We start from the raw sequence: 144179 nt of genomic DNA, 5'->3' as shown, positions 1-144179 counted from the left end.
AACGTCTTCGTTCCCTCCTTCAAGGAACGAGGGGTTCTATTTACAGGTCAAACATTTGATTGACATAGCCTTCTGTTTGTTTCACAGCTCATTTTGACATGTTTTAATAACTACAGATATGGCAGTAAAATACAGCAAAGTAATACACATGACATCTGGAAAAAAAAAAGGACAAAAGTGGCTTGTACTTTACTTAACATCATTTTCCCCAGACAGTAAGATTGAAACTTAACTAGATGAAAACCTTGCTGTGTGGTGAGATACAGGACGAAACCAAAGCATAAATTATTTGCTTTGACAAGCATTTTTCAAGAAACACAAAAGCAGACACTAAAGAACAATAAAGATAAGAGTCATCTGAAGACAACTCTGATGAAATTTGCCCTAGTGTCACCGAACAGGCAGACGCTAAGAATTCATCCACAACATCCTTCCATTGTTCCAGTATTTGTCCTTCCAAAAAAATAAAACTAAAGGTCTCATCTGAGCTATCATAACCTGAATTTATTGACTACACAGCTAAATTTAAAAGAAGCTCACTGATATCTTCCAAATTAGATGGTAGATATGCTGTTTAGTCCATGCATGTGACATCCCCAAAGGCATATTCCATTTTCAAAGGCACATTCCGGGAAAATATCAAGGATAAGTTTATCCAAATCATTTTGAAATGTAATAATACAATATTTACATTCCCTTCCCCTTGAGGCAGCTCCATTCATGAAAGGGTTAGATAGTAGATCTAACCTCACAGTCAGTCTACTGGCTTTCGTTCAAGGTCAGAATCTCATCATCAGTTTATTGTTGGTCATATCCTCAGTTTAAGTATTTTTGAATAAAGACAGTAACTCTCCAATAGTTGTGAAGTAGTAAGCTGTACACACTACCTGTTATATACTTATGTATTTCTTAATTTAAAACATTCTTCAAAATGAGTCAAAAGTTCAGTCAAAAATGTGCCTTTTGTTAGCAAACTGATAACTTCAGTGCCCAAGATCAGTTGTCCTTAGATCAACCACACATGCAAGACATATGATCAGCTCATCTCATGCTCAGAAGTGCTTAACACAGCATTATGTGTCCTTCTCATTTGCAAAACTGTAATTAAATACTGCTATAAAAAAATGTTTATATATATATATATATATATATATATATTTAAAGGAGCTGTATGTAAGAAATGTATTTCAATTAATCATAAAATGGGGGAGGGGGAGGGGGAGGGGGAGGGGGAGGGGGAGGGGGATGGGGAGGGGATACACTGCCCTACAGTAATTTGAAAGTGGTTGCAGTACCAGTTTTGGCCACAATCTTACATACAGTTCCTTTAATATATTTTACTATATATTTAATATATAATACTTTTCATTTGAAATAAATTCACCATTATTTTGAACTACTAACTATTAAAAAGTTTGGAATCAGCTATTTAAAATAAAATTACACTTTTATTCAGCAAGGATGCATTGGATGCAAAATTATGCAAAATTACAGTTACACTATTACAGTGATTTTATTTTATTCTGATAATATTTCATATTTTTTCAGTTTTTAATGTATTTTTGATCTAATACATGCATCCTTGGTGAGTAAGACTTCTTTCAAAAACAGAGTTTAGTTTTGTTTAATAAAGACTTTATTGTGATGAGTAAGGCCAGGGCCGAGTGCCGTGGGATCGGAGCAAGGCCGGTCACACCGGTCTCGAGTCCCACGGAGGAGCTCGGGAAGGATAAAAGAATGAGTAATGACAGTGAAGGACAAGAGAGGACCAGGCCTGGGACTTTATGTTGTTTATATTTTGTTTTCATTTATGAGGCAATCATCCGTGAGGGGATTAAATGATCATGATAAACAACTAATCCCCCTGTCTCCTTATGGTCCTCAAGGAAAGTTTAAAGAATATGTGGATCTGGTTCTCGCAAAGAGTGGCTCCTTGTCCACAGTGGGTGAGGTGGAGGAGAAATTTACCAGCCACTTGACCATCCTGCACACCCCGGACCCAAGACCCATCCATCCTCATACTGCACACTCCACGGAATATGAGACAGAGCTCACCGCAGACCCAGATCCTGAGCCCAAGCATATGCCAGGCGCCGTATTTGTCCCAAAGCCATTTGCTGAGTGAACAGGTATGAAAGATGGCTCCAACTTCCGGAGTGTCAATGGAGATCAATGGCATGGAGTGGAGCCACTGGTTCCGCCTAGCTCCCAAGCTCTTTTGTTGCTGTTGGATTCGCCCAGCTCCCAAGCTCCTTCATCACTGCTGGCTCTGCCCAGCTCCAAAGTTCTTTCATTGTCACTGATCCCGCCCAGCCTCTATACTTCCTCCTCTTCTGCAGATTCCATCCAGGTTCTCAGCCTGCCTCCACTGGCTCCTTTCAGCTCCTCTGCACCTCCTTTGGTGGTTCCACCCAGCTATTCGGATCCGCCTTTGGTCTGTCTCAAACTTCGCCTTGGTATAAGGATCCCCTAGGTCCAACCCAGGCCTCAGAGCCCTAGACTCCACGTCCTAAACTCTACCTCGGCCTGTTGACCCATTGTTTCCTCTGTGGCTTCACTGTTCCTTGGCTCTACCATAGTTTGTGATTCCTCAGGCTCCATCGGGCTCCCTCATCTCTCTGTCTCCACCTTGGTTTGTCATCACCCTTCCATCAGACTTCTGGGCCTCCAGCTATGCCTCGTCCCTCCACCCCTTGAGCTCCATTGGGCTCCCTCCAGCTGCACTGTTGTCCTCGCTCCCACCAGCTCGGTCTGACAAACTCCCCTGGATGCATTTATCTAGCATTAAGCTAGCTTAGCTTTGTTTCTATGGTTACTTATTGATTATTTGATTATGTTCACCTGTTCATCATCTAGTGTCCTCTGTATGTATCAAGCATACTGTATATACTCCCTGTGGTTCAGTTACTCTTTGTTGGTTCTCATTTGCATTATGTGTGGTTTGTGTTGCCCTTATTGTTCTCCAAGTGATCTCCTGAATGCTTAGTTTTGTTTAATAAAGAATTTATATTTTGGAAAACTCCTTTTGTCTTCATCGTGTGTGTTGGCAATGACAGCATGACAGAACATAAATTCTTAAACCATATTTGCAGTCAACATTAAATATCACCAATTCATCGGAAAACAGTTGTTCTTTCATGTCTCATGGAGCCCTGGAAATACCAGAATTTGTGTTTGACACCTTGTTCTTTAATCTTGTCCAAGCCTGTGGTGAACATCGTCTTTCCCCCTCTCTTGAGAGCAGTGACTTTTGCTCTGACAGTTAACATGTTAAGATGTCTCTCAGCATGCTTCAGAAGGTTCAAATCTATCCCAGAAACATGGAGAACATCTGAGCATCAGCATACCAAAAGAAGAAAAGAAAAAAAAATGGTGTGAAAACAGACCACAAACAGGTAGATGGGTGAGTCATAGTGGGGTTCATGGGAAGGATAGAGAAAGATCCTGAGGCTGAAATCAAATAATTAATTGTGTCACATTTAATACATAGGCATGCCAAGTATTTAAATTTGAAAAGACACGTGAGCAGGAAACCTTGCTTTCATAAAGCCATTATGAAACATGAGAACGCAAGAAAAAGAGAGGACGAGAGAGGTATGGGCATGAAAAGGCGGAGAAGAAGTTAATGAAAAAGACAAGGAGGGGGTGAAGGGAAGGGAAAGAGAGAGTTGCTGTGAGAAAATCCACTAGACACAAGTTGTTTAATCTTTGTACCCTGCTTAACAAGAATGTGCATTAAATTCAATGTCTGGGTCAGAGTGCTTTAGTTTATATGGTGGATCGATTCCTTTATGAGCTTTTCTGTCATTCTGCTTCAACTCTTCACAGCAAAAAATAACCTGGATCTGCTCAAATGCATCTAATTGAGGATTGTAATCTTCTCCTGCTGGATCCATGAGCCAGATGAACAACCCTACACCACTTCACTTCTACACAACTAAGGTAAGCTTGAAGGTCTTCAGTGGACCTCATGTGGTCTTTCTAAAAGCTGGAAACACCTCTCTTATTGATCTGATTTTGAATATGCAAAAGACAAGCAGCAATGTTATCATTTTCTGGAGTACAAGTATTTAGACTTTGTTAAGACGATTCAGGGGGGATGAAGTGGTAGTATTTATGCACTTCTTTACTCCAGGATGTCTAACATATTCTTAAAGATGCTTCTTTTATAAAAATGTTCACATTCATTCATTTACGTCACACATCCACTGATATGGTACATCTGCTTGTGCTGCATTGTCAATAGAGATTCAGTTTACCTTCAATGCAACATAGCTAAAACATCTTTAAAAGGACAAAACACACTTTATTAAAATTGAACAATTGAGTTATTGTTACAGCCGTTTGCATTGTGTGTGTGTGTGTGTGTCTAGATCTTTACTGTCAAAATCAATTGATAAGTTCCTTTTTTTGTAGGCTAGTAATTGGCAGAAACGTGACTGGACTGTGGTTAAATCAATCTCTGCAGATGAATCTTGATAAGGATTGAACACAAGTTGTTTAGTGTATGCTAGCTGTTAAAATTATGATATTCACTGCCTCAAATAAAAATAACTTTCAAAAGAAACTTTTTAAAAAATGGAGCAGATGCAGAAATGTCAAAAGTATCAGGATCCAGTGCCGACAGAGAGAAGGACAAAAAGATGCCAGTGCCAGTGACATGGCAAAAAAGACAAATTTTTCATTTTGATTTTCCACTAATGAGCTCAACTTGCAAGAAAAAGCTTTCATGACAGTATGTATATGAAATATGTTTTGTTTTATTTGAAAATGTAATTTATTACTGTGATACAACGCTGAATTTTCAGCATCATTACCCTAGTCTTCAGTGTCACATGATCCTTCAGAAATCATTCTAGTTATGCTGATTTGCTGCTCGAGAAACATTTATTATTGTTTTCAATGTTGAAAACAGTTGTGTAGATTTTTTTTTTTATGATTCTTTGATACATAGAAAGTTCAAAAGAAAAACATTTATTTGAAATAGAATCTTTCGTAACATTATAAATGTCTTTACTGTCACTTTTGATCACTTTTAGTTTTCTTTGCTTATCACTATAGGGGAAGAATGTGTGTGTTCTCATGCTACTGTGTGTTCCCCTCTCCATGATGGACATCCCTGGTCCTTGCAAACATGCCATAACCATGGACCACCTGCTTCAACTAAAACAACTGGTGAGGAATCACATCTCAATAAAGCTTCAAGGGGTCATCCTTTGATGTTTTTTAAATGTGGCAGCTCAAAACCTAGCAATGTCTCCTGACTTTTTACTCTTCAGATCAGTAACCAGTTGCGGACTGGCTGTTCAATCACATATTCATTCATTGAGAGAAAACACCTGGTAAGAGCATCTTTAAAACATTGTCAGGCTCTACTTTTAAAACAATGTTTAAAAACAGGTTTGTGCTCTTTCCATAATACAAGATTCTATTCCAAAATCTTCTGTTTCGAATCTGCCCTTGGAAATGCAGCAAAGTTAGAGGTGTGTTTTAGATTAGATGCTCACTCCAAAATGTCATCACTCATAGATGAGATTTCCATTGTGGCATGGCATCCATGACATGGTTGAATTCAGCATGGATTTTGATGTATCTGTTGGTACCATTATGTAACTCCAAACTTCTGAACTTTAGTTTAGTTTCTTAAATCTGAAGCATATTCAATAGGACCATATTACAGTAATCAGCGGTGAGGGTATCGCGTTACAAGTAATACGAGTTATGTAATCAGATAACTATTTTCAAGTAACTAGTAAAGGAACACATTACTTTAACATTTACAACAAAATATCTTATACTTTTTGAAAGGTTTGTACTCTACTGTACAGGCATGAATGAGCATTTTCTTCAGCCTGAGGAAACGGTAACACTTTACATTAAGGTCCCATTAGTTCACATTAACAAACAATAAGAAATACATTTAGTTTTTATTAATATTTTTGAACATCAGTTAGTTTGCACATTTATTTTCACATTGCAAACATTAAGGTCCATAAAATAATAGTATTAACATATACATTTTCAATGGTCAATGTTCAAATGTTGTGGACCTACTTTATATTAAGTGTCTTTAACTACTTTGTAACATTTAAATGAATCATTTGATACAAAGCTCTCATTGTGTTATCTCATACAGGTTTTTACTTCTACTATTTACTTCTTTGTACTTCTATTTAAAAAGTACCTGCATTTAATTACAGCTGTAATATTTTTTTGTAATTACATATATAATTACACTGTTGAACCCCTGAACCCACCCTTAAACCCAACTAGACCACCAAACCTGTCCCTAAACTTACCTGTATCCCACCTCAATAGCAGAAAAGGTATTTTGCAATACACCATGCATTGTACCTAACAATTTTGTTGTTGCTGTTGATGTAAGTACAAAAGCTGCGCCCCAGTTCAGAGGCCGCATCCTTCCGTTTGTCAAACTAATGTTAACAAATGGAAACTTATTGTAAAGTGTTACCCATATTCAGAGACAGATGGGGCAGGGCCCCACTAAAATATTTATCCAAACATAGACCTCTATACACACTAAAGTAATAATAAATTGTAAATGTCGTCAGCATTCTGCAACAAATATTTTTCGGATTTTCTAGACATTATAAAGGGGTCATGAACTGCATTGTTTTATTGTTTTTTAATGTTTCCTGGGGTGTACTTATAATGTTCCTGGGGTGCACATAAAAAAATAAGTACATTTATAAATAAAAGGCATTTTTCCTATCCTGTGTTTAGCCCTCTGATTTTGAAGGGGCGTCCACTGCTGTGATTGGCTAACATCTTTGCATATGAAATAAGTATTACATGTGGAAATCTCTCAAAAACTTTTAGCGCGTTTTTACTATTACAGCTCTCAAGATTAACTAATTGAGAAAGGTGTTGATTATAGCATTATATTTAGATCTATAGCATTTAGATCGTGGCATGAAAGGTTGCAGTGATCCGTATTATAGCTGATCACAGACATGTTGAGAGCATGAATGCAATGATCTCGTCATTGCAACTCGATTTCGGCACTCTATTGAATGTTTTCATCATAACTAACTGTGCAAACCATGGTGCAAAAATTATTCAAATAAGAGATTCATTGATTATAACAGGAGTTTTGGTGCAAATCCAGAACTCAGTCACTGATAAACTCACGCTGATTGATTTCATAGCTCTAGCGATTGTAAAGGGAGCATTCTTTGATCGCTTTCTATGTATAATTTAATCACAGTTTAAATAACAGATCATTTTCATCCTACTAAGAGAGACAATGTGAAGTTGCCCTTTTAGTCACTGGTTTGATTTACTGATACATAGACAAAGAACATCTGACTGTACATGGCTCATTACATATCAGAAATCACTGGACATAGATCAGGCATCAGGAATTAACATGGTTACTTACATGTTGTGGCAATACTGTCGAGTTCATATCGTAAAAGTCTGTTTGCAAAGCCTGCGCCGAAATTGAGACTGATTTACCAAAGAATCCACAGTAAAATGGACTGAACAAATAAATAATGCTCAACTGAGACATTCACAATGTTGAAAATAAATGACCACATTACTAGCATTAGGATCCGTAGGAAGGTAATGTTGTTTTTAGTTCCAGTGATCCTGTATCACTCTTCTCTCCTCGTCATATCACTAACACGCCAGTGGGCGGGGCCAAAGGTGCAGTGATGAAGTAGGTGTTGATCTTCTTCTGTAGAGTGTGCTCATGTGAATAGCCTTTATTCAGTAGTTCTGTTGTGTCATGTGTCATGGCCAGGAACCGCTACTGCCCATATTACAGAAAATTATCCACAAAGTACATGTTGATTTCTCCAGCAAAACCAAAGCCAGCTGCCTTATCTCTTTTGAAAGCAAAGTTAAGTACACAATGCTAATGTGCCAGATTTTATTCTCCAGTTGTCGCCAACCTGTTTCTTACTCATTCTCCTTCTTTGTTTTTTAGAGCGTTGTGTGTTATGTGAAGGCTACTTTGCCAAGGGTGCTTGAACTGTTCAACGTCCACTTCAAATACGTGCGGGGCTCAGGAAGTGCTCAAGCAGTGGTCTCCATACAGAACCTCATTCTCAACATCTACTCCCAACACTGCATACCTTTACTGAATGAAGAACTGGAGGTGTTTGCACTCACACTCACATATCTTGATCTCAGGGACACAACATCTTAACAAGGTTCTCTAGGCTACTTTAAAATTAGTTAATAATTGTCAAAAAAACAAACAAAAAAAACTCTTACAAATAAAGGTTCTATATTGGCATTGGTTGTTCCATTAAGAACCTTTAACATGGAATTCTTCCACTGCACAAAAGGTTTATGATAGTGGTAAAAGGTTCTTTGGATTATTAAAATGTTCTTTACAGTACATAAGCTACATCACTGCAAAAAACCCTTTTAGAACCTTTATTTTTATGATGTAGTTAACATATTACACAGCTCTCTGGAATACTCCATTCTGATTGGTTCATCGCTGCATTCAGAGGTCTGATATTTTCTACTACTCGCCATACATCAGTCACCCATTTGGTAACTGAAACTGGCGCTACTTTAAACTGGCGTCTCTCACTTCATACAAATGCAACTGGCAGCATCTTGAGTCTCTTATTGATTGGCGTGTAAATGACTCTTTTATTACTGCGCTACTTAGTTGCAGTGTTCGTCTCGCTCAAATATCAGCATGGTTGCAAATTTGATATGAAATAGTTATTGAACTGTTTTCTAAAAATCAATAAGTAACTTACAATTTAGGTTCAGATGAAAAGAGTTCCAAGCAAAGCCACATTACTTTTTGAAGGAATTAGATAAGTCAATGATTCAATGACCCATTTGTTCCTAAATGAATCCACCGTTTTGAAAGAATCGGTTGAATGATTGATTCAATGACTCACTCATTAAGACAGTGACTTGCCACCAACTTGGTTACATGTACAGTATAAGTATCATTTAATATTTCTTATTAAAAATAGTATATTTAAAACAATCTCATAACATTATGTATGCAATTGTAATTGCAGTGTAGATACATTCATGCCACCTCTGAGTTGCATTAAAGGGTTAGTTCACCAAAAAATGAAAATTCCGTCATTTCCGTCACCCTCATGTCGTTCCAAACCTGTAAGACCTTCGTACATCTTTAAAAAGGTATTTTTGATTAAATCCGAGAGCTTACTGATCCCTCCATAGACAGCAATGTCCATGTGACTCCAATGGATCAAATGTAATGTTATGAAGCGATGAGAATGCTTTTTGTGCGAAAAAACAAACAAACAAAAATAACGACTTTATTCAAGAATTTCTTCTCTTCTGTGTCAGATCTCCTACTCTATTCGCGTAGCAAACACAGTACAGCACTTCCATTTTCTACGCCAGAATGCCGCCTCACTATTGGCCGATGCTGGTCACGTGAGCACCACGACACACGCGTGTGATGCTGACCCATGAGCCGGCCAATAGTGAGGCGGCGTTCTGACGTAGAACCCGGAAGCACTGCACTGTGTACACTATGTCAACAGCGTAGGAGAATGACGTGGAAGAGATTGTTGAATGAAGTCGTTATTTTGGGGGGGTTTTGCGCACAAAAAGTATTCTCGTCGCTTCATAACATTACATTTGAACCACTGGAGTCACATGGACTATTTTATGATGTCTTTACTACCTTTCTGGGCCTTGAAAGTTGCAATGACGTTGCTGTCTATGGAGGGATCAGAAAGCTCTTGGATTTCATAAAAAATATCTTAATTTGTGTTCCGAAGATGAACTAAGGTCTTACAGGTTTGGAACAACATGAGGGTTAATAATTAATGACAGAATTTTTGGGTGAACTAACCCTTTAATCACTGTCTATTTTCCTTTACTTAACAAATGCTATAAAATAAGGCTATTGTTCATTGCATTAACAATTGTTAACGTATATAATCTTTGTGTAAAGTGTTATCCACTTTTTACAGCATTTAAAAAGTATGGTTACTGTGCAACTTTTTAACACATGGAATCCAACATTAAAAATCTATTGGTAGGCTGTAGAAATTAACATTTACCAAGCACGATTAATTAATGCTAAAAAAAATTGGGGTTACACTTTATTTTAATGTATCCGTGTAACATAGGGTTAGGATTGGGGTTTGGTTTAGGGTTAGTTGCATGTAATTATGCATAATTCATAATTATTACTACAGTAACTACATGTAACGTGTAACAAGGACACTGTGAAAAAAGTATTGTTCACTGGTGGTTCATTTTGCCAATTGCATTAACAAATTTTTCACCATCTTAATGTAAAGTGTTAGATTGCAAGACAGAGAATCTTGAAGGCCTACATTTCAATGGCAGGTTTGCTTGACTTTGGTCTGAACAAAAGCATTTCAAGAGTGTTTGTATGTGTATGTGAGTTTAGTCTTTTGTGAAACCACAAACAGATTTAAAATACTCAGGGGTCACATTTCAGAAGTAGCAGTCTGGAGTTGGTTGTGTTTTCTATATAATGTTGCAATATGAAAGGCTAAAACTGATCCACTCTTTCATGAAATGTATTCAGAGACATCACTCAAGCACAAATTTTGGTCCATATCTTTGATCAAATCTGCACTCCTCATATGTTCTTGTCGTGAGAGCCACAGATCTCCAGTAAAACCCTTAGAAGTCCTATAGTAATGTAAAGATGTCTGAGGATATATTTGTTTCTTCTTATAGCTTAGAAAGCTAGTTGAGCATTGTTAATTTGTTTGCTTACAACCCTGTCACATTTGTAGTAATTTTCATTTATTTAAAAAAATATTTCTTCAAATCCAGCTTGAGAATTTTTCCATCTGGCAGCTGGTGTCGTATATCATCAGTGCGTGAGAAATGTGGTTTCAAGTACAAAAAGTAAAAAGAAGTCATGCTGGCACTTTGTTATAGTTCAGTTGTAATGTGAAAAAGGCATCGCAGCCGTACCTGCTTTCAACAAATTTTTTTATAAGAATTTTATAAGAATTTTATTCCCAATAAGAAGCTTTTAGTGATTTATTGACAATGTCATTACTAAATGAAATTACATGCACACTAGTGTGGCATGAGGCAAGAACTTTTTCAGCACCCTCTTCATCAAAATATAATCTCTCATGGCATGACGCAAAGCATGTGGATTATGGGATCCATTCAAACTACACTTAAGGAAACATTTATCTCTAGCTTTGCTTAAGATAATCTTGAAAAACCTGACTTGCCTTGACTAAGAAAGACTTGACTTAACTTGCGTGAGCTTCTGAGATGCATTTCCAACATTTTAGCATAGGGATTCCCACCTTCAGATCAAAGGAGGAAACATATTGAGGCCAATTTATATATAAAAAAAAATGTTTCATGTTTAAATTCAGCTTTGGTAATAAGAGACATCAAAAACATTAAACATCAAAAAATCGTAAAAAAAACTACTTTAGAATGGTTGTGTATAATGCACACTATGATAATGCTACATACATACATATATATATATTTGTAATAAATATATTATTAAACAAATTATTTTATATTTTTAAACTATAATATATAATATACATATAAATATAATTCACTAAAAAAAATAATCTGTCAACATTTACCCACCCATGTTGCTCCAAAGCTTTTGTGGAAGACAATGCAAGGTCTTTTCCACGCACTTTCAACATTCAAGCTTCAAAAAGAACACAACCACCATAAACACCATAAAAGTAGTCGATAAGACTCAAGATATATCAAGGATGTCAAGATATTTACTGAACAATGACTTTTAATTTAATTTATGCTCCTCAAACGAATCATATCACTCACGAAAAGGAAGTACACATTAGCATAGTTTTAAAAAGAGTACTTATTTGGGATATAATAGGCTATATTTAAAAAATATATACTTATTTGCAAGCTGAATGTATTTTTAGACACTTAAATGCACGACACGTTAATTGCAATTCAATAAAAATGTATTATAGTTTCAATCATATTAAAATCAGTTAGCTGAACTTCAGAGTGATTTTTTTAAAACACTTAAGTCTTAAGAGCATCTTTATTTGTAATCTCATAATTACTCCTATTGACTGAAATATTTGACTTTGAAATTTTACTGCTGAATGTGCTGAAATATACTTTAATGTAATTTATATTGAAACTATTGTCAAGTATTTCAATAAGTGTACATTTGTTAGGATAATGTTTATTTAAAATATATGACCTTTACAGGTAATATGAAATAACACTTTACATGTGTTTAAGTCAAAATATCAAAATAAGTGTACCTTAAAGCAGGACAAAAAATATTTAAACATAATGATTTTAATTTGATATGAAGAGTACTTAAGTGTGTTAAAAAACTGTCATGAAAGTGAATACTCTCTTTAAGTACACTTAAGTTGCCATTTTTTCCATTAATACATAATTTGAAAGTACATACTTAAGATTTGAAGTACATAGTGCACATTCAATTCAAGTAAACACACTTCTTTTCCACAAGGGATGGTCCACATTTATGATACTTTGATGTTACTATTGTGTTCTTTTTTAAGCTTGAGAGCTTTATGTCCGGCTGAAAAAAAGAGAAAGTCGTGGTTTCAAAACAATATGAGGTTGAGTAGAGTAGATGATGACAGAATTGACATTTTTATGTGAGCTATCCCTTTAAGATCCACAATGTTAAATTACACTTGAACCCGATCTCTCAGTATTTATATTTGTTTTTTTTCTTTCACTCTGACTCTCTGCAGGAGGACCCTGTAGCATTCGAGAGGCAGTACAATGAGACTCCAGTCCAGGCACTTCAAAGAGTCGAGGAGGTTCTGTCCCTCTACTTGCATCTCATCACATCCACTAACACTCCTGTTAACTGGACCTGCGAGCAAGAGTACAACATCAATGTACCTCCTACTGAGACACCGCTAACCACTAGCACAGGTGATTGCACAAACACATACATTTGTCTACATGAAAAAGAAACAGGTACAGTTCACAAGTGAAGCTGTTGGCAAGACAGATGATTTTCAAACACACACACACACAGACACACATACACACACACATCCCTCCAGCAATGATTAAGACCACATGTTTGTCCTTTGAAAGAGGTTGCGGTGGGATTATTCGGGCAAGCTCCTCAGGGGTCCTCCAGTGATCATTTCTACAGACTGGGCTTCATTGTGGTCTCCATCTGTGGAGGATTTCTTTTCCTTCTCACTGCCTGCTGCCTCCTAGAGAGAAAGGTATGCCATTTCTCCATAAATGCCATAAGAGCATTTTTTGGGGGGTCCAAAGCTTTTATGCACACAATTTGTTATAATGTTATAAGTTTCCAAAAAGTCAGACAGGCAGACAGTTCTGGTGCTTTTGTTGACATATTTTGAAGACAGGTAGTGACAAACACATTTTCGAGTTATTTCAAAGACTTGGCAAGATTCTAGTGCTTCACGATGAAAGACCTCCAGCCAGCACAATGTGCTTCACCTCAATCTCGTATTGATTTATGATGGTGTGAGTGTGTCTAACGCTGACTATTTACAGCGCCCTTAATTCTTTTCATTTTTATTCATTGCAACAATTAAACAAAGTCTCTTTGGCTAAATGTGTACCAGACTCAGAACAATTGCTCCAGGAGGAATTCAATTGCTCCGGGGGCGCAATTGAGTTCACACGTATGTTCTATATATAGTATGAATGTCTGTAGGATCATGAATGTAATCCGGATGTACTAGATTGGCCATGTTGCCATTATCATGTGACCAGTGTTGGGTTTAATGCATTGCTAAATAATTAATGAATGTAATTGAATTACTTTTCCCTTGAAAAAGTAAAGTAAGGTATATCTCTTAATTTTTCTGTAATTTAATTACAGTTACTTATGATGTAATTGTATTAAATACTGTATAAGACTACAGACCAATTCTATGTAAAACAATAGTGGATTTAACATCGAAATTTAAAGTTTAATGTTAAAATGTATGTTTTTATTGTAACGTTCAAATACTTTGGTCTTTTATGCAATTTTATATTATTTATTTGAAAGAATTAAAAGAGCAGTTTCATGTCTATTCTTTTATTGTTCAACTGGTCAAGTTTGATATGGAATTAAGAATGGAATTAGTAATGCCATACTTTTTAGAGAGAGTGATTAATCGAATTACACTGTTGTAATTAGTAGATAGTAATGAACCTTACCCAGCGCTAAATGTGACCTACCAGTGTCAATTGCGTTGCTTCACTGCCATTAATAAATCCTCTCCTGTGGCCTCATGGGATAGTAAAGTGTCCATCGTATGCGCACTTCAGTATCTTGCCGGAAGTAGTATGTCATCCGGGTACATTTTTGCTTACTCTTTTATGAGTACTGTGATTTTGGACATACTTCTTTACATACTGTTTTTCGCATACTAAAAGTATGTGATTTCAGACACAGCCATAAGTCAGTTATTTAGCATGCTAGAAGGTACTCTAGCAATATATGTTAGTTCTTGCTGTTGAAAAGCAGCACCACATGATGCTATTATCACCTTACTGAAGTTCTCTATAGATTATAGAGGTGTTGCGCCTCAAGTCTGACTGTGAATTATGACTTAAAAGATTTGTATCCTAATCTAAACAAACAATCTTTTCCCACTTTGGAAATAAATCATCCCTTGTGAAAAAGAAGTGCACTTAATTCTATAGAATGCATTCTTGTAGTGTACTTCAAATCCTAAAAGTGTATAGGCATATATATATATATATTTAAACTTTGTACTGTATACACTCACCTAAAGGATTATTAGGAACACCATACTAATACTGTGTTTGACCCCCTTTCGCCTTCAGAACTGCCTTAATTCTACGTGGCATTGATTCAACAAGGTGCTGAAAGCATTCTTTAGAAATGTTGGCCCATATTGATAGGATAGCATCTTGCAGTTGATGGAGATTTGTGGGATGCACATCCAGGGCACGAAGCTCCCGTTCCACCACATCCCAAAGATGCTCTATTGGTTTGAGATCTGGTGACTGTGGGGGCCATTTTAGTACAGTGAACTCATTGTCATGTTCAAGAAACCAATTTGAAATGATTCAAGCTTTGTGACATGGTGCATTATCCTGCTGGAAGTAGCCATCAGAGGATGGGTACATGGTGGTCATAAAGGGATGGACATGGTCAGAAACAATGCTCAGGTAGGCCGTGGCATTTAAACGATGCCCAATTGGCACTAAGGGGCCTAAAGTGTGCCAAGAAAACATCCCCCACACCATTACACCACCACCACCAGCCTGCACAGTGGTAACAAGGCATGATGGATCCATGTTCTCATTCTGTTTACGCCAAATTCTGACTCTACCATCTGAATGTCTCAACAGAAATCGAGACTCATCAGACCAGGCAACATTTTTCCAGTCTTCAACTGTCCAATTTTGGTGAGCTCGTGCAAATTGTAGCCTCTTTTTCCTATTTGTAGTGGAGATGAGTGGTACCCGGTGGGGTCTTCTGCTGTTGTAGCCCATCCGCCTCAAGGTTGTGCGTGTTGTGGCTTCACAAATGCTTTGCTGCATACCTCGGTTGTAACGAGTGGTTATTTCAGTCAAAGTTGCTCTTCTATCAGCTTGAATCAGTCGGCCCATTCTCCTCTGACCTCTAGCATCAACAAGGCATTTTCGCCCACAGGACTGCCGCATACTGGATGTTTTTCCCTTTTCACACCATTCTTTGTACACCCTAGAAATGGTTGTGCGTGAAAATCCCAGTAACTGAGCAGATTGTGAAATACTCAGACCGGCCCGTCTGGCACCAACAACCATGCCACGCTCAAAATTGCTTAAATCACCTTTCTTTCCCATTCTGACATTCAGTTTGGAGTTCAGGAGATTGTCTTGACCACACCCCTAAATACATTGAAGCAAATGCCATGTGATTGGTTGATTAGATAATTGCATTAATGAGAAATTGAACAGGTGTTCCTAATAATCCTTTAGGTGAGTGTAGATAATGTTAATGAAATAAAAGGCCAAATACATAAAGTACACTTTAATGACTATGTTTTGTAACAAGTTTTACTTTAAAGTACATTTTAAATCATTATGTTTTAATAATCGTTTGTCATGTTGTCATGCACACCAAGTATACACACACTGACTTGTCCGTTAAACATGATCCCATTAGCCCCAGCTGGTAGATATTGTAACTACACCATCTGGCAGAAAAAGCATTATTCTCCACTGACAGCCATTAAAATGTTACATTGTAATAATAAATAATATATATATATTTGTTTTATTATTATATTAGTAGGCTAGATCTTTTGCCAGTGGCCAGTGTTTTGTAGGCCTCTTAATAGCATGAAATGGATTTGGAATGGATATTTATCCATGTCAGCTGTCATGCTAAAAATTAAAACTGGAGCCAGAAATAGCTTGAAAAAAACAGACTGTGAAGGATTTTTCTCACATCTTCCATTCATCATCATTAGGTCAGCTAGTAGTACATCGAACCTCACACTTAAACTGTATCTGGTTTTAAAAAGAGTAACAAAAAGCGAGAAGTAAAAAATGAAAAGAGTATTTGTTGAATGTGTGACATCATTCATGCATGTAATTTCATTTGTAATTCTGTTTCCACAACAGAAGCTGCAACGCCAGCTTCACAGAACAAGAATGTCATCGGACTGGGGGTAACTTTGTTTTATCTCACCCTATTTTGCTGTACAATGTTTTGATGTTGTCATGCACACTGTATATATTTGAATGCTTTGACCTATGACATAATGTCAAAATATATGTCAAAACTATGCATATAGCAAAGGAATATCAAAATTTCTCTTTACAGATTACAAGTTGTCGAAAACTTTGAAATCCAAGAGGAAGTATGTAAGTATTTGTTTTTTAAGTCCTTGCTTGATTTTGCATCAACGTCAAAATTGACAATAAAAATAAATGAATACCTTTATACATCCCCCAATACTTAGAATAGAAATATGATACCTGGTTTGGTATTTGACAAAAGTAATGGACTTTAGGTAATGCTAAAGGAATAGTTCACTTAAAAAAACAAAAAAAAAAAAAACGCTGTCATCATTTACTCACCCTCAAGTTGTTTCAAACCTGTATGAATTTCTTTCTTCTGCTGAACACAAAAAGAAATATTTTGAAGAATGTCGGTAACCAAACAATTGATGGTCCTTATATACTTCCATAGTATTTTTTGTATATTCACCGGGGCCCATCAACTGTCTGGTTATGAACATTCTTCAAAATATCTTCTTTTGTGTTTAGCAGAAGAAAGAAATTCATACAGGTTTTGGAACAACTTGAGGGTTAAGTAAATGTTAAAGGTATAGTGGAGGATTTTCTTTTTCCGGGTGGATCATCAAGACTATTGGTCCTCCTAGTTGTCAATCATTCTGGTGATATGTCTACGTAAGGCCGTCGTACGTGCTCGTCCCTAGGTAGTTTTCGCTTTCTGCGCATGCGCACTTTCAGGTGTATATGTGTGGTGAGCTACGGTTTCAGCCATTCATTGAAGCTCGCCGTTCTCACCGGGTTTTTTCAAAATGTCTGAGGGTCGCAAGAGAAAAAGTGTCTACGAATTGTATGACAAGAAGAGAAAGGCCTCTGAAGAAAGAAACAAGACCAGAGTGTTTTTGGGAGAATATTACACACGCTTGCGTGCGCTAAAAGCACAGGTTGGGCTTCCCACTGATGCCTCAGTCGCGAAGTTTCTACTCGACAGGTAAAGTTTGGTATGCTATTTGGAGAAATCCATTTAAAAGCACTGCTAGTAAAAGTTAATGTAAGCTATGATTAGCGATGCTAGCCCTGGCACAAGTCACGCACCGACAGCAACTTGTAAACAGAGCGTGCACGAGGAGAACTAGGCTCGTGCACACGTTTAATAGGCGTTCCCTCTCGGGAGCAGGTAGAGTGTTGCGCATGTGCATTTTTTCAAAAAGTGGAGAGGGCGGTTCTTTTCTAAAATTCTAAAAATCCTCCACTATACCTTTAAATGTACATAATTTCAGATATTATCTTCAGCACACAATCAATTGAGATCTGTAGAGGTCAGATGGCCTGGGAAGGACATAAAACATGTTGAATATCGCATGCAAGTGATCAAAAAAGGTCCAAAAAAGAAAAAGAAAAACCTTAGTTGAACATTTTGACATAAACTGGGGAACTGCAGGACGTTCATGAGTGAATGTTCTTGATGAAAAGATAATAATTAACTAAGTTATTAAAATGTAAAATAAATATAATACATTTTAAAATGAAAATAATCAAAATAAAACACAAAAAGTATTAAATTAAATGTAATTATTGAAGGGGGTACAAAAAAAATGAAACGACAAACAAGCCTCTAGTCTAGAGAATGAATTATTATAAGAATGATAAACTGATAGACCAACACACACACACACACGCACGCATGCACACACACACATACTGTATACTCAACACTTACAGTGAACTCTCAGCATTCAGATCGTTAACATTCTGAAAAATAACAATAGCGCAGATGTGCTCATATACTTCCTTCTCCATTGTCATCTTTTGTAGACCAGACTGACCGACGGAAAGCGCTTGGCTCACACCTCTCCACTGCCTTCTAACTGATTCTCGAACGAAGACAGCAACTCTCCGACTCTGAGAAGACAGCAAACAGTGCATCATCAGACGGTGTTTCCAACAGCAGAGGAAACAGACTTAAGATATACTTCTGATTATTTGTTAACATTACTCATACATCTTGGGCCTTGTACATATGTAAATTTGCATATTATTACAAACATCTATTTCTGGACTACTGGAAAAGTCAAAGTATTGCATGCTCAGTAATTCTACAGTTACATCAATCCACAAAGCACCTGTAACAACTAGAAAAAGAAAATCAGTCAATCATAGTTTGTTTCATAGTTTGTTTCAGTTGTCAGTCTACTATAATGCTGTTATTGTTCATATGTGGGCAGTATCATACAGTAAAGGTTTCATTTGTTAATACAGAACTTTTTTTTCATTTCTTTCCATTTCCAGGTTTAAGGGTTGAGGGTGTGAAAACAATTATTAGGCAAAATACTCCAGATGACACTCGCATATCTAACAGATTTTCCAAAAAGAGGTCAAAAGGTTATCTCCCCCGGTGACACACTGATATGAAAATGCTGTTTGAGTTGACAACGGCACATTTTACAAAACAGATTTATTTTAAGAGAGCAGTTCTGCTCGTTCATATTTAGATATGCATACTTTTAGAAATAAAAGTTCTTTATTGGCAGGTTCCATTAAGAACCTTTAACATCCATGGAACCTTACCAATTCACAAAAGGTTCTTTATAGTGGAAAAAGGTTCTTTAGATTATTAAAATGTTCTTCACTAAGAAAAAAACAATGGTTCTTTTAACTGATCACTGAAAAGTTCTTTGGGGAACCAAAAATAGTTCCTCTATAGCATCGCTGCGAACCTTGCTTTTGCCATCTTTATATTATAAGTGTAGCATATGGGAACTTTAATGTGGTTTAGGACAAAGCCACAGAAAGCCCAAATCAATGCAGGATGGCATAATATACTATAAGGGAACAGAAGAAAACATTTCCAGACATGAATGTTTCCGGTCGACCCACTTGAGTGTTTTCATTTGCATTTTGTTTCTGTCTGGAGTGTGTGTCACTGTTTGGCTTAGCATTAAACACTCAAAGGCTTGTCTCGGAATCAAAAACAAGGAAATGTGGTAGAGTTTTTCGGACGTCTGATAATGATTACAACAAGCCAGTCATCCAAGGGAAAAAGGAAGAGCTTTTGTTAAGCAGAAAAACAGGATGTAGCTTCTTGTGAATGAGAATTGAAGGTCTACTCTAAAAATGCTGAGTGGGCATGTTCACAGTGTAATGCAATAGTCCAACACGCTTTACACAGAAAGATTCAAATAAATTGAAACATTCAGGAACATTCAGGAGCTGGAGTAAGTTAACATGCACTGCACTTAAAGGGATGGTTCGGAGTAAAATCAACCTAGGGTCCTTTGCACCATGACCTCGAGCCAAACACCCACAACATCTTTATGCATCGCTTTCTGCCAGGACTTTTACGTGCTTTTCCCAAACCCCTGAAGTGACGTCGACGTCCGGGTTAGCAGTAGCATGAGCCGCCAGGCAAGTGCTATTTAAATAAACTCCTGATGTACTTACAAACTTTAGCTCGAGGTCATGGTGCAAAGGACCCTAGGTTGATTTTACTCCGAACCATCCCTTTAAGTAAAGATGACAGCGAACAATGAACAGAAAGAGCTGAGGTCTTAAATACACACACTAATGATTAACTGAACAAGAAATAGGAGCACACGGGTCCGCGAAAACGACTAAAAGCACTGTAATATTCATGCCAGGCCAGTAGTTGGCGATGCCGCTTTGAAAAGAAACACTACGCTCTTAGTGTGATTCTTGAGTCAGACCTTAGTTTCAGTGGTCATGTCAAAGCAATAACTAAATCATCATACTATTATCTCAAAAATATTGCAATATTTAGTTGCTTTGTTTCCAGACAAGACTTAGAGAAACTTGTCCATGCTTTCATCACCAGCAGGGTGGATTATTGTAATGGACTCCTCACTGGCCTTCCCAAAAAGACCATAAGACAGTTGCAGCTCATACAGAACGCTGCCGCCAGGATTCTGAGCAGAACCAGAAAATATGAACACATCACACCAGTCCTCAGGTCTTTACACTGGCTCCCAGTTACATTTAGGATTGATTTTAAAGTATTATTACTGGTATATAAATCATTCAATGGCCTAGGACCTCAATACATTGCAGATATGCTCACTGAATATAAACCTAACAAATCACTCAGATCACTAGGATCACATCAGCTAGAAACACCAAGGGTTCACTCTAAGCATGGTGAGTCTGCTTTTAGCTATTATGCTGGAACTAGCTTCCAGAAGAGATCAGATGCGCTCCTACAGTCACATTCAAATCCAGACTCAAAACACATCTGTTTAGCTGTGCATTTACTGAATGAGCACTGTGCCACTGTGCGTCTGACTGATTACACTGTATTTTATTTCTGAATCCTCCTTTTGATTCTAAACTCAAATGGCACTGAAAATTAGATAAGAGACAAACATAAATTACTTAACTGGAGAAATTGAGAGATGAAACCATGCTGATGAGCTTGGTCTGTGGTGGAGTAGTGAGTTTGATGTGTCAATTAAACTCGAGGTTCTGTGGGGTGCGGACTGGATCGACTACATTCCTGGAGCTTCCGAACAAATGGGTTTTTTTGGGGTGCGGACTGATGGGGCAGTGAACCCAAGGAGTCAGTCCTAGAGCTCCTCCTGTCCGATTTTAGGGAAAAATCGAGTCTATTGGAGACGTCAAATAGATATTTTAGGCACGTCAAAAGATCACCACAGACACAGTACAATACACATGGGATAATCTCACAGTATAACAAGCAGCTGTATAAAATATGATACACCAGTGTTTTGCCAGTTTATCTCTTTTAATTCTTTTTATAACTGTATGTCTAACTGACTGCACTGTATTCTTCCTTTTGATTCTAAACTGAACCCAAATGGCACTGAGAATTGGGTAAGAGAGAAACATAAACCACTTAATTGGGGAAATTGAAAGATACACCGTTTTTTTTGCCAGATGAGAAGTTTATTCTATGTCTCATCTTTTCACTACTTTAATTCATTTTACTCTAATTCATTTTATAACTGTATCATTTATCTCTTTTAATTCCTTTTATAACTGTTTTAATTTCCCTTTCTTTTGTTTTGTGCTTATTTTCTATGCAAAGCACTTTGAATTGCCATAGTGTGATTTTAATTCCTTTCTATGTAAAGCATTTTGAATAACTGTTTTAATTTTCCTTGCTTTTATTTTGTGATTAATTTTATTCCTTTCTGTGTAAAGCACTTTGAATTGCCATAGTGTATGAAATGTGCTATATAAATAAACTTGCCTTGCCTTAGTTACGTGCATCCCGTCACCATTTAAACTGCCCTGTCAATCATCTTGTCACAGTTAAAATCCTCCACATTCACTTTCATTTAAAGGTGCGTTCACGCCATGTCGTAATTACTGTAATTACCAGATTTCAACTTGTTAAAAGCGTTCATGTCGTAATTACAATTTACAAACTTGTTAAAAGCGTTCATGTCATAATTACAACTTACAAACTGGTCATTTTCTGAGAGCTCCTACTTGTACCACCTGACCACTGTTGCCATTAAAACACAGCAATTCCAGCTCAGAGTAGAACATGTATTGTCATCTCGAAATTGCAGTAATTATGACGACGTGAACGGAGCATAGAGGTGCATTCACACACCATGTTGAAATTACTGTAATTACGAGATTTGTTGCAGAATATGCAGATGAAATATAATGTGGATAACACTAAATACCTTTTCGTCAGGTTAGATACTGATTCTTAATCACTCAAACCCCTTTTTCCTTTTTTAAACTCCTTAGGAATTGGAAATGTTCATTTCAACATAGGCTACTTCGATTTGGGACACAATTACTATTTGGGATGGATTTACTAACTGGGATGCAGAATTAAGTGATCAGAGCAGGAAAAGGGAACACAGGTAAACAATGGCAAACTAAAAGTCACACTACACTTGACAATTACACAATCACAAAAATATTGCATTCTCTCGCAAAAGGTTCGCTCACAAAGAACTCGAAAGTTTTGCAGGCGAACGGGGAATGCAAACATGTTTGCAAGGGAACGCAAAGTTTCTCAGAGGAACGCAAAATATTTGCGAGAGAATGCGAAAAGCATTGACATGCTACCTGTGTCTCATTTCGAAGGCTGCGTCCTGTGGAGGTCGCATTGCATGTTGGCCACATGCATCATTGAGGCTGCTTCATTTCAGTAAACTGACCACTACATTCCAAACTCATAAACAAATTACAACAATTTACGCTTCACTAGGAACAACGGTCAATTTTGGTTTATGGTTACTTTTCTGAAATAGGCCTAATCATCCTTTATGACTTATGTGGCCGACAAATGCGACCTCCAGAGGACAGGACAGCCTTTGAAATGAGATACTGCAGCTTTTGTGCTCCCATCTTCTCCCACCCTTCTCATACTTTTTGTCCTTTTTTTTGATAAAACGTGATAGTATAATAATGTTACAAAAGTCATTGGTGAAAAAAAAATCCTGAGAAAAAAAGTAGGCAATCACAGTTTATCAACTGTTTTCAATATTTATTATAATAAGAAACATTATGTTTGAAAGGTAGTATAATTTAAATAAAACATTTTTGAATTAATTTTAATTAAAATTTTTTAGAATTAAAACCATTTCTATTTTGAAAATATAATATAAATATAAATATTTTGAAGCTGTATTAAGTGTAAGTGACATTTGTTTACACATGCAGAATAAAATAAAAATCGTTAATTCTTATCTCCACATGAGGATGATTGGCATTAATGCAAAACACCCTTTTGCCACAAATAAATTAACAAATTAATTTTTGTATAACTTAAGTTTGCATTGCTGGCTTATATTGCACCAAAGACAAGAATGAAAAAAATGAGACTTGTTCCAACCAACCTAGTTCTGCAATGCATTCTCTTTCTTTCCCACACTTTCCTTTTTGTCACTCTTGCCAAGGTCAGCCTTCATCACAGATGTCTGTAAACTTCAAAGTCCGTTTTTTTTTGATAACCACTTGTGTTTTCCATATTGATTTTTCCTGGAGGAGAGCATTCCTGTTCTGCTAGTCAGTTGCCTTTTCACAAGGGAAAACAGTGTTTGGCTCTCCATTCATGGCTCTCCATGAGGATACTCTGTTGTTGACCACTTCTTAAGCTCCTAGTTTCAAACATCCTTCTGGTATGCCTAATATTTTGGATTTGTTTCCCAAACTGCTCAAGAACAAGCACAGAATGAATGACAAACAGCCAAACTATTCCATGTGCATGCACTTATGCAAATCAGCACAAATGACTAGAAAGAAACTTAAAATGAGTGTCTTTAATGTTATTGCAAAACATTTTTCAGCCAGACAAATATGGTTTAACATTTTTCAAACACTTACTACTACGCACTTGACCAGCCTAAATCAGACTCACAGCTCCCTCTAGAGGTCTTAAATACTTCAACTCTGTAACATTGTTAAACACAAAGCTGTTTACACAGCGGTTTAACACAATGCTGTGAATATCTTTTAGTTTGCTCATTAGATTTTATAAAAAGAAAGTGTAAACCTAACACCGACGGATTTTGGGGATTTAGGCATTTTTCAATTTTTTAACGTTAAATGTGCAAGGCTTCTCATCACCCTGTCACTGCAATTCCTTAAGCTGTAGTAGGCTACAAATACACTGTTTGATGTTGCTGGTATTTGTTATCATATTATTTTAACATTTCAATATCGTAATCATAAACGCTGGTTTGTAGAGCAAACTTTTGTTATTCTTCTAGTTATTTACCTAATGCGGCGATTCAGAAGTCTCGCATATTCTGTTCAAATAGCTTATAAAGTAAGATGAATAATTTAATACAATATTTTGTACTAATACCCTTGTGAACTATCTTTTTTAAAAACTGTGCTTGCAGATATATGTTACTGAAATAAAAGGCCACTGAAGCGAGCTTAAAATGACTGTTTCTTAGGCTACTTTGTTAAGGGATATAATGTCTAATTAAAAGTTTTACCTTAAAATACATTTTAAAGTCCCCCTGTACTCAATAATTGTATCCCTTAAAACTCATCTTTGATCACCAAAATTACATAGGCTACTTAAATGTTTTTTTTCCCCTTGAAAATTTTTTCTTCATGCCTTAAATAGCTTAAATGTAATTTGAATGCACCCTTGCCTCTTTTAGTATAAGCAGTTCTTATGCAAATTAGCCCCGCCTCCACTCACTCACACCAGCTCATTGACGATCTCACTTTGACGTGATTGGTTACAAAGTAGTTTGTGACGTCAGAAACACCAGCGATTTCAAAATTGTAGCCGTTTCTCAATACCAAGTACGCAAACTTCGGACTTGCGTCCTTGGTAGTTCGGACTTGCCAAGTTCGACTCAGGAGAACGAACTCCCGTGGACAAGAGGACGCAAGTCCGGTTATTCTGCAAATGGAACAGCAGCGTTCTTGATCGCGTCACTCAGCTCGCTCTGGCTACTCTGGTCATCTCTTTATGTATATTTTAGGCAACAATACAACGAAATATGGTATAAAATACAACTCTGCCTCTTTTCGTCAACAATAAAACGAAATATGTTATAAAACACCACTCTGCCTCTTTTCAATAGGGCACCTATTATGCAAAATTCACTTTTACATGGTGTTTGAACATAAATGTGTGTTGGCAGTGTGTGTACACAACCACGCTATAATGATAAAAATCCACCCAGTGCTTTTTTTATAATCCCCATAAATCATAAGCACTTTCTCAGAACAAGCTGTTCTCAGATTCGGGGCAATGTGACGTCACTTTGCACAGGCCCCTCCCACGACTGTTGATTGACACTGCAGTTTGAGCATAGACCCGCCCTGAGTGAGCTGGACACAGAGTCTGCCATTTGTCTTAAAAATATGAAACATATTGATCATTAAAACTGACATTTAACAGAGACAGGGTTGTGTCATTTTATTTTATTATACATGTACATACAGTGAAGAGAATGTACTAAAATAAATATAAAAAATATTCTATATATTAAAAAATATATAAAATAAAATTACACAACCCTGTCTCTTTTTGTTAAATGTCAGTTTTAATGATCAATAATATCCAGTATAAAAGTATAAGTAGCCTAAAAGGTATAAGAAGCTATACAACGAGAAATAAAGCAAACAATTCAGTCAAACATAGCCTAAGTCAGTTCTCTAATAAGCTACAAAGTTAAAGTTAAATAGCCTAAATATATAAAGTTGTGAAACTTCACTTTGCCAAAACGATTTGCCTTGGAACAAACTACAGATTTAATGAGACCAAAGATCGACTAACACACAAGATGAATTATATCTCATGTTTAACCAATAGATTAGAGATATCAGAGCCAGCGGCAAACATCAGAAGGATTAGCCGAGGAAAAGCTGTTCCAGTCGGGGTTAATGAGCATTGAACGCCCGGTGTTCGCCTGGATCTCATAACTCCGAAAACATCAGATGCATTTTTCAAATAGGCGCTATCTTTATAAATAAACCACAGATTTGAGCTTTAAACAACTACATTCTCACCTGAAACACTCTTAAAATTACATTTTATGACACAATAACAGTAGTATTTTGATATGACGCCGGTTTTCTCCTCTGCTATTGACGCTTGCTGGTTGGTGGTGCGACATGCATTCTGGGATACCTGGCTGTCTCAAGTCCGCACAAGTCACCTCTCTATGCATCCTCGGTAAAAGGGGCGGATCAAGAACACATCCGGGGATTTGAACTGGACTTGGCTAGATGTGAACTTTGAATTGGAACAGTACTTGGCCAGCGACTGATGACGTTTCACAAGTCCACAAGAATACAAGTACAGACAAGAACGCATATTGAGAAACGGCCTGTGTTTTTGAGTCTTTGGTTCACTGCAGTTTTAAGGAGAAAATACTCAGCAATGTTGTTGACATATGAATTTGCACATGGTTTGTCTTAAAGTATATTAAAAACACCACATAGACATATAAACAATATTGAAAGCTTGAAATATATATATTTTTTTATAATGTTTTGTTGAGCTTTAAAGACATACACTTGATGTTGACTAAAGCATCATGTAAAATACTTTATTATCATTTTTAGCTGTAGTTTTATTTGATATTGTATTTAAAGGTAATACATTTCAAATGTGCTAATTTGCAACTTCATCATTACAAATGTGCAATTAGAAATTTGGCCTACATTAAATTGACCATGAATGCTTGTTGGCAGTACACAATCTAACCAAATTTTCTAAGATAATAGAATTATAAAATTGCATTTATCCTACTTATCCTACTTAAGTGGGTCAAAAAGCACTGTAGGTTCAGCTAATTGCATTTAATATAAATTTAAACTAATAAAACATTTTCACTTAACAAACTGATTTAAATGTTTTCAGACACTTAATTGCATGTTATTTGCAATTAAGTATATTCTTTTAAATTTTACTATTTCTGTAATAAGTAGGCCTATTCTTTTTATATGCTAAAGTGTACTTCTTTTTCATAAGGATATTCACAGGTTTCAATTTAATTGGTTATCTTTTCTTTATTACAGGTCAATGATTTTCTATGAATATCAACAAACTAACAGAATCCACATTCAAGTAACTTAATTAATGTAACTTTTTAAATAAATGCTATTCAAGTGAGTTTAAAAGTTAAGCCTACAACAAAAATTCTAATCAAATTGTAGATTGTAAAACAACTGAATATAACTGTAATATGAACTATTTATAATAATAATAAAACAATTTATAATGTATTATTAGCAATAGTAGTAGCAGTAGTAATAATCTAATTTTAAAAATCATTACATGGAAACCATTTAAGCATAAGTAGATTTAGTAATTTCATCAGATTTGGAAAATGAAGCTGCTTCTACTCTCAACATAAGCTACACGATTTGTTTTTCAGACTGAGATGACACAGATTGACTGAAAGATCATAAGGTGTGTCTGAGGTCGGGCCAATTTATTTTCACATTTGATTTACTATCACAGATGGGGAGCGGGATTCCTCAAAGGCAGATACACTGTTCCAAAAACAACCTGGCTGTTATGTCATGGTCTGTAGGGGTTCTGGACACGTAACAGAAGTCTCACAGAACTCCAGTCTGCTGGTCCACTGAGGGCTGATGTAAAAGCTGAACATTTTGAAGAACATTGTGTCTTCTTTCACTGGATGTTTCTGCATTCAACCCATACTAGGTTAATTATTATTATAATTTTTTTTTTTTGGACATCTGAACCTTTTCCTTTGTTGTTTTAGATACTCGCATGACTGTTTCTGCATCAAAAAGAACATATTTTGAGAAATATCTCAGTGTTTTTTTGTTTGGTTTGGTTACCAACATTTTTCAAAATATCTTCTTTTATGTTCCACTGAAGAATTAAGAAAGTCTTGGAATGTCTTGAGGGTATGCAAATTATGACAGAATTTTAATTTTTGGGTGGATAATCCCTTTAAGTTTATAGGAATTATACACCATTATGCCTGGTCTGTCTCAATTCTTGATTCTGATTGGCTGAAAGGTATTGGAGCATATTCACACATATACAATATCTGGCTAACACAGAAAAGAAAGAAAGAAAAGAAATGTCTACAACTTTCGTTCAGCCAGGACACTTGATATCCCATTATGTTGTCTGGGAAAGTTGGATGGCTGAGCTGGTTTATCCTGGGATTGGGCAGAAGAGTAGGTTTGGCTTTAACAGCTCAGATTTGTCAGATTTTAACAACCACCTGAGGCAAATTCCCAAGGTTTCAGTGCACCTCAAATAAATCAAATTAACCAGCTTTAAGATAAGCTATATTTCATTAAGCCTCAAAGCTCCATTATTGGATTCTGGAATTGATTGACTCTCGAGTTGTTGACAGAGGGCTACATTTCTATAATGTTTATATCTGTTGAGATAAGTTGAGATCTAGCAGTTTTATATTAAACTGTTTTCTCTGATTAAGGTTAATATTAAAGTTCAAGATGCAATATAAGATAGTAACTCACTGCACTTTCAAAATGACTAAAGGAGTGCGAGTTCATTCAAGAGTATGCAGAGCTCTCATCTAGATTCTAGATAAAGCGTGGCTACTTTAAAGAAGATAATAGAAAATATTGTATATTTGCTATATAGCCTATACTGGAAAAATGTTGATATTAATTTTTGATAGTTTTTAATATCAATGTTTGGAAAAACTATTAATGTTTGATCTTAATATTTAAAAATGTTGAAAATACTAATAGAATAATGTTTTTTTTTTTTTTTTCATATCATTTTACACTTCATACGCAATAAATGAATAAATGAACGACAATACCCAGACAGCAACATAGTGTCGGCCCAGATCCGGCCCACGTCTGGTTCGTTTGGATTCCATGTGTACCAGATGTAGGCTGGATCTGGGTAGTGCTTTAAAGTTGGCATGATACAGAAGTTGTGATAGTCTTTTCTTCCTTATTGTGACGTTTATAGAAGTGAAACTTGTCCATTGGAAATTGATTGGATCATTGGATCATTGTTGTTTGCTACTGCTGTGATGTCATGTGAGTGACAGGTTGTCCCGCTCTCGAGCCGGTGAACACATCATCAGAGAAGAGAAGTCATTTAAAGAGAGAGGGGAAGTTATTTTGATTAAAGATTACGAGGGCAAAAAAAAAATATATATATATATATATATATATGTGTGCATGGATAAATCGTTTATAATAAATACTGCAATATTCCAATAAAAAAGAAAAAGAAAAAAGAAGTGTCCATTTTGATCTCCCGGTGACTATCCTGGTGATAGTTCACCCAAAAATGAAAATAATGTCATATACCCTCATGCCATTCCAAACCCATATGACTTACTTTCTTGTTTCGTTTTTCTACAGAATATGATATTTTTTTATATTATGTTGGTAACCAAACAGCTTTGGTGACTACTAATTTCCATTGTATGGAAGAGGAAAAAACAAACAAGCAAACAAAAATATTGCACAGAAGAAAGTAAGTCACATCAGTAAGTTTGGCAAGCATATTGCAAGCTAGCTTTGAACGCATTAGATCCCACCCTCCCTTTGTAGAGCGTCTACAAAGCCACATCTCCTCCAAAACACATGAACACACAGGTCATGCACAGCAGAGTCTGCAAAGCGTCATTAGAGACGGCATTACATTACCTTCTGACTCAAAGCACATTACATTACTATAATAATGAATGTAAACAACTTAAAGAGCTCTGACTTGTAACACCCTTGAGGGCTTTTACATAAAGTGTGCTCAGAAAAGTGGGGATTACAGTCCAAAACCTGACTTGAGGTTAGGTTAATATAGGTTAATATTAGGTTAATACCTAACAAATCAGTTGGGGCTGAATTGGTTCCATAAAGGACAATTAAGGTTCATGCAGTCCCACTAATTTGACCCAGGTTAAATGAATCAAGATCATTTGATGTACACACTATTCTTAAAAGGTTAGTTCACCCAAAAATTCTGTCATTAATTACACACCCTCATGTTGTTCCAAACCCTTCAAACCCCAAAATCTTCTAAACACAAATTAAGATATTTTTGATTAAATCCGATGGCTCAGGAGGGGCTCCATTGACAGCTATTTAATTTACACTTTGAAGGCCCAGAAAGGCAGGAAAAACATCGTTAAAATAGTCCATGTGACTACAGTACGCGCGTTCACGAGAGCACCACGACGCATGCGCGTGATGATGACGCAGGAGCTGGCATTCTGACATATGACCTACAAGCAGAGGAAGATGCACATGAGGTCACGCATGCGTAGTGGTTCTCTCGTGAACGCGCGTCGGAGACTGATACAGAAGAGAAGAAATGACTGAGTAAAGTCGATATTTAGTTTTTTTACGCACAAAAAGTATTCTTGTCGCTTGATAAAATTAAGGTTGAACCACTGTACATGGACTATTTTAACAATGTATTTCCTACCTTTTTGGGCCTTCAAAGTGTAAATTAAATAGCTTTCAATGGAGCCCCTCCTGAGCCTCCGGATTTCATCAAAAATATGTTAATTTTTGTTCCGAAGATGAACAAAGGTCTTACGGGTTTGGAATGACATGAGGGTGAGTAATTAATGACAGAATTTTCATTTTTGGGTGAACTAACCCTTTCAAGCAGCCCTAAAGGTCTATCAAGGATCAAATCGATTCATCATGGCAAACAGCATGTTTTGTGCTGTTTAATGCGTTTGAAACGTGTTCTTCAGTGCATAACTTACATTTCACAGGTATATTCTCTATCTACAAATGTTAAAAATGTATGCAAATATTTCCATTTTACTGCTAAACTTTACAGTGAATGAGCACCGGTGCGCGCCAAACGGAGCGCACTAATTCTGACTAAAATATAAATTTTGCTAAAATATGTGTTGAACATTAAAATGTACCTTATGTAGAATTTTAAACCTTTAAGTAAATGTATTTTTATGGTAGCAGTAACTGTAAAGGGACTATTTTAAATGTGGTAAATCATGTGTATGCTAATATAAGCTAATTACTGAGCTAAGATGAACTTCTGCTTTTAAAATCTTCTTGAGCTGTTAAATTTTGCTTTATGGAACCAAATCAACTGACAATGAGTCAGACTTACTGAAAAAAAAAAAGCCTGGCCTAACTTGTTTTATGGAACAGGCCTCTGACTCTGTTTCGGCATAGATACAGTGGGTACGGAAAGTATTCAGACCCCCTTAAATTTTTCACTCTTTGTTATATTGCAGCCATTTGCTAAAATCATTTAAGTTCTTTTTTTTTTCATTATTGTACACACAGCACCCCATATTGACAGAAAAACACAGAATTGTTGACATTTTTGCACATTTATTAAAAAAGAAAAACTGAAATATCACATGGTCCTAAGTATTCAGACCCTTTGCTCAGTATTTGCACCCTTTTGATCTAATACAGCCATGAGTCTTTTTGAGAAAGATGCAACAAGTTTTTCACACCTGGATTTGGGTATCCTCTGCCATTCCTCCTTGCAGATCCTCTCCAGTTCTGTCAGGTTGGATGGTAAACGTTGGTGGACAGCCATTTTCAGGTCTCTCCAGAGATGCTCAATTGGGTTTAAATCAGCGCTCTGGCTGGGCCATTCAAGAACAGTCACGGAGTTGTTGTGAATCCACTCCTTCGTTATTTTAGCTGTGTGCTTAGGGTCATTGTCTTGTTGGAAGGTGAACCTTCGGCCCAGTCTGAGGTCCAGAGCACTCTGGAGAAGGTTTTCGTCCAGGATATCCCTGTACTTGGCCGCATTCATCTTTCCCTCGATTGCAACCAGTCGTCCTGTCCCTGCAGCTGAAAAACACCCCCACAGCATGATGCTGCAACCATGCTTCACTGTTGAGACTGTATTGGACAGGTGATGAGCAGTGCTTGATTTTCTCCACACATACCGCTTAGAATTAAGGCCAAAAAGTTCTATCTTGGTCTCATCAGACCAGAGAATCTTATTTATCACCATCTTGGAGTCCTTCAGGTGTGCTTTCATGTGTCTTGCACTGAGGAGAGGCTTCCGTCGGGCCACTCAGCCATAAAGCCCCGACTGGTGGATGGCTGCAGTGATGGTTGACTTACTACAACTTTCTCCCATCTCCCGACTGCATCTCTGGAGCTCAGCCACAGTGATCTTTGGGTTCTTCTTTACCTCTCTCACCAAGGCTCTTCTCCCCCGATAGCTCAGTTTGGCCGGACGGCCATCTCTAGGAAGGGTTCTGGTCATCCCAAACGTCTTCCATTTAAGGATTATGGAGGCCACTGTGCTCTTAGGAACCTTAAGTGCAGCAGAATTTTTTTGTAACCTTGGCCAGATCTGTGCCTTGCCACAATTCTGTCTCTGAGCTCTTCAGGCAGTTCCTTTGACCTCATGATTCTCATTTGCTCTGACATGCACTGTGAGCTGTAAGGTCTTATATAGACAGGTGTGTGCCGGCTTTCCTAATCAAGTCCAATCAGTATAATCAAACACAGCTGGACTCAAATGAAGGTGTAGAACCATCTCAAGGATGATCAGAAGAAATGGACAGCACCTGAGTTAAATATATGAGTGTCACAGCAAAGGGTCTGAACACTTAGGAGGACCATGTGATATTTCAGTTTTTCTTTTTTAATGAATGTGCAAAAATGTCAACAATTCTGAGTTTTTCTGTCAATGTGGGGTGCTGTGTGTACAATAATGAGGAAAAAAAATGAACTTAAATGATTTTAGCAAATGGCTGCAATATAACAAAGAGTGAAAAATTTAAGGGGGTCTGAATACTTTCTGTACCCACTGTAGTGTTGACATAGGAATGCATAAATCCGAGGACAGCTCCGGGTAAAATGTTACTGGTTCCCATCTCTCAATGGGTTACGACATGGCGTGAGCTTATTGTTTTGGTTCAGGAGGAACTGTAAACGTTGCCTGCTGTTTGGCACTCTGTGCCTTCAACTCTGGATAACCTCATGGATCACGCTGATGACATGTGATGTCTGCGTGAGCAGGGTGCAAGGAGGTATGGAAATACAAACATTGACAGGCAGGATGGACATCGTGTCATTGCATTCGGACTGGATGAAATTTTTTTTGGTCCTGAGACTTCCACAGATGCATGTACTTCAATTATTGATTGCTATCAGGATGTGAAGAGAGTTTCAACCAGAATAACAGTGTTTATGAAAAAAATTGCCTGTGCTACCTTTAAGTGATGACAGAATTTTATTTTTTGGGTGAACTATCCCTTCTATACTTACGAAAACCTCATTATTCAATTGACCAGATTGTGAAACAACCTAACAGCTCCCTCCAGAGGTGTTCTGCTCTTAATAAAACTGGATCTGGTCTACCAACACGTCATAACATCATGAATACAAAGACAAAACTCATTTTTACACAGTGTTGTGAAAGTCATTTAATCGTAGAAGATTTTTAGAAAAATCAATTCTTGATTATGAAAAGTTATAAATTCAACGTCGTTTTAGAAAGCTAAACAGCTTGAGTAGACTCTCTCCAGAAAGAACAAACAAAAACAATTCCAATTTTTTTGGTAGTCTTTTGTTGCTTAAAAGTGAAACAGAATGAAAAAATGTACTAATAGTTCACAACACAATGTCTGTCTTGAAAAGATGAAGGCCAATGAAAACTTTCTTGACCTGACGACCAAACAGCAGAAGAAACCTTCTTTCTATCCTTACAAAAACAAACAAAGAAGGTAAAACACCTTTTAAAAAAAACCCAGAATCTTCAAAACTGGTTTCCAAGAGTCAAGAACTCATCTAGAGAGGGTGACGGTGTTACAGGTTTTCACTTATCAATATACCACTGTACATAAAGCTGAGAGCTGGTCTGAAGTTTGCTTTTGCAATAAGACTGAAAATGCAGTCCAACTGTGAAATCTAACTTCATACATTAAGAGGCCCTCAATGACAGGACTGTCTCAGGCCCACAAGCAGTTCATTTGGGAAGGGGTACAGATGCACTGGGGATCCAGAAGAAGCAGGGTCAGTAGGTGGCAGGGGTCCGAGCCGAAGCGACGGGCTGGATCACCGGTTCATGGGCCTCAGGAGCTCTGTGGCTGTGGCAGCATCTGGAAACAGGTTATGGTATGTAGGGAGGGGCACGTAGGCAGCTGTGATCATTTTACCTGTTAAAAAGAAAGAGAGTGCGATTAATGTCACACACAGCCAATGCAAGCAGTCCTATAAAGAAAAAAACTTGGTAGATGGGAGAAAATGGGACAGGCTTACCTGCAAACCACCGCCCGTGCAGAGCGCTGACAACAGACATTGCGACTGGGATGGTTGGACATTTTACATAAACATTTCCCTGCAAGAGCAAAAGTGAGGATTTGTCATATCGGGGGAATTAAATAAAAAAACGTCTTTGATCATCTTAAAATGTAGCCCTAAAATGTAAGGGTGTAAACACACTTCTGGTTCGCTATCTTTGTGGGGACTCACCATAGACGTAATGGTTTTTATACTGTCCAAACTGTATATTCTGTCCCCTTACACTAACCCATCAGACTCGGACTCAGACTATACCCTTGGTAAATATGATCAAAGATGGCTGATTAATTATAAATAAATTGCATTGTTAATCCTTCTGATCTTTCATTCACTTCTGATTTATAAACATACATTTATTTAATTTGTCATTTTATTTTAATTTTATAATTATTGTGTGTGAGTGCATGCGCAAGCATGTTTATATGCAAAATGCAGTCCCTGTGGGAAGGAAAAAAATTTGTAGGACAGAGCCTAAAAGTATTTATACTTTACAATAAAACTAAAGTTTACATTACACAAATATAATTGATAGATAAAAAAGAAAAGAAAAAATTCATATGTAAAATATGAATATGTGTTTCATATGTAAAGCTTTCACTTTCACTTCACTTTCGGGTCAAAACGGACCCGAACGCAAAAGGTGTAGCAATCAAAAAAAGGTTGGTTTGTGAGGTAATTTATCTCTTAATTTTTTTATAAAAAAAAAGAAAAAAAAAAAGGAAAAGTAGTAAGTCTTAACCATCCAGAGTTTAAATGTTGTACTAAAAACAATGGATTTGTATGTACCTCTTCTGGGATAAAATGGACCTGAGTGCATTCAGAGGGTTAAAGGTGGAAAGAGATATGGCTAATTTTTAATATTTTAAAAAGCTGCAATTTTAACAGGGGTGTGTAGACTTCTATAGCCACTGTATAAAGGTGATCACTTACTTCAGCTGAGTTCTTGTCGACGTATATGTGAACAACTCCTCCATGTTTTTTGCACTCTTCGATGACATCATCCTGTATCTCCATGTCCCAGCCAGGTTCGTTTTCCCTGCAAAGCAACACATCAAGAAGTTTCTTTTAACCATGACTTATCTTATTTGACATCACATACACCGAGGAAAAGGAAGGAACGTTTTAATAATTAGTGCAACTCACATCTGTGGACTGAACATGTTGGAGAGCTGTAAACAATGTGTGGCCAGAGGCTGGGTTGGAAGGTTCATAGCTTGGTTCATCCCATGATTGGGAAGAAGAGGAGGTGCGGATGAGGCTGTAAGCGGCACAAAAACACAAATAACTGTCACTATCACAGGTAAGCATCATATTGTGGGTGCATATATTATCCGATTCGGGAAATAGGGCCCTTGAAATAACTCACTATTTTACAAAATTTTACTGTTAGCCTTCTGAAGAACAAATAATTGTTGGGAACAGGACAGCAGGTCAACAAGCTCTGTTCGGATTTGTCAAATCTCCTCCGGAGGCAAATTCTCAAGACCTCAGTGCACTTCAAATTAATCACATCAGACACATAGGATCATAGGATATGTGACTCAAATCAGATTTTTTTTTTTTTTACAGTGTGAACAGCACAAACCACATGGAATCTGATCTTTTGGATTCTGATTTGGGCCACTTCCAAATGTGGTCCTGAATCAGATACAGGTCTGATGTTTTGCAATGCGACTTCAGTTATACCTAGGGGTGTAACAATACACTCATGTCACAATTCAATACAACTCGCGATACTGAACACACAATATGATACTATCGCGATATTGTAAGCCAAAATAAAAAATACGTTTTTATTATTATAAAAAAAAAAAATTATAATTTCATCATTATGCACTATACATATAATACTAAACCATCTAAAACACTTGGAATAATCATACTACTAAGACTAAATGTGATATGGCGATTTAAAGGGGTCCTAGTATGTCCTTTTATGGAGTCTTGATTTTGTTTTTGGGGTGTACTATAATATGTTTTCATGCTTGATTGTTCAAAAAACACATAATTACAGCTCTTCTCTCCCCAGTCTGTCTCTTTTCGATGAAGCCCCTCCTTCAGAAATATGAAATGTGCTGTGATTGGTTAGCTGGCCCAGTGTGTTGTGATTGGCACCGCTTAGCACATTTGGGAAATTTTTTTATGCTCAAACAGCAACATTTCAGACTAACTATAGTTGAAAAAGTGAAAAAGCATAATAGGACCCCTTTAAATGATGTTTGCACTTTCACCTTGAGTGCCGTTCCAGTACGTGCTCTTCAGATTATCAATGCAATCAATCACAGTGCTAATCGCAAGAAAGCATGTCAAAATGACTATTTCCTAAACTGTAAATGGTTAGTTCATCCAAAAATTTTAATTCTGCATTTTCTCACTTTCATGTAGTTTTCACGCATCACGCTCTCATTTGAACGTCCACGTTTACTACAGCATGCACGTCGCTGCAAATCTGTTCATCATATAAAGTCATCATGTCTCTTCAGAAGTCTTGGACTTGGACTTGGATTAAACCACTCAATTGATTATTTTTACGATGGCTTTATGACATTTTATTTTGGATCTTTAAAGTTTTAGAGGAATGGACTATAAATGGAGGAACAGAAATCTCTCAGGTTTCATAAAAAATTTCGAAGTTAAACAAAAATCTTAGAGGTTTGAAACGATGAGGATGAGTACATGACAGAATTTACACTTTTGAGCGAATTATGTTATAAATACAATAAGCGGAGCCTAGGATCAAACTAACTCTATTTCGTGAATCATATGGTTTACATCAACGATATATATCGTCGCATTTCACGTCATTTTCACATCACTCTACATCGACATTCGTCACAAATCTGCGCTGACTGCAGTCATTTCAAAGATTTTACATACTGATAGTTCTTTGGTCACTTGGTAAATGTGGAAGACAGATGTGAAGGTAGTCAGTGGAGGGACAGTGAAGTGTTCAAACTCATTAGTATTACAGGGACAGCTCTATACAAGCAAAACTATACGAGAAAAGCACTACTCTCTCTCTCTCTCTCTCTCCTCATCCGCTCCTGTGCACAAATCACCTTATAATTGAACGTGTAAATGCTGACTTCACTAACCTGTGTTTATTTCCGTATGACAGTGTGCTGCATGCTGTCTTTGTTTTTGTTACTTTTGCTCATGTAGGTCAGATTCACACTCAGAACTGTTTTACTGTATTTTAAAAATGTGAACTATCAAACAAAAACATTGTATCTGAGCAATAAATCAGAATTGAGCACTAAGGCTTGCAGTGTGAAAGTAGCCATATGCAATATTTTAAGTCGCAAAGCCTCATTATGGGATTTTGGAATCTGTCCTGTCTTATATGAATGAGATGAGGTTGATGAAGATCTGTGTATCCGTTTTCTCTGATGAAGGTTTATATTAAAGCAAAAGATGCAAAATGACATGATTACACGCTTGTATCTGTCATATAGACCAGATTTTGTTTTAGTTTAGATCAAGACATTTAGATCAAGATACACAGCCCATTCAATGGATTCTAATATAGGATTATGAAAAAGATTTAAAAGACACACCATTTGCCAGATTTCCAAATGTCACAGAGCCACTCATCTGTAAGGCATGCTTGGCAGCGGCAGGAATCTGCAGTCCTGTGCCTAAAAACATCCCAGACACATTTCAATGAGTTCACAACAATGCAGTATCACTTGGAATAATAAATGCAAAGTAGGCTGAAACAGTCATTGGCACATCTGGGAGACAGTAACACGTAGGGTTCAACCTGTACCTTCTGCGAGTCTTGCCATCAGCTGAAGACGACCCGTCGTGCCCAGGTCAATGCCAGTTCTCTCCAGTTCATCATTGTCCAAGAAAGAGCTGGCCGAGGACGCATCCGAACGCTCTGTAACATGACCCACCTTCATTGGCCGCCCCGCAAGCTCAAAACCATTTAGCTGCTCCAGGGCTTTTTTTGCACATTCTGCATCTGCAAACTGCACAAAAAGACAGCCAATCAGCATGGGAATGGTGAAATAGAACTGTCCTTGTCTTTTTGAAATGAAAGTCAGAACATTTATAAAAATACATTTGAAAAAAGCAACAGAAATTGGTCATTCAGAAATGGCCTCACAACTAGGGCTAAACAATTAATTAAAATAAATCCAAAATCTCAATATGATGGTGCAATTGTTAAATCACAAAGGTTGGGATTTAATTAAACAAATATATGCGCTACATATGCATATGTACTGTCTTGGTACATATGCACTGTCTTGCAAAAAGAGAAGAGTTAAGGACTCCCTGAGGTTTTGCAGCCAAAATAAAAGTTTGAACAATTATAGTTTGAAAATAAGGAAATTATAATAGTATTGAAGACACAGTAATGTAATTTACTGTAAAATAAAAATTCTATTCATTTTCTCAAATTTCTTAAATTTTACAATAGTAATATTTCTTATTTTGTTTACAGTTTTTCTCGATTGTTTACACACATTTTCTGGTACTTGAGACACAATGACCACAACATGTAACTCATTCACCAACCCCCTGAGCCAATTCTGCTAAACTACAAGCACAATTCCTGCTTTACACTCAAATTGCAGTTCTAAAACACACTTTTTTCAAAACACTACACACAATTCTCTGCTTTTGGCACAATTTTCATGCAGAAAATCTCTTGTTTTCTCAAGGAACACACTGCCATTCAAATATGCACACTGACTCATCACATGGGCAAACACCCGTCACACAGTTTTACAATTAGCAATCAGAGCTTTAGCATAAAAGGGCAATAGGTGAGCTCTTCAATGGAGCAATGGATGCCAACATTGGATTTTTTTTTGTATTACTGTAACTGTATACAGTAAATGCTTCTGTTGTTTTGTATGTAGAGCACTGTATGTCCTACTTTGTGTTGGTTGGGATGTACACTGTGTACATTGTTTTTGTGGGAAAAATAAAATCTATTCGTTACCGTGTATTTGTGTGTTCTGAGTATAAAAACAATATTCTCAGATATTTTACAACACACTTATGTATGTACTGTCTGTAGTAAGTGTAACACTGAGCAAAAAAAGGCCTAAGTCATTATGATGAATGGAGAAGAAGTGTTTTCCATTCATCATAGTGTTTTACACTGAGCACATCAGTGTTCAATTGGTTCTTATAAATGTCTATTCATATGATGGTTTGTGTGTGTCATTTGAAAACAAAATACCATTTTGAGAAGAAATAACATTGTTTTGAATGTAAAGTTTCATTTTGCAGGAGAATTGAGGGGTTTTGCCCATTGTGTGTGTGTTTTTGGATTTGTGTGTAGAGTTCTGAGAATATGAGGCATGCTTTCAGAAAATGTGTGTAAACAATCGAGAAAAACTGTAATAATAATAATAATAATAATAATAATAATAATAATCATTAAAAAAATTGTGCAGCTCACAAACAAGTACAGCAAACCTGGAGATTTTTTTTAAACCACTGCAATCATAATTTTATTTAGAAAATTAGAAAAACTGCAATTATCATTTTATATTTATATTTATACTGCTTTCCCCAAATCATGCAGACCTACTCACAACCACAAAGGACCAAAAGGGAAGGACCAGAATTTTCCACTAGTCATCCGCTGACTGACTAGTAAGTTATATAAATAAAATGTAGCATATGGCCCCTTTATCATTAGTAAATTAGCATTTTGATGAACTCACTGATATGAAGCCGTATCCTTTCGACCTGCCCGTCTCACTGTCCATCATTAGCTGGATGCCTTCAATCTGAAATGAGACAAATAACTCAGACTGATTAGCAGATTCACTTACTATTAGTTTTATCCTAGTTTAACTGCTTATGCATGCAAAACCATCTCAAACGCCAACCACACCTTTCCAAACGGCTCAAATATGCCCCTGAGCATGTCCTCAGTAATATTGAAGTGCAGGGAGCCCACGTACAGCCGCATGGGCCCTGCACCACCTCTCTGGAGCATGCTGGCCATGGCTGCGGCCCTGTTCTTCTCAGCCTGAAATATGCGAACAATTCAACAAAATGATTCACATGCATTGGATTAGTAATCAGACCGTGGATTTGCATTGTGTTGATGCTCTGACCTGCGAAGCCTGGACTATGATAGGCACTCCCAGAACTCTCTGCCCCGTCAGGCCGATTGCCAGCGGTACTGATGTGGCCTCCACAAACTCAATATAGGCAATGCCCTTTGACCTCCGAGAGTTTCTATCAGAGATCATCCTTACGTCACGGACCTTAAAAGATGGATATAAAAGCTGTCAGGTGTTGTATCTGTCATTTAATATCAGTAAATGGGGAGAAAAATTAACAAAAAATAGGAACCAAGTGTGCTTTAATATGTGGCATCATACTTTTCCTACTGCAGAGAAGAATTCTTCCAGATCTCTGGGTCTAATTCTGGCAGCGAGCTGCATGCAGAACACTGTACGGGCGTCTCTCTCCTCTGGGCTCAGATTATCTATTGGTTGCCTGTTTAAAGAAACACACAGGTCATCAACCACTTAAACGCAAGTCATTCCCTCTGGAAATAAAGCTTATGACCGCATTAATCTCTCACGGACATTCCCATGACACAAGCCATTCTGTAATCATAAATAAAGATCATGGCCATTTGATAGTTTTTTATGTGTAATATAAACTACTAGGTTTGAATTCATATCTCTTGGCCACAAGATACTGCATAGACATAAAATTCATGTTCTGAGTTCTGCATAATTCAACACACAGTTAATCTTATTTTTTGTAATGTCTCTCAACCATCTCTCTTTCTACAGTCTTTCTTCAAATCTCCCTCTTGTTCACTCTCTCTCCTCCACCATCACTGCTGATTGGCTACATGCGTGTTGTGGTGCTCGGTCCGATCCGCTTTCAACAGCGTCTCAGAAATGGCTTACTGCACCTTTAATAAATATTATTATATTATACTTTTTTCATGTCAGGCCAAATGGACCTTAACATTCTTTATTAAAATAATACTTTGTGTATTTGTGTACTTTTTGACATTTGTGAACAACATTAACGAATTGAATCAATGAAACATTTATATAGATCTATATAGCCCTTAATTTTGATATCAAATCAGCTTTTATAGTAAATATGACACAAAACTGAGATCCTGAGTGAATCAAGTTAATAAAGTTAACATAGTATACTATAACGTAATTTAATTATTTTTCTGTCTATGATTTTGAACAGGACAAAAACCTTTTAAAACTCTTTTATTGATTAGCCTATTTTGAACAACATTAGTGCATTTAATCAATGAAACATTAATCTAGAGCTTATAGCAAGATTACAGAGAGCTGTCGACTTGACGTACAGTATTACTGTGAGACAGAAGGTGAAAGATTAACCTTTAAAACCTTTTAAAGTTGAACGCCAGCTCTATCCGGAGGCTTCCTAAACCTCAGAGATTGTAAACACTGTAAAGACCGTAACGATGCCAGTAACGATTTTACCACATCAATCTGAGCGCAAGTCCGATGATGAAACATTGGAAGAACTAGTTATTAAATCCGAACCTCCATCGCAAGGACAACTTGAGCAGGACGTTCCCCAGTGATTCACTACTCAGTTTGACGTACATTATGAGATGTTGCAACTGTAATTCCTCACCATCAGCATTAACAAGAGTATGTCCATCAACACATCGATGTGTATATTTCTAATTTATTGCAGTGCACATGCAGGATCAATAACGGTGCATGTTCGCCCAGCACTAATGTGAATTACTTATTTAACAAACATTTGTAAAACAAATCTTGCTCCATCCTTTATCTTTACTCAAAATTAGTAAGAATGACAGACAATCTGCATTAATAGACACACTTTTAGGTAATAGTGGCTCACAGCTGATTAGCAGAAGTATTTCAGTAACACCGTAATAACAATTAGCCGGTTAGCCGGAAACTTACACATTATACAACACAAAACTATTAGTATTTTGAACACCCGGTAGAAAATACATACATCAATAATTATTCATACTTACAGGTTGTGATTCTGAGGAGCAAGTTAGTCCAAATAAATTGGGTACAGACCCATCTTTCAAGGGCAAGCATTTTGCGAATCCCACGTTGAACTCCGAGATTTTAGAAGCAGTCTTCAGTGAAATGACATTTGAGGGCGGGTCAAGTTGTTCGCGGGCATTCAACATTGGCGGGCATTATGCAAATGTATCTTCTAGTGACATAGAACCGTAAAGCAGTAGGATTCTAATGAAAAACGACTCGTAAAGGCGGTTCAGAGTCAATTCTTTCTTTTGGGAGACAATAACTTTGTTTATCATGCACTTTCGACTTTACAACTTTGCAGAACATTTACATTCACAAACAGTTATATTAGACACTGCATGAAAGGGAATATTCGAAAAACCATAATAGGGACACTTTAAAAATAACTGTTCTATCAGTTCAGTTCTTCTCATTTTAAGTACACCAAGATGGCTGATTTCGCTCTGCCTTATCTAGTGTCATTTAAAATAGCATAGCTATGGAATAACTTGTGGAAATACTTCAATACTACAGCAGACAGTGATGAGCATCTCACCTGACAGGGCTTTTGTCCTTCTTAAAAGGGCTTCTGTCCTTCTTAAACGGGCTTCTGTCCTTCTTGAATGGGCTTCTGTCCTTCTTAAATGGGCTTCTGTCCTTCTTAAATGGGCTTCTGCGACTAGAATCAGAATACTCCATCAGTCTGTGTTTATTACCCATCGGTGTATGATTACTCCAGACATTCACAAACATTCAGCACACAACAGCCAACCAGAGTCACAGATGAGATCACCTGTGTTTGGTGAAATGTTGTGGGCCGGTCTTCCCTCCGGGACCACCATTTAATTTCGGCCCCATACTATGACATAAAACAAGGGTTTTTCTCAGTGTTAAACTAGTCAACTTTCAGCCACTGTGGCCATGCGAGGGCTACTACATACTGGTGCAAGGGGGCAAGTATACATTGAAAACCAAATGCTGTTTTAGCCAATGAAAAACTATTGGTTAGAGGTAAAAAGTCATTTCACAGAAGAATTTCTTTATAATGATAACCCAAATCAGACCTAACATGAGCTGTAAGTGTGAGACAAGTTTTATATTCTTTAGAAATCATTTAAAATTCAAATTCAAGGGGGAGAACTACACTATCCACAATCCTGAAAGGAGATCCTCCTTAAATCCACCAATCAGAGATGACATTGCTGTTACCATGAAAACAAGAACCATGCCATAAGACCAGATCAATCAGTAAAATGATCATATTTTAAATTTGATATATGTAGCCTATTTGTTAATATTTTAATATTACCCCCATTTACTTTAGAAAATATATGTGGGGAAACATACTTCAGGAACCATGTACACTGAAGAAGTGGGCAATTACTGTTTGCTATTTGTGTCATGAAACTCCCCCTGTTTTAGTCTAATCGTTCACTTGAGTTGAAAAAGTCTCAAAAAATGGGCGTGTAAAGCTGTGGAAAAGTGGGAGAGTAGAAGGTGGGAAAAGGGGACACAATCATCAATAAAACAACACACCTGCAACACACTTATTATAAAGACACAAAATATGACAAAAAATGATGCATTTAAAAAAGGTAACCCTATGATCACAACAAGCTCCCAAGAACGAGGAAGAAAAGCGGAAGAACATTTAAAAGGTCTAATAATATTTCTATTACATTTACGAGCACTACAGTCTCTGAACAAACGAGACACGTCAGTTTAACACAGATAGAATAAAGGCATAGTTACTTTTTTTGTCCATTCTTCTTTGAATAGAATGGACATAATTTTCTTCTGTGTATTAGAATAATCCATCGTGTTCATGATCAGACGTACGGCTGTATCAGTGTCCTTTTTTGCACATATATTTTATTTGAAGATGACGTGATTAAATATATGCGCAAAAACGGTGCAGGTTCATGTTTAAAGCATATGAAATGTGTCCATAAAAACTTGAAGCATGCTTACTCCTGTTCGTATATGATCTTTGATCCGCGTTGCGAGCGTTGTTAAACAACGCGGCGTTCCGCGCAGAAACCGCTCTTATGCACGCTCCACATGTTGTTTTAATTCTCCGCTGTAATGCGATCTCATGCGTAATACAGTGCGGTGATTGGGTTAAAACAGTTCATTATCATGAATAAATGCAGAGAAGCGCTCAGAAACAGTTGACGTCAGCTCGTTCGTCCAGCCCCTACTGGAGCCCCGGCAGACAATCCGAACCAGAGTTCAATTGCTCCCTGCCCTTCCCCCACTGGTCTCTGTTCGCATTCTTTTATTTGGGCCCCAACTACGGTACACTTGCATCATGAAGCTACAGCCGCTTACCAATGTTACTAGGTAACAGCTATGAAGGAGAAGGTGCCAAAATAGATAGAGTTGCTGAGATGGATAGAGATGGGAGAAAATTTTTTTAACCTTTGGTTTTGTTTCCAAAGAGTCAACACATAATGACATCTATCTGCCATGAATGTACTGCAAATGTACTGTCACCATTTATGCAAATGCAAATGTATTTTTTGCATATACATTTGCATATGCAATTTTTTTAACCTTTGGTTTTGTTTCCAAAGAGTCAACACATAATGACATCTATCTGCCATGAATGTACTGCAAATGTACTGTCACCATTTATGCAAATGCAAATGTATTTTTTGCAAATGTACATTTGCATATACATTTATGCAAATGTACTGTCACCATTTATGCTCAAGGCAGGCAGAAATAAGATATACATTCTCTCTGCTTGGAGTGCGTCAGACCCGCTTGTCAGAAACGTGAGTGAGAGCACACACAAACACACAGTTATATACGTCATTACTAGCGGTTCACTTCTGTGATTTAATAAGATCACAGCCCCTATGATTGCATTCATAGCAGCAGCGAGACCATCCTTTTTAGGCAGACCCGAGTACGGTTCATGTGTGCGAACCCGAGTTCACGTCGTTAAGCGTTCACATCCTAAAGACAAATAAGATAGAGCCTCTTAAATGAATGATCAGGGTCTGAACTCACAAGGGGCTTTTGCGTCCACGAAAACGTCCACCACGTTCCTTGCTGCGGGATCGCGAACGCTTGCGCTCTTTGCTCCGTGAACGTCTTCGCTCGCGGCTGCGGCTCTTGCGTTGTTCTCGGCTCTTCTTGCGCCCCCCGCTTCTACTCCTCCGCCGGCCTGGACTCGGACTACGACTGTTGCTGCGTCTTTTCCTACTGGGGAAAAAACCCCACAATTTCATTAATTCTCATAGTACATTTTACATGAAAAGCTTAAAATCAAGAATGAACAGACTACAGAGGGTTTTTGCTTACTTTTTGCTGCGTTCCTCATTATGACCATTGGCGCTAGAGGACTTGCTTTCACCCTGAACAGGATTGATAAAAGAACAACATGAGGATGGATAGGAAACACTGGAAGTGGAGAGGGGAGGGGGATAAGAGAGAAGACAGGAATGCTACTATTGTTGGCTCCTTCATGATAAATTGCTTGATTTTCCTCATTTTATCACTTTGGAGAAAAGCGTGTGCAAACTGAATATAATCAAATGGTCTGTTCTTAATAATAAGATGTTGGCGGGGATAGTCTTCAACTTTTGAAAACTATCAGTTTAAGTTCAAGGTCTTGACATGTTAGGCCATGTTTTTTTAGGGGACCCTCATGGCCGTAGTATAGGTACCCTGCAATTTTAAGCCTAAGTCTTGCTGTTGTCATGCTATAGAGATGCTAAAGGGCATTCCAGAGTCGAGGCTGTCAGTCCATGTGATCTTCCCCAGTTAGCGCTGTTGGACTGTGAGAGCTCGATGCCATCTCTGTCTCACAGCTTGTCCTGAAGCAGACAGGGATTTACACGGCTTAGTCATATCGCCTTCCAAAAGACACCGCATCAAAGTCATCCAAAAAGATACAACTTAAAACCTCATCAAAAGACTTTCAGGTTTTTTTTCCTGCAATTTGACAGCTATGGCAGGCACTTGTTTTTTGTTCATTAGAAAAAAAATAAAAAATAAATTATATTTCTATTTATTTTTAATGATAGAAATGATTATTGGTGATACAGTTTTAAAGGGGTCATGAATTGAGAAATAAAATTTTCCTGGACCTTTTGATATGCAAGATGTCATCGTACTATTAAAACATCCTGTAAGTTTCAGAGCTCAAAACTTCCTCATTAGTCCTTCCTCATTCAGTACAGCTTTGCAAACAGACTTTTATTGTAAGATATGGACCCGACAATAGCCGCGTTTCCATTACAGATTTGCGCAAAAACTTTTGCGATATTTTCTAAATGTCAGTAAAAACCGATTGTGAAATGACGCCGTTTCCATTAACCATTGTAATCTCGCGATAAGTCATTCCAAAAATCATGGCAATGGATGTTGGTAGGTTTACGTATATCTCAGCCACCACACCAGCCATTATTTTTAATCGAAGGAGACGTGTGCGTATTATCCAAGCATTAATGGCAAGGACCGGCCACGTATGAGGTGTTCTGGGTGTTTCTCCCTTATATCTGCTTCAAGGTCTTGATGAGTTTTTGTCTTTTATGAGTTTAATGAAGAACTCTGTCCAAACATATCGCGCCATCTACGTCAGGTGACCATTTCCATTGCAGTTTTGTGAAAAATTCCTTTTTCAAATTGCCTGAAAAACCACCTCATGCGAGTTTTAAAAACTCCCATATATCGCGAAATTTACGTGTTTCAATTGGGCGCATTTTCAATTAGCGCACTTTGAAGGCTAATGGAAACACGGCTAGTAATGCCACAACATGTACAGTAAGTAACTGTTCAGTCAAAGTTCTGTTAATAATCTGTTCTGGACTCTTATTTACATCATGTTTGAACTGTTAGTTATGATGAAAGCATTCGTGAGAGTGCAGAAATTGAGCTGCAATGACAAGATCCCAGCATTCATGCACTCAACAGACGTGTCGGCTACAATGCTTATCGCTGCACCCTTTCATGCGACGGGAATATATCTAAATTTAATGCTAATCAAGTTTACTTTTCATATGCAAAGATGTTAGCCAATCACAGCAGTGGGCATTTACACAGCAGACATGCCCCTTAAAACAGAGTGTTCAAATCAGAGGATTAAAATAAGGGTAGAAAATGGCCTTTTATTTCTAAATTATGACAATTTTTATGGTTAAAAAAAAAAAAAAAAAAAAAAAAAATGCAGTTCATGACCCCTTTAAGATAAAGAGATAACTAAAAAGGGCATGCACAAACCAACGATTTTAGAGACCATCACAGGACTGGGTAGAGAGACAGTATTCATATCTATAAACTTCAAGTTCATTTATAGGAGAATTGGGGTCAGAAATTAGTCCTTTTATTCAGCAAAGATCCATTAAAATGTTCAAAAGTGACAGTAAAGACATTTAGCCTATAATGTTACAAACCATATTTCAAATACATTTTTTAAACATTCTTTTCATTAAAGAATGCTGGAAAAAAGTATTACGTTTCCTGAAAAATATTAAACAGCACAACTGTTTTTAAAATTGATTACGAATTTAGCATATTTTAATGATTTCTGAAGGATCATGTGACACTGAAGAATAGAGTAACAGCTGCTGTAATTTCGGTTTTGCTATTGCAGGAATAAATTACGCTTTAAAATATATTAAAATAGAAAACAGTTCATTTGAATTGTAATAATATCTCACAATATTACTATTTTTACCGTATTTTTTAATCAAACAATTGCAGCCTAAGTGAGTATAAGGCACTTCTTTCAAAAACTTTTTTTTTAATTAAACTTTTGAACGATAGTGTACATTTTTATGCCACTCCACTAGTTTCACCTTCAACAGATTTTTACTCATAGTGACATTATTGAAAGGTGAATACTGTCTCTGCTCCATGTCACATTATATTTCATCTATTGCCATTCAATCGCCGTTCTGAAACCGAATAGATTTGATGGTGTAAGGTGGCGGTCTATTTGTTTTATTTTTTTACCTAAGGGATCAAAGTACATTTATACATTGCGCAATTACTACCTTACTTTTTTTCACAGTTCACACTGGAATCAAAGATGTATTCAGGGGAGCAGAGGTGAGATATCATTAGGCAAGTCTATAAAGAGAGATAGATGGGCATTTATTTGTAATTCAAGATATGCAACTACACAACATAACTCTTTCTCATACACATTACACAATTTTACACTTCAGTCAGGCACAGACAACACATGTAGGGTTTTCTGAGCAGCCATATGACAACACAAGGAGTTCAGTTCACAGTTTTCACATCAAAATTTTAATTCTGTCATCCACCCATGTTGTTCCAAACCTGAATTACTTTCTTCTGAGACACATAAGACTTTTAAACTAAAAAAAGAAATAATGAAAACTCAACATAAAGGTAACATAAGTAGCTAATAAGACTAGCAAAGGGTTAGAAAGTATAAAAAAAAATTCAAAATAAGAGAACAAACAAACAAAAGGTACTTAACTGCTTTAATGAGTGAAAGAACTACACTTCAATGAAGCATTTGTGATGGAGATATAAAACTATATTAAAGATGTTGACGACTAATATATATAATATATATATATACATACATACATAAATAAGCATATCTAGACACATATTTAAGTAGTTTTAAGCCATCATTCGCAGTGCTTCATGCTACAGAGCTCTTTTTGGTGTAATTCTATGAATGGAGGAGATTTTTTCAGAATCATGGTAAATGTAGTTTTTCACCAAGAATTCCACTTTTCACAATTATTTAAAAAATAATGCGGGCTTATGGTATTAATAAAAGCATATACCACCGAGTGACAAGCTCATAACAGGTCTGTCTTTAATATCAATTTCCCAATGATGAAAATAAATAGGATTTTGACTTTCAGAACCCAACTCTTGTACACTATGGGCCTGCTTACACGTGGTCACTTCATGCATTTTTTTTTCTGATTCTATCAGATCGTGAAAAGACAAGGTGTAAATGCCCTCTGAAACACTTGAGACAGATTTAAATCCGATCACTCAAACCACATCAGGAGGTGGTTTGAGACGCATTCCTAAACAAAACTGGACAAGTGTAAATGCATCTGGTTGTTGGAGTGAAGCGTGTAAATTTTACTCCTCCCAAAATGTCAAAAAAAATAAAAGTGTGAGAGCATGTTAGTCACATATGAAAGCACTACAGCAAAATGCATCGCCGCAGATGAGTAGCTGAGTATCTCTTCAGCAAGCCAATGCGCAAACTACCGCAAATTAAACAGTAGTCGCAGACGCTCAACACACAATCTTCATTAAAAGTAGTGAGACTAATTGATCTTACCAGTGCTAATGCTGCTCTCTCTCCTATTGTGGTCTTTGATCTTGCAGATGATAAACAAATAAAAACTTATATCCGTTTCTTGCGTGAACTCACATGAACTCTGTTAAATTTGCATAGAGTGTGGGAATTGAAGATCGTATATATTCGTTTTGCGGAGACACATTTATGTGGCCAAGTGTAATGGTAAAACAGTTTTAACAAATCAGATAGCTATCCGATCAGTAAAAATACATGAAGTGACCAGGTGTAAACAGGCCCTATATGTATACTTATTTTTATGCTGTTTTTCATCCTTTTTGAAGCTTGAAAGCTCAGTCCTCTTTCATTGCTCTTAAAGAGATAGTTCACCCTAAAATGAAAATTCTGTCATCATTTACTCACCCTCAATTTGTTACAAACCTGTATGAATTTCGTTCTTCTGTGGGACTCATTTCCATCCTAGCAGGAATCTGTGCCATCCTGGTGGCGACTGAGGAAATGTTTGTTTTTTCGTTGGGGAAAAAATACTATGGAAGTCATTGGGGTCCTGGGCCTGTTTGGTTACCCATATTCTTCAAAATATCTTCTTTTGTGTTCAGCAATAGACAGAAATTCATACAGGTCTGGAACAACTTGAGGGTGAGTAAATGATAACAGAATTTTCATTTTTGAGTGAATTACCCTAACCAGAGAAATTTTCTGAATTTGTCATTTTGAGTTCCTCATAAGAATGGAATTCATACGGACTGGAACAGCGTGAGGGTGAGTAAAGTATGACAGATTTATTTTTATTATTTTCATTTGGGGTGAATTAATCATTTAAATTCTACCAAAACAAAAAAAGAGATCCGATAACTTCCGGTCGTCTATCAACCCACCTTCTTATAAGGAGCTTCCAGCATGGCCTCAACATCGAAGTCATCCGCCATTCTGACCTGCCGTAAATGGAAAAAGCAAAATACGTTTACAAACATAACCAACCTCACGAGTCATAGTTTATGCTTCTATTTAAGTACTCTTCGACAAAACAAACCTAAAGAAAACCATCTTACAGTCGAGCTGTGGTGCTGCTGATCTTTAAATAACACGCTCGATTCTGCAGCAAACGTTCTCGAGACACAACAACAACATTACATAAGCAGCTAATTTAGACGTCACATTCATATCCCGACAGACAGCATACTGTAAATGATGTAATATTTACATTTATATCTGAGCCAAACTCCTAATTAGACCACGTACTGCTTTTTTTGGGCAAAAAATTACCTGGTTTTATTTAGCACTCCGGTTATCGTCGCGACCTCTGCTACGCGCGTGTGAAGTTTGCCACTCAACACAACTGCAAAACAAACGGTCAGATCCGCCTATAAACAAGCAACACATACACCGAACAATCATTCAAACAAAAAGAAATAACGATGTTTATATCTGTGGATATTTAAGAAGCTCAGTTCTGTTTGTCATGAGGTTTCCCCCCCAACAAGACAACTTCCTGCTTTCTCCAAAATGGACGCTGATAGGGGGCAGGGTTTCCTACCGTTTCGTAATGTAACGTTAGATAAAAGTCAGGGAAAGGAGAATTTTGAGTTTCTTCTTTTTCGGGTGTAACGTTAGTTATTGGCCTACTTGCAGAATTTGCAGTGCTTCCGTTCCGTTTCTTTGAATGCCCTCGTTGATAGATCTGCTCTGTTATTGTACAATTTCCGTGACATGCATTGCAGAAACTGGCGTTTTGTTTATTTAATTTTTTTTAATATATTAATTTGATTTTATTATTTCATTGTATTTTTTCTTTTGTATTATAAATCCAATATAATATATAAATGAATATTAATGTAAATAGAAATGTAATACTATATCCATTTTTTTATTTTTAAAGATATCTATAAAATAAATATATATTTAAAATTAGTTTAATCCTTATTGGCCAGTTGAAGTTAGGATAAAATATATAATGTACCTTTAAATAATGTTCATTAAATGTTTTTATGTACAGTACTAGTGACTAAAGCACGCGGAAGAATGCGTGTGCGTGGGTGTCTGTTTTTATGTTTCAAGATTCCATTGGACGAACAGCCTGTCACTCTTCATTATGAAAGATCAAAGATGACAAGCACGGCACATTATTAGTAGCCTATATTATCACCGCAAGTAGCCTATATTATCTATGTATATTATAACTACTAACGTTACACCTGAAAAAAGAAGCTCAAAACTCTCCTTTCCTTGACCTTGCACCATCCCTGTTTAAATACGACCTGGTCGACAGGTTTTTGCTGTTTGATTTTCACCTGGTTAGCTTGAGTTTGTGTTCTTGTTTATTGATGTTGCTAGAGTTATTGTAGGCTATGTGCTGTACTTGACCGAAGCGTTCTTAGTATTGTGGATGTAGAGTGTGCAGTTTTGACCAACCTGCGTTTGTGCTGTCTCTCTTCTCAAGTCTCGTCACGTTGTAGGCTATATTATGTGTAAGGCTAGGAAGCAGTTAAAGTAGTTTAGTTTGGGCGTTTTTACCCTTAAGAACTTTTGGGTAACACTTTATTTTACCAGTGTCCTTGTTACATGTTACATGTAGGCTAGTTTCTATAGTAATTAGCCATACTATAAAATATACATTATTACATGCAACTAACCCTGAACCAAACCTAATCCTATCCTAATTCTATATTAAGTATGCTACATGTAGTTAATTGATATTACTCAGTTCCTAAATGTATAATTACACTGCGAGGACAAAATAAAGTGTAACCGACTCTCCTTTTCTACATATTCTTTTGATAATTAGTTTAGTTTGATAAAACTAGAGGTGTTTTGTTCGATTTATTCCTTTTGTTTGGCGCCTCTCAGGTTCATCTTCCCACCTTAGTTTGTTGTTGTATTGTTGTCAGTCACAAAGAGATAGATAGAAGGGATAGTGCATGACCCCAACAAATATAATCAACCTGTTAATTTATAACTTTTCATCAAGATAACTTTTATCACTTGTAAATGTAATGTACTTCATATTTCACAGTTTTGACCTGTTAACTGTTTAAAGGGTTAGTTCACCCAAAAATGAAAATTCTGTCAGTAATTACTCACCCTCATGTTGTTCCAACCCCGTAAGACTTTTGTTCATCTTTGGAACACAAATTAAGATATTTTTGATGAAATCTGAGAGCTGTCTCACTCCTCCATAAGCTTCTATGTAATTGAAACTTGCTGGCCCAGAAAGTTAGTAAAGACAATGTTTAAAATAGTCCAAGTGACTGCAGTGGCTCAACCATAAGTTTATCAAGCGACGAGAATACTTTTTGTGCGCAAAAACAACAACAAAAATAACGACTTTATTCAACTATTCATTTTCTTCTGTGTGGGCCTCTGAGTGAGTTCACGTAGTGTAACAGCGCAGCGCTTCTGGGTTGTACGTCAGAACGTAGGCTCACTATTGGCTGACGCTGGCCATGTGTGTGATGCTGGCCAATAGTGAGCCTACGTTCTGAGGTACAACCCAGAAGTGCTACGCTGTTACACAATGAGGGCGGTGTTGCTAAATGAGAAATACAGATTCCTAAAGCTGTGCTCAAAATACAAAAAAAAGCTTGCTAATATAATGTTAATGAAGTAAAAGGCCTCTTAAGTGAACTTAAATAGAGTATACATCCATGACTTTCATGACAAAACACTTAAGTACACTTTTAAAAAGAAACCATAATATTGTCAAATTAAACGTTTGACCTTGAAATACATTTTAAATCATTGATTTAATAATGTTTTGCATGCTCTAAAGAAGTACACTTATTTTGATGTGTTGACTAACATACAAAAGCACATGTAAAGTTAATATTGTTTTACATGTACCAACTTGCAATTTGCAAATGTGTAATTATAAATGTCTAAATACATGACATATAATTTTCAATAGAAATTACATTAAAGTATATTTTAGTTTACTGCCCATATGCTTGTCAGTACATTCAGCAATAAACTTAACCATAAACCATATTTAATAGAAGTAATTATGAAATTACAAATAACAAATGTGGACAAAAAAGCACTCTAAAGTTAAGCTAACTGCATTTAAATATTAATTTAATTGCACATAACATGCAATTAGGTATCCAACAACATTACATTCAGTTTGCAGTATTTTGTTTTAAAGTATATTATTTCCAAAATCAGTACTCTTTTTAAAAGTTATTAAAAGTTTACCTCTTTTTCACAAGGGTAATTTAAAATGTATTAATGGAAAATTAGAAATGGTATATAGAAATATTTATGATTCATATATATATATTTTTTTTCCAAAATTAGGCATAGATTTTGATACACACAGTATATCAACCATATCCCGTCAAATATTAAAATAAGATATTTTAAGCTACACAGTACTCAATACTAAAGTCCATAATGTTTTATGGTCTAGTCCAACATTGAAATTAATTCCTCTTATTTAATGCTCTTGTCAAACATCAGTCATTTTCAAGTGCTGCTTTTTTCATCCTGCGGCCCGTTGACAGAGTTGTAATCTGGAGGAACGTCAAAGAAGAGCTCATCATCAAAACAGTTCTCATCACTGGGGGCAGCCAGATACGGTAGTTTGAGAACAACCCCAGTCAGCAAACCGCCCACTGCCGAAACAGCAATGGTCCCGAACACGGCAGCCACCTGAAAGAGCGCCTGTTCCTGAGCGTTCCGACCCAATCCCGCTTCCAGGTCCGGGATAAACACCCGCAACTTCGCTAGCAGAGGGTCTCCCTCTGGAGGAGCCCGATGAGAGAAGGTTTGGTAGAGACTGGGGCCGTACGTTTCCTCGGTCGCCACCAGGATGCCGCAGATTCCTGCTAGACTGGAAATGAGTCCCGTTAGACCGTGCAGGTTGTGTATGCCACACTGATCCTGCAACCGCAGCCGACGCGCCAGGAACGGGCTTAGGTATTTGTACCCCAGCATGCACGCAATGCATCCCAGGATCCCCAGTACAAAAGAAGCGGCCGGTGAAATCATCATGTCCACCGAGGCCCCAACCGTTACACCACCGGCCAACGTTACGTTCTGCACGTCGGCCATGCTGATCTTGCCATTCTTGCTGAGCATGCTGGACAGGGCGAAGGCGGTGATTGTGGAGGCACTGAGACCTATGAACGTGTGCAGAACGGCTCGGTGTTGGTCGTCGCCCTTGAAGGTCAGCGCTGAGTTGAAAGAGGGCCAGAACACCCAGAGGAACAGGGTTCCCATAACAGATAGCATATCCGACTGGTAACTCGTCTTCTCTTTTGGGTGTCCCTCGTTTATGCTGGGTCTGTAGAGGACAAAGGTGACACCCAGTCCAAAGTAGCATGCAAAAATGTGGATGAGGATGGAGCCACCAGCGTCGTTGATCTTCAAGTATTTCAGGACGGCCCATTCTGTGACACCAAACACAGGGATCTCGAGCAAGGCCATCACCTATAAACAATACACAATATGTAGTTTGAAGGTGTAAAATATGTAAAAATGACTCATCTTGCTGACATAAATGTACTAACAAAAGTTTGACACAATTGAGCCATCCCAAAACCTAGTGTGCTGCCTACACAGACGGCATTTTAAGGCTTCATATAGGTTCAATACAAAAAGTTATCATCTTTTAATAAATTTTTTTAATAGGATGCACCATTTAAGAAAATTCACATGTATCTATTGCGGTGAACGCAATCCCAGAATGCATTGCGCCAGGTTAGTGAAAATAAATAAGTATACATTTCAACCTATAATGTGAAATATCAATAAAATAGTTGTGTAAATACAAAAATGATTAATTCACCCCACATTTGTGTGTGTGCTATGGATTCATAGGAGCACCATGTGTTTACTCATCATTGTGAAAAACTAGTGCACTTAAAATAATATTTAAACAACAACAACTGTATTTACAGATAATACAACTTCATCGTTAAATACACAACATATAAGTTCGGTAACACTTTAGTTTAGGGTCCAGTTCTCACTATGAACTAGTTGCTGAGCATGCTAGGATATTGGCTGTATATTAGTTTGTATAAAGCACATATTAATGCCTTATTCTGCATGACCATATTCTACGTTCCTAATCCAATTCCTACCCAATACCTAAACATAACAACTACCTTACTAACTATTAATAAGCCGTAATTAGGAGTTTATTGAGGCAAAAGTCATAGTTCGGACCCTAATCTAAAGTGTGACCACAAGTCCAGTAGAATATTTTAATTTACAATTACTACATTCAGAAATATGTCAAAGACAAATGACATAGATATGTACTTAAGTTGATCAAAACACTAAAGTTTAAAATGCACCTTTATTTTTTAACATTCAACCAATATAAATGAATTACATTCTGCTCATGCATGAGTGAGTTTATCTTTTAAAGTACATTATTTCCACAATAAGTAGCCTACTTTTTAATAAAGTTCTTCTTTTTCACAAGTGTTGCAACATGTTAACAGTTTATCTCACACAGAGATGCTGCCTATGTATGGAACTCCCAAAGAATGCTGCTTTAGAAGGAAGATGATTTGGACAGTAGACAGTGAACTTTGTATAAAAACTATTTAAAGAGTTTTTGATGCAGATCTTTATCACACACATAAAACAGGAATGTCTCCTTTTACTTTTTGTGAATGACTATATAATATAATGAATGTGAATGTGAATGTTCTCCACATCTTTCCACTGTCTCTTTTTAGTGAAATCAAGTAGTGTTGCGATGGACAATGGAAAATGTTTCAATGTCTAATATCAAACCACCTGCTGCAAAAATGATAAACTTACCAGGAGTTGCACAGGGCTCGTCTTTCCCAGCACTGCTCCAAAAGAAATCAGCACAACAGCACAGGCGAACTCAGCATTGATCAGATTCAGCACACCAAGATGAATCTTCCCATCATAGTAAAACTGAAAGAAGCCCTGGACCAGAATGGCCCACTGAATGGTAAATGTGGCGATTAGGAAGTTAAACACCATTCCACCAAAACCGTAGCGCCGGAAAAAGGCCAGAAGGCAGCCGAATCCAAGAAATATCATCACCTGAATGTCAGCAAAAAATGGATAGTTCTGATACAATGAATTCTCCATGGGCCGTGTCTGGTTGTTCTGTAAAAGTGCATTAGCTTGATCATCGTAGGTCACAAAGAAAGCATAGAGGACCACAATCATGACCTCCAATGCAAAAATTAGTACAGGGAGCCGCACACGCAAATTTGTAGACTTACTCTTCATTTTGACTGTAACTGCATGAGCACAGAGTCAGCAGTCCTGCCTCTGTTCTCTTCCAGTGACACTTATTTATTTTATCTACTGTAACTTGATAAGCAGAGTGCTTTCCATTGGTTAAAACATGAAGTTACATCACCCACATGCTGCTTAGGCAAAGGGAAATCCAGCTGCACTTTGTCCTAAGTAATAACCATTACCAGGATTTAATTACTCAGCAGTTTTTAAACTTAAACAAAGGGTATGTTATAGACTCAATTTAAATCTTTAAATCATATCATAAAAGAGTGAGAGATAGGATGAGAAAGGAAAAAAGCAAAGATCAATGGCACAATCAGTGACAAAGCCATGAACCTCACTGCTGAGTTCAGACTCAGGGTTTCACATTATTGTTTCCTAATAGTGTTGATAACACAGTACAAAAAGATAAGCTCATTTGCAAAAGCGCCTAATTTGGAAAGCCAGTTTGATGATGAAGTCACAAGAGTGAACGGAAAATGTAATCGGTGTATAAGTGTTTATTTTAAATCTTGTTAAACTTCAAGGAACGTATTGTAGGAGCTTTCGATAGATAGATAGATAGAATTATGCTCTATTTTTGCTGTTGCTCTGACATTTTCTTCTGCTGTATTTTTTTTATGTGACCTCTATTAGAACAAACAGCACATCTATGTCTGTATTATTCTGAAGAGTAGATTATATTCTGTGAATGTAAGATGCAAGAAGTCCTTGAGACTATTTATGGGACACATTGATCTAAACATCTTGATCAACGATGGACCCTTTTCAGACTGTGATGACGTGTTTCCATATAGGTATTAACGTCATGAATCAAAGTTTTTTTTTTATATACTGTATATATTTTCTTTTTTTCTTTATAAATAATGTTTCTTTCCTTTGCATTAAATGATAAAAAAAACTGGTTAAAGCTGCTCCGAGGGTGTTTCGAATACAACAGCTGAGCGAGTGACGGCACATTTAAAAATGTTCTCACATCTGTCTATATGTTGGTGCGTTCAAGTCATCTCGTATAGATCGTATTTACGAGTTGAACGCACTTGAACGCCACCACAATGTCGTAAATACCAGTGGGGAGCTCGGGATTTTTACGAGTTGGGGGCGTGTCAGTGATTAACATGGCGGAATACACAATACGTAAAGGTATTTAGCTGTGATTGTCAGGCTTTTCTATTAACAGCTAATCGCCAACACAGAATATGATAGTATTATAATATAACAATGCAACATGTAACGATGTGTTGGCAGTGGCTTCATAAATTAATTAAAAACATAAAAATACAAAGTAGGCCTACACCTGATGCACATTTCTTTGTTCTTCATTTTCTAGAACAAGAGTTTAAGAACCTTACTGTACTTTTGTGTAATTAATTAAGAGAAAGTACTCCGCCATTTTGCTCCGACGAAAGTGACTTGAACGCACATGCCGTTATAAGCACGACTTCCCACCTCGTACGTGCGAACTTCCCAGGAGGACTTGAACGCACCAACATTCCCCCTCTTTTGGAAAGTCACAGAAAAGCTATCGTGCTCTTCTTTTTCTACTATGATGACTTCCGCTTCTGAGAAACCAGGAAATATAAAAAGCATCCGTAGCCTACATTTCAGCCTTGTTTTGGCAGAAGCAACAACTTAGATTGCTTTCAAGGTAAATCCTGCATTCTTTTTCTTTCTTAGAAATTAATTAATGCATTCCCTGGGAATCGAACCCATGACCTTGGCTAATGCCAAGCTCCAGTGCTTACAGGAACACTCTGAAATTTAGACGAAAGAACTGCAAACACCACAACTGATAAAACTGAACAAAAGTATGTTTTTATTGTAGCCGTGCTATGTTTAAGGGGGAAAAATGTGTGAAACTGCACTGCCTTTGCTAACAGTTTCAGGCAAACATATTAAATCTGTTTTTATCTGGACTTTTTGTATTTGTCTCAACAACAAGCACATCGAGGTTACATTTGTTTAACACTTTGCATTCAGGCAGTATCTGTTTACACCGAGTGCAAATAGCCAACCATGTTGGCAAAGGCTTAGTTTCACTATCATTGATCATATATTTTAACTTTAACACAAACAGCATACTTGTATTTACATTTTGTGTGAGTAACACCAATTACAATAACAGTAGATAGAACCCACAGGCCGTTATACAGTCATTTGACCCTTTTATGACATTCATTTTATTTGAGCAGGTCTTAAAAGAAAGTCCATAAAAGCCTTAAATTTGATTGTAAAAACTCTGCTTAGATACTCTGCATTCATTGCTTTTTAAGATTGAGTTTAAATAACTGTTGTCTTTATTAAAGATGAAAGAGGCTGTCTAATTCATGTAAGAGAAGGTTGAGAAATTTCTCTTTAAATGTCATGATAATGTGGATATTTGCAGCTGAATTGAACTTCCTAATGCTGCGGTATCTTTTATTATTCAACACACTCCCAAAAAAATATTTTGTGTATTAGAACGTCCTTGAAAATTAGATGATGCATCTCAAGGATCAGAAATCAGAAAGAATAAAATGTGTTACAAATTTGTTGTAAAATGCAACACTGTGACAGAAATGTGATGCCAGTTATTTATATCAGTTCAGTGTCATTTTCATGTTCTTGTATTTGACTATGAAACAGAATAAAGCTAATATAAAAAATTGAGGAAAAGACACCAAGTGACATTTCATTATTTATTTAAAGTTGAGGACAGTCCCTGTGTTATCCTGAATATTCTGATTTAAATATGTTCATAAATAAAAACATTACATTTCTGTGAAGAAAGTTCTCACTCAAGACTCCACATCACACTGTATATTAGAAGAAACGACCACTGATTTCTTTTTTCTCACAAATGAAAACACAATAAATAGTTGTAATAAACGACTTGAACTTTATTGCATTTTGTGCAGACAAGTCTATAAAATGGTCCAGAGAAACCATTATTCATAGAACATAGAAGCTTTTGACAAGTTAAAACAATAATTTAAGATATAGTTTAAATATATTTTCATATAACACAATTGAGACACAATGTTCTATTTATTTTTAAAATATTAAACTTGCATGGACACACAAATTAAACAGCTAGGCTAAGATAACTATAATGTGTCATATATTTACAAAAGCAACTGCCACGGTTTAACCTCTCTTTTTCCAATAAAGTGATATGTCACAGAGTCATATACGTAAAGAAACAGAAACACTTCACCCTTTTCCCCGTTACAGTCACGCTCACAAACATGCACCGTTTTGACTCCTCGTGAGAACCGAAGCAGAAAACAGAAAACACATCACTAATCAAGATCACTGTCTTTGGATCTACACTGACTACCATAAAAAAAGAAAAAAGAAAAAAAGCATCAAACTGCCCTCCTACGGAGAAAATCGAAATGTCGGCTGTGTAGAAATGCTCTTGCACACACTGTTGGGAAAGTTTCAGAAGTATCAGAAGATGTACGGTGCCATTAGAAAATCAGAATCAGTGCTTAAAAAATTGGAGGTGAGGTCTAGAGATTTTCATGCTGAAACGGGTATCAGGAGCACTGAATGAATGATGAAGAACTTCTCCTGCCAATCTAAAGTAACTGTGCAAAGCCCCTTCTGTCTGGTATATCCCAACATGACAGGATATCTCTTCGCATTGATTAACTTTATCAAGTCTGGCTAAATAGCCCATTCTATATGAGTCAGCATTCTCAATATTGCATTTGAACACATTTTCATACACGCCGCTTCAGCAATCACTCGGAAATAATCATTAGCACCTTCTGAAACACCTGCGATTTCAAATTCAATTCGCTGGTTATCTTATAAGCCCTGTTAATCGACTAGTAAACTGCGTTATAGTATAGATTGCAACAGTGCCCGTCCACTTTTTCAGCGGCGTTGGTTACAGAAGTATTTTTTTTCCATTCATTTCTCCCATAGGGATTTCAAAAAAGTCTTCATTAAAGCGTTATAAGCCACGAACCAAGCCAACCAGCTATGAGGTGAATCATAACAGTACAAACTTTGATTTGAAGCAAAAAAGTATTTGAAAATTGGACAAAAAACAAGAATGTGCACTTAACGGCTTCAGTGAGGGAAAGAACTACAATCCCATGAAGCATTGCGAACAGCATAATCAAATTAAAAATGATGGAGAAATGTAAAACTATATATTTTAAGTTTATTGCAAAATATGTGAATATTTTTAGTGTAGGGAGACGACTCGATTACATCATTCATCATTACGTAATCTCTGATTGGTGAAATTTTCTGCACAGGATCATGGGTAATGTAGTTTTTCACCACGAATTCCGCTGTTTTAAACTAAGTTGAAATAAAGCGGGCTGATGGCTTCAACAGAAATACATGCTATCAATTATCAACCTCGTAGCTCACAGAAAGGCTGTCTTTAAAGGTTTATCATTAAAAATCTATTTCCCAATGGAGAAAATGAATGTAGTTTTTACTTCTGGAACCAGACTGTCGCAATCTATAGCATTGTTGCAGGTTAGTTACACGTCAACATTGCATAAAAAACATCATGATTCTTCTATATGCATTCTAAGGGCACATTCACACAGAGCGCTATTTTTCAATGTAAACATGTACTAGACAAACGTCTTTAACCATTGCGCTCGTGTCTCGCGTGTTGTGTCTCGCGCATTCTAATAATCATCTCTAGACCTTGCACTTTTTTTGTTCTACTGTCTTGCGTTTTTAAAAAAGAACTCTAAGGGGCCACTCAAACAGAATGAGTTTTTCCATTTCACACCTCTACTTTTCCATTGTTTTTCAATGTAAAGACGGATGTGTTTGACAGTTGCGCTCGTGTCTTTTGCAGCATCTCTTGCATGACGCGGCGTTCTAAAAACGCGGCGCTCAAGTTAAAACAAGTTCAACTTTTTCCAAAAAACGCGCCTCTAGAACTTGCGTCTTTTTCTGCTCCACTGACCTGCTTTTCGTGTTTTTAAAGGAACACTCCACCGTTTTTTGAAATAGGGCTTATTCACTTTCTTTCCTACATTTAGATAGGTGGGCAAATGCATTTTTGTCTCAGTGCATGCATTGTTTTAGTTTGACAGGGTCGGCGCTAGCTTAGCTTAGCATAATGAATGGAATCCTTTGTTGCCAGCTAGCACGTCCTGAGTAAAAGTGATATAAAAAATAAAATAAAAAACACCTAATTACTTCTTGTGGCCTGCGTATTCACAACAAGTACAAATAGCGATGCAGATTAACACTAGGCGATTTCCTAGGCAGATATTGACACATATATTAAGGACTATATTAGGGGGAAGCACAGTGTGCACAGTGCACAGTGCACAGCACTGCTACTTGGGTGTGATATCTCTGCGCCCAAGTAGCAGTGCTTTGCCTGTGCTTCCCCCTAATATAGTCCCAAGTCAATATCTGCATAGGAAATCACCTAGTGTTAATCTGCATCGCTATTTGTACTTGTTGTGAATACGCAGGCCACAAGAAGTAATTAGGTGTTTTTTTTTTTGTTTTTTTTATCACTTTTACTCAGGACGTGCTAGCTGGCAACAAAGGATTCCATTCATTATGCTAAGCTAATCTAGCGCCGACCCTGTCAAACTAAAACAATGCATGCACTGAGACAAAAATGCATTTGCCCACCTATCTAAATGTAGGAAAGAAGGTGAATAAGCCCTATTTCAAAAAACGGTGGAGTGTTCCTTTAACAGCAAAAACGAGTTCTGTGTGAACTGGCCCTAAAGGTGTTTACTTCAGGTTCCCTTCAAAAGTGCTCCAAAGCGAGGACATGAAATAAGAATAAAAATACCAACAAATGAGATTGAATGTAGATATGTGAGAAAGAAACACTAACTTTGAATTTTCACAGTGCTTATTTCTAGTTATGCTTTGGCCAATTTGGGGTGACTTTAGAGTTTACCGCCCCTTTCAAGCGGAGATAAGGAACGACATTGTATGCGACACAAAGTTTATGACACTTCTTTATTGTCTTCAGCCTTGGGGAAGGATTAGACGAATCTGATAAAATGATATCGAAAAGCCCTTTGCATCGATGTGAATTCAATTCAGATAGTCTATACTCCATGATGAACGGGACTTCAGACATCATTGTCATCCGCAGAGAAAAACCTCTGGTATCCGACAGCCAATATGGCTTAACCACGACATTGTCCCGGTATGTTTTTCTTTGCATGACTTTAAATAATGTGGAAAGTTCTCATAAAACTGCAAGTCACCCTGGCAGATACGGAAGCTCTGATTTCAATCTATAATACCTATACCACTATAAACAATTCAGTAGAAAGTCATTTTAGATCCTCAAAGAACTTACTAAACTGTAATTGCATAGGACTCCAAAGAAGCCAAACTCGTCTTGTGTTGTAAATTCTAACGTACGGTACAGCAATGCAAAAGTTGCTTCAGATAAGATTATCATTTTAAGCAATAAACTTGGAAGAATTATGATAGGTAGGCTTAGGCTATAGCACTTATTACGTACTTTGCAATTTCTGTTTCGGATAAAAAAAAGATCAGTTGAGCATAACTAGAATACTGATAAAGAAAATGTACTTAGCTATAATTCAAATTCTTTTTGCAAACAAGTTAAAGATCACTTCTATGAACTTATAGACCACAACCTTTACACACTACCTTTCTACTACAAGTGTGAACTTTGACATGACAACATATGAGGAAAGATGAGGTATGTTTGAATAGTATAAGGACAGACTGGCCGTGACACTGAGTCATTTTGCCTGTCTTTGAGTTGTAACCCTGTAAAACATTTTTATTTTATGTCATTCAATTCTTTAACTAATTTGGGTGTCTGAATGTAAATACACTTTCGATTTAAATGCAAAAAACATCTATAAATATTGCATTTTTTTTCTTTCGTTTTCTTCCCCCCCCTCAGTCTTATGTTTTGGGGGAGCGCAATATATATTTACATTTTAATGAAGGTAGCAGCTGTCACGTTTCTGTTTGTCTTTGGACTTCCTCTATGCTCATTGTGTTCACTCCTCCTTCATTAGTTCATCCCAAGCCTGTTTGTTCCTATGGTTTCTGTCATTGAGTTCATTTGTCCCAGCTGTGTCTCATTTCCCTCATCTGCTCTGTGTATTTAAGCCCTGTGTTTTGTCCTGTTCAGCGTCTGTCGTCGTTAATGTTAAGCTGGTTGTTCTGTCCTGGTTCTTAATCTCCAGAGCATTTCTCTAAGTTTATTATTAATAAAGTCTGCTGCACAGAAATCCTGTTTCCTCGCTGTTGCAACCAGAAACCTAACAGCAGCAAACTCAGCACAATTTGATTTTAAAGTTTAAAACATACATTTAGTTATTTTCCTTTTTAGGTCTCACAGTTACACAAGACGATAGTTTACTAGTCTATTCAGTAATCGAATATATTTTTTTTCATCGTTGCAATTTTACAAAAAAATAAAATAGTTCTTTAGATAAATGTTTTAATATCTTCTATTACTACCACACATGAACTAAATAATGTGCTCGTGCTCGTGAATTGAACAGTACGCATCAGTCGCTCACAGATGCTGCTTAAATGTAGCAAATTAGTGTCGTCTTTACAAATGTAAAAATAAATGAAAATGTCAGACATTCATGACAAACATTAGACGTGAGTTTAAAATACTATGCAGTTAAAATATGCTTTTGTTCACAAATTTGATTGGGTGAAAAAGGATGATTTCATTAGAATAAAACTGCATCTGGTTTACAAAGTAACTGGTAATGTCAGACACATGAGACTGTATGTTATGATGCCGTGACCCAGCACTGTCCTTTTCTATATGAAAATGCAAAGATTGGTTCGTTTTTTGATAAAAATGTTTTTCCTCTCATATGGCACGATTTATATTTTGTGATTTGGCAAGAGATGTACATATACCATGTTTTCCCATGATTACAATCAATCAAAAATTGCTGAATGAATAAATAATTTTCTTTGTAAATAAATATTTGAAATATAAATACTAATCCTTTTCTATTTACATTCCCTTAAGATATATGTAATTCTACTATTAAATGCGATTATTCAGGATTATATCTTTATGGAATATCTGAACTGTATATGGGTTTTCAATTCTGTTTAGACTCTCTCCACAGTATGTACACGTGTGTAACTGAGTAATATATAATTCATGTCTGCTGATGATAATTTTCCATTTCATGGATCAAGTGAACATTTTTGGGAAAGGAACATATCCATCAACCCTCCAATATTATAAAATCTACTCCAGTACAAACACACACATACACATACACACACACGCACACATGGTCCAGCCCTCTCATATCGTACAGTATATGACTCTTAAAAGGCTGATGTAGTCAGAGGACATGCAAGATGGTCAAGGGCAAAGCTGATAGTCATTGATCCAGTAGTGCTTACATTAAACACTGGCTCACATTAAACCCTGGTCAATTCTGTCCTTGGTGTAAAATCACACCTCGGACAATTACGTGGTACACTGGAAGACATGTTTTCAACAAAGAAAGATTCCACTCTATTTACCCTATGATGAACAATAAAACAATGGAGTGATAGTAAAGAAACAAAAGCCAAAAGGGGCAATCACAATAGATTTTGAGATTCATTCACTTTCATTCATATGCAAACAAACATGAAAGAATGATGATATGTGTATTTTCATCTTTTTTGGTAGTCTTTGAGCTGCCTATTCAAATAGCTATATAATGTTTGACCGATAGAGGTTTTAAAGGGGTCATGACATAATCAAATTTGCCTTGATCTTTGGACATGTAAGAGGTCTTTGTACCATTAAAAGACCCTGCAAATTTCATAGCTTAAATTGTCCTCCTCATTGTACAAAATAAAAAAAATAAAACATTTATTTAATTAAGCTCCAAAAACAGCTTGTTCTGATATTGGGATCTGTGATGTCACAGCTGTACGCAGCTGTATCACAAACCGTAAATAAATGACTTCATAACGCTTTGTCTATAAATGACGGTTTCAAAACACTAACCTACGTGCAATAGCGAGTGGGAGTTAATATCGTTTCCTATGCAATGACGTGAGCCAATCATAACAGAGTGGTCGTTTACTGACAAGCTTTAAAGGAGCCGCCCCTTAAAAACTGATCATTTCAGACAGAGGGTCAGAATGAGGGTTGAATATATATTTGTGCAAAAATAACTTTATTAACATTATAAGTGAACCTCAAGGAACATATTAAAATAAAATATAAAAAAATCCATGTCATGACCCCTTTAAATGTAATATTGACATTAAACCGTGGAGGAATATTTTAGTTTGGGAATCATCTATAAAAACTACCATTCAAAGGTTTGGGGTTGGTAATTCTTAAAAAAAAATTAAAAAATAATAATACATTTATTCAGCAAGGACACATCAAATTGAACAAAAGTGACCTTTACATTGTTACAAAAATAAATGCTGTTATTTTGAACTATTCATCAAAGAATCCTAAGCAGCAGCTGTTTTCAACATCGATAATAATAAGCGGCAAATCAGCATATTTCACTGTTTTGATCAAATAAATGAAGCCTTGGTGAGCATAAGAGACTTCTTTCAAAAAATATTAAGAAACATTATCGACCCCAAACTTCTGAATGGAAGTCTAATACAAGTTTAGATGAAAGACACACTTTAAAAGAAGCTGGATGTTTGTGTTTGTAATGGTCACGGAAAACCTTTCAACATTTAAAATGGACTGTTTTTTTAGGTCCACCCAAAATAAAGTTTCGCATGCTTAAAATCTAGTGTGACTGTCCCTTAAAAGTGTTTTGTAAAGACATATAACATTAAATAAAGTTTAGATGGATCAGAGTATTTGGTCGGGTGTCACTGGAGAACATGGGCTTTTGGAAATGAGTCAGAATAAAGACCAACTTAATAATTTACTGATCTGTGTGTGATGTACTCTGTTGACTTTATGAGGTGAGAATGAAGCCAATAAGAGGAAGATAGATGTGACTGATTGAAGGATAAAACTTAATAACGTGGAAGAAGTGACATCTACTAAGCTGGTGTCTTTTTAGACTATGTAGTGCAAAGTCATCTGATATGTGCTGGGGCGTTATTGCTCATGGTGTAGGTAGGGGTTACTGGGACGTTTCGTTTATGCAGTGAGGGATGAGAGGTGAGGAATATTTGGTGGTTGAGCTGAGCCCCTCAAGAGTAGATGGTAATGACCTCACGTCCACCTCCACGCACGAGCAGGACTCTGTTGAGACCTTCAGTCAAGACCTCGAGGAACTCCATGTCTGTGTGTCTGAAGTCAAGCGGCAAACTTTGACATTTACACGAGAGCAGTCCATGTTATACACAAGCAGGAAGACAAGATAGACAGATGATTTTTTTTTTTCGAGGAATAAAGGATACAGTTCTCTTCTCCGGTGCGGTTCCTCGGTGGTCCAGGCATGTTTAGCAGGACTAGTTTAGCTTCTTGTGACTTCTTCACAATGACCTCGTTGAGCCTCTGCGCGTGGTGCATGCGCCTGACATTCGACTGATTCCTGTATAAAACATCACATGAAGAGCATTGCAAAGACTTTTTTGTGCATGTGAGGTTGATATGATTACATGTTTAGAATATTTCTGCTTATCAGAGAGATATGAAGCATACAAGAAATGTGAAGGAATCAAATGAAGTAGCATTAGTGTTATCTTGAAAGTGTACTCACAGGCTCTCCCATTCCCTGAGGCATGAGCAAAGGGAAATAACAGTGAACAACCCAGTGAACAGAGAAATACAGGAACACAGCACAAATTCAACCGCATTGAGAATGTAATTGAACAACCTCAATGACTTTTTTTAACCGTAACTACAAAGGTAAGGATGCACCATGATATTCATCGGGCAATAATTGATCAAAAACCATCGGCATGTCAAGTGTCAACTTGAAAAAGTCAGGTGGAAGCATGTTGGAATCTTGTATGTGTTCGGTATAAACCATTGTGTCGTGTCTCACTGATTTTTTTTTTTTTTAGCATCAGGCGTCAAGAACGACAGTCTAACCATCACTGTTTTTGTAATATGAAGTGACAAGAGCGAAGCAAATCAAACGCATGCAAATTCTCAAATAATGATGGAAGTGTTTCAAAGTAGAGTTTAACATATTGCTGTTGTTTATGGAAGCTTCCCAGCAAGCAAAAGCTGTCATTGCACCGTCTCGGTTAACTATAGACCCAATATAGTCAGGCTATGAGTAAACAACTCTTAGCCAAAATAACCTTGAATTCGGTTACATGTCGTTTTCGCCAAAATATCTTGTATGTTCCATCATGTAAGCAAACTCAACTGTGATTACAAGGTGTGAGGTTTCATTTCTTTGACATGTTCTATGTAACGTCTTTTAAACGCAAAATTGCTTGCTGGGTTGTTTCCACCACAAAATAAAACATTTTAAAAGATAATTGCGACTTTTTATCTCACAATTGCGTGTTTACATCTGAATTGAGATATGAACTCGCAATTGCGAGAAATGAAGTCCGAATTGCGTGATATACAGTTGCAATTGCGTGTTTTAAAGTCAGCATTGCGGGATATAAACTCACAATTATGACTTTTTTTTCAAAATTGTGAGATATAAAGACGCAATTACAAGTTATAAAGTTCAATTCAGAGGAAAAAAAGACTGACTTTATAACTCACAATTGCGAGTTTATCATGCAAATCTGACTGTTTTTTCCTCGCAATTGTGACTTTATAACACACAATTCTGAAAAATAGATTAAAAGTCAGAATTGTGAGATTAAAAGTCACAATTACCTTATTTATTTTTTATTCTGTGGAGGAAACAAGCTTCCATAAATATGCAAGTAAAAAAACGTAATTACGTAATAAAACATATATTTATGAATATTTAATGTGAATATATATAGTTGTATATATTTATTTATTTTTAATGTGAATATGTATATATACAGTATATATACAGTATATATACAGTATATATATATATATACACACACACACACACACACACACACACACACATATATATATACACGTTTTAATTAAATACATTTTAATTATTAAAAATGTATTTGTTTATTTTAAATTATAAATATAATTCTAAATTAAATGATTTAAAATTATACTATTTATTATTATTAATATTTTTCTTTCATTATGTCTTTTATTGTAATCTTGTTATGCATCCAACTAACAGGATCAATGAACGAAATTATTAAATGTTAGTGACCTTGAAAACAGCTTTTGTAACTCTTTGTGGAGGTGTAAACTGAGTTTTGTCAAATTAAAGTGTCAAAACAATGATCTGGTGCTCCATAGACACATGTTCCAAAAGAAAAATATCTTAAGTAGCATGGGTCTATAGTTTTTATTATTATTACTGAAATCAGAGAAAACCCCAAATCCCTAAGTCTCTATGCAAAAATTTGACTAACATCTCACTCTAGTGAGTTCTAGTAACTAATATAATTGTACAATGATTGACAAAATATTTCCTTTTTTATTAAAAAAGCAAAACGTTTTGATTGATTTATTACAGCTGACACAATACTTAGTAGAGACCGTCATTCTCTTGACTCACGGTTTCATGTTGAACATATCCTTTATGCTTTCAGGGTTGGCCACTGCTGGGTTTTTGGTCTTCTCTGTTTCGTCCGTCCAGGTCATCTGCACCTCCTCTCCGGGGCTCATGGCCGCTGGTGTGGGAGCGGTAGGGGAGGTGGGGCTAGTGGGGGTGGGGGTGGCATTTTTGCCCTGAATGAGTTGAACCTGTCGAGGACGGGAGAGACGGACAGACTAAGAGAAAGGTAAAAAGAGTGAGAGGGTAGACAGGGATAAAACAAAAAGTAAGAAGTGAGAATTGTCGCTTTTCCGGTAACCTTTTTTTCAGAAGGATAACGAAAAAAGAGAGAGGGGGCGAGAGATGCACTGCCAGGGTGTTAACAGAAGAGAACGATTTTCTAGTAGATAATGACTGAGAGAAGAGAGAGAATGGCAAAAATAGAAAGTGATGAAGAGATGCTATCTTCATGGCTGATAGGTCCGTGTTATCGTCTAATCGGCCTGAAGGAAAGGTGTGATTAGCTCAACTGGAAAACAAGCACAAAGTCACACACACTTGATGGATAAATGCACAGAGACAAAACTGAGAGACAGCAGCTACCTCCTCCTCGGGTTTCTCTTCGCCACCTCCTGTCACGGACTCCTCAGCGATGCTCCTCTGGGGGTGCAGGTTTGAAGGGTTCTTTCGCCGTATGGAGCCACGGGACACATCTGTGATGCTCTGAATCTGAAGAGACAACAGACAGCGCTGTTAGACGGATTCAAACGGCTAAATATTGATGTCTGTAAATATAAACCTTGTGAAAATTGTAAAACTGTATTGAATGTGCACTTGTAGTGTACTTCAATTCTTAAGTGTATTTTTACTTGCAGCTATTATATTAATGGAATAAAGGGAACTTAAGTGTACTTAAAGAGAGTACATTTTAGTACTATGTTTGGTAACACTTTATTTTACAGTGTCCTTATTATACGTTACATGTAGTTAGTAATAACTATAAATTCTGCGTTACATGCAACTAACCCTAAACCAAAACCTAATCCTAATCTAACCCTATAGTAAGTACATGTTGTTAATTATTATTACTCTGTACTTATGTGTATTACACTGTAACACAGACACCTTAAAATAAAGTGTAACCCTGTTTTAACAGTTACACTTTTAAAAAGTGCAATGCAATAATGTAATTAAATGGCAAATGTAATAATGGCAAATTAAAAGTTTTACTTTAAAGTACATTTTAAATCATTGTTTTAATAATCTTATGTCATGCTTTAAAATACACTTATTGTGATGAGTAAATAAGCAAAAACTTTAACTGTAGACCCTAAAAAAGTGTTTAATTGTATTGAATGTGCACTACTGTACTTCAATTCTTAATTTATAAGTATTGTACTTCAAATCTTAAAAGTATATTTAATTATATGATATGTATAAACACAGTTTGAAATTAACTTTTTCACCCACCAGCCAATTTGGCAACTACATTTTTAAATTACCGTCCATTCAGGACTTCTACAAGCCAAAAAAAAAAAGAAAAAAAAAAAAGAACAAATTAACCAGATTTACTACGTCACAGCTTATATATATATATATATATATATATATATATATATATGTATATACACAGTGGTGGTCAGAATTAATTGCACCCCTGGTAAATATGATCAAAAATGGCTGTAAAAAATAAATCTGCATTGTTTATCCTTTTGATCTTTCATTCAAAAAGACTCATCTAACCTTTCATTGAAGTAACAGAATTGAAAGTGGGGAGGAAATCACATTATAAAATAAATGCTTTTCTCCAAAACACGCTGGCCATAATTATTGGCACCCCTAGAATTTTTTACAAGTAAATTATCTCTGAAGTATATTCCCATTAATATTTACCTTTATTTAGCACACCAGGGTGACTAGGAACATGAAATTGTCTAGCTATGACTTCTTGTTTCACAGGAGTTTAAATATGATGAATACACAAAGGCCAGATTTCTTTAATCATCCATCACAATGAGTAAAACCAAAGAATATAGTTCTGATGTGCAGCAAAAGATTGTTGAGCATCACAACATAGAATGTGACTGTAAGAAAATAGCTAAAGAATTGAAAATCCCCATTTTGACCATCAGGGCAATAATTAAGAAGTTATAATCAACTAAAGATGTTACGAATCTGCCAGGAAGAGGACATGTGTCTATATTGTCTTAATGGATGGTGAGGAGGATGGTTCGAGTGGCCAAAGACTCTTCAAGGATCACAGATGGAGAATTGCAGAGATTACTTGAGTCTTGGGGGTCAGAAAGCCTAAAATGTTTTATCAAACAACCCCTACACATCCACATGTTGTTTGGGAGGGTTTCAAGAAAAATCCTCCTCGCTCCTCCAAAAATAAACTCCAGCATATTCAGTTGTCAGACACGACTGGATCTTCAAAAGGGACCGGATTCTGTGGTCAGATGAAACAAAAAAAGGGCTTTTTGGCAGCAAACCCAGCAGATGTGTTTGGTGCAAACAGGGATGAAGAGTCCCCCATGCCTACGGTTAAAAATACTGCTGGATCTTATATGTTTTGGGCCTATTTTTCTGCTGGAGGTCCTGGACATCTTGTTCAGATACATGGTATTATGGATTCTAGCAAATACCAACAGATAAAAAATCAAAACCTGACGCCTTCTGCTAGAAATCTTATAATGGGCCGTGGTTGGATCTTCCATCAGGACAACGGTCCAAAACAAACATCAAAATCAACACAAAAATGGGTAACTGAGCACAAAATGAAGCTTCTACCATGACCGTCCCAGTCCCTTAAACTGAACCCTATAGAAAATGAGTGGGCTGAACTGAACAGAAGAAGCACCAACATGAACTTGTGAATCTGAAGGATCTGGAGAGATTCTGTATGGAGGAATGGTCTCTGATCTCTTGTCAGGTGTTCCCCAAACTCATCAGGCATTATAGAAGAAAACTCAGATCTGTTATCTTGGCAAAAGGAGACTGCAAAAAGTATTTAATAACAGGGTGCCAATAATTGTGGCCAGCATGTTTTGGAGAAAAACATTTATTTTATAATGTGATTTACCTTCACTTTAAATTCTTTTACTAATTTTTTTAATGAAAGATCAAAAGGATAAACAATGCAGATTTATTTTTTACAGCCATTTTTGATCATATTTACCAGGGGTGCCATTAATTCTGACCAGCACTGTATATATATATGGTCCTTTGATCCTTTTCACCAAAAATGTGTTTTAGGTGGACAGATCAATACAGTACAAAGAACATGTCGGATGTTGGAAAATAACAATGTCTTCTTTGATTCTGTTAACCAAATGCTTTTTAATCTATTGCTTCAATGCAAATGAACAAGCGCGCCGTTATTTGTTGCGCAGTGACGAGTGTGTTCAAGTAAGCCAGATATGTGCAGATTTTGCGCAATACGCTGTATTTAATAGATCACGATGACTCACAAGTTGAGTATTTGCGCTAAATTCGCACAGATTTGTCTTACACAAACTTCCCCAGCAAAGTGAGTAAACATAATAACACTCCAAATTGGCTAGTGATTTGACAGCGTTACCCACCACAGTTGATTTTCACCCGTGGGTTGGCGGGTGTTAATTTCAAACCCTGTATATATATGTGTATATATATGTGTGTGTATGTGTGTGTATAGTACTCTGAAGCTCAGCTAACTGCATTTTTTATATCAATTTAAACTATAACATTTTCATTTAATTGCAAGTATGCTAAAGTGTATGCTAAATTGCAAGTATGCTAAAAATTTTAAAGTATGCTAAAGTGTACTTATTTTTCACAAGGGAAGAATTTGCTTTGACTTGGATACCTCTCTCTCACGCTCGTTCTTGGTAAGATGCATCTCCTTGAGGATTTGCGATCGCTGCTCCATCACCAGGGTCTTTTCGTAAGTGTAGGCTGAAATGTCGCTGTCATGCTTGAATTAAATGAAAGAAAAGGTTAGAATGATGGTTTCCAGTATAAACTCATGTGTGTGAAGGAAGCGTGCTTGTTCCTCACCATTTCAACCACCTCAACCTCAGCATCAAAGCGCAGGTGATAGAGGAATGTCATCAGGTCTTTCTTCATCTGAATGCTGTTGTCGTCCATCTGAGCCACAGTGAAGATACGCATCTTGCACTTCCTCCACACCTACAGTTGAACCACAGTTATTGTCCAGGGCTGTGTTTATCAAAAGCATTTTGAGCTAAGTTGCTCGTAGAGACCATTGGTGCTAATGGTTTTATGATTTACTTAGGCTTACGGCGCGTTTGACAAACGCAGCCCAGTATAGCAATCGAGTCAGTATTTCTCATTCAAAGACATGAACTGAATGTGTTCTCAGTTTCAATCCCTAGTGAGTGGCCTCATAGGCAGCACACATAAATATAGCACATGATGAGAGACTTGACACAATTCACGCAGTGATTTCTATGACATTGACATATTAAGCTAATAGTTTGAAACTTTGACAAGCACAACAAATATTGGGTGAAATAGTTTGTCTATTAAGATGGAATTGTTTTTATTAATACTTAATTCACAAATTCAGTATTGAATAAAATATAGTGTAACATATTTAAACATTTTTAAATATTTAAATTTAAAAATGTCAATGCCATCTCCATTTTAAATAAAATAAATATGTTGTTAACTAATTTTAATAACTCTGCCCACCATTGCTCATACAATTGATCCTTTAGTACAAGCATATTATTTCTATTTACACTACCTTTCAAAACTTTGCGGTCAGTGACATTTTCTTAAAGAAAGTTATACTCAGCAAGGATACATCAAATTGATCAAAAGTGACAGTGAAGACATTTATAACAATACAAAAGTAAAAAATTATGTAAAAAAAACATCCTGAAAAATATTAAGCAGCACAACTGCTTTCAACATTGATAATAAATGTTTCTTGAGCACCAACTCATCATATTATAATGCTTTCTGAAGGACACTGAAGATGGGTTTAATGATGCTTTAACTTCAGCTTTGCCATCACAGAAATAAATTACATTAAAAAAAATATTAAAATATGGACAATTTAAATTTTTATATTTTTGTTACATATTATGTATAATATTATGTTATTTTAAAATTGTAATAATATTTCACAAAATCCTGTTTTTAAATAAACTGTATTTATGATCAAATAAATACAAGAGACTTCTTTTAAAAACATTTAAAAATCTTACCGATCCCAAACTTTTGAATGGTAGTGTATACATTTTGACTGATATTTTTGTAGCACATACAATTTACACTCATGTAAATATCAACTGCCATTAAAAACTGTAATTGTTCTTGTCGCATGGCATTGTGGGATTGCTGTCGGTGTGAAAGGATGCATGTAATGCTGCTTTAGATTCTATCCAACAGATCTTAAAGGGGACCTATTACGTCCCTTTTTACAATATGTAATATAAGTCTCTGGTGTCCCCTCTGGTGTTCAGCCTTACAGTATATGTTCGAACCGGAGTCGGACACAAATGGAGGGACTCAGGAAGAAGTTTAGAATGATGAATTTATGTAGTTCAACTTATCGATTAGCATGTTTCGTCATGATCATCTGTAAATTGTTGTTCAATTGTTGTTGTAAATTGGCGCTCATGTGGGAACTTTAGTAGGATGTTGGTATCGACCTATCTTTCGGAATCAACTTTTGTGCAAATCCAGCGCAGCCTTGCTTTAATTCCTGTTAAAAATCTAAGATGGCGCTTCTTTGAATAAGGTCTATAGGGCAGATCGTCACCAGCCGGGGCTTGCATCTATTTATGAGGATTATGTGGAGTGGGTGGATTTTTATAATTACAGGCTGGTTGTTTACACACACTGTGGACACGTATCAGTGTTCAAAAACCATGCAAAAGTGAATTTTGCATAATAGGTCCCCTTTAAATGCAGCATACTGTAATTGCTGCCTTCAATTTTGAAAAGCCTTGGAGTTGGTTGCACGCCTTCGGATGCCTAAAATGCTGTTTAGGTAAGCAGAGTTTAGACCAGAGCTGTACGGTTCTTGTCCACAATCAAGCTACTATTATCTACAAACAATAATAAAACATTTGTTCCATAATTGTTCTGAACACTCTGCCAAAATGATCTATGTATGTATGTTTGTGTACCTTGTGCTGACGCAGAAGAAAGGGAAGGAGCATGAGCATGCCTCCGTCATGGACAATCCACCACACGTCAATGTAGCCCTCTGTGAAACGCTCTCCATTTGACGGATATGCAGAGATGTTTTTCGGCACCAGCAAGGCCAACTGAGCTGCGGTGGTCTCCCTAACAACCTCTGTGGGGACAAAACAGAGCAATATAGTCAACACACGGCTGCACAAAAAAAAAATTCCAGGTTTGCTGTTCTTATTTGTAAGGCAGCACAATTTGACCAAAATTTTGTGATCTTATATCTATATAATAATTCTATAATAATAATTCTTGTTATTACAATTACTAAGGAAAATATAAAAACTACAATCAAAACAAATGAGAAATATTACTATCGTGATATTTCACTGTAAAATAAAAAGAATGAGTATTGAGTATATACAAAAATAATATAATCATTTTATTTTACATTACAACTGCAGAATTACAGTTCTAATTTTTATAGCTGTTCATTAACATTAAATCGTTGAACTTTTATGTGGACTGAAAACCACAGAGAGCGATTAAAGCTTCTCTTTTGCTGATAAGCGCTTCTCATTGCAAGTATGGGAAGATGTTTGGCGTATGTTGCATGCAGAAATGCATATTAAAGTGACCCAAACTCAGAGTAGACGCAGAGATGGATTCTTTGTGGAGCAGAATTTACTGCAAACCGAGCCGCTCTGAGCCACTGCAAACAGTGGCAGATAATGAAATACTCACCTGTAAGAACATAGTACATTGAAAAAAAATGGTAACATCTAAATTACCTGGTTAAATTACTACCTCAAAAAATATTATTTGGCATCACTGAATCAACCTAAATACATTATTGTATAGCAAAAAACGTTTTGGAATACAGACCTAATGTTGGTCTCTTTTTAAAGAAACTCTTTTCCTCAGAAGTTAAAGTTCACCGTCCCACTGAGGCTGCTCTCTCTTCTGTTTGCTTCGGGTTACTGTTCGTGTGGAAAGGACTGGAGACATCCAGTTTGACCGAAGGACCTTTCTCCGAATGAGCAGCTGGAGGGGCCATTTTACCCATGTATGCGTGATTTGTGTGTATGTGTTTGTTTAGATCAGTTATGTGTTCGTGATTTAATTCAATAAAAAATGTGTGCACATTCATGTGAGTTTGATTCTGGTCCCTGCTTGTAAATCAACAACACTTTAACGATGCGCTCACAGCTACATGCTAAGAAAAATGAATTTTCTCCTTTCTGAGAGTTGCAGCTAATTTGCAACACCACACTGTCCAAACTAACCCACCATATATGAAAATCCATGTCTAGACTTTTGTCTTACCAATGAAGTTCCTGCAACGGTAGTGCTCCTCAGCTTGTTTCCAGTTCTTGGGGAAGCTGACCAGAACCGCATTGTGGCGGAGGCCACCTAGACCTCCAGCTTGGATCAGATGTGAGGTGGCGTCCCGCAGGTTAGAGGAGATCACTACCTGACTGAATCCCTTCACCTTCTCAATCTCCATCAGCTTCCTTAGGGACTGAGACAGAAGGAGGTTATTATATTAGTGCCATGTACCAATGGCTCATTGCCTCGTGTGTGGCTTCAGGAGCCGTGTGTGTGTGATTGCGTACTTGGTCTGCTTTCTGTGCCTGTGGTTGGTTGTTTAAGTAGGTGCCCTCCACACACGCTCCTACGATGGTCAAGCCTTTGCCAGCTTTCAGCTGATTGGTCAGCGACAACAGTCGAGGTTGCTCCACGTTCTGCTCTCCATCCAAACCCATAAGAACAAGAATCTGGGGCCTGGAATATTGATATATTGATCTCAATATTTTGGAAGAATGCAGTTTGACATGTGATGTACTGCATGCCATATACTGCATTTGTTGTGTTCACAGGCATATTACTGATCCGCCACTAACCTCCAGTTTTTAGTGTGAGGAGGACCTTGCTCCAGCCTCATCAGAGCATAGCGGGCGGCACTCAGAGATATGCCACGTATCCCATCGCCCCACTCTTTCTCTGCCCTACAAAGACGGAACACACAGTCAATAGTCAATTTAGCGCTTTACAATTTAACCAAATTTAGCCAAAAACAAGGTGTTGGAACTTGAACATTTTATTGTGTTTTATTGATAAATTCCAAATATTTAATTTTAAATACAAGCACGCCATTTGATAAAACATTTTTGTGTGGATCAGGGGCTTAAAACTAGGGACTTAATTTATAACTTTGTAAAATGAGCTATTACATATGTTTAATACAACTATTTGATTTTTTTTTTTATTCAGCTTTTTCTGAGATTACTTAACTTTTTTTTATTATATTGACATCAGTTCTTAAAAAGAAATAAATTAAGGTGGATACATTTAATATTATTAATAAATATTGCTGTCAACCTAATCAAATTACAGTATTGTTAGTTTAGGGGTTAGTATGATTTTTTTTTTTAAAGAAATAAATTTTATTCAGCAAGGGACACATTAAATTGATCTAAAGTGACAGTAAAGCCATTTATAATGTTACAAATAAATATTTTTTTTACACTTTCTATTTATCAATTCATCCTAAAATAAATATTTTCATAAATATATTAAGCTGCTTTTAACATTGATAATAATAAGAATGTTTCTTGAGCAACAAATCAGCATATTAGAATAATTTCTGAAGGATAATGTGACACCAAAGACTGGAGTAATGATGCTGAAAATTTGATAGCTTTGCTATCATAGGATTGAATTAAATTTGAAATATATTGAAACCGAAACAGTAATAATTGCAATAATATTTCACAACATTACTGTTTTACTGTATTTAACATAAGCACAAGTTTATAAAAACAATAATAAATCTTACCAACCCCAAACTTTTAAACGTTAGTGTAAATATTAGATCATATTTTAATCATTTACTTTGGCTTTAGTACATTACAACAGACGACATAAAATCAAATAACTGAATTCTGGAAACATGTTATCCTTATTATACCATGCTTAATATTTATCTCAAACTGTACTAAAGGGTCTTTATACAGTACATGAAAATAAGGTTACATGGTTACATTACATGGTAGAACTGATCTTATTTGCAAGGCCAAAGGTTAAAAACACCTGGATTAGGTAAAAATCATTAATCCGTGTCTTCCACTAATAATCATCTAAAACTACAGTATATACATTTACTGTGACTAATTACTCAGCCAGGCCTTTAAATAAATCCTCTAGCAAAAAAAAAAAAAAAAAAAAAACACTGTACAGACAATAATGCATTTTCTGCCAAGAGAGAGATTGATTTAGGTTGTGTAAAAATCATTAGTTTTTTTCCCTTTTTTGTCGAGTCGCTTCCCCCTGAGGCTCATTTAGGTTCGCTTACCCGCAGAATTCGATGTACTTATAGATGCAGCTGGCGATCACCATGGCAACGATGGCGTAGTACCAGGAGCAGAGGAACATCAGGGTAAGACACAAGCTCATGCCCAAGAGTGACAAAGCCCTGGAGAAAGATCATAGTCTATCTCATGCTCATTTGTCCAGTTTGCAATTGCTCAAATTTACCTAAATTTTGGTGTCAGCTGTGTTTATTTCGATAACTACTACAGGTGACTATATTCTTAGAGGTGGAATGACTTAATTATGTGGTGTGATGTCTGTAGCCTTCACTTTAACATTTAACATTAAAGATTACGAAAGACTAGACTTTTAACATTCATCCACTCAAACCAATCATTTTGTATACAAACATACTTTCCGTCACTGATGCAAACCTAAGGGAGCAGGAGTTTGTGTGTGTTTGTACATGTGTAATTATGTACCAGTGGTAGAATTTAAAGCGTGGCCTCCAGTTCGGGGTCCTGAGGAGAGTCTGCAGCGCACAGGCCAGGTTTACAAACATGTAGCACATGAGAAAGAACCTGTGGGGGGAAACAGAGCAAAACTCTATTTAATATTGAGAAATTACTTCCCCTTGGAAGTTTTTATGCTTTTTTTTTGCAGCAAATTAACCACTATTAATTTACTAACGTACTTAAAATATATTTCTGTTTATCAATGGCAAGTAATTTTGTCAAACTGAACATGAACATAAGTTGCGTTGTTTCTGCACCATGCGCGAGTATCTGTTAGTTGTGACTGTTAGTGAGAGCTCTCAGTACTCTTTATAAGAGAGCCCAGTCATTCCATGGATATAATTTTAACAATTTCCCTGTGCCAGTGTCTCACAGTAGGAGGCTTGGTCTTGATCCACTGGAGTAAAACACATCTTCTTGCAACTGAAAGAAGATTATGTAATAGTCTTTGGCATGTGTTTGTTAGTGGCATTCCATCTGAGATACCCCCCCCCCCCCCCCCCCCCCAAAAAAAAATCTATTACTAAAGGGGCACTGCCACACACAATGAGAGTAAGATTCCACCTTTTTACATCAAACATATCGAGTAGAGATTGTAGAGTTTAAAAACTGAGGCCTGTTAAAGAGACTCAGATAATATTTAAAAATAATAATAATTCATTGTTTTCCAATTAAAAATAATATTTTTAAAAATATTTAAAAATAACATAATTTTAAAATATGATATACATATTTATTTATCATACTCAATTTAAATATATATTAAAATACTTATATAAAATAATATAATTAAAGATAAGAAAATGAATTTATTATTTTTAAATAATGTACAATACAATAAGTAAAATAAGGTCTGTGGTAAAAAAAACCCCGTCTCGGTTACATATGGTAACCCTCGCTCCCTGAAGGAGGGAACAGAGACGCCATGTCGAGACCAACGAATAGGAATCTCGCTAGAGAGGCCAATCTACTTCAAGTGAAACTAAAGGAGCCAATGCATATTGGCGTGCAATCATTTGCAACAGCTGCTCTGCCACGCAGCGCAGGTATTTAATGAGCAGCAGGTGCGATTGTTCTTCAGTTTTTTGCTGAGGAGCCAAGCCGATGAGCTGGCTGCCCCGGCGGGCCGCAGCAGATGTGGCAACGGGACGTGGCGTCTCCGTTCCCTCCTTCAGGGAGCGAGGTTTACCATATGTAACCGAGACGTTCCTCTTCAGTCGGTCAGTCGATGCCACGTCGAGACCAACAAATAGGAATCCCTACCAAGGGGCCACAGCTGCTAACCCCATCCAGCACCCTGTGCAAACCTCTTGCCCCTTCTTGCCCTAAAGGACGAAAGGAAAGGGCTTACGCGGAGTATACCTGTCACTGTTGTTCCATATTAACCCACACAGTGAGATTATTGGATAACACTGGGAAGCGTGCCCTTTCTGTAAGGAAGGAGAACACTGCGGAACCCACATTTTTCAGGAGTAATGTGGAGATATACATATGGACTAACCCGAAGGTTGTACTGCATATGAAATACTAGGTGACTTAGCCCAAGTGAAAGACACGGACTTCCGTTTAGGAGCAGCCGTGGAAAAATACACATATGGGATCGCCGCAGGGTCACACATATGGGACCCAGCCTAGACCCGGTTCTCAAGGATTCAACGGATAAAGTCCTGGCACCGGACGCTCCGCCACGTCTGGGCCGAGGGTGTTGGAGGACTCAACAGATTTTTAATACTGGAGTAATAAGGGTGCACAGTAGGGTGCAGCAAGCCGACAGAGCAGGGCCTCTCAGTGCTTCTACCCGTTTAGGGTGAGAACACGGGAGTAGACCGGCTCTACACTAGGCTATATAATCTAGCTAACGTGTTAGGTGTCGCCCAGCCCGCAGCTCTACAGATATCTCTTAGAGAGGAGCCACGTTCCAGCACCCAGGAGGATGCAACGCCTCTTGTGAAGTGAGCATGCAACTTGAGCGGGCAGGCGTGCCTGGTAAGTCAAGGTGATGGTATCCACTATCCAGTGGGCCATCCTCTGCTTGGAGACAGCCTTTCCCTTCTGTTGGCCTTCTGTCGCAAGGACCATGAGCTCTGGGAACCGGTCCGGGTGGGCCAATAGGGAGCCACCAGAAGGACCTGCTCCTCGTCCTCACTGACTTTGCACAGGTCTGTGCAAGTAGGCTCACTGGGGGAAACGCATATTTGCGAGGGTCCCGGGGCCAGCTGTGTGCCAGTGTGTCCGTGCCGAGTGTTCCCTTGGACAGGGGGTAAAACAGCTGGCAGTGTGAGGTCTCTGAGGAGGCAAACAGGTCAACCTGAGCCTCCCAAAACTCTCTCCAGATCAGTTAAACTGCCTGGGGGTGGAGTACTCCCGGGAGCACAGCTCATGAAAGCTCGTCCGCCACATGGTTGAGCACACTGGGTACATACATGGCCCGAAGCGACCTCAGATGCTTCTGACTCCAGAGGAGGAGATGGCGGGCGAGTTGCGACATGCGAGGGGAGCGTAAACCACCTTGTATGTTGGTGTACGCAACGGCCGCAGTGTTGTCTGAACGGACCAGCACGTCCCTGCCCTGTAGCGGCCTCTGTAAGTGGCTCAGAGTGAGATGTACGGCTAGCAACTCGAGGCAGTTGATGTGCCAATGCAGTTGGGGGCCCGTCCACACCCCTGACACTGCATGCCCGTTGTACGTGGCACCCCAGCCGGTGGCAGAGGTATCTGTGAACACCACAACATGCCTGGACACCTGTTCCAAGGGCACTCCTGCCTGGTCTCATGTGGAGCAGCCCGAGCGGAGTTACCACTGCTGCCGCTGCCATATGCCCCAGGAGCCTCTGAAACAATTTCAGTGGGAACGTTGTCCTGCCTTGAATGTGTTCAAGCAGTTCAGCACCGACTGAGCACGTTCCTCTGTGAGGCGCACTGTCCGTGCAACTGAATCCAACTCCATACCGAGAAAAGAGATCCTCTGCACATGGGAGAACTCCATACTGAGAAAAGAGATCCTCTGCACATGGGAGAGTTTGCTCTTTTCCCAGTTGACCTGAAGACCCAACAGGCTGAGGTGCTTGAGCACAAGGTCCAGGTGTTCGCATAACTGATCTCGAAAGTGTGCTGGTATGAGCCAGTCATCAAGATAGTTGAGGATGCAAACGCCCTGTTCTTTCATTGGAACAAGGGCCCCCTCCGTGACTTTCATGAGGACACGGGGAGACAGGGACAGCCCGAAGGGCAGGACCTTGTACTGATATGCTCGACCCTCAAACACAAAGCACAGAAACGGCCTGTGTCAAGGAAGAATCGAGACATGAAAGTACGCGTCTTTCAGGTCGATCGCTGCAAACCAATCTCGGGGACGGATGCATTCGAAAATGCATTTCTAGGTGAGCATTTTGAACGGTAGCTTGTGAAGGCGATTCATCCGTCCTCAAACTCAATTCCCATATGAGAGAATTTCAAATAGTTAATCAAAATAACATGGAGGACATTATACAACATCTGAGAAACTCCTCCTGTTGCCTTGATATCCTGCCAACCGACCTTTTTAAAAATGTTTCAAACTGTTTGGCCTCAGATCTTTTACAGATTGTAAACATGTCTCTTCAAGCAGGGATCTTCCCACAGGCCCTAAAAACTGCAGTAATTAAGCCACTCTTAAAAAAGAACAATTTAGATACGTCACTAATGGACAACTATTGACCGATATCAAACCTTCCATTTTTAGGTAAAATAATTGAAAAAGCGGTTTTTCAACAACTAAACCTTTTTTTGTCCCAGAACAATATTCTTGATGCCTTACCACATTGACCACAGTACAGCACTGAGACGGCTCTTGTTAAGGTCTTTAAGGATATCCACCTAAACACAGATAGTGGCAAAACTACAGTCCTAGTATTGCTAGATCTCAGCGCTGCTTTTGATACGGTCGACCACGACATTCTACTTAACCGACTGGAAAACTGGATAGGCCTTTCCGGCTCAGTACTAAAGTGGTTTGAATCCTACTTAAAGAATAGAAACTTTTATGTGTCCATAGGTACTTTTGCATTTGAGCATATAAGTATGACATGCAGAGTTCCCCAAGGTTCCATCCTGGGACCTCTACTGTTCAATATCTCCATGCTTCCGCTAGCTAAAGTTATGGAAAGTAACAACATCAGCTATCACAGCTATGCGGACAACACGCAAGTCTACATAACTTTGTCACCTGGGCACTATAGGCCAATACAAGAACTGGCTAGGTGCATTGAACAAATTATCCATTGGATGTATCAGAATTTTCTTAAATTAAATGAGGATAAAACGGAGGTGGTTGTTTTTGGAACAAAAGAAGAACGCTTAAAAGTCAGCACTTATCTCCAAACAACAACAATGCTAAAATCAACTGATAAAGCCAGGAATCTTGGTGTAATTATGGACCCAGATCAGAATTTTAACAATCACGTTAAGGCTGTAACAAAGTCTGCTTACTACCACCTTAAAAATATATCAATATATCATATGTGCCAACAGGATCTGGAAAAACTTGTCCATGCCTTTATTTTTAGTAGACTTGACTACTGCAATAGTGTCCTTATAGGCCTCTCGAAAAAATCTATCAGACAGTTGCAGCTGATTCAAAATGCTGCTGCTCGGGTCCTGACAGGGACCAGGAGGATGGATCACATCACTCCGGTTTTGAGGTCTTTACACTGGCTTCCTGTGCCACAAAGAATTGATTTTAAAGTACTTCTGCTGGTTTACACATCATTAAATGGATTAGGACCTAGATACATTTCGGACCTGCTTGTAAGTTATGAACCACCCAGACCTCTCAGATCATCTGGGATAGGTCTGCTTGCTGTCCCCAGAATCAAAACCAAAAAAGGGGAAGCAGCATTCAGTTTTTATGCTCCACATATCTGGAACAAACTCCCAGATAGCTGTAAGTCCGCAACAACTCTCAGTTCTTTTAAATCAAGAGCGAAGACCTATCTTTTTAATGTAGCTTATTCTTAACTAATTAAATGTACTGTACTGTAACTTTTATTTTTTTTTAAAACAGCATTCTAATGTTTTTTTTTATCTTTTTCTTATTTATTTTTTTGTAAAGCACCTTGAATTGCACTCTGCTGAAATGTGCTATATAAATAAAGTTACCTTACCTTACCTTACCTTACCTCTTGGCCGGGGCTGGGACGGGCGGGGTGGAGCCGCTTAGGTGGAGGCTGCTGCTGCGGAGCGGGAGCGAGGGCAGTCACAGCAGGACGCCCTCGGTGATGAGTAGACTGAGCAGGATGTGCTTAATCGCCTCAGTCTGCTTCTGTACAGCTGAGAACTACTGGGCGAAGTTATCGACCACTTCGTCGAAGAGGCAGGTCTGGGACATGGGGGAGTTAAGGAACCTGACTTTGTCGGTCTCCCTCATGTCGGCCAGACACAGCTAGAGATGGCGTTCTTGGACCAACATAGTGGACATAGCACGACCCACGAACCGCGTGGCCACCTTCGTCGCACGAACCGCAAGGTCAGTCGTGGCACGAAGTTCTTGGAGAACTTGGGGATCATGACCACCCTCGTGCAGGTCCTTCAGTGCTTTGGCCTGATGAACCTGCAACAATGCCATGGCGTGTATGGCAGAAGCGGCTTCCCCACAGGCCTTGTAAGCCTAGCCGGTTAAGTCCGACGAGTGCTTACATTCCCGGGAAGGGAGATGCAGCTTTCCGCGCCAGGTGGAGTTAGGGCACAGTTGCATAACAGCCCGCTCCACTGGAGGGATGCACATGTAACCCTTAGCCGGTCTGCCATCAAGGGTGGTGAGGGAGGAGCAGTCACCGGGACGGTTTCTGGCAGTGAAAGGTGCCGTCCACCCAGTGAGCTCCTCATGCACCTCCGGGAAGAAAGGAACTGGGGTGGGTTGCTGAGAACCAGCACGGGCCACCCCAAGAAACCAATCATCCAGCCTCGAGGGCTCGAGACACGGTGGAGGGTTCCACACGAGCCCGATCCTGTTGGCGGCCCGGGAAAGCATGGCCCGAAGGGGGCAGTGCAGCCGAATCATCATCCCTGGAGAAGTCTGACCCACCCTCCGATGCAGCTATCGACATTTGATCTTCTTGGGGAGCGCCGAAGGATACGGCTGGTACACACTGGTTTAGGAGTGTGGGAGGGATGCGGGTTCCTAGGAGGTTGGTTCCCCGAAGGAAGTGCGCTCACTGTGATCCTCAGGTCACCCGCACTACTGCCCTGAAGTAACCCTCTGAGGAGGGTTAGATTGCGGCAGAGGTGCAGGGACTTTGCAGGAACAAGAGTCTCAACCGTAGCTCCAAGATGGTCATCTTCCCACAATGGGTACATGACTCATCCACGAACGCTGCCTCAGCATGTTCAATGCCCAGACACGCAATGCAGCGTTCGTGACCATCCCGCAATCCCAGGTAACGACCGCATCCAGGGTCACAGGGTCACCAAACACATAGGTAGAGTGACATATTTAAAAAGACACGCTCCACCCGTGTAAGCTCTTTCAGGGGACTGCTTTCCTTGGTGCTGAAGCATGCAGGGGAACGGTCACAGCGAACACAGACAGGGAAGTGTGCCGCCTGTCGTGCGCTGTCTCTCCCTCACGGCGATCTTACCACCGGTAAGAATGGCTTTTCAGCGCTCTTGGTGCACCGTACCAGCTGTAAGAACAGCCTTTTTGTTTTGCTCAGTGACAAACAACACAAACACAAAAATACAAAAAAGAGAGAGAGAAAAAAGCTGACCCCGCTGCCGCGCTGTACGCCCGCACCAAACGTGAGAGATTCTCCTGGAGAGCTCACTCGTTTAATATAAACACTCACTGAAGAGAACAGGATCGAAACGCTTGGCTCCGAAGCAAAAAGCTGAAGTGCAATCGCACTTGCTGCTCGTTATATACCGCGCTGCATGGCAGAGCAGCTGTTGCAAATGATTGCATGCCAATGTGCATTGGCTCGTTTAGTTTCATTCGAAGTAGATTGGCCTCTCTAGCGAGATTCCTATTCGTCGGTCTCAATGTGCCGTCGACTGACCGACTGAAGAGGAACTTGACGATACTTGAACGTTTTGTTCAACAATGTAAACTGTACACAACATCACGTCATGTTCACCACAGACCGTACTTAAAAACCCTATTATAAAAACCCATAGGAAAATCTCAAGGGAACCACTTCCGGGTTTTGATGTCATCCCTGCGGCACTTTATTGAAGAACAGGCTTTTGGAAAATAGGCTATTCAGCATAGTGAACAAGTTTTATTAAAGCAGTAAGTGAGTGGAAACTGTTTATTGCTGTTGTTTCTCTGGGAATCATAAAGAATGAGGAGCACTGTGTGCATTTGGGTAGTTGCTTGCTTACATTGACAGAATGGGTGCAACCGCATCCAGGGAGGCGATGATAATGCCAATCTCACAGATGCAGCCCGTCAGGACGAGAGCCCATGTAGGTTCACCGTTAGCTTTGCCATGGCCAAACACCTGTAAAATGAAGAAATACCACTTAGTATGATCAAGTATGGAAGCATCAACAGAGAGATAATCAGAGGGCAAACATATACATGTACCCTGAGGAAAGGAATGATGCCATCGCGGGAGATAGCTTGAAGGAGGCGGGGTGCTCCTGTCAAACTCTGAAGCCCCGCCCCACAGGTGGAGAAGAAGGAGCCAAACACAATGACCCAGGGTGAGGGCCATGCCAGGGTGCCAATAACCAAGTTACCGTCCACACCTTCCCCAAATCTGCATTTAGAACAGTGTTGATATTGTTAACTAATAGCATTCAATAAATTCTCCTTAATTAAAATATGGCTGAAATAATATACAAAGATTAGATTAAAAACATTTATTAGAAATGCAACCTTGGCAATTAACTGAAATAAAATAAAGTTTAAGTTGAAATACTAAAATTGATAAAACTAAAAATGAAATGAAATAAATTAAAGCTAAACAGCAATATTTAAACAAAGGACTAATAAACATGGCAAAAGCACATAACAAAATTCAAAACTGAAAATATGAAAATAAAAGCTAATCCAAAATTGTAATAAATACTAGAGTAGTATAAAAACAATACTAAAATAACACTAGTTTAAAAATGAAATGCGTTTTATTTTTATGTGGAAGTTATTTAAATTAAATTGATCTGACTGCACTGACTGAAATCGAAGTTTTAATTAAATTGGAGGCTATACTGAATTGAGAGTAAATCAAAAGTAGAACCAGGGTTATTATAACTAAAAGTGATATCTTAAAAAAATAACACTTAAAATGAAATATAAAACATTTTAAACTTATTTTACTTCAGCTAGTTTTTTCAGCATAGACCCTTTTCACAGACTGATTATGCGTTTTAACAGCTATCAACATTGCAAATCCTGCAAAGTGTTTATATATATATATATATAAATTTTTTTGTACATTTATATGCACAATGTATAAATGTATGTACATTTATAACACTATACTTTGAATTATTACCTTTGCATCAAATTACAAGAAACTAGCTATTATTATTAACTAGTCTGAGAAACCTGGAAATGTAAAAAGGGTCAATTATGTTTAGTTGTCTTTTGTCTTTCCCATGTGTTTGTTTCTTGTGTCTCAAGAAATTAAAATTAAAATGAAGACAGAAAAAAATCTAATTTAAAAATGAACAAAACTATAATAGTATGTGTCATTGATAATAAAATAACACTGACTAGAACTACAGACTCACTTGTCCCTCAAAACGACTCCATCAACACAGGCTCCGAACAGAATCACACTAGACATGTCTGCGAGAGCACAAATTCAGGAGAACGACACAAAGCAGCAAAAAGGCGTTCATACTATTTCAGCTATTTTACCACAGATGAAAAATATCAAGTCTTTTCATTTTATCATTGTCATTTCCTGGATATCAAATTACACTGTATTTTGTATATTTCAAGATGTGCAGTTCTGCACTGTGTCATTTATTTAAGCAAAGCTGGAGAGGCTTTGCCTTTGGAGTAAAGGATACAGATGATGGAGGTGGTTGTGATGGCCATGATGGTCCCAACAGGGATGGACTTCTGAGCATCCTGCAGGTCACCAGAACGGTTGGAACCAGCCATGATACCTGTGACATACACACAAACATTATGGGCCCTATCTTGCACCCAGCGCAATTGACTTTGTACACAGACGCATGTATCATTCCTATTTTACACCCGCGCACAGTGGACTTTTCCCTCCACAGACGCACGTCGGTTAACTAGAACCACTGACCAGGAAAAACCTAGTCTAAAGTCAGTGGCGCGTTGCGCATGTTATTCATATGCTATTTTAAGGGCGCATGCTTGGCCTTAATCAATGTAGCGTGTGCACAACGCGCATACACTTTGATTCTCTCATCTACACAGAAGCAGCCGTTTTTATTTTTGAAAATCATACATTATTACAAGGAAAAATATTAGGTCTTGTAGGTCTTGATAAGCCTAGGGCTTCTACTTATCCCTTTTCGAACCGTGTGATTATTATGCTAAAAAAAAAAATTCATGTGTTGCTGTCTTTGGTTTAATTTATTTCTTAATTGTTAGAAATAAAGATTTCATTCATTCATTCATTCATTAACACACGAGGGAAATCATTGTTGTGTCCATGAAGATGTGAAAAAATAGGCATACATCTAGCTTACACATTAACCCAAATTATCATACGCCTGTTTAACCGAAGCTAATTTGGGTGGGTTTCTCCCATCCCCATACAATGTCACTTATGTCTTTTATGGCCCTGACGAGACCGTCGGTCTCCTCGGCTGTGAACCGCTCCTGGCGCGTGCCTGGCAAATCCGCCGTTATAATAGCCATCCGCCATGGAACAAGCACGCCTGCTCTTAAAGGGAATGTGAGATGTCGCTCTGATTGGTTTATTTCACGTTACACCCAAACCACACCCATGAATAATGAAGCTACTTCAGACCAACCCATTTTAGATTTGCGTCGGGCGCAAAAGTCATTTATCCCGCCGGTATAATAGCAACAGCGCCCAAGACCCGCCCACAAAGTTACTTGCGTTTCACGCTTGATACTTGCGTTTCAGATCATTAAAATAGGGCCCTATGTCAGAAAACACTGGGTCTGTCCGTGGATCAGGTTTTGCCTAGACTGAAAAGAACAAATGTAATAAGAACAAAAAAGCAGCAAATTTGCTTTCACTGTTTGCTTTCACTGTTTTTATTACTGAATAATTTTTTTTTTTTTTTTTTTTGGATTATTGCACATCATCTTGTTTTTAATTGTTAGTCATTTAATTTGAATTCATTTTTAATTAAATTTTTCTTAAAAAAAATTAAGTATACACAGAAAAAAAAGTAAACTAGACATTTCTATTACAGTTTTTTTCAACTGCTTACACACATTTTCAAAACTTTGCATCTTTTTTTTTTTTTTTTACTTTACACACAAATCCAAGAATTGCACACACAAAATGCAAAATGCCTCACATCTTATGTTGCAAACACCTTTGCCATAATATTATATATTTGGATATATCATATACACAGTTATATCATATACACAGTTATCATATACACACAAAACCTAAAGCTCTTCTTTCATGAGCTTCTATGTACATTTCCGTAAAAGATTGAAAGTACAGTGCTATGCATAAGTTTAGACACCCATACTAAAGTTGACTAAAAAGAGGAATAAAAAATCATCTTTTGGAAACTGAACTTAATGCCTTAATTTAAAAAATTTGGAAAAATCCAACCTTTAAGGACACCAATTTTCTTTGTGAATGAATAATGTATCGTAAATAAATAAATGTTCTTCCTTAAAATACAGGGTGCATAAGTTTGGACACCCCTATGTTAAATTCCCATAGAGGCAGGCAGATTTTTATTTTTAAAGGCCAGTTACTTCATGGATCCAGGATACTATGCATCCTGATAAAGTTCCCTTGGCCTTTGGAATTAAAATAGCCCCACATCATCACATAGCCTTCACCATACCTAGAGATTGGCATGGTTTTATTTCAGTTAGCCTAATAGCAGATGATCTTATGGAAAGTACCCCATGCCAATCTCTAGGTATGGTGAAGGCTATGTGATGATGTGGGGCTATTTTAATTCCAAAGGCCAAGGGAACTTTATCAGGATGCATAGTATCCTAAAAAAAATAATAAAAAAAAATACTTAAAAATAAAAATCTGCCTGCCTCTATGGGAATTTAACATAGGGGTGTCCAAACTTATGCACCCTGTATTTTAAGGAAGAACATTTATTTATTTACGATACATTATTCATTCACAAAGAAAATTGGTGTCCTTAAAGGTTGGATTTTTCCTAATTTTTTAAATTAAGGCATTAAGTTCAATTTCCAAAAGATGATTTTTTATTCCTCTTTTTAGTCAACTTTAGCATGGGTGTCTAAACTTATGCATAGCACTGTAGTTGGCAGAGAGATTTTTTTAAATTCTCGGTAAACACAAGCAATATTGAAACCTAACTATTTATTTTTTTACTGTAAGCATTTGTGGTTGTGAATACAGTTTTACACAGTCCGAAAAAACCTATAACTTGACTGTTGTCCTCTTTATAAGCCTATTCTAAAGCCATGATTGGTTGGTGTTAAGCAAAGCAATGAGTGATTGCACATGTGAGGAGGAGTGTGTGTGAGGCACTGATGAATTAAAATCAAGATACTTCCTGTTAGATTTTTGTGTGTTACATAGAGAATTGTGTGTTGTGGTTTGCAAAAAGTGTTTTAAGAAATTGAAAACTGAGTCGAAGGCTAATAATTAGTGTATGGTTTTGCAGATTTGTTGTGTGGTTCTGGTGTTTCAGTTCAGGTTTCAGAAATTGTGTGACAAGTAAGGATTTTGTGTGTAAGCAGTTGAAAAAAACTGTAATAATAATTCCCCTAGTAGTTATGGAACTGTTGTACTGACCTGTGACAGAGGGGAAGTAGATGCCGACCAGCAGGGTGAAGAAGCTGGTGATGTCAGCGAGGACATATCGGTTAGTGTTGGTTAGTGGGGCCTCAGGGTCGAGTACGGAAACTATACCTCGTTTCTCTATAAATGTATTTTTCTCAGCAAACATGCTGAAAAGGTTTTCTGTGAAGAAGAATTTTTTTTTTTTTTTTAAACAAAATTACATCAAATACAGAATCAGTACATTTTTAACATTAAAGCTCAACAATAACCTTACTGATATACTCAAGCATTTCAAATATTCAAATGGGGTTCGAAATTTGTAAAATAGCATGGACATTTTTTCAACATCATTATTTTAAGTTCATTTTATATATGCAAATGTTTAAGAGTCTATGATTGGATCATTATCGCCGTGATTACTATGTTCCCTTTCGAAAGGGAACTCTACACTACGTCAGAATGACGCTATGGGGAACGCCTCAGGCGTGACAGGTGTCTGAAATCAAATATCATCTCACAGCAATCATGCTGACCGGCGACAGCCCGTGAATCATTAGCGTGAATGATTAACGTGCAACCTGCAAGTATAAAAGGGGCGCTTTGCAAACATGACACCATCCTTTTCGTCTTCAGGGACTGTTTTTGTCTGTAAATTAAAAACGTCTACTCCAGCAAGGAAATGAAACGCACGTCCAAGGCAAGTCCTAAGGAATTTGTTAAATGTGTTGACCCGTGCCCAAGATATTTGTCGCCGGGTGACACTCACGAGATGTGCGTGTACTGTCTGGGTGAAGAGCACGCACAGGATGTTCTCGAGGGAGCATCCTGTGCAAACTGTGAGTGTTTTCCTATGAGAACGCTCCGCTCTCGTCTGGCTCTCTTCTCGAGGGGAGAGAGTTCAGCATCTGGTCCTCGCGGATCGGGTCCCGCTCGTGCCGAGGCAGAGCGGCGACGCGCTTCATGGGGCTCCCAGATGGAGCTCGCTGACAGTCTCGAGAGGGTTGTTCACCTCTCGGACGAGTCATCGACTGACGAGAGTGAGCTGCAGGTGGATGACGGAGAAGATTCTCCTACTGATACTGCAGCGAGTGCTCTTCAGGCTGGGCAAGAGATGGCTGAGGAGGATGAATCAGATCCTCAACCTCGTCAGCCATCCTGCCCCATGTACGCTGAGTTGGTGGAAGTTATGGAGCGCGCCACTGACAAGCTTCAGTTGCCATGGAAACAGCGCGCTCAGGGAGAGATCGCTCGCGGCCGGTTAGACGATCGATTTCTCCCTGAACATAGACCACCAGCTCAACGGAGCCTCCCATTCCTTCCGGATCTTCATTCTGAGATCGAGAGGGCATGGGAGAAACCATACTCGGCCCGTATTCATCGACATCAGCGGGGTAATTTCGCTGATGTTGAGGGGATCGGGGAGTATGGTTATGTGTCGATGCCGCCCATTGACGAGACGTTTGCGAACTATCTCGTATCTGGGCGGGCGTCGACACTAAAAGCTCCGACTCTGCCATCCAAGCCTCTTAAAGTCACGGCTCGCTTGAATGGCAGAGCGTACATGGCAGCAGGTCAGGCTGGTGCTGCCCTTCACACCATGGCAGTGCTCCAAGCCTACCAAGCTGATCTGCTGCGGGATCTCGACCAGGGGACGGGGCTGTCCCCTGAGGCGGTCGCTGAGTTGCGCCGGACCACAGATTTGTCTCTCCGGGCCACTAAACAGACTGCTGCCGCGATCGGCCGGTCGATGGCGGCGATGGTGGCCACGGAGAGGCATCTGTGGCTCAACTTGGCTGATATCGGGGAGAAGGAAAAGGCCCTTCTCCTTGATTCACCAGTTTCGCCCACTAAACTTTTCGGCACCTCCGTTGAGGCGGTGGTTGGAAAGTTTAGGGAGGCGAAGGCGCGCTCAGCCGCATTTAAAACTTGTATACCGCTGAGATCCGGGCCCCGGCCCAGGCAGGCGGGAGGACCTGGTCCGTCTTGGTCCGAGGACCATAGACAGGGCCAGAGGTCTAGTGTTGCCTCTCGTGCGCCCCCTCCAGGGAGGAGTAGGACGCAGAGAAGGCGAGCCTCCCGCAAGAAGAGGGACTTAAGGGAGGTCATTCAGCGCAAGCGGAGCAGCGCTCAGCGGAAGTAAGGGTATGACCTCCCTGGAGGGCTTTTTCTACCGGCCCTCTCCCTCTTCTTTACTCCCCAGGCGTTTGCGTTACACCAGTCCTGGGGTTGGGCCTATGATGAGAACTATGTTCTGATGGCCCGCCGTAGCAACTGGTTGATGTGAGTGCCTCTTTTAGGCATGTAAAAGTGGTGGACCCCAGGTTCGTTGAGACCTTTCTGGTGAAGTCTTCACTCCGCACGCCGCAGGTGAACTTTTTTGGTTTTTGGAGAATTTGTGTGTATAACTAACACTTATCTGTATCTCTCTACAGAAGCCTTGTTCCCTGTATAGACCTAGGGGTCATTCTTAGAATAAAAAGGTAAAGTATGGAACTTCAGGGCCCTGAAGCCTCCCCTGTTGGTGGCTGGAACGATCTAACGAGAAGCTCAAGGAAAATTGGTTTCCGTTTTGAGTATGTGATGGCCTTCCTGTCATAACATTTTTTATGCGTGGTGGGCCACCGCTCATTTCTTTTTAGCCGCAGGGCTGTTAGCCACCCTGGGGTAGAGTAGTTGGTCTTCCTAAAAAAAAAAAAAAAAAAAGAACTTTTTTGCTTTAGGTTTAGACTGACGCTGGCGCTTCAGATAGATCTTATGTCTTACCTATTGGTTTGTGACATTGGTATCCTGAGTACTTCGCTCCCCTGAGCTCTGTAAGGTGTCAGTAGGTGAGTGTTTTTCAGCCTCTCAATTAAGTAGGCTGTGGCTCCTCCGAGCTCTCAGGTAGATCTATGCTTGTAGGTCGGCCCTAACCCGGGCCGCCTCTGTAGCTGGCCTAGGCTAGGTTTGGGATGTTGGAGGCGTTCTGCTAAGTATAGCTGCCACATTCATTATGTGTTAGGCTTCCTCCCCTAGATTTCAGCCTCCTCCCTTAAATGGGAGTTGTTGGCCAAGGCCCGCCCCTTTCACTGCATTCAGGGGTGGTAGAGTAATGCAGGGTGGTAGTTGAGGTATGATCCTTCAGGCAGGGTTAGGCTGTCTTTCGCTCTGCGATGTGATAGTTTGCCAGACCCTGCCGAACAGAGCTACTTGGATTAGGCCTCTAGAGCTGGCTCCACTCAGCCCGTCGAGCTGAACCACTCGAACGAGGGGTGAAGGTTGGTTGGCTTGCAAGCAAGCCCCGCTTCCCCAGGCTGGGCACAGGACAAATCCCTGTTACCCTTTGGAGCCACTTGCAGGCCCGCTCCCTGTCTAACATTTCAGGGGCATATGGTGTTACTCCCCCACTAAACGCGGGGTAGTTTTGAGTAATCCATTCTCAGCTCTGTATTATCTACCTCACACCACGATGGCTCCGGTTGAGCAGGGAGTTCTAACTACATTTCATTCCGGTTTTTGAACTCCGCTCCCTTGAAGCCAGAGCATTGCCATGAGCTGACGCCCATGCATTTAGTAGGCAGGCCCTTAAAATGGGGCCTCCACTAGGCAGAGTGGCGTATGTTGTACTCCCCTGCTATGAGGGTATTGCTTTTTGCTGAGTACACTGCCTTTGGCAATGTGATTAGGTACCAGGATGCTGTAAGCGCTGTAGTAACAGTTTTTCTGCCTTGAAGGCTGCACAGTTAGGTAGTAGGCCCCAGCAGGCCTCCTTGACCGGGTAGCCCCTAAGATAGGGCTCCTAGGCCAGCTCACCTTCGTTGGTTGGCCCTGGTAGTTCGGGCAGAAGACTCACTACCGAGTAGTAGGTCTTAACAGGCCTCCTCGGAGGTGGGTCACAACATTGTGGAGCATACACTAGGTCAAAACTTTAGGAAAGTTTTTTATTAGTATGGTTCCAGCAGTGTTCATTAAAGTAGCAGAAAGACTCGCTATCAGCTAGTAGGCTCGACCGGGCCTCCCTGTTAGGCGAGTCCCCAGCAGCAGTACACATCCAGCTGATTAGACCGTTTCAGGAAGTAGGCCTCTTTAGGCCTCCCTGAAGATGGGCTCCCACATTTTTTTGTGGGGATCAGGTAGTAGGCTTTACTAGGCCTCCCTGAGGGCTGAATCCCTCATACTGTGGTACTAAGTGGCCCTGAGGTTGAACTATCAGGTAGTAGGCCTCATAAGGCCTCCCTGAAGGCAAAGCCCCATAGACAGTCAACTGGACTGCCAGTCTGGCCCACTGTCAGCTGTGGTTTTCAGGTAGTAGGCCTCTCCAGGCCTCCCTGAAAGTAAGCTCCTTCATGTCATGGCTCTCTGGTAGTAGGCCTCACCAGGCTTCCCTGGAGTTGAGTTCCATCATACTTTGAGTTTCCACTTAATGTGGTTTTTCTTGAGCTCCCACGTTCTGTGGTTATCAGATAGTAGGCTTCACCAGGCCTCTCTGAAGGAGAGCTCCCACATACTGTGGTTGTCAGGTAGTAGGCCTCTCCAGGCCTCTCTGAAAGTGAGCTTCCACGTTCTGTGGTTATCAGATAGTAGGCTTCATCAGGCCTCTCTGAAGGTGAGCTCCCACATACTGTGGTTGTCAGGTAGTAGGCCTCTCCAGGCCTCTCTGAAAGTGAGCTTCCACGTTCTGTGGTTATCAGATAGTAGGCTTCACCAAGCCTCTCTGAAGGTGAGCTCCCACATACTGTGGTTGTCAGGTAGTAGGCCTCTCCAGGCCTCTCTGTAAGTGAACTCCCATGCACTGTGGTTATCAGGTAGTAGGCCTCACTAGGCCTCCCTTAAGTTGAGCTCCCACGTTTTGTGGTTGTCATGTAGCAGGCCTCTCTAGGCCTCTTTGTAAGTGAACTCCCATGCACTGTGGTTATCAGGTAGTAGGCCTCACTAGGCCTCCCTGAAGTTAAGCTCCCACATACTGTGGTTATCATGTAGTAGGCCTCTCCAGGCCTCCTTGGAAGGTTAGCTCCCACTTACTGTGTGTTTCCACTTAGCATGGTGTTTCAGGTAGTAGGCCTCTCCAGGCCTCTCTGAAAGTGAGCTCCCACGTTTTGTGGTTATCAGATAGTAGGCTTCACCAGGCCTCTCTGAAGGTGAGCTCCCACATACTGTGGTTGTCAGGTAGTAGGCCTCTCCAGGCCTCTCTGAAAGTGAGCTCCCACGTTTGTGGTTATCAGATAGTAGGCTTCACCAGGCCTCTCTGAAGGTGAGCTCCCACATACTGTGGTTGTCAGGTAGTAGGCCTCTCCAGGTCTCCCTGAGTAGTTTCACTGTGGTGCTGGGTTTTGTAAGCTAGTGGCCGCTTACTTTCAGTTTAGCAGACCTTATCAGGCAGCTAGCGAAGGTGAGCTTGCGCCCTGGCTCGACTCAAGTTTTTATTCTCTGCTACGGGTTCCCTCCTGGAACCTCTTTTTCCTGCTACAGCCTGGTTGCCTACCAGGTAGATCTAATGCTCCTCCCCTCACTGAGGGTCAGTATGAGTATGTGGTCTCCTGAGTCTGGTCAGTCGGTCGTAGGCCTCTCTTGAGGCCTCCCAGTTAGATCAGCCCTTAGGCCCTCACAGGCCTCCTCAGTGTTTTGAAACAAACACTGAGTTGATCTGTGGATTGAGTAGAGAAACTCCCCTCGCTGGCAAGGGTTGTAAAGCACTATGCTGAGTCATACTCTCCAGGATATCCCGTCTCTGAGATCCGGTCCGAGTGGTTCACTGCCTGCTTCACAGTCCCTCGGGTTGGATGCCTTCCTAAAGGCAAGTGTCCAGAGGCTCTGTCTTCGGACAGACAGGAAGTGGCCAGACTGTAGTGTCTTATATAGTGACACCAGGTCAGGCCTGCCTGGTGGCGTTTCAGGCGGCGTTCCCCTGAATAGTGACTGGCTGGGGTTCCTCAGGTTCCCTAGCCACATTCCCTAGAAGGGACCCCTTCTAAGAAGTTGAAGTTGTGGTCCTTGGCCCTTGAGCAGGCCCAGGTAGACCTTTCACTAAACTATGTTTATGGAGGTTTTCTGTGGTGTCATTTAGCTTGGGCTATGACCGTAGGGAGTGCTGTCACTGACAGCTCAGTGTGACCTGGGGGTGAGTGGTACTAGCGTTCATTTGAATTGCCGGTTCTGACAGTTGTCACTGCCTTTTGGCATGCACTCCCCTTAGCATGGTGGCGTTGGTATATCGTTCCCCATAGCGTCATTCTGACGTAGTGTAGAGTTCCCTTTCGAAAGGGAACGTCTCAGGTTACGACTGTAACCTATGTTCCCTGAGAACAGGGAACGAGACACTACGTCTTCCTGCCATGCCTCGGGGCCTGCCTGCAACAGTCCCTTCAGACGATAGGATGGTGTCATGTTTGCAAAGCGCCCCTTTTATACTTGCAGGTTGCACGTTAATCATTCACGCTAATGATTCACGGGCTGTCGCCGGTCAGCATGATTGCTGTGAGATGATATTTGATTTCAGACACCTGTCACGCCTGAGGCGTTCCCCATAGCGTCATTCTGACGTAGTGTCTCGTTCCCTGTTCTCAGGGAACATAGGTTACAGTCGTAACCTGAGACGTTTTTAGCATGTTAAATGTTTGGCAACAGTTAATAAATACCTTAATTATGTATAGTGTTTTGTTCTTCCCTCATATTTAAAATATTTAAAAATTAAAATAATTTCCTTGTACTTTGAAGGTTTAATCAAAATTGTTTCAAAATAGAAGCAAACTAAATACACACACACTGCCTGGCCAAAATATTTAAATAGGCAAATGCTTAAGAGTCTATGATTGGAGTTTCATTATTGCAGTTATTATTATGTTTCTAGCATGTTAAATGTTTGTCAACAGTTTTTCTAACCCTAATTGATGGAGTGTTTAGCTTTTCATTTCTGAATCATGTAGGAAGACAAGATCTTGACCAAAAATTGATGTGCCTCTTGATGGAAATAAATGTTGTGATGTTATTTCCATCAAGAGGTGCATCAAGTTCCCTTTCAAGGCGGTCACTTCGACATTACGTCATACTGACGTATATGGGAACTCCTTCCTTCTCCATTTTCACTGAAATCCTATAGGCTAACGCACAGGATCAACAGAGGCCGCGGTTTATACTGCCCGCGGTCCGGTCAGCATTTGCACGTTTTGCGTCAATTGGCCAGCTGTCTCCAGCTGGCGTTAGCCTATAAGATTTCAGTGAAAATGGAGAAGGAAGGAGTTCCCATATACGTCAGTATGACGTAATGTCTCGTTCCCGCCTCTCAGGGAACCAAGGTTACGATAGTTACCGGAGACGTTTTGTTCAAGCAAGTTTTGTTCAAGCAATCTGTAAAGTCTCCTCCAGGACATCCCAAAGACTTTCAATGAATTTCAGGTCTGGACTCAGAGGTGCCAATTCATGTGTGAAAATGATTCTTCATGCCCCCTCACAACCATTCTTTCACAGTTTGAGCCTGATGAATTTTGACATTGTCATAATGGAATATGGTCATGATGTGTCTTCATACATGGTTGTTTAAGAAATAAAAAGCTAAATACTCCATCAATTAGGGTTAGAAAAACTGTTGACAAACATTTAACATGCTAGAAACATAATAATAACTGCAATAATGAAACTCCAATCATAGACTCTTAAGCATTTGCCTATTTAAATATTTTGGCCGGGCAGTGTGTGTGTATTTAATTTGCTTCTATGTTGAAACAATTTTGATTAAACCTTCAAAGTATGAGGACAATATTTTAATTTTTAAATATTTTAAATATGAGGGAAGAACAAAACACTATACATAGTTAAGGTATTTATCTGACAAAATGATTTGCCAAAAAAAAGGCCAACTACAGCTACAGGTTTTATTTTATTATGCAAAAAAGAAAAATGCATAGAAAAACAAAAAGCTCACAGGAAAATTGACTCCAAGCGCAACAACTACACAATATGCTTACACAATCTTTTAAAATCTAAAGTCAAAATGCTTACAAAGACAATAATTATACACTGTTGTCTCTACACTACAAAAATACACTATCGTTCAAAAGTTTGTCTCGTATGCTAACCAAGGCTGCATTTATTCAATCAAAAATACTATAGAGTACAGTAAATAATACATTAAGATTGTGAAATATTACAATTTAAAATTATTGTCATGCTTGTGGAAACCTTTAAAGAAAAGAAAGTTCAAAAGAACATAATTTAATTGAAAAAGTATTAAAGTATTATTTATTTGAAATAGTAAAAGTACTGTGATGAATATATAAAGATCAATGTCTGTAAGTCTCCTAACCTGCCAGGATGCCACTGGTGACTCCAGGGATTCCCTGGATCTGGCTAACGTTGTTGTTGGTGAAGTAATCATCGCAGGTGGCGTTCAGGAACTCTGAGTCACAGAAGGCTCTCCAAAGCTTGGTGGTGACCGTGGCATTTCCCTGCTCTATGGTCTTGGCACAAATGTCAAAGCTCTTCGACACAAGAGTTCGGTTCCCGAGCACACACACCCTATACAGGATAAGGTCTGTATGATTATGGACGCTCTGTGCCCTAAAGGAACATTCTGAATCCCAAAAAGTTCTACTTACGGAAAGTCAGGTGGATCAAAAGATGTCTTGATGACCCCGGCGTAGACAGCGAGAATGGAGAGAATGACGCAGGCGAGGAACACAAGGGCCAACTTGTTGACGTACTTCACACCAACAAAGACAACTAAAGACATCAAGGAGAGCACGATGGTACCGTACACACGCATGTTATTCAACAATGCTGCCTCTGCCTCTGCTCCCTCCAGACCCTCCATCTTGAATATGGCAGCTGCTGGCACAATGTAGATCTACAAAAAAATCAATAATATTTTAAAGATTTTATAATAATATTTTTAAGATATTTTTATTTAGTACTGCCCTTCAGTAGCCAAATATGATATTTACATGTTTCACAGAAGACAAAAGTTTAAATTTACCCCAATCATCAAAATCGAAAAGTTTACACTCCCCAGCTGTTAATGCATTGCATCCCTTAAATGGTTAGTTCACCCAAAAATGAAAATGATCCCATATCCCCTCAATCCATCCTAGGTGTATTTGACTTTCTTCTTTCAGCCAAACACAATCAGAGTTATGTTAAAAAATATCCTGGCTCTTCCAAGCTTTACAATGGGAATGAATAGTAACTGAGATTTTAAAGCTCCAAAAAGCGCATCCATTCACCATAAAAGTAATCCATACGGCTTCAGAGGTTTAATAAAGACCTTCTGAAAGGAGTTCAGTAGGAGTTGTGTAAGCTTAGGTGAGAGTAGACACCTCTCGTGTTTCAAACAAACAGGGCTGTGCAACAAACTCAAACTCCTCCGACATTTATGTTTAAAAATTCTCGTTTTAGACCTCTAATTCATGACCGGTATTTTGTTTAGCTCTGCGCTTCCGAGTTCATAAATACATCATGCGTCAGGTCAGAGGTCACTCTAGACTCGTGTACGACAGTTACAGGAAGCCAGTGATTATAGTTTATAAAGTTATAAATATGAATAGTTTTCTTACGCAAACGCATTGCTTCGCTTCAGAAGGCCTTTATTAACCAACTGGAGCCGTATGGATTACTTTGATGATGGATGGATGGATGCGCTTTTTGGGCTTCAAAAACTCAGGCTCTCAAACTCTGATTGTGTTTGGCTGAAAGAAGGAAGTCATACACCTAGGATGGATAGTAAATTGTGGGATAACTTTCATTTTTGGGTGAACTCACCCTTTAATTATCCTCAGTGCAGTGTGAAAATATGAATCATAAAAAAATAAATTCACTGTTTGAAATGGTTCAAATATGCAGAAGATGCTAGAAAAACAAAGAATGTGCAGAGTAGGACCTGGAAGATTCTTTCAGTGGACATATTCACAGTATAAATTAAAATACATTTTGTAAAAATCATCATAAATCTAAGAAAATAGATGCTCAATAATGTAATTATCCCTACAGTTTGGACCCTTGCCTGCTGAGCTAGTCAGCTAATGCTTGCAATGTTTGTATCGATACATTTTGCTTGAATTAGTTTGAATTGACACTGGATGTCAGATTAAGCGAAAACCAAAGAAATTGTACCAGTAGGATTTCGATGCATCCCAGGATGTACATGGCTCCTGCAAAAGTGGTCCCCAGGTAGAAACATATACCAACGGCCCCGCCAAACTCCGGCCCCAGTGAGCGAGAAATCATGTAGTATGAACCTCCAGCTACAAGCACACAAACAAATGTACCATTAAGCATATACATCTAAAGAGTTAAATAGAACAGCATTTCACACTAATAGCTAATAGTAGCTTTCTTTCCATCCAATGTTGTGAATTTTACTTAAGCGCAAAATTAGAATATTGCATAAAACATTTGCGAATCCAGCACCGTTTCCATCCAATGTATCCAAGAGAACACAATTGTCACTTCCTGGGAAACCGGCGCCAAATATCTTTACTAAAAATGGAAGTTGCTGCAATCAGGAAAGGGACTGTGGCTCTTTTTTCGTACATCATAAATGACTTGCGCCTCAGAGTGTGCAGACGAACACTGTATAAACACTGTAAAGTTATCTTGCATTCGGAGGCGGATGCCTGGTGTTTGGGAAAGCAATTGTGTGAGACAGTTCTGGGATGTAATCAAGTCATTTTGATGACAGACTTTAGCTCAGGCATTTCAGAATGACCAAACCAATATTTGAGATGCTGTGCTATGAAATTGGTCCACTGGTTAGTCCAGTTATCCAATCAAATTCTCAGCTGGGGCAAAGTCTGAGTATTTTGTTGTGCATGGAGTGATTTATTCGGAAAATGTAGTTTCTGCATGTCTTCTTATTGGATAAAAAAATGAGCAACCTCAAATGAGCACATACGCTTTTTATGCACATTTTGTATTAGTTATGCGGATTTTGGAATTTCCATTCAACTTTTTTTTTTTGTGATATCCCAAAATTCACATAACAATAAGTGAATTGAGACATAGCTACTATTATCATACTTTTTTCTTCTTGAAATGACATTCAAGAATTCCATGACACAGGCTACTGTTATTTCAAATAAACAGAGACATACAAGCATCCACACAAACGAACACACAGTTATGAGCCTGGAGCTGATCTCAGCACAGTTGGGAGCTGTACTGTGCACTGTAGCTAACTGCCCATGAAGAACAACAGGACAGCCGTCCTCTGGGCATCTGCACGCATACACAAACACTGTGAATTCTGCTCACCTGGCACAACTCCATTGGTGGCAATAGCACTCATTGAGATCGCAGTCAGCATAGTCTGTAAATAAAGTAAATAAAGATCAATACAATGGGGACAATGAGTGACAGAGACAAGAGGCCCCCACTAAGTCCCCCAGTGACTTGTGAAAGAAAAAAATATTTATTAGAAAATAAACATTGGGAGGTTATGCAGTTGAGTGGGATTTTTACTGGTTTAGCAGATTCATCGGTTGTAGGGGAAAAGAGGGACAATTATTTTGTCCCTGGCCCCATGAATTGAAGTAACACCCCTGCATAAAAACATGAATTCTGTAATTATGTTATATCATTAACAATACGCCATTTTTAGGATGGTAATTAAAAACTTTACAATGAGGTTTCATTTGTTAACATTAGTTAACTACCTTATTTAACACGAGCTAACAATGAACATTGAACAATACTTCTACAGCATTTAATAATCTTTGTTTTTACATGTCTCTCTGAACTGCTTGATTCTGATTGGTCAGTACTTGAGCACATTTTACACTCATGTAACTTGTATGATATTTGATGCACTCAAATTCTAAAATAGGAACCTAGAGTATTATTTATTTGAAAGCACTCAGTATTCATATACTGCCAGCGTAGCCAAGACTGAAACAAACCTTGTGAATATGACTAGTGAGTGTGGGTTGACAGAATTTATTCTGCGAGTCTGAGTGTATCTGGGGTTTGGCAGGGTCAAAAGGGTCATAATAGGGGATTTATGGTGGTAGAATCTGAAGAGACAGCTTTCAGCTTTTTTATATCAAACAATATTAAAGCAGATATGACAGGAGGGGAAAGAGCTCAGAGTGGGACAGCACTGCACATTCACTTACATAATACTGCACAAACTCACTCGGAAAGAAAATACCGCAGCAAATATTCACTAATATGTGACACGAGCACGCACAGAACACATGCAAACACGCACGCCACCAGAATCACCAGCAGTTTGTGCTTAACTGGCAGCTCTGAAATCAAACACCACATGTAAGCATTTACATTTATGTTCTTGGCAGAAATTCCATCTGACGCTCCCGTACCGACTTACCAAAGTGACTTACAACAAAGTGATTGTATAACTGTAAGCAATCTTCAGTTAAAGGTGCAGAGGGGTAAAGGGAAACCTTAAGCTCTCGAGGGGGAGTCTCTGGGGGGTCATGCTGCATAATGGTGATAAAAAATACTTCTTTCGAGGTTTAGATCGAGGCTTTCTGTTGGTGTAGATGCTGTAAAGTGCATTCAGATATGAATGATGGAAAGGCTATTTGTGTAGTATTAGTGTTTGAGCTTGTGTAACTGGTGTAACAGACCCCCCCCCCCCCCACACACACACACACATCCCACACACACACACACATGGCTCCTGCAGTGTCTGTGTATGTGCGTCTGAGACTGACCGTGGAGCAACACATGAAGACGATGACGAAGGTTCCCAGGACGCCTCCAACGCCCACCAGCCAGGTCATCCTGAGGAAAAGGATCACCCCCAGGATGTTCTGCATACATGGCAGGTAAACGCCCATTATCGTGCCCATACGTGGAGCCTGTCAATCAAACAATAAAAAAAATCATTAATCAGGACACCATGTAAATCTATTAACTGGTACATGATGCTCAGTATAATTCACAGACGGCACACTTAAAAGGCCATTTTATCTGCTTGTCAATCAACATCCACCAAATCAATGGTTAAGTACCGTCCATCAACATACACAAGAAGTCTTATACCATTGTCCTTGTGTGTGAATTACCTGCTTCTGTGCAGCATCTGTCTACAAATAGTGAAGCTGCAAGTTTCAAAAACTTCAAAAACATCAACGTTACCCACTCGTTGCTGAGAAATTTAATGTAGAGATTCTGTAGGGAAGCTATTTTGCAGGGCAGCGTTGATAAGTTTCTATGCTCCTGGATGTTTCTCTCTCTGTGTGTGTGTGTGTGCTTCAACGAAAGCAGCGCATTAATATAGATCAGCGATTAAACTTACTGGAACTACCTGTGCATTAATCAATTTTTTATGCACACCTTCCAGCGAATCAGAATCAAGTATTCAGGCAGACCATGGTATAAAGGTACAATACAGATTGTTTCAAAGCTGCTTCAAAGCATTAAACAGAAAAATAACAGAATCATTGATGCAACTTTCATCAAATATTAACAAATTATGTTGCAAAGCAGCTCTAAAAAGTCATTATTGTCATTATTCAGCTCAAGTCTGTTCAGTGTTGATTCAGTTCAGTTTAATAACAGTGTTGATATTGCAAAGTCAATTATGAAACAAATTTGATACAATGATAAAGCAGCTCTACAGAAGACAATAGTGTTATCATCCAGCTCAATTCAGTTCAAGTTTGTACTCATCTGAAAGAAGGTTCGGTAGTGATTTGGCAGTGTGTAGAGATAATGGAAGAGTTTCTGTCACCTGCACAGTTTTCTTGCGTGCCTCCTCATTGTTTTCTGCCTCCTCATGCTCTTTACTGCCCTGCGTCAGGTTGGAGTAGTTGGCAAGGCTGCTCAGCACAGAAGATACTATAGGACTAGTGTCCATCTCCTCCTACAAAACACACACATACAAACAAGGGTAAGCTTACATTCACACTGTATGTAACCCTTTGAAACACTCATTAGCAGTGCTGCACTACCTCAAACAGAGCCATGTTTTTCCCATCATACTGCTGGCTTTTCTCTACGTCACTGGTGCTGCTGTTGATAAAGGGGCTGCTCTCCTTGGATGTTGCATCTCCTGTGAACATACATCAATTAAACATTGTTGTTTATCTGAGATAGAGTATATTAACAGAGGGCCCAAAAAGTATTGGACACTTAAAAATATAAAAAAAATATAAAGTTGTTGTACACAACCAATCAAAATTTTGGAGTTAGTAAGATTTTTTTTTTTTTTTTTGGAAATGAATAGTTTTATTCAGCAAGGATGCATTAATTTGGTAAAAAGTGACATTAAAGATTTCTATTTCCAATAAATGCTTTTGAAATTTCTATCCACAAAGAATCCTGAAAAAAAAAAAAAAACTTCATGGTTTCCAAAAAAATATTAAGCAACACAACTGTTTTCAACATTGATAATAATAATAAATTATTGCTGAGCACCAAATTAGCATATTAGAATTATTTCTGAGGAGTCATTTGACATTGAAGACTGGAGTAATTCAGCTTTTCTAAAAATTCAGCTTTTCCGTCACAGGAAAATGTTAAAATGTTAAACATGTTAAAATATATCTTACAATAAATAACTAGTTAGACTAGTTATTTTAGATGTTTACAATATTTCACAATATTAATGTTTTTACTGTATTTTAATCAAATCAATGCAGCCTTGTTGAGCACAAGAGACATTTAAAAAATCTTACAGACCCCAAACTTATGAACAGTAGTATACATCAGATAACAAAATACTAAACAAATGGCATTTATTTTAAAATAATTTTTTAAGCAAAAAATAAACAGTTTGCTAGGTTTCAGATAAATATAAAAATGGTATTTATATTTATAAAATTACAGTATGCATTGTATTCATCAAAATCAACATCAAGTAAAAACATCCCATTTGCAATCTGTCAGCATTGCTCCCATATAAGATCACGTCATCGCATTAGCATATAATACTAAAGAACGATGTTGTACTGGTATTATCAGATTTACAACATAAGCATATTCAGTTTAAAATGTTCATTTCTCTGTAAGAGTGCTTTGTCTCACAGAATTTGCAGAATGCTTTTTAACATCTCACACAAAGTGCTGTGTACAGTACAATTATTCCAGTCGTTACAACTTCATGTCCATCTGAGAGAAAAGAACAGGAATGGGGTGGATAGATACAACTGTTAAGAAAAACAGCAGCGCATCAACATGCAGCACTCCTTGAGTATCAGTGTGTGTGTGTGTGTGTGGGTGAGGAATTCCAGGATTTCTACATACTCTTCCATAGCAACAACCCGGTTCTGAGCCTATTTTTACACTACCGCTTTCAGCCGCACATCCTTTATCACAGGAACCCTTGATCGGTTTATTCTGAAGTAGCGCAACATACACCCTCACAGGTTCAGAACGATGCTCTTGTGTCCTATAAATACGTCACGGTTTTTAATTGTGTGAATTTCTAAATTGTAGTGCGTATTGTAATGTCACCTTCCCTGCCTTCTCTAACATAATTATATGTGGGAGAATGTTCATTAAATGGCCAAGGGAATCCTGCCTCTTAGCTTGCCCGGTTTAATCTGATGTATTAGTTTAATTAATCATGCTTCCTGCTTCATACATTTTAATTTTCACAGCATTTGCCTGCTTATTGACCTGCGACCCTATGACCTTTAAACACACAATTCATCACCTTGTAATTCCATCTGTCACCGCTGAATCAATACGACACCAAGCCTTATGCTTTGACAGAATGCCAGGTTTATATAGTATATACAGATAGCACTTTAATCTCAAGCCAAAATAAAAGTTAACTATTTCATTTAAGGATCATTGGTCTCACAACGCTTTAATCATCGTACTTTTTGGTTTATCACTTGGTTCCTACTTGTGCATTTGTTCCTATGTGACTATAGTGTGTTTTCTCTCTAATCTTGGCTGAAACTCCTACTTCTGGCTCTCCTGACACACACCATCCCACAACCCCAGCAGACTCACACTGTAATAAGGAATAATGAGAAAAAGATTGGGTTTACAGATTGAGATAGATCCTAATCTTTGACATCTCGTGTGCTGTGTGGTAAAATTTATAACAGAAGCATTTGGTTCATTGTTACAATCCCCAGAAGAGACCCTGAGCATCTCTGTGCCTATTACAGATATCAAAGAGGGGATTGTATACTGAGGGGGTCTGCTGATTCTGCCCTGCTGTCTATTTGAATGGCTCTGGTTTTGCAATGTTGCAGAAGCAAGAGTAGGACAAAAGACAGTAGCCGATGCTTGTACTTTTCTTATAGCTATTCTTTCCACTGCCTTTTTATACACTTCTTTATTCTTGAGCTCTGTCCACTTAAATACACACCAGCTCTCTTTTCAGAAACATGGGCTATTCTAGAGCAACACAATTTATTACTTATATTCCAATATCATATGTGATTTGATTATATTTAAGCAATAACATGCGCTATATCTACCCCCAAATAACAGCCGCAGTAATTTTCAGACCAAGATCATGATTGCGATACAGCTTTGATACAACAGTTCAATCAACGATAAGTTAATAATGTACATTGTGTACACATTGCCATATATATTGTCTTACTTTGTCTATATCTTTGCTTGGGCAGCGAAAATATTTGCAAACAAGTGCACAGCGGAACCGCAACACGTCTGTATATTTCCTGAATGAATTTTAAACAAAAAGATTGAGTGAATGATTCAATGACTCCCTCATAAATGGTTTTGTTCAGTGTTATTTAACGAAACGCTTAAGCGAATTATTCAAATGACTTACCCATAAAGACAGTCATTTGTCATCACCTATTGGCGTAACTTACAAAGTCACTGAAACATCCCCTTCACTACATAGAGTCTGTTTGGAAGGTGTTTAAAGATCAGGGCTATAGGGGTGTGCGATATGTAGTGTCTACTATAATATCATAATTATTGTTTTAACGATGTGCAAGCTGACATTAACGAGTATCAAAAGTGCCGTTTCCCCCCAAATATCATTGAGCATGTTTACGTGCACATTCTCAATCTGATTATGCTTAATAAGCCGACAATGCATGGTGTCATATAAACGTGTTAACCTGTTTTCCTGTAATCGGAGTAAGGTCATAAACGGCTTAAACATAAATTGACTGGCACAGCTACAATTTTGTCCTTTACCCTAATTTCACCATGTATGTAACCTCTATAAGCTGCGTTGTGTCGGCTTATTTAACTGCGCATGTGAGATATGTGAAAGAAAAGCGTCCTTAATTGTCGGTTTAAGCGCATGCAGAAAGAGCTAGTGTTTGAGCTAGAAATAGTTTGCAAACTGACAATTTCTTGACCCAAGAAATTAAAAAAATGTGTTCTTATCAAAATACTGCATCTGTAACTGCAAGAGTGGATAATATATGAGTCTATAAGTTTCCCGCTGAGATGTAGCAAAACTCTTTGGTTTTTAATGCTTTATTTAACATCATTACCGACATAACAAATGGAATAAGTCAGATACATGAATGAATTTTCTGGTTCTGCTCAGAATCCTGGCAGCAGCGCTCTGTATGAGCTGCAACTGTCTTATGGTCTTTTTGGGAAGGCCAGTGAGGAGTCCATTACAATAATCCACCCTGCTGGTGATGAAAGCATGAACAAGTTTCTCTAAGTCTTGACTGGAAACAAAGCATCTAATTCTTGCAATATTGCTGATTTAGTTATTGCTTTGACATGACTACTGAAACTAAGGTCTGACTGTAGAATCACACAGAGATTCCTGACTTGATTTTTAGTTGTTTGACCCCTAGAGTGAAGGTATGCGTTCACCTTGAGAACTTCATCTTTGTTTCCGGACGCAATTTTGTCTTTGTTTAACTGAAGAAAGTTTTGGCACATCCAGTTGTTGACTTCATCAATGCATTGGCACATGGAGTCAATGGGGCTGCAATCGTTAGGCGATAGGGCTAAGTAGATCTGTGTGTCGTCTGCATAGCTGTGGTAAGCAATTTGGTTCTTTCTCATTATTTGGCTCATTGGGAGCATATACAGGTTGAACAGGAGTGGTGCAAGAATTGAGCCTTGAGGGACTCCACATGTCATGGATGTCCACTCAGACTTATGGTCTCCTATACTCACATAGTAATCTCTCCCATCTAAGTATGACCTGAACCATTTTAGGACTACCCCAGAAAGCCCGACCCAGTTTCCCAGTCTGTCAAGAAGTATGTTGTTGACAGGCTGGAAAACACAATACGTTAACACTTTGAGTTACATTTTAGACACAATATTGTCTATTTTTGCTTTATTTTGTCCACGAAAATCAGCAGAACTGTTTTTCAGAACCACGTTTTAAACGAATAAGTTTAATGAATCAATCAATGTCTGAATGAATCAGCTGTTTAAATGAATTGTTTGAATTAATGACTCAAATGATTAAGCTCATTGGTTTTTTTATAGATTTTTTAGTTACATGGCATTATTTGTGTAAATGATGTGTAATTACATTCAATATTCCTTTAAAAGTGTCATCAATATCAAAATTGTGCCCCATAGCTCCATGTTGCTGCAGGCAATCTGTTCCTAGACAAGTCAACTTTTTGGAAAAAAGCATCAATTAAATGATAAATTAGTAATTGTTAATAGCAAATCTAGGTTAAATTATTAGTGCCACAGTCCATGCTTCAAACCAAACAGTCACACTTGCATATCAGCATAATGATTAGCATGTGAGTCAGTAAAAGCATAAAGCAGATCAAGGAAAGAAAATCATGTCAGCGCTATGCATATTATATATAGATAGGCCATCAAAGACTAAATAAATGCTAATTAATGGTGAGCAAAATGTGTAGGCTGAGTAAAGCTTTTCTGAATGCAACATGAGCCTGTTCTTATCTCATGCAGTTTAGCTTAGCACCCCTTGTGAAAAAGAAATATTTAGCATTGTTTTAAAAAAAGAGTACATAATATACTTTTAAAATATAAAATAAATATATTTACTTTTATTACATAACATATATTTTTCAGATTATATTTTACTTTATATTACCTTTTCTAAAAGTAGGCCTATTTAAGTGCTTAAATGTGTTAAGAATCAGTCGTAACAGAGTACACCATTTAATGGGCTTTTATATCATTAATATCATCTGAAAGTGATTGAAAAGAATTGAAGTACACTACAAGAGCACATTCAGTACTTCTTTTTTCATAGGGACTAGTTACTGACTAGTTGTTTGCAGCATTTACAATGCTAGCAATTAAACTTTTTACAAGTTTATCAAAATAAACAGTCTATTTTCAATATCCTGATCATAATGTCTGACTTCCACAGTTTGGCTCTTGTTCAGTGAAATCAAAACCGCACTGCACTCGTTCCCTCTAAGCACCTTTGCCTTTCTATAATCCAGTTTTAAAATCTGCTTTTCAAAGCCCATTTCAGCCCATGACATCAAAATAATCTGCTTTTAAATTTTTTATGTTTTGCCTTTCCCTTTCTGTTTTCATTTTCATTTGTGTGGCCAGGTTGCATCACATTTAGTATTTTCTATGTCAGAACCACAATTCATGACTGATTTATGGTGTGTATAGGATCCACCTGCCGACAAAGTACACTTTAGCATACTTTTTTTTAAAAGTACTTACTACGGATATACTTCAATATCAAAAGATGAATGTAATTAACTTAATGTTTTCGAACACTTAATTGTATGTTCTTTACAATTAAATGATAATGTTTTAGTTTAAATGTATATTAAATGCAAACTTAAGTGTGCTTTTTGGCCCACTTAAGTAGGACTTAAGTACCGTAGAAATGTGATTAAAGCACACTTTTAAAAAGTACTGACACGCCTTCACAGTATGTTAAACTTATATATACTTTGTAATTTCTTTTGAAACTTGTGTTTCATGCATTTGTAAATATATTTGTATTTGTATTGATGAAGTTGCAATATTTCAAATATTAATGTAATATTGAATAACACACTACAGTTAAAATTATACAATTAAGTACTTTAAATCTGCTTTAGTATGTTAATCAACAAATCAAAATAAGTGTACTTTTTTAAAGCATGACAAAAGATTAAAACAATGATTTAAAAATTAAAAGCTTTTTTAAAGTGTTCTTAAGTGTGTTAAGAAACAGTCATGAAAGTGTACTCTCTACACCTAGATGGCCTTTTATTTCAGTAATATTATATTATCTGCAAGTAAAGGTTTTTGAAATATTCTTCTAAGATTTGAAGTACACAATCAATACAATTATGCAGACTTCTTTTTCACAAGGGAGTATTAGCCCAATTGTGGAAACATGCAGAATTCCAGAAATTCTGATAAACCCATGTCTAGAAGTGGGCAAAATGTGGGTCTATGTGGAGCATAAACACCAGACCATTAAGGTGAAATGAGTTTAGCCGACGACTAGCGATTCAAGACATTTCAGGTCCAGCCCTTCAAAGGTCTTTATGATCTGAAAGCATATATTCCACCAGGGTCCTGGTGCATGTCATCTTTGTCAGTTCCAGAACTGAAGCACCTTTATCTAACTGAAGGAGAGAGAGCAGGTGTTTGAGAACCCGCAGAACTGGTTAGCTCGTGTCCTGTGCTCCCTGAGGCTGATTATATCAGGCTCTGCCACTGTGTGGAGCTTCCTCAATTCCCTTCACAACTGATCAGTAGAGATAGCAAGCCTGAGACTGAGGAAGTGGGATGGAGGCTTCAGTGCCCTAAATACACAGAAGGTTTGTGGTGGGCTGAGTAAGGGGCAACCGAAAAAGAAATTTGACAAAAAAGAAATGCTTTCCTTTAATACTGTACATGGCTGCTGGCCAGTGTGCAGTCGGTCATGGTTTTCATCCCACTCCACACCTCCTTCATGTTGTTCTGACTAAGTTATCAATCACGCTTTTACTGTTATCATTTCTTCCCTTCCTCAAGTACCATTTTCATGTCTTGCTGCATCCTCTTTGTTCCCCTTTGTCATCAGACCTTCTTTATGCTCACCGGGTCCTTCATATCTTAAGTGATTCATGTTTTGTTGTGGGGGAAACAGCACTATACACACACAAGTACCTCAGTGTCACTCACTTATGACTCACAGAACATGTCTTATTTGGTTTACTTCAAGTCCTCCTGTAAAGCTTCCTCTATTTCTGCTTTAGCCTGGTGGTAAAAGAAACCTGTTATATGGTCAGTTTGCATTATGCTCCGCCCAGAGATCCTATAGAAGTGTTCTAGAACTACCATTGTCAGCTATAATAATGAGATGTGTTTTATGTGTTTGGTTGATTAGAATTAATCATTGAATATGATGATTCCTTTTTCTACTGTGTCTGTTCTACATTCACATTTACAATCCAATTCCAAATCAGTGTTATTAACATTAACAACTCAAATGAAGTAAATGGAAAACATTTTTTTGATACATGGAATATTATAAGATTTTTTGAAAACTTGTCAACAAGATAATTTTGTAGAATTTTTTTTAATATAAAAATTAAACTGAAATTAGAGCTCTCTGAAAAAAAAAAACTAAACTAAACTAAATTTGACCTACTATAGTTACTACACTGAGGAAAACTAAACTTTATAACCTTTAGTTTCCTTTCCTTGGCCCTCTGGCACAACTACAGTCTCCTGGCCAGTCAGTTCAACTGTAGTCATCTGAATGGTAACTTTAAAATCCTGACCCTCTGGCTCCACATCAGCTCTTTGAGGCTATGACTCTGTCTCGCCCCTTCGACCCATTGGCTCCACTGTGGCTTCTCGCTCCCTCAGCTCAGCCACCATGGCTTGTCATACCTCCGGCATCACTGGGGTCTTTACATCTGTCAGCTGCTGGTGCCTTATGTATCAGTAGAAGGCAGCCTCGTCCCTCACTGTCACCATTAACTCTGTTACTCAGACACTTCATTTCCCAGAACTCTCTGCTTATTATTAGTTTATCTGTTGCAGCTGTGTCTTGTTTCATTTGATCATTACTGTCTATTTCAATGCCATTTGCCTTGCATTCGTTATGAAGTCTTGTTTGTTTTGGTTTGCATTCTCTTTCAGAATTCCTGAGCAGGTCCTGTGTTCCTTATGTTTATCTCTGCCTGAGCCTTGGATTCCATGTACCTGTTAGCCCTCCGTGGATTGTATGTGTGTTCGTACTGATTACATGTGCTTGACCCTCTGCCTGGTATGAACTATGACTTTGGATAACATTTATCATTAAACTGCATTTGGATGCTGTCTTACCACCACCACCAAATGATAACAAGCCCCTTGTCCTTTTGACTCTGCCTTGATGTCACCCTGGCTACACCACAGACTTCCAGTCGTGCCGCTATACCTGGACCCTCTAATCCTTCGACTCCACCTGGGTTCTCAATCCCTCCATTTCTGCCATCAACCTTCATCCCTCCGGCCCAGCCTCGGTCTTCCAAGCTCCCAGCTCCACATCGGTCCTCAGTTCCTCTGGTTCATATTGACTCACCGGTCCAGCGGCGGCAAGCTGGTTCTCCAGCCTTTCAGCTTCACCTTAGTATCCAGCCTCCGTGACTCTGCCTCCGTCTCCCTGGCTTTCCCCTGATTGCATCGCCTAAGGCTCCACTGTGGGTCTCCATCTCTCCGGCTCTGTCAGGGCATTCCACCGTGGACTGTGAACTGGGTGTTCCTCCTCTTGAGGGATCCTAGTCCTCTTTCCTATCCCCTGATATCCATCGCCACCTCCTCCCTCCACTTTGGTCTTGTTTTTGTTTGGAGGGCCAGTAGGCACCACGATGGGAGATCTTTATTTGCAAGAACTCTTATATTGAAATGTAGCTTGTTGTGTTGTCTCTGGTTTCTCTTTTCTCTGTTTTTCTCAATTTCCTGATTTATTTCTATAGTTATGGATAAGCTGTGTCTTGTTTAGTTCGTCATTTTCTTTTGTATTTATAGTCCTTGATTTCCTCTGTTGGGTGGCCAGTGTTGTCTTTGTGCTAAAGAGCCATTACATTTCTATTTCTCCTTGTTGGATTGATATTTTGTTCTTGGATTTGGTTATTTAAATAAAATGGCTGCAGCTTTGATCCACGTTTTAACTCTTTCTTCACTGCAACGTTACAAATTGAGCTATTGAACACAGAAATTAATATAGAAAATATTAAAATATGATCCAGAATCACCAGATAAATCTTACTAGCTGAACATAAAAAAATAAAATAAAAAAAAACACATTCTTTCTTATACATTCTCTATTTTCCATAATGCCAACCTTATCCAGTCTCTTGAAAAAAACAAAATCAATTACATTGTATCCCTTTTGGGTCATGGCCAAATAATTAACTGATCTTTGTTTACTGAAAGAGGGATTGTATTTCAGAAACCTATTTATTATGTTTTATAAACAACACTCTACTCCACTCTTTCTGTATTTTATGCCAGCAGTGTTAAATGATATCCCTTTTTAATCATGATGGCACTCAGTGCAAATCAGCTTTCCCACAGGACAGAAGCCTTAGTCTAGTATATGCAGAGAGTGAAACAGCAAGTACTGCTTGCCCTGATAACCCAGAATTTGCTGTGTCTCTCAAATTATCCTCCACTTTCAATCCAAAGAGCCAATCATCAAATCACTGGGTGTCAGATGTATTAGAATCAAGATTTCTTTAAACCTCTGGCAAGCGTTTTTGACAAGCATTTTCTACTGTGGTACATCATCATATTGTATGATTTGTATTCTCAAAGCACAAAAACTACTATCAAACCCTTAACACACTATCAAGGGTTTGATCATCGGTTTTAATTTGAGAAGTCAATAGAAGCTATTTATCTTATCTGAGAATTTTCGAAGAACTCTCCAAAGCAGGAAGAACAATGATTAAAGACACACATTTCCTTGGCCAATGCAGTCCCTTTGAATCAAACCCATGTCCTTTTGATTATCAGCACTGCGCTCTACTAGTTGTGCTATACAGGAACAAGTGATTTAGCCTGAGTTTTATCAGATCTAGACATAAAGCAGGGGCAGAATATAGGGACAGCATCAGGGTCAATCCTGAAACAGACAGAGTCAAAGAGAATAACCCAAAAAGGATTAAGCCCCAGATTTCCTGTTTGTTATGCGAATGCCTTTTCACTGAAATATTAGGTCACATCCAGTGAGTCTTGCGTAAAGACAGAACAAAGAGAAAAGGATAAGGAGAAAAGAAACCAACCACTGGTACAAAAGATATTGCTGTTAATTAAATACCTGCTGATCCTCAGATTCAGAAGCTCTGATGATAAAAGACAGTTAAGTCCTGATATATTAAAAGTGGAATCACATGATGTCTGCTCATAAGCTGCAATGAGACCTGAAAACTTGGCTTCATTTTAGAGAAAACTGACAAAAGAAGGAATGAAGGAAGACAGAGAAATAGAGACATTATGAGAGAAAACCTTGAGGCATGTCACCTCTCCTTCACAGTTCTCAAGTGTATTTAATACAGCAGAAATTAACCTAGACTTGGAAAAGTGACGTTTCTGTTTTGGTGTGCATCTTTCAAATGGGTTTTCTCTCAGTAGTTGGACTGAAGCATTTATCCTCAAGCCAAAAGTGCTGATTCACTAAGCTGCCATTGGTGACAAAGAAAGTAACACTATGCCAACTGACTTAATCTAAACAAACTTTATGGCAGAAGGCTTCAGTGTTGGCAAACCATAACAGTCTGAATTCACAACCACAGAATTTGACATATGGTGGAAATTTGATTGAGAAGCTCTTCTGAGTGAGCAGACCAGCAGCCATTTATCTAATGTCATAAGCTCTTCTGTATATGCTGTGAATGTCTTGAGGTAGCTCTACATTAGTGTTTCAGAGCCAAGAGCTGAGTCTCACATAGCCAGACATTTGACTAGTGTGGTGGTTTTCCTGAGCCCTGTTATTAAGCCAAATCAGATGCTGTGGCATAACCTAAAGAGGACTGTGCTATCAAGACAACCCAAAAATATTGATAAACTAAAACAGGTTTGTGTGGAGGGATGTCCATATTTGCAAGTCTTATAAGAAGCTACAGGAAACATTTGGCGGAGATTTTGTTGCTAAAGGAGGATCTGCAATTCGAAGGGTTTACTTACTTTCTCTACCCTACACTGATAAATACTCAACTTGAAAAGTACAATTGTTTGTGTTAGTTTAGTCATAATTATGCTTGTCTATTGTGAGTTCAAGTAAGGTTTAAGAAATCAATGCAGAAATCCAAATACTTCACACAAAAAAAAATATTTATATATGCTCTTTTATTCTATTATACTTGTCTGCTTGCAGCATGCTATTAAACTCAGGGTCAAAAGGCTCTGCGCAATAAAGGCAAGCACTGTTCTGTGTCTAAATCTCTAGTCATTCACAGTCTTTGCCCTCAAATCCTTTGTGTGGTGAGTGTGAACATTACTGACATAAACCTTCATGTTCCCCAGGAGAGCGCACCACCAATTCAGTGACTCAAGGCTTACATGACTGTCCAGACCACAAGTCAGTAGCACAGAGAGGACCACAGTTGTGTGTCTGTGTCTGTAGATAGACCACAGCCAAAGGCAGTGCTGCAGATGCAGGGTGTGTGACGTTCTGCAGTGCCATCATAATGAATGTGATTGCTGATCAGTGTTTGTCTTTTGTATATTCTTTGACTCTATTGTTAGAGTCTGTCTCTCTGTCTCTCCTTGTTCTTATATGTGCCCTGTCAAGCGCAGCAGTCATTCTGTTCTACATCACTCACTGATCAAATAAGGCTTTGGCAGGACAAAAATTTGCTTTGGCGGCCACCAAAATAAAATTCAATGCAGGAAAACCCCTGCATAATTGACCGTGTTTATGAGGATATTCACAGAGACGGGCATTCTGACTTAATTTTGAATTCTTGTGTCCGTTCAAGCTCAGAAATAAGAGAAAGAGCACTGAACTTTGTGTCTGCCCGGCTCTGTGCGCACACAGAAAACAGCGTGCAAGTTCCAGTCTTCTTGCGCTTGATGTTTAAACTAACAGGACTTAAAAACAATGATGCAAATGATAAACTTTCGCTCTATGATCGTTAAACTTTGCAATTAATCCGCAAATCACAAGCGTTAAGGGCCGGGGAGCAGCTGGCCCGTACGGATCATGAATCACGGATCAACTACGATATCTATTCTTGACATCGCACATCCTGCGATGTGACTATCGTGGATGTGCACATCGCGATAGCGATGCTAAAGCGATACATTGTGCAGCCCTACTACACATACATCACTGTAATAAACTAAAGAATATTGCAGACACAGCAGAATCATTGGACAAATCTGAAATGTATTGATGAAATAATCAAATCAGTCGAAGGAAATTTTTAGCTACAAGAAAGAAAGAAAGAAAGAAAGACTACAGTAATGTAAAATGTCAATTGGAGTGTTCCTCACTGCACTTCTGTTTCCATCAACTCTGTCTTGTGGATTTGGCCACAGGTTCTCATCCACATCATGATGAATGTTTTCATTAGCTAAACATCTTGGAGAGAATCTTTTGGCCTGACCCTGTGATGCCATAGCATGCGTTATCCATGGCCTGGAGAAGAGTGACTCTTTCGTGAGGGCGCCTATCATTCACCTTCCACTTCCATCCGGAGAAAAATTCCTGAATCGGATTTAGGAAAGGGGAGTATGGGGGTAAATATAGGGTGGCAAATTGAGGATGGGCCCAAAACCATGCTTGCACCATTTGAGCATGGTGAAGTTGAAGATTATCCCAGACCATTACATAGGTCACACCATCAGCTCTACAGATCTGATTGGTCTGGTTCTTTCTGCATCTTTTCTGATTGGACTGGTTACAAGGAGAGCTGCATTATATGACTCAGTACGAGGTCTGTGTCCTTCCACACCATCTTCCGGTATAGCCACGCTCATGGTGATATTGGCTCCACGTTGAACAGGTACTCGGATGGTCACTCCTCCTTGCCTTGACCAGCTTTGACCACTCCTTGTCCTCCACCTCCCACTGCTGGCTCCATGTTACAGGTATGTTGAGTGGGATAACACTAATCTCACTATATACGTGTACCACAATGTGAAATCAATCACCAGTAATGAACTGGCAGTAACTTGTTAAAACCAGCAAAACAATTACTAGGGCATTCTTGCATACAGCAATGTCAAATCTAAAAATGTGGTTTGTGAAAGTGGTTAATGGGACCATAGAAACTGTGTCTGATAAAGAATGATGAGTAAGTATTACATCCATAGATAATGTAGTCCAACTGGTCATGTTTTGTGGTAATTGGTGTCATTTGATCTCGTTATCCAGAAACTCATGATCTAAACATGGAATATTGTTCATCAGTTTCTATTTAAAAAAAAAAAAAAACTATGCATCAAGAGTAATGCAACAGTTATTTATCATTTTGAGCAGTTGTATCAGATGATAGTTAGATCAATGTAATTAAATTCATATTTGTAATTACACATTTATAATGATGTATAATGAAGTTGCAATATAGTACTTGTAATCAAATAACACACAGTTATAATCAAGTACTTTGCATCTGCTTTAGTATGTTATCACTCATCAAACTCTTCACTCATGCTCTACTGGGTGGTTGCCCTGCATGCTTAATAAACAAACTCCAGCTGGTCCAAAATGAGAGTTCTTACTAGAACCAGGAAGTATGACAACATTAGCCTGGTTCTGTCAACACTGCATTGGATCCCTATTAAATATTGCATACATTTTAAAATATTGCTAATTACTTATAAAGCACTTAATGGTTTAGCTCCTCAGTACCCGAGCGAGCTTTCAACGCATTATATTCCTTCACGTCTATTGCGGTCTCAAAATTCTGGTCAGTTGATAATACCTAGAATATGAAAATCGACTGCTGCTGCTTAGATCCTTTTCCTATTTAGCACCAAAACGGCAGACACACTCTGTCAGTTTAAATCTAGATTAAAAACATCTCTTTAACCTAGCATACACATAACACACTATCACATTTCTTTGAACAAGTCCCCCTGTAGTCAATAATGCCTTAAAATAGCTTGAATGTAAATCTACACTCTTGCCTTATTTAGTATACGCGGTTCTATGAATATGCAAATTAGCCCCGCCTCTAGTTGACGATCACACACTGACGTGATTGATTACAAGGTAGTTTGTGTCGTCAGAAACAGCGATATCAAATGCGTTTTTGAGACTGTCTTTGGTTCACTGCAGGTTTAAGGAGAAAATACTCAGCAATGTTGTTGACATGAATTTGCACATGGTTTGTCTTAAACCATATTAAAAACATGACATAGACATATAAACAACATTAAAAACTTGATTTTCACCACAGGGGGACTTTAAATTAAAACCTGCTAAAGGATTGTAAGGCTGCATAAAGTAGGTCAACCATGCAGAACTGGGAATCTGATGTATTTTTTACATCGTTAGAATGGCATCTACGCTAATACTTGCACCTAGACATGACCACAACACAGCCCTGAATATCAGCAGAGACCATGTCCACACGGTCAATACCTTGTCAACACGACAGCCATCGACACAGATCCTCAGCAAAGACCACGAGAACCAGACAAGAGCTCTGCACAGACCCTGATGGCCAGCTTCGTCTCCACACAGATGAATCCGATTTTCAAGCAAAAGTAACTGGATGAAATATTTTGAATGATACTTATCCACAATCTGTTTTCTTACTTGTGATGCAGCCTTGAGTAAACCACAGCATGTCTGTTTCATTGGCCAGAGGAGAACTGACCCCTCGACTGAGCCTGGTTTCTCACTAGGTTTTTTTCTCCATTCTGTCACCTGATGGAGTTTGGGTTTCTTGCCACTGTCACCTCTGATTTGCTTAGTTGTTACACTTAATATTCAACAATATTATTGATCTATATAGTATGAGAACTGAACTGAGCTGGACGATGACATCCCTGTTTTCTGCAGAGCTGCTTTATAGCCGAATTGAACTAATTTAATAATTGATGATAATCTTTATAGCTGAATCAACACTGAACTGACTTTCAGCTGAAGTGAATGACACTTTTGTTTCCTTTTTAAAGCTGCGTTACAGCCAAACTGAACTATTTGCAACACTGAATCATTATTTTCCTCTTGATCACTGTAAAGCTGCTTCACAATCTGTATTGTATAAACGCTATAATAAAATAAAGGCAAAAAAAAGCACTTTAATCACAAGGATACGGCTCACTGCAGATCTACAGTATTTACAGTACAATGTTCCTGTATGGACTATAGTTCTATAAGACTCACTACAAGTAAAATGAAGTTTCAGATATGGTACAGCAATAGCACAATTCGATGTGATAATTAAATGACACTAAGTAAGTAGCAGATTGCTTAAAACACCAGCAAAGGGATAGATAAGCACAGGTTGTGTCTCTCACATGGTAGATTTATCACAAAATGGACAGTTTACACTAGCTTTCAAAGGCTTTACTACAGGTGTGGCTCACTAGGATAATCCCACATGCAGCCACATACAGAGTGGGTGACCATGGCATGCCAGATATTGCATTAATTTCAGGAAATAGGCCACCTGAACGTACGCACACATGCACAAAGGCACGCTCAGAAACAGCCACAGCTGTCAGATTAATTTCTGCAGATATTTTCCGCCCAGGGTACTGACACACAAAGTGGCGCATAGCTGCAAAGGTGCTGCTGTTGGCCTGAGTAACATCTCCCTCCCTCCTTTTCTCTGTCTTCATCTTCCTCCCACTCTTGCTCCCTGTCGCATGCTCTTTGATGAAATCCCCCAGCTGTCTCGCTCCTCTCACACTGCAGTCTGCCAGCCACGTATCCTCTTCAATTGTTGAAACGCACCTTTCATAGACACTCCTTATCTGAACAGATTCATGGCCTTATAAAAAGTCCCTGCTGTACTGAAGTGATGTGAATACTGTAAGACATCAGTGCTGTGACGCAGCAATTTTTTAACACTAACAGCAGAGAATGGTTCAGTGTCGAATCTGGATGCTGAACATTCTTTAATGTCTTGGTTCACCGGTCCCAAGACTTGCATGGACTTAGAGATGACACAGCAAGGGAGTAAAGGGGGAACAGTCATTCTGAATTAAATCAACGGTTGCCAAAGGACAAGTAAAGCGTTGCCAGGGAACAGGTTGCTTAGTAACAACAAAGAGTTGACTGGTATTCAACGTCTTAATCACAACATACCTCCGCTAGCCTGTCAAACCGCGTCCTTTAGCACAGGAAGGTTAAACATGAGAACATTTATTTGCAATAAATTACCGCTTAAAGGGGCCGTATGATATTGCTTTTGTCGCATTTGATTTCGTATTTCGTATGGTAGCTTGCACATTAAAGTCATTGAAGAAATACAAGTAGAAACAGAGCCTAAAGGTAAAATATAAAATATTAGCCAATCAGTTTTATCAATACTTTATGTTTAAGACTTCTATATGTACACTAATGTTCAAAGGTTTGTGGTCGGTATGGTTTTTAACTGTTTAAGTGTCTTTTTTTGCTCACCAAGGCTGTATATACAGCAAAAACAGTAATATTGTGAAATATTATATTCATTTTAAATAACTGTTTCCTATTTTAATGTATTATTAAAATGTATTTATTCCGGTGATAGCAAACCTGATTTTTCAGCATCATTACTCCAGTCTTCAGTGTAACATGACCCTTCAGAAATCATTCTAATATGCTAATTTGCTCCTCAAGAAACATTTCTTATTATTATCAATGTTGAAAACAGTTGTCCTTCTTAATATTTTTGTGGAAACCGTGATATATTTCTTCAGGATAAATCTCTTTCTTTGATCCTCCCCCACTGCAATGGTCGAACCTCCCATGTATATCTAGAAATTAACTGGTATTTTATTCTTCTGGTGTCTCTGAATAATCTATCCTACATATTATTACTTCATCGTGACTAGGTGGGCCAAGTTGAGGAATACTGAATGGAATTGATATGCAGATGTGGGCAGTCAAAAGTTAAAGAAAGATCCTGTGCTCCACAGCTCCATTTAAATTTAAAATGTCATATGATTGTGCATTTGGAGATACTCAAGGAAAGCCATCCTAGTGCTGGGTAACTCAAGGGCAGGGACTGATATTGTACAAGCAAACTTTAAATCAAATCAAAGTCTCTGCAGATCTGATATACAGCTATTGACACCCACGGACAGCTATTAATACAATAAGCCAGGCTGAGTCTCTCTCTCCCTCTCTCTCTCTCCACAGGGTCACTCTTAGTGTGGATCAGATTTAATCTCCCATAATGGCTCGTCTGGCACTGACATCTCATTCTCTTGCAGTCCATTCCACCACCTCTCATATCCTATACACTGTACATTCCATTCTATTCCATTCCATTCTATTATATTCTATTCTATTCTATTTTCCAAATTACAAATTACACCACCACAGAGGTAGCATAAAAGGTAGATCATACAGCATCAGTTCTATAAACTGTAATGATTTAGTCAACAGCTTTATGTGAAGAATAGACTGAAATTCAAGTTTTAAGATCTACAGTTAATGAGTTCTATGTATCTATGGTTCATTGAAGCAGCAATGCACAATTTGTGAACAAAACATTCTTCTCTTTTCAGTCAGATCTTTTCAAATAATCATTTGATCCAGTTCATAAAACCGAGCAGAATGATTCATTGATCAATCAAATTTATTCTGAGTTAGGTTCAGCTCACTGATTCAATGATCTGACCCAAACCGTTCTTTAGAGTCATATCTTTTCAATTAATCATTTGATCCAGTTTGTAAAACCGATCTGAATGATTCATTGATGAATTCAATTGATTCTGGGTTGGGTTCAGCTCATTGATTCAATGGTCTGAATAAAAACATTCTTTTGAGTCAGATCTTTTCAATTAATCATTTGATACAGTTCATAAAACCGATCTGAATGACTTATTGATGAATCTATCCGATTCTGAGTTGGGTTCAGCTCATTGACTCAATGATCCAGTCACAATGGTTAGCTGCCCAGCTGAGAACATTATCAGCAGCTTAGCATCAAACAGAATTTCATCTGTTGTAATTTTTCTAAATGTTTTATAAATACATGTTATTAACCATTTTGTGAACAATTTAACAGACATATCTATTATGTTATCTACTAAGTTTTCATGAACACTTTCACAACTAACGATGGGTGCCATCTCAATCAGCTCCCAAGTTCAGTAGTCAGGTCACTGATGAGTGAGTCGGCCATTTTAAGGCCTGTCTCAATCACGTGCACTGGCATTTTTGCTCCCTAAAAGAAATCCCACAATGCACCTGATAGAGTTCAATCAAACAGTACTGCAAAAACTATGGGAGCATCGATGCTAACTTTGCTTCCTTACCGGAAATTTCGTCAATTTTCTGAAGCGCAAAGAATAAAAAAACAAACCAACTCAATAAATATAATGACATGTGATAGAAGTTTTAAAAAGACAAAACTTTTTTTTTTATATGTCAGCATAAACACATCGCTAGACAGGTAGTGAACACGTCTAGGTAAGATTTCTAATTAATATTTGTCTGAAATGTTGTAAGGATATGTAACAGAACAATGTATTTAAACAGAATACAAAATAATATCAAAAAGATATAGGTCCTGCCTGTTGTTGATTAATACCAGCCGTGACGTTCTACAATGCTGTACGTTGACATTGCACGTATTCATGTCGCCGGAAATTGAGTGATCGCTGTCCCAATTTGTGTCGTGAGCCAGGGTCCTTACCAGCGCCGGATTCGTGTACACGAGCTCGGGAGCAAGGGAGCTGATTGAGACGCACCCGATGTACATCACTTGTCTATAACAACATACTTAATGCACAAAAACAGAAGCAAAACAAAAGGGTCGATATGACATTTAGTGTAATAACACAAACCAACATTGAGTTAATACAATGTACTATGGGAGTGCAAGTTAGCAATACAACACAATCAATATTAACAATACATATGTGCAGTAAAGTAGGGTTAGCAAAGTGCATATTAAAATATACCCAGATCAAGCATTTTGATCCTCCTCTATTATAATGTCAATATCTCCATGTTCAATAAATAAACAGGAGCGATAGACTCTCTTAAATTTGACTTTTTTACCCTTAAAAATGTGCTATCTTTTCCATTGCAATACACGAAGATGTTGCTCTTAACCATTGAGTTATATTAAGCCTTTCGGTCTTATTTCCAAAAGATAGCAATGAGCCTTAGGAGTGTAAAATCCACATGACTATAAATACTTAAATATTCCATTAGTGGTGAACAGCATTTTCCAGAACCCATTATGGCTGGGTCCCTCTCTGTCCATAAAAGTGGACAAAGGTTTACTACATTTTGATTGGATCTTGGTGGACTAAAACATACAAACTGTCCAACACCATCAGAAAAAGATGGACACCTCTTAGAGGGCAAGAAGAAGACCTCTAGTACCAAGCCCAGGAAGGACAGGACTTCTCATTGATCCACATGCAGTTTCTGCCCTTCACCCATCTAGAGACTAATTCCTAAGGTTTTGGCCTGTGACTGCCATACAAGTTCCTCAGGACCTCCCAGATACAGCATCAGTGGGTGAAACAAAGAGAGATCACAATGATCCATTCATAATGTTTGGAAACCTTAAAACCGATGTAAACTACAGATATCCATTTCATACTTATTCAGAAAAACAAGCGTTCTCAGTGAAAGCTATTTGTAGTGCATCTTACACAAAATTCAGCTGTTAATGTACAAATGAATGAATGCATGACAGTTCAATCTTTTCCCGTCTTGTTTGGACTTTGGACTCTATTTGTTTAGAATATTGCCAAAGGTATTCCGGTGGTGGGCTGCGCTTGAACACACAGCACAGACTACATCCGACTGCAAACTAGCATGTACGTTCTGCGCCTGCCTGTAAGTAATTAACTGTCTATATCAGCAGGTATCAAGTCTACATTCATCATTCAAAGGGAGAAACCGAAACAAGAATATACACAGATATACGAAATGTGTACAAAGCAGCGCTTGCTTACCATTTTGAATATTTATAGTTTTCATAGTTATGAAACTTTTTTTTGGAATGCTCGGGTAGGATAACTTAACATTAGATCAACCTTCTGTCAGTGCCGTCTTGACTTACTTGCTCTCTTTCATCACTTTCGCTTTAATTCTCGTGCACTGACTCGTTCGCTAAACTGAACATCCAATCAGAGTTGCCACTCTCATCAACGGCCATGGCGCTAATTCAACATGCTGAATCGTGTGGAACATACCGCAAAAACTAGCCTGGCAGATGTTCGCCGACAGCCCTAACGTTAAGTAACTTCTGCACTTCAGGGCCTCATCTGTGTGTTTCAGATTTTAGGACCCTTTTGGTGCTCCAGGAGATCAGCATCCAACAGAGCTTCTTGTTCAAGACTGTTGAAATGGATTCCAGCTCCGTTCCCCACTGCACTGTTACCCAGCACAACCAGTGGAAAACCATTGCTCATGCTCACTCAACCACGTGAAATGTAAATATCACTTAACCAAACCTCTTTCCAGAGACCTAGGCACTGTTATCAGTGTATGATTTTCTAATTTACATTAGATTACATTTATACATTTACATTTATAGCATTCATTTAGAAGTTGTGTTCGTTATTCTCGTTTATCTTTTGTTAATAAAATGTATTTTATTACACTTGTGTCTTCCTTGTGATGATAACACAGTAAGAGGCTAGTTAACAATATCGCACCAATCTTTCAGATAAATCAGCTGAGCAACTCCCACCAGTTTACATTACCATGTACAGTACAGTACAGTACAGTACCAATCACTACATAAATGGCATTCCTGGGTGGCCAAATTAAAATCATTTAATTTTTAAACATTTTTTTATTAAAAAACTCACCGAGACCAAGTGGCATATCATATTACTGATTTCTTTCCAAAACTCTTTTATTTTCTCACACTCCCACATATATGAATTAATGTATCTTTTGCACTGTTATGTATCCTGGTATGCTGCTATTAATTCTAATTAATTAGTTACATAAGTACACAAAAGCCAAATGTACTGTAACAGTTTTAGTCTACTGTTAACTGTCTGTGTTTAGGCCTTTGCACATATTTTCTCCCATATTTCCTTCTCTATCTCCGATCCCAGGTCTTGTTTTCACATGACTAATCTGAATGTACAGGACTCCTAAGAACCTAATAATAGCATGAATGTGGCAATATATGTGACCTTCATCTTGACTTCATTTAGACATTTCTCCAGATTAGTTGGTTCTGGCTCTGTCAGTCCTCGTCCCCGAGCAGTACGTATACAACTTGCAAGTGTTTATGGTATATCTATCATTTTTAAAGTTTTTGACCTTGTAATTTTTTTATTTTATAAAAAATGTCACAATCTTCCATTGGAATGACATTGCTCTAGTGATCTTCACCAGTCATTTTGACTGCATAAACCCATTCTTACAATCTAAAAGCTTGCATTTAAATCTTCCTCCATCCAAGTCTACATCCTTCTTTTCACTTCTGTTTCACTTAGGATGTATGTCACAATAATTAATAAAGGATCTGACGCTTCTTCCATTACATTACAAATTTAGATGTAACTTAAAATTTTTAATTTGCAATGCAAGTGTGCAAAAGTCATAATTATGAACAACTTATGGTATTTTTATGATACATTATGTGATTTTTGTGTCCATGTTGAACGTACTCGGTTACTAACGTAACCTCGGTTCCCTGAGAGTAAGGGAACGAGTATTGCGTAGCTATGGAATGGGCGTGGCTTCTGGCTATATAAGCGGGCCATTTCGCCATAGGAATCAGGTTTAAATCGACTGAAGCGACAGCACCTGTACCAAGCCTAATAGCACGGCAGGGTACGCATTACTCGTTCCCTTACTCTCAGGTAACCGAGGTTACGTTAGTAACCGAGTACGTTCCCTTTCGAGAACGGTCTCTCGTATTGCGTAGCTATACGCTATGGGAACCCATTTTAAAACGCCGTGCTATCAGCTTAACACTTCGCCCTTAACTATAGCTTGGAACACCTGGAGGACCGCCATGGTGTGCAGGGCCGATGCAGCTTGGCCAGCAGCGGTGTAAGCTCGGCAGGCAGGCGAGAGCTGAAGTGGCTCTGCAGGGTTTCGATGGATGAACTGTCTTGGATCTCCATCCAATAGCAGTGGGCGGGTAGAGGTGTGTGGCCACTGCTTCCTCTAAGGGGGGCAGCTTCTCGTATCCCTTTTCCTCAGCGCCGTCAACGGTGGAGAGTGTTGCGGAGGTGGATGTTCTCAGGCGGGCCGAGTAGGGGGCGTGCCATGATTTAGTCAGCTCGTCATGTACCTCAGGAAATAACGCTGCTGGTCTTTGACGAGGGGCCTGGTGTGCCCCAGCAGGAACCATTCATCGAGCCGGCTCTTAGCGGGCTCCTGAGGCGAAGACCAATCGAGCCCGATGTCTTCAACGGCTTCAGTGAGGACGCGGAGAAGCTCTGAGTCCAAACTCGCCCTCGCGCCTACTTCACTGGACTGAGATGAGGGACTCGCACTTGGATGCAACCAAAGACAGGCTGTCATCTTCCTCCTCTTCTTATCCACCGAAAGAGACGAAGCCTGCCGCTTGCGGAGAGGGGCGCTGGTCCGTCTGAGTGAACAGAACAGGTGAAGGGGTAATTCTGGCGGGCTTCGGCATGCGCGAGGTGCGAAGCACCATGATTGGTTCACGCGCGTCAGCCACTTCACCATAGGTTCGTGCAGTTCCCGCAGCACAGCCAATGAGCGCGCTAGTCAGCTCTGCACTGTGCTCGCTGTGAAGCTGCACTGCGTTTTAAAATAAAGGCTTCAATATTCTCAAGAAAAAGAGTTTTCCCATAGCGAATAGCTACGCAATACGAGAGACCGTTCTCGAAAGGGAACTATCCCTTTATATAAGCTAATATTAAAAATTAAAACATAGACAAGTTCCTCATTCATTAAAATTGCAGATTAAATCTGCATTATGTTAAAATCCAAATGCAAAAATGAATATGTAATCTCATGCCTAAGGTAAAACTAACATTTCTGATGATGAATTGATATACAGCATAGTATAATGTAAGTCCAGCAGTGAGCTGGAGTTGGCCTACCTATCTCTATAGGCCTATTGTTGAGGGGTTCTTTCGGGAAGGCATCTCTGACCTTTACCATCCATACACCTGCACACATACACACATCTATCTAGAGAGTTCCCTAAAGTTTAAGCTCCCTGTATAAACCCCCAGGAGAGTCACTCTTACGGTAGGATTATTATTATTTTTTATCCTTAAGATCCTTAATTGCGCATACAAGCAATCTATGTACACATTATCAAAACTTATCTAAGCTTTTTTTGTTGTTGTTGTTGTTAAATTGGACACATGACTGCATGAAACGGTTGGAATGAAATTAACTCTTGGTTCCAATTCAATAAATAAGCAAACAGTCACAGTGTTGATGCCATTCAGCTCTGCAAACAGATCTCTATCTTTCTCTCTACAGTACATGCAGTCTGACCTACATAGTGGAGAACTACTGCCTGATGGTGCATGCAGCTGCCACAAGAATATACACACACACACACACACACACACACACACACACACACACACACACACACACACACACACACACACACACACACACACACACACACACACACACACACACACACACAATCAGATATGCATGTAATGCACCAGACATAATGTGTATTCATGCTTAAAATCCACATGATTCATTCAGCTTTTTCATCACTACTGTGATTCCTTCAAACATAAAGTAATTTGCATGGAGTCACCTGATACATAGAGGCTGTTTGACAGGTGACTCCATGCAGAATGTTTCATTCAATACAACTGTTTTCAGCATTGATAATAATATTAATAATAATATTAAATGTTACCAAATCGGCATATTAAAAATGTCCTTAATTCCTTAAAAATGTCAACTTAAGTAATAGGGCTGAGAAGTCCAATGAGACGAACTGCATGAGAACCCATGTGCAGCTTTATTCAAAACCGTGAACAAAATAAACAAGGACTTGGCTTGACATGACGACTTGACTTAAACATGAACATAAAACAATAACACCAACGGCGGTTACAGAAAACAAAGCGTGGACTACATATGGACTAATGACTAACAAGAAACACCTGTGAACTATTAAACAATGAACCAATGATAATGTTACACATATAATAAGGGAACCAATCAGAACATTACACAAGAGACTAGGGAAGCACAAGACATAGGCTGAATCCCCCCCCCATGCCCTCAAATAGGGCGTTATTTGAGGGGACAGCCATTTGTAGTGGTGTCCGAAACGATAGTGGACGTTATTGAGTGCACTTATTCAATCCCACATTGTACTGCAATATAGAGTGTACAACTGATGTACACTCAACGGCTGTCCGAATTCACTCACTCCTTTTCATTAACTCCTTCAAGTGAACAGTATTAGTGATTAACGTAGGGAATAGTGAATAAGGGTTTAGGGGCGATTTCGGATTCAAACATAATCACATGAGGGCGAGGAAGTCACATGACAAGAAACCAGAAACAAAACTTCAAAATAAAAGACATGAAACATGAACATGAAACTAAACGTGACACAACCATACAGACACAAATAATTTTCAACCATCTTGGCGGCCGAAACAACGAAGAACAGGCATCACACGCACATCTGAGAGCTTTGTGCCTATAGATGAACTTTTTTCCCTTTAAATCTTTGTATATTTATTTATTTAATCAAGAGGTCACAAGTCAACCAACCCACTAAGAAAAGTCCCTGTGTTCCTTACAGCCAGTTCATCCCTGCATGCTACACAAATGACCCTTTTTCAAGAGATGGTTGTACTGACATTAAAGCGTTCTTAGGTCAGACTGGTCTAAGATAGACCTGCATACTGCTACTTAAAAGGCCAGCTTACAGAGATCAGCGCCCATTCACGAAATTCCAGTCAGCAGAGCGGCTATTAAAGGTTCGTCCCACAGAGTGGGAGAGTAGGACAAAGTGTTAAGAGCCAATACTGGCAGACTTTACCAGACTTCAAGGGCACATGGTGTGAAGACAGTCCTGTAGAAAGAGGGTCATGCTTTTGGACAAAACACACACAGAGCTTCTTTTCACGCATGGGATGGGACATCATATGTCACTGTCTTGCGGATTAACATGTCGACTGCTTCGAACCCCGCAGGCAAAGCTCTGCTTCGAAATCTGTTGTGTCTGTGAACACGTGCCATGTCATAAATCATCTTGCCCTTGGAGGTCATGTTGTCTCTATCAATACAGCCATTTATATGCAACACGCAAAGCTGTGGAAAAGGTCACTAAAGATGACTGAAGATCAAACTTCCATGCAATGTTAATGCTGACTGCAAAAAGTAAGTACTAATTACATTATTATTGTGTGAATTCTAGCATGATTTATGCTGATTAGAGCAATATAAATGTAAAGGTAAAAAAAACACACACAAAAAAAACAATGACAGTGCAACGATTTTACTGTTAGCTAAATGGGAATAAACGAAACGTTTGAATAAAAATCATTACCTAAACATGCCCATATACAGACACCCATACGGGACAATATTGAGAAATAATTGGCAAAAATGTGCAATACTCCATTGCATGGATAAGCATGCACTATGAAATTCATAAAATTGTTTCACAAAGGAATGAAACATGGAAATCCATCAATTCTACAGCAACAAAAGACCTGCTCAGCTAACTCCCTTATTTAAAGAGGATAAGAGAGTACAGGGCAATGTGGACCAATGCAAATGGAGAACAGAAATGAGAGAGACATGCATAAAAACCAGCTGAGGGATTTAGTACAGTTCCAGATGAGAGAAGGAGATCCTCATCCTACTGTGAAAGGAGAGCAAAAGGGAGGAAAAGAATGGGCGATTAAGAAAAAGAAATGGAGAAAGCACACTGTGCACTCGGGGTGAAACTGACTCATCCAGCACTCACAGGGACAGCATGTACAATTTCTTCATTTCCATCTCTACTCTTGTTCTCAGCAGTGTATGGACAAATGTGTCGCTTCCATAGATGTGTTTAACTACACTGAATATCAGAAGTTTTAATGCCCAAAAGTTGCTATATAGTCCTGATCTAAGGTGCCGTCACATTTGCAACATTTTTAAAGAAATCTTGCTGGCAAAAAGGTCCATTTTCAATGGTGTAGTGATTTATGAAGCACTGCACACAGAAGTCACTTTCAAACCAAGCAGCTTTCTGTTGAACAACGCAGCGAATTCATCTGACCAACTTGAACCCGATGTGAAATTTGCATTGGGAAATCTTTCGCACTTATACATGGATCCCAATTGAAATGACTGGATTTTGCCTGCAACGATTCGGCGAACAAATGCAAGACATGTAAAATATGTAAAAACAATTCATAGTTTATACAACAGTTCAATATGGCAAGAAGTTAATATTAAGCGACGTACATTTTAGACACAATATTGCTAGTTACTTTTTTTGCTCTGCAAACCTAAATAGCTCTAAACAAAACCACTGCTGGAACTTTAGTTTTAATGAACGATTCAACGAGTCAGTCATTAAGACCTGTTTAATTCCTGAATGAACCAGCATTTTTTATGAATCACTTTAGACAGTTATTCAATGACTCACTCATTTCGTTCATGAACGCATAAGCGTTTTTGAACGAATCAGTTGAGTGAGTGACTCAATTAGTCACTCACAGAGGCAATCACTTGTTTAGTTTCTGAACGCATCAGCGTTTGTGAATGAATCGGTTGAAATAATGACTCACTCATAAAGAAAATCGCTTGTCGCCACCTATTGGCCTAACAATGTAACCTGCAGGAAGTGTCACTGAAGTAGGAAACAGTGAAACACACTTAATGGATGACCAGTCCATTGCAGGGTTCACAGAAAAATCTGCATCACTAATGCACAAACTGAAAGTCTGTCTGCAATGAGCAAAAACAGACTAACAGATGATACAAACAGTGAAAAGTCCCAGTGCTTTTGGGCTGTTACATCAGCACTCTTGGAACGCTGCTCAATCAGATTTAAGGACCAGAACTGCAGACCTATCTATCTGAGTAACCAGAAAACAGAAAAGACAGAACAGAACTAAGAATTCAAAGAACCATCATCACCTTTTTGAGCAACACAATGTGCCCCACAATGTGCACCTCTCTCTCTCTCTTTAATATTCATTGCGGTTATGCAAGACTAATTTCATTATATTTTCAATGCCACTGCGTTCTCTGATTTGGCACTTCAGACTGAAACTTAATCAATTCTTAACTCACCGCAGGAAGGTGACAATAAACAGAGCAAACACGCAAACCTCACTGGAGCCGAGACATTTCCTCCAACCGTGAGAAGTCCCAGACAGACTTCATTCATCTCAATTCAGTGGACACAAATAAAGAGACTGAGGGTATAGTTGTGTATGTTTGCTTGTCTTCATGAGCTTAAAAACATTCTACAACCTGCAGTCACACAATGCAGAGATGTGCATGTCAGTGTCACAAACTATTGGGCATCACTGTAGTGAGTGTTCATGCGTAACCAGCAAGTCAAATACAGAGAGTATGTGCTGCCAACTCTCTATGATATGTTCACAACTTCACACAGTAAGTGTTTGGGAATGACAAACATATTTAGAAATAGGTGTGACTCTTCAGAATGTTTAGTATGCTGCTGCTACCTGAATTGGCATACAAAAAAAACCTTTAGCAGATCTAGACAGGTGGAGCTGGTGGAGGGTTTCTGAGGAACTACATGACCAGCTTAAAAATATTATATCACTATATGAGTACATTTATTTCACACAAACGATACATATCACAGTATTTTTATTTTTGGTTTAAATAAGGTTTTTATGAAATCAAAATTATTGATACCAATTTCAATATCACACTAAGTAAAAAAAAAAAAAGACAAGTAAACAGTCAGTGATAAAATAAGAGCAATTAAACTCATTTTAAGCAATAGGACAAAAAACTATAGAACAATGACAAATTAAATTGACCTACCTGTAAAAAATCAAGCAAAAGAGATAACAAACACTACATAAACTGTTTAAAGTAATCAAATGTACAAAAAACAAAACAATGCATAGTCTTCACTGTGTAAATTAAATAAACATTTCTAATTAATTCTAATTAAAATTACAAAGGTGATTCAGTCAAGAGCAGTCAGAGATTTTCTTTCTTTTGTTGTTTGATTAACATTAATGACAAAGACTGCAGAAGGTATATTAGGCTGCTGTCACTTTCAAGGCCGAACGCACGGATCCAATATACTAATACACGTGTTTTCTTTCTCAACTACTTACACTCACTTAAGACACAACCGAATACGTTTAAGAGGATACTCGCAACGACGGCCATTTTGACACACAAGTGTGCATATTTGACTGTTCAAACGCAATAAGGCGCTGTATGAGTAACTGCTTCATGTGCATGAGCTTCAGGTGCGCTCAGAAACAGTCTCTCAAACAGCGTACATATACCAAAATTAGTTCCCTTCCACAGCTTCTTGCACTTAAACGGTTTAAAATCACTTGTTTTTAAACCGCAAGGCTTAAAAAACTATTCAAATGATAAGCTTTTGTGACAGCACAGATTTAGAGATGATAATCCAAAATCTACCGGTTGACACATTTCTATTGGTTTATTTTGTATACCGGTATATTGACTGAACCTGACAATTTCAATGTTGAGCAAGCAATCTCATTGGCTGCGCAATCAGCAGAGGCCAATCAGTGTGTGTCATGTAGGAAATAATGTGATTGTTAGGAGATTTCATGGTGACTTTTGTATATATTCAAAATCATAATTTGAGCCCAGGTCCCTTTGCATACTGAACAAAAATTACACTACTGACCTATAATTTGATATAACTACCACTGCTGGTGCCTCTCTTTATAACCAACATGTGATTAACGTTCTGGCAACTTGTACATCGCATGAAGTCTCAATAGTTTCTCATCTCTCTTCAGACTGTTATTCTTGCTCGTTTCTTATGTCTCACCTAACAACCTCTGCCCTCCCCTCTGTTCTCACCATAAAATGGCTTCCCAGGCACCTGCCAGAGACAGCTGGCCATGACAACTTAACAAAACCATCCATCAAGGGCAAACACATCAGCAGGATTACAGGAGGGCATATGAAAATCCTTTATGTGGCATTAGGGAAATATTCTTATATAATGCATGGTCTTTTGCAGTGACATAATACTCACTACACTGCCACAATTACATAAGAACTACATCCCCCTGACCCTAAAACACATGAAATGCACACCTACCCCAGGAATTATTTTTGCAACGGATTACTAGCTGACTATGCTGCCTATGTGAAGTATTATTACACAAATGATATACTGTATGGACTCACAGTAACAATTCATTTTACAGTGTCCTTGTTACTTATGTTACTTGTACTTACCATAGTAATAACAATAAATTATGCATAATTACATGCAACTAACCCTCAAGCAAATCCTAACCCTACCCTAACCCTATAGTAAGTACATGTAGTTGCTTAATATTACTCAGTACTTAAATATATAATTACACTGTAACAATGACACCTTAAAATAAAGTGTAACCGGACTCACTACGTCACATGTTTAGTTGTAATCTTATGAAATAGTGAAAATAATTATGTTGGTAACACTTTATTTTAGTGTTTTTGTTACACATTTCATGTAGTTACTATAGTAATTACTATAAATGGTGTTTAATTACATGGAACTAACCCTAAACCAATATTGAATTCAAATTCAACTGAATTAAATTTGAATTACGGTTCTGCATCCTGCTTACTACTTTAAATATAATTTGAACTTAAATGGTGTTCCCAGTTCATTTTTTCAGACCTAGAGCGATAACTATAACGATAACATAAAGCTCGGTAACACTTTATTTTACAGTGTCCTTGTTACATGTAACATATGTACGTACCATAGTAATAACTGTAAATTATGCATAATTACATGAAACTAACCCTCAACCAAACCCTAATCCTACCCTAACCCTATAGTAAATACAGTACATGTAGTTGCTTAATATTACTCAGTATTTAAATATATAATTACACTGTAAGAATGACACCTTAAAATAAAGTGTAACCTAAATATTCTATATATTAGTTCTAAATATAAAAAACAGCAGAGCCCACATCACGACTATAACAATAACGGCACACTGGCACAGATAAATATTATCGTTAAAGGCCTGTTCACACCAACAACGATAACTATAGCGATAACTATATTAGTGGTCACAACAGCGGAAGATGTTGTTCTATTTATTCTAAGCATGCTTGTCTGTTGCTTTAAATGCTCAAGCTCATTATAGCAGGATGGATTCTGATTGGCTGTCATTGTTTTAATCATTCATTACCTGGATAAAATCGCTCTGAAAGTAACTCCAACTATATCGTTTCTCTGTGCCGTTATCATTATAGCTGAAAAATGCATAAAAAATGCAAACGAGTTACAATAAGCTGCTATAATAGACAGTAGTCACTACAACTACAACTGAAACTTTCAAATGACATATACATAACCTGATGTTCTTAAAAGATAAACTGCAACCAATAATCACAACAGCCTACTTGTCCCATGAACGCCATAGCTCAGAGCTAAGCCAGATATTTTTGTTAATAAACATCCGACACAGTCTCTGCATGGATCCTGTCCAAGCAATGAGCTGACAAGAAATACATTTTTGTTGCTTGTCTTTTTGTTTCTTGTCATGATTGTGGCAGCTTGTGTATCAGGCATACTCACACTACATGTTTAAGATCTTGCTAGTTGATTGGCTGAGGGGTGTTGCTGTTGTTGACACATGACGTATTGATTAAAACATTACATCAAACAGATCCTCTAACCGTGCGTTCTACTGTATCTTTATCCAGGCAATGCTGCAGTTATGATTAACCAGCAGTAAAGTGTAAACATATGTATTAGCCTCTGTGTCTTACGAAGGAGAGTCATAAATATATCTGAGATTTGACATGCCTGTTGACAGTCCTGAATATACTTTATGAGGTAACATTGAATGGTGCACTTTATAATATGGTTTATGTAAAAGAGGAGTATTACGACTTTATGAGTACTGTACAGTATGTTTTGACATAACTTACAGCTTCTGGCAGCTCCTTTTTTTTTCAAAGAAAGAGTGCGTCATGGTATTATTATTGTGATGGCTGTGTCTGCCTGCACAGAAGTGTTTTGTAAGGTAACCTAAAAATGCATTTAAATTGGTTTAATTCAAGTCAAAATATATTCTACATTCCTGAATCAACCTGAATGCATACTGTAGGTTACACCAAGGTTAGTTTTTCTCTATGAAGCCCCTCCTTCTGAAAAGCACAATGTGCTCTGATTGGTCAACCACTTTAAGCATGTTTCGGAAATATCACGCCCCCTACCATAAATGCGAGTTTCAGCACATTACTAACACAACTTTCCCAGGGTTTTCCCCTTCTTTTCCACTGTATGCCTTGTGTTGGAATTCTTTAAATGGGGGATTTTGTTTATGTACATTCCCGGAAGAAAACTCAAGACTACAATCGAGGCATTTTAGGGAGGTCAGAAACAGTGCTTACTGATATAGAGAATAACTCCTTTTTTCATCCTTTAAACAGCAACATTACACAAGTTACATATAAAAAAAAAAGGCAGAACAGGAAGAACAAATAGTTCCCTCTTGTTCTGTTAGTGTGTAGCTGGTTTTTTAGGACAGCTAGTCCTCTAGATGTTACTAATTTAGGGTAGTCCTGTTATGTTTTAATGTCTTCATGTGTCTGCAGCTGTTAAAACAGGTCTGAGCCATCTGGCCTGATGTTCACTTGACCTGAGACTTCACCACAAGGACAAGCAGCCATCACTGTACACTCTTTTTTTTGCATATTGATAGAATACATTTATTCCATCTTTCTGTGCTCTACTTTTTACATTGCTCATGATAACCAACATGCAGTATATAAAATTAAGCCACCCATCTTTAATTAATAACAGTGATATTTTTTGTGGAATAACACCTCTTGGACCACAATCTTTAACACTGTTCATAATCATGTGTATAGTTTGGAGCTGTGATGTGTTTGGGTCTTCATGTAGTGCCACTGAAGACAATCAACAATCAATTTCCCTCTGCCTTGAATCCAATTTCTCAACTAATCTAGTCCAGCCTTATTCCTTGCTAACAAATGCCAAAGATCAGCAGTGTCATAATGCAATCAGAAATCTCAAACCGCATTATCCACTGAGTGAAAACACCTAGGGTCCAGTGTGTCAGGCTACTCTATGAGTGATGTAACTGCACTGTCATTATAATGCACATTATTCTGCAAGAGAAGTCAGCATGGGTGTTAACTGACACATCATTACACAAAAAATTACATTCGCTCCACTGAAAGTTCAGCTGACATGTCTTTGAATTTTAAGATTTGAGATGCTGTCAAATAATGATAGTATAGAGAAAATAACATATTTACAGCCAACCATTTTCTATGTCTATATAATTGCAAAAAAATGACTTCAAGTCGATCCTTGTTGCTTTCTGATGTATAGCTTTTCAAAGAAAAATATATTTTAAAATACTATTTTTGCATACTCTTGGAAAGATTGTTATTTTGTTTTATGAAACTTATAACATTAAAATAAAACATTTAGGCTGTAAAAAGGTTGAATAATTGTTATTTCTTTCTTTCTTACGCATGCTAATATAGTGAATTCCATTTTAAACAACATTGTGTCAATGAACTTGGGCCTCACTGATGGGGATGTGGGGGTACTTAAGACAAATTTGGGAAACATTGTTCTAATATGTGTGTGTGTGTGTGTGTGTGAATGTACTTTTATTTTTATATTTTATATTCATTTATTATTATAATTATTATTATTATTATCATTTAGAATTGTTTTTTTTTTTTGTTTTTTTTTAGGTAAATTTAAGAGAGTCGTTTCTGCTTTGTATTCCCTCAAAATGAGAATGATAGAACAAGACTGTTTTGGGACTGTTTTAGCTGGTGAGCTACCAAGCATGAATTTTATGACCAAATAGGCATTAGCACCACTGCAGTACTGTCCCTACCCCCTGATGGGAGGAAGAGAGAGAGAAAATTCAGGGCAGCATTGGACTTTGAAGGAAGCGAGGCAGAGAGAAAGAGAGAGAGAGAGAGAGAGAGAGAGAGAGAGAGAGAGAGAGAGAGAGAGAGAGAGAGAGAGACCCTTTGAAAAGAAGCAAAAGCTATAATGCAGCAGTCTGCAGCCAGTTCCACTCATGTCTACACAAAACAGATCAGTCCGTCATCGACAGAGGGCCCAGAATGAGTGTGCATTCACAATGCATGCAATCACAGACTGTTTCAGAACCACGGATAGCTCCACTTATACTAGCAGCTCAATCAGAATCAATCTCAGCACCACGGACAGCGTCTCTGCAAGAACCACTGCAATCCGATCATGACACTTGTACTACGGTGCATTTAATAAGGGAGCTGTTCACTTAATTGCCTCAAAAGATGCATTTTGTAACATTTGAGTGCATAACACATGCAAAAAATGTTTCGTCACTCATAATGAGTGCAGCTTCTGCTGTACTGCAGGGGGTTGATAAGAACGCATTCGAGAGGAGGTCAGGTACAAGCTAATTTAATTCCTCTCTCACAGGCTGCAGCTCTACCTGTAGGTACGAAGCTCTTTTAGAAACTGAGAAATCTTGCATCTCAGACCCTCTTTCACTTTTTAAGAGGTTAATGACATGAAATGCACCGAAGGTCTGCTTTTGTTAAGACGCTACAATCATTTCAATTATTCTCGAGGATCTAAGACACAGGGATCCAAATTCACTGCCTGTTGAAATGAAATAAGATTAAGCAACAGACAAAAAAGACAGACACTGCAAAAAAAAAAAAAAAAACCTGGAATGGAATTGAGGTAGAAATGGAAAAAAGGTACTGGTAAATTTCTGCCAGGACCATTTGTTAAAATGCAATGTAACATTCAAAATAGACACCTGTTAAAAAAAAAAAAAAAAAAAAAATCTTCATATTAACACAGTAGATTAGGCCTATTTCTACAGACTTTTTTTAAGAGTGCAAGGAGGTGACAACACTAGACCATACACACAAAACACATACACACACACACAACAGATACACACACACACACACACACAAAACACTGCACAAACACTCTGTACTACCTCAGACAGACACAGAAAGCATTATCATTCTCCTCACAGCAACCTTGCAGCACGAGCCTTTGCCAAAGCTGCATACACACCAACAGACACACACACGCATGCACACACACACATGCACACACACGCATGCACACACACACACACACACACACACACACACACACACACACACACACACACACACACACACACACAAGAATGCCCAACCATATCGTTCCTTTAAAGCTTTCCTCTCTTCTTTTTTTTTACACACACACACACACACACACACACACACACACACACACACACACACACACACACACACACACACAAGCAACATTGATTATGATAGTACAAAAATATTTGCACTCCTATACTGACATCTTGTTTCTCCCACACACACTCACAAGCAGCTGTCATTGGTGCATGATAGGTCTATATTACACACACACACATACTAGAGCCTGAACTGGTACCATAACCAGTGACCGGTAAAAAGGCACATTTGCTCATCATCTGCACACAGACGCACACACGCTCCCAATTGCAGGATCAGACCACTCACCCTGACTGTTGGGTCCCCCATCGCCCTCTTCGCATTCAGTGAGGTTGTTGAGCATTTTGGAAGATCGAGCACAGATCCCCTGCTAATGCTAACACTGCTGCTGTGTCCACCAGCCTCTCACACACACACACACGGATGGAGGAGAAGGCTAGTGGTTCTCTGCCTCTCTCCTCTCAAGAAAGCAAGCAGTGCTGTGCTTCAGCAGACTGGAGTCCTCTCTTGCCGTTTGCTGCCTTGCGTATTACCTCTCTCTCTCTCTCTCTCTCTCTCTCTCTCTAGGAGGAGGGGTTGGGGGACAGAGCTGCAGGGACGTAAATGATGGAATGCTTAAGAGCAATTTTTTTTTTCTCAAACACTCACACACACATGTCGTCTCTCTGCTTTTCTCTCCGCTATGCATCCACAGGCTGCCTTTGCCTCACAATTATCACAATGCAGTGTTCAGTATTTGCCTTTGTTTACCTTTACCATGCTTTCTTTTTCAATTTCTATGACATCACCATGTCAAACTATATTCATATCAGAAATACTGTAAGTGAAATCAAAAAAGGTTGCATGTGGTCTACTAGCTTTAAATCTCAGGTGTTTTTTTCCCTTGGGAATTCACTACCTAAAAGATCTGTAATAAATCTGCATTTTTATCATTTATGATTTTTTTTTCAGGAAAATGTAAGTAGTGTTTGTCTGTGGTGTAATGGCTGGTTGCTAGGTCATTGCTAATGTGCAGAGTGGTTTTAAACATGTTGATGTGTGGTTGCTAGGATGTTTTGAGTGGTTGTAAAGGTGTCACTATACAGTTGATAGTCTTGGTTGCTAATTTGCAAGTCCACTGCAAGTCCAATTTGCAAGTCTGAAAACTACAGATATTTATATTGTTGCCCTTCCTTGCTGTAACACAGCTTGTTGCTATAGCATATTATTTGTTTTAGATGGTGTTCTGTAGCAAGCAAATAAGCTAGAAAATAAATAAATAAATAAATAAATACATTTGGTAACCAGCTACACCAGCTGCAAACCAACACTAACATATATAAAGCCTGTGTCAGGTTGTGCTGTGTAAACGTATATGAACACGAAGATAGTAGGCAGTCTTTTAATAAATCCACAGGTAAATCCATATATACGGAGAACAGCAAAGCAACACAACCATACAATAGATGACAACTGAACTGAAACAGAATCAAACATATAAACAGGTAATAATGGTAGTGATTGATGAGTGAATGATTATTGAGTTATTTTGTATGAGTCCAAACAAACGTGATTGTGACAGCCTGGAAGTAAAAGTCTAATATATAAGTCTGGTAACAATTTACAAAAAGGTTTCTAAACATTGGGTAGTGCTGACACAAAATAATTACATAAAAAAAATATATTTTGTAATATAATTTAAAATATTTATAATATAATAAATTATTTAAAACATGTTGAGGTTTATGTTAATTTCCACATACACTAATCATATTTTACAATTTTCAGTTGTGTAACTTATGTTATTGTACAGTAATAGGAATGAGCATGACTCAACTATTGTAACGGTTATGTTCTATGTCTGAACTCTTATGTTGTTTTTCTTTTGGTTCTCATGTTTCCTTCCTGTGTTTAGTTCCTGTTCCATTTGTTCCCATAGCTAGTTGGTTTGGTTACTGATTGGTTGCCTTCTTGATTGCCTTATTTTACCTTCGTCTTTGAAACTGCTGCAATTTAGATCCTCTGCTCCTCTTCCGTTGCCTGCACCGTGACAGAATACAGGACCACGCATGGATCTAGCAGCAGCCTTCATAGCCCTCGCCTGAGAATGCCCGTCACAGACCCAGAGCCAATATCTATGCCTGGCTAGGGCCCAGAACCACAGCCCACTGCAGACCCAAAGCAAGCCAAGTCTGACCAGGTGTGTGAGCCAGTATGTTCATCCCTGAGGGAGTGCTGGTGGAGTTGGACATCATGGAGCAGAGTTCCATTCACCCTCCTAGCCCTGAAATTAATTCCTAACCATGTAAACTCCTGGATTCCCTGATCCTAGTGTTCATGCCCTGTCTCCGCTGCTGGTCCCGCCCAGCCCCAAGTCTCCTTTGTTGCCGCTGGTCCTGCCCAGCCTCCCACTCCCTCCTCCACTGCAGATTACATCCAGTTCCTTGGCTCCACTGGCTCCCTATAGCCCCTCGACTTCTCCTTTGGTGGCCCCATCCAACTATTCGGATCTGCCTCGGGCTTCCCATTCTCCAGCTCCAGATTGGTGTGAGGATCCCTTAGCTCCACCTCAGGCTTCCAAGCCCTGGACTCCACCTTGGCTCCACGCTCCCTCGGCTCCACCATGGTTCATCATCACTCAGGCTCTGCCGGGATCCCTCGTCCCTCCGGCTCTGCCTTGGTCAGTCATCACCCTGGTTGCGCCACAGACTACCAGGCCTACGGATACACCTCGTCGCTCCACCGGGCTCCTCCTTCCCTCTGGCTCCACCACGGTCTGCAAAGCCCTCGTCTGCGTGCAGTTCCGCTGTGGCCATCCAGTCTATTGGTGTCACCTTCTGTCTTTGTCTCCTCGGCTCTGCCTGGGTCTCCACCTCTCATGGCTCCACCTCTATCCGAAGTCCCCTTAGTTCCACCTGGACTCACCGCCGAGGCTCATCCCTGGCTCCTTCCTCCCGCTGTGGGCCTTCATTTGGACACTGCTCTAGGTCGCTCCCTGGCTCCTCCTTCCATCATTTCCTCCTTGGTCTCCTCTTTACCGGCTCCTTCAAAACCTCCGCCCTCCCTTCACTTTCTGTTAAGTTCTGTTGGTTCTTCTCTTTGTCCTGTATTGTCTTTCCATGTGTGAAGCTGTTACATGGATCTTTGCCTTCTGGATGTCGTTCATTGTTTTATTAAATAAACTCAAACTGATGCAATTTAGATCCTCTGCTCTACTTCCCTTGCCTGCACCGTGACAGCTATGAACAATAGTATATCAATAAATAATGTAAAAACGTCAATAGCTTACATGAAAGAATAAAATTATTTTTAAAATATTTTAAAAGGTACTTTAATTTAAAAGATTTATAATAAACACATTTTACATGATAAAAAAAAAGAAAAGTAATGCTTATGTTCAGTTCCACATACACTAATACATTATAACATTTGTTTATTTAAAATTGTTTATTGTTCATTCAGGATACCTAATGAATTAACTAATGTTAATAAATTTAACTATGTGAACCAAGAGTAGCCTAAGAGTTTCTAGAAAACTGGGTTTGATATTAAATCACATAGGGGCATCGATATTTGAACTCTGCCATTTCATGAGACACATGAATCAAACACCTCGACGTTCTCCCTTAATATTTCTATATGTGATGAAATACTTACGAGGCATAAGCTATGTAAGGAATGATTGCCAAAGGCTTTTACAGGCTCTATGTCATGCTACAGGTTGTGGAATGGTTGGGAGATTAAGTGATGTAGAAATCTTGCTTTCTGCCATCTTTTATACACACTCTTCTTCTGACCTCAGAGGTAAACTCCGCTGAGTCTTCCTTTCTGAGAGCTTTCTATAAATACTGAGAATAAATTAAGGTATAGGAGACTTTAAAGGTTTTTATTTTCCCAAAGTGCAGGATGGTGAGAAAGGCCACAGAGGAACGAGGAACACACAAATGGTTGGACACATAAATGATAGAATGCACTTACGGATCAGCTCAAAGTCAGAGAGGGGGAAAAGAGAGAACCATTTATGGATAAAAGCCACTGTGAAGCTGGAAAGGACAAAGTATGTATAGAAATATGGGGCTTTGGAACAGGCATTAAATGTTTATAAACATTTATAATATATCATATGTGCATGTACAGTAGAGTTCAAAGGTATAAAATCACATTGAATTCAAAATCTAATTTAAAGCTAGAAATAAAAATAAAGTTTTGAACCATTTTAAACAAAGAAACATGACTTAAACGAATAATAAATATCATATCTATATGGATAACATGATTATTTGCATTTAAATTTTTTGCATTACAAACTGATAAAAGTTCTACCAAATAAATCTATTATGTAAATTGAATCAGAGAGACAGAGAGAATTAGAAAAAAAAAAAAAATGGACCAATGAACCTTCTGTAGATATGTGGTACCAAGTTTCAGAGTGAAAAAAAGGAGATAAGGTTTTGAGAAGTATCAGAACATGCTGGCCTGGCTGTATTCATGTTGTGAATGTCCACTGAGACTGCCACTATTTCTCCTAAAAGCATTTAAGTGCGGCATCTCTGCTATTTTTAGCATCAGCAGTCCCAGGAAACTGAAAATGTTT

General features: G+C 38.4%; 3 protein-coding genes across 14 annotated transcripts; 1 reads left to right on the top strand and 2 right to left on the bottom strand.

The window, feature by feature from the left end:
- The first annotated feature begins 3571 nt into the window (after positions 1–3571).
- csf1b (colony stimulating factor 1b (macrophage)) lies at positions 3572–18955 on the top strand. Of its 2 annotated transcripts, XM_084389079.1 has the most exons (10): positions 3572–3673; positions 3829–3942; positions 5062–5175; positions 5280–5342; positions 7955–8125; positions 12720–12906; positions 13075–13211; positions 16588–16634; positions 16790–16830; positions 18517–18955. In XM_084389079.1, the coding sequence occupies exons 2-10, from the start codon at positions 3895–3897 to the stop codon at positions 18567–18569; spliced, it is 861 nt and encodes a 286-aa protein (XP_084245205.1). In that variant the 5' UTR covers positions 3572–3673; positions 3829–3894; the 3' UTR covers positions 18570–18955. The 2 variants fall into 2 exon arrangements, with proteins under 2 accessions (XP_084245205.1, XP_084245204.1); XM_084389078.1 differs by lacking the exon at positions 3572–3673 and having other exon boundaries at positions 3753–3942.
- Positions 18956–33498: 14543 nt separating this feature from the next.
- Positions 33499–51335, bottom strand: rbm39b (RNA binding motif protein 39b). 9 transcript variants are annotated; one of them, XM_084390135.1, is made up of 18 exons: positions 50944–51192; positions 50711–50787; positions 50556–50612; positions 48415–48485; positions 45714–45766; positions 45420–45611; positions 43195–43260; positions 42958–43080; positions 40761–40878; positions 40491–40643; positions 40265–40402; positions 40092–40157; positions 38174–38378; positions 37962–38042; positions 35548–35662; positions 35335–35440; positions 34363–34441; positions 33499–34259 (listed from the first exon to the last, which is right to left on the bottom strand). In XM_084390135.1, the coding sequence occupies exons 7-18, from the start codon at positions 43257–43259 to the stop codon at positions 34159–34161; spliced, it is 1350 nt and encodes a 449-aa protein (XP_084246261.1). In that variant the 5' UTR covers position 43260; positions 45420–45611; positions 45714–45766; positions 48415–48485; positions 50556–50612; positions 50711–50787; positions 50944–51192; the 3' UTR covers positions 33499–34158. The 9 variants fall into 9 exon arrangements, with proteins under 9 accessions (XP_084246261.1, XP_084246259.1, XP_084246260.1 ...); XM_084390133.1 differs by having other exon boundaries at positions 45420–45614; positions 50730–50787; positions 50944–51180; XM_084390134.1 differs by having other exon boundaries at positions 45420–45614; positions 50944–51175.
- Positions 51336–53201: 1866 nt separating this feature from the next.
- LOC311278641 (solute carrier family 12 member 5-like) lies at positions 53202–140150 on the bottom strand. 3 transcript variants are annotated; one of them, XM_084389629.1, is made up of 27 exons: positions 139895–140150; positions 105174–105274; positions 104954–105085; positions 103932–104078; positions 102508–102562; positions 101368–101498; positions 99858–100105; positions 99566–99777; positions 91300–91467; positions 88388–88486; positions 88103–88160; positions 86952–87126; positions 86747–86865; positions 79358–79456; positions 78919–79038; positions 77468–77572; positions 77180–77348; positions 76890–77085; positions 75560–75729; positions 73455–73586; positions 73264–73371; positions 70020–70145; positions 69438–69625; positions 67563–67577; positions 67277–67394; positions 56452–56772; positions 53202–55104 (listed from the first exon to the last, which is right to left on the bottom strand). In XM_084389629.1, exons 1-27 carry the CDS (start codon positions 139947–139949, stop codon positions 54139–54141), a joined length of 4533 nt encoding a protein of 1510 aa, XP_084245755.1. In that variant the 5' UTR covers positions 139950–140150; the 3' UTR covers positions 53202–54138. The 3 variants fall into 3 exon arrangements, with proteins under 3 accessions (XP_084245755.1, XP_084245753.1, XP_084245754.1); XM_084389627.1 differs by lacking the exons at positions 53202–55104; positions 56452–56772 and adding an exon at positions 62559–67142 and having other exon boundaries at positions 67261–67394; XM_084389628.1 differs by lacking the exons at positions 53202–55104; positions 56452–56772 and adding an exon at positions 62559–67142 and having other exon boundaries at positions 67261–67394; positions 78919–78948.
- Between the last annotated feature and the right edge of the window lie 4029 nt (positions 140151–144179).

This window comes from Rutilus rutilus, assembly GCF_951802725.1.
Source record: "Rutilus rutilus genome assembly, chromosome: 19".
NCBI classification, from domain to species: Eukaryota; Metazoa; Chordata; class Actinopteri; order Cypriniformes; family Leuciscidae; genus Rutilus; species Rutilus rutilus.
This window is presented reverse-complemented; position numbering and strand designations above follow the sequence as displayed.

Bases quoted from the DNA above. Each gene is read 5' to 3' on its own strand.
- csf1b (XM_084389079.1), top strand. From the start codon at position 3,895: ATGAGCCAGATGAACAACCCTACACCACTTCACTTCTACACAACTAAG. The intron at 16,635-16,789 runs GTAACTTTGTTT...TTCTCTTTACAG, and splicing joins AGAATGTCATCGGACTGGGG to ATTACAAGTTGTCGAAAACT. The intron at 16,831-18,516 runs GTAAGTATTTGT...CATCTTTTGTAG, and splicing joins TGAAATCCAAGAGGAAGTAT to ACCAGACTGACCGACGGAAA.
- rbm39b (XM_084390127.1), bottom strand. From the start codon at position 50,606: ATGGCGGATGACTTCGATGTTGAGGCCATGCTGGAAGCTCCTTATAAG. The intron at 43,261-45,419 runs GTGAGTTCAGAC...TTTATGTCATAG, and splicing joins CGTGGACGCAAAAGCCCCTT to TATGGGGCCGAAATTAAATG. The intron at 40,158-40,264 runs GTGTGGTTGGCG...GTCTCATTTCAG, and splicing joins TATTTGAGCCGTTTGGAAAG to ATTGAAGGCATCCAGCTAAT.
- LOC311278641 (XM_084389629.1), bottom strand. From the start codon at position 139,949: ATGCTCAACAACCTCACTGAATGCGAAGAGGGCGATGGGGGACCCAAC. The intron at 100,106-101,367 runs GTACAATTTCTT...ATTTTTTTGTAG, and splicing joins GATGCATCGAAATCCTACTG to ATCTACATTGTGCCAGCAGC. The intron at 77,086-77,179 runs GTACGCAATCAC...CTTCTGTCTCAG, and splicing joins AGGCACAGAAAGCAGACCAA to TCCCTAAGGAAGCTGATGGA.